The sequence below is a fragment of the Hemitrygon akajei genome, chromosome 25 (genome assembly GCF_048418815.1).
Source record: "Hemitrygon akajei chromosome 25, sHemAka1.3, whole genome shotgun sequence".
Lineage (NCBI taxonomy): Eukaryota > Metazoa > Chordata > Chondrichthyes > Myliobatiformes > Dasyatidae > Hemitrygon > Hemitrygon akajei.
Window position 1 is genome coordinate 11994170 of NC_133148.1, and position 144179 is coordinate 12138348.

At 42.8% G+C, this 144179-nt stretch overlaps 2 protein-coding genes and 1 long non-coding RNA gene across 6 annotated transcripts; 1 reads left to right on the forward strand and 2 right to left on the reverse strand.

Moving 5' to 3' along the window:
* Positions 1-18753: 18753 nt before the first annotated feature.
* LOC140716376 (uncharacterized) lies at positions 18754-20618 on the reverse strand. The gene has a single exon (XM_073029059.1). The coding sequence runs from the start codon at positions 20548-20550 to the stop codon at positions 19765-19767; it is 786 nt and encodes a 261-aa protein (XP_072885160.1). The 5' UTR covers positions 20551-20618; the 3' UTR covers positions 18754-19764.
* Positions 20619-28974: 8356 nt separating this feature from the next.
* Positions 28975-104549, forward strand: LOC140716379 (uncharacterized). Of its 4 annotated transcripts, XR_012096286.1 has the most exons (4): positions 28975-29578; positions 31869-32023; positions 61941-62049; positions 77800-78098. It is a non-coding gene; the product is annotated as an uncharacterized lncRNA (long non-coding RNA). The 4 variants fall into 4 exon arrangements; XR_012096289.1 differs by lacking the exons at positions 61941-62049; positions 77800-78098 and adding an exon at positions 104440-104549; XR_012096288.1 differs by lacking the exons at positions 61941-62049; positions 77800-78098 and adding an exon at positions 85591-85808.
* A 46-nt stretch (positions 104550-104595) lies between these two features.
* Positions 104596-110327, reverse strand: LOC140716377 (uncharacterized). The gene is made up of 2 exons (XM_073029060.1): positions 110113-110327; positions 104596-106674 (listed from the first exon to the last, which is right to left on the reverse strand). The coding sequence occupies exon 2, from the start codon at positions 106353-106355 to the stop codon at positions 105678-105680; it is 678 nt and encodes a 225-aa protein (XP_072885161.1). The 5' UTR covers positions 106356-106674; positions 110113-110327; the 3' UTR covers positions 104596-105677.
* Between the last annotated feature and the right edge of the window lie 33852 nt (positions 110328-144179).

Below are 144179 nucleotides of genomic sequence, written 5' to 3' on the forward strand. Positions count from 1 at the left end.
TGCCCTTCACTCTGCCTGTTCTCCATCTCCTTCTGGTGCTTCCCCCCACTTTCTTTCTCCCGAGGCCTCCCGTCCCATGATCCTTTCCCTTCTTCAGCTCTGTATCACTTTTGCCAGTCACCTCTCCAGCTCTCAGCTTCATCCCACCCCCTCTGGTCTTCTCCTATCATTTCGCATTTCCCCCTCCCCCCCCACTACTTTCAAATCTCTTACTATCTTTCCTTTCAGTTAGTCCTGACGAAGGGTCTCAGCCCGAAACGTCGATAGTGCTTCTCCTTATAGATGCTGCCTGGCCTGCTGTGTTCCACCAGCATTTTGTGTGTGTTGTTTGTCATCTGCAAATCCAGTTTGCCATATTTCCATTGAAGTCCAAATACTTATATTGCCTTAGAATGCCATCCAATAAGTTACCCACGACTGATACTAGGCTCAGATGCCTATAATTTCTCAGCTTACTCTTAGAGCCTTTCTTGAACAATGAAACAACATTACCAGTCATTTGAAATACCACTGCAAAGGCCCCTGAAATTTCTGCACTAGCCTCCCAGAAGGGTTGAAATGACACCCTGTCAGGACCTAGGCGTTTATCTGCTCTAATTTGGCTCAGGTCAGCAAGTGCCTCCTCCATAATCTGTCTATGACCATGACCTCACTACTGTTTTGACCTATTTCTTTTGTCCGTGTTACTGTCTCCCAAGAAAATACAGATGCAAAGAATATTTAATATCTTACCCGCCTCTTTTGGCTCCATCCATACATAACCATTCTGATCATCACAATTATCATTTCGGTCCCTTGCAATCCTTTTGCTCTTCATAAAGTATATCTCTAGAAGACCTTGGGATTCTCCTTCACCTTGTCTGCTCAAGAAATGTCTTCTTTTAGCCCTCTTGAGATTCTCTCTTGTGTTTTATATATTTCTTATACTTGTTAAGGGACTCACCTTATCCTCACTGCCTATGCTTGACAAGCACCTCCTCCTCCTTAACTGGGGCTACAATATTCCTCAAAAATCAAGGTTCCCTAGAGCCTTGCTTTTTATTCGGTAGTTTTAATACCTCACTTTTGAAAGTTTCCTTCTTACCAAGCATCCTAACCCAGTCCACACTGGCCTGAACTCTTCTGATGCCATCGAAATTGGTCTTTTTCAATCTAACCTTTTAATCTGAGGATTTTTAATAATTATCTTGAAAGTAATGGAATTGTGATCACTTGATCCAAAGTGTTCCCAGACACACACTTCTGTCACCTGTAGACCATGACCTCTGGCTTCTCATTCACTCCTTGAAGAATGTTTTGTTTTTGATCTGAGATGCAACATACCTATCCAGAGTCTCATTTTCGTCCGCAGAATCCAGAGTCCACAGTCCATCCCATAACAAGTGAATCCCCTATTACTACTGCTGAAAGGATTTATAATCATTTGGAAAATTTTGACCTAATTAGGGACAATCAACATGATTTTGTTCAGGACAATTAGCATCTTACTACCTTGACTAAGTTTCTTGAGGAGGTGATGAAGATTTTTGATGACGCAGAGCTGTTGATGTTGTCCATGAGTATTTTAGTAAGATGTTTGACACAGTACCACATGGGAGGCTTATCCAGAAGATTAAGATGCATGGGATCAGCAGTGAACTGGCCATTTGGTTTCAGAATTGGTTTGGCATAGAAGACAGTGGATTGTGGTCAATGGGATTTATTCTGGCTAAAGTTCCAAGACTAGAGGTGTTTCACAGGAATCCATACTGCAACCACAGAGAATCCTGTCCAATTCTGCACTAAAGGCTAGTACGCAGAGGAGGTGAGGGTGGTGATCAAACAGAGACCTGTACAGTATATATAAGTGACTTTGATGGAAATGTGGATTGGTGGGTTAGTGGGCTTGTAGATGATGTGTAGACTGATGGTGTTGTGGATAGAAGACAAGACTGGCAAAGGGTACAGTCGAATTTAGATCAGTTGTGAACATGGGCAGTGAGATGACAGTTGGAGTTTAACCTGGTCCTGAAGTGTTGCACTTTGGCAGATCAAATGTAAAGAGACAAGATACCGTTAGTGGCAAGCCCCTTAATAGTGTTGATGAGCAGCGGGATCTTGGGGTCCATGAATGTGGCTGCACAGGTTGATAGGATGATGACAGGATGCAGCTTGGGCATGTGTGATAAGGAGAGGTTGGACAAACTTGGATTGTTTTCTGTGGAATAGTGGAGGCTGACTGAAGATCTGATTTAAGTTTATAACCTTACAAGGGGCATAGAGTCGACCAGTACCATGTTTTTTTTTAAGTTGAAATGCCTCATACCAGAGGGGATGCATTTAAGGTGAGACCAGTAATTTCAAAGTAGATGTGTGGAGCAAGATTTTTCTTTTGCACAATAGAGGTATTCAAGGTGTTCTTAGAAAGGGATATGCAAAAGATGGAAGAATATGGGCATTGCGTAGGCATAAGGAATTAGTTTAGTGGGGCATTTGATTACTAGTTTAATTCCTGTGCTATGTTTCATTTTGTAAATGTACCTGCTTTAGGTACACCCATCGAGGAACTCGTTTCATATATGTACCACCCTCAGGGTAAAGAAGTTGCTCTTTGGGTATGTTTTAAATATTTGTCTTCTCACATTAAGAGTAACCCTTGTGGTTTTGATGCCCCAAATGCTGGAGATAATACTGCGTATATTCACTGTATTAATGCCACATATGAGCTATGAGATACCAATGGACTCATTTTAAGGACTCCATAACTCATGTTCTCAATATTACTTATTATTATTATATTGCTATTCTTTTCCTGTTTGCACATTTTGTCATCTTTTACACGTTGGTTGTTAATCTTTGTTTGTGTAGTTTTGAATTGATTCCATTGCCTTTCTTTGTATATCCATAAGAAATTAAATCTCAAGGCAGTATATTGTGGCATATATGTATGGTCTTTGAAAATAAATTTACTTTAAACTTTGAGAACAATCCTCTAAGAAACTAAATCCCACCATGCCCAATATCTCCCGTTGAGTCCAGGTAATATTCTCCTAACTGTTTAAGGGCATCCTTCCTATCGCGGGTGACCTAAACTGTAGACAATACTCCAGGCAACACACACAAAATGCTGGTGGAACACAGCAGGCCAGGAAGCATCTATAAGGAGAAGCACTGTCGACGTTTCGGGCTGAGACCCTTCGTCAGGACTAACTGAAGGGAAAGATACTAAGAGATTTGAAAGTGGTTGAAAGAGATTTGACGACTGCATTGGCGCTGCCTCCTGCACGCATGCTGAGCTCGTTGACTTCATTAACTTTGCCTCCAACTTCCACCCAGCCCTCAAATTTACCTGGTCCATTTCCGACACCTCCCTTCCCTTTCTTAATCTTTCTGTCTCCATCTCTGGAGACAGCTTATCTACTGATATCTACTATAAGCCTACTGACTCTCGCAGCTACCTGGACTATTCCTCTTCCCACCCTTTCTCTTGCAAAAATGCTATTCCCTTCTCACAATTCCTCCGTCTCCACTGCATCTGCTCTCAGGATGAGGCTTTTCATTCCAGGACGAAGGAGATGTCTTCCTTTTTTAAACAAAGGGGCTTCCCTTCTTCCACCATCAACTCTGCTCTCAAATCTCTCCCATTTCCCGCACATCTGCCCTCACCCCATCCGCCCGCCACCCCACTTGGGATAGGGTTCCCCTTACCTCACCTACCACCCCACCAGCCTCCAGGTCCAACGTATAATTCTCCATAACTTCCGCCAACAGGATCCCACTACTAAGCACATCTTTCCCTTCCCCCCTTTCTGCTTTCCACAGGGATTGCTCCCTACACGACTCCCTTGTCCACTTGTTCCCCCCATCCCTTCCCACCGATCTCCCTCCTGGCACTTATCCTTGTAAGTGGAACAAGTGCAGCACCTGCCCTTACACTTCCTCCCTCACCACCATTCAGGGCCCCAGACAGTCCGTCCAGGTGAGGCGACACTTCACCTGTGAGTCAGCTGGTGTGGTATACTGTGTCCGGTGCTCCCGGTGTGGTCTTTTATATATTGGTGAGATCTGACGCAGACTGGGAAACTGTTTCGCTGAACACCTACGTTCAGTCCGCCAGAGAAAGCAGGATCTCCCAGTGGCCACACATTTTAATTCCACGTCCCATTCCCATTCTAATATGTCTATCCATGGCCTCCTCTACTATCAAGATGAAGACACACTCAGGTTAGAGGAACAACACCTTATATACTGGCTGGGTAGCCTCCAACCTGATGGCATGAACATTGACTTCTATGACTTCTGTTAATGCCCCTCCTCCCCTTCTTACCCCATCCCTGACATATTTAGTTGTTCATTTTTTTCTCGCTCTCTGCCCATCACTCTGCCTGTTCTCCATCTCCCTCTGGTGCTCCCCCCCTCCCCCTTTCTTTCTCCCGCGGCCTCCCGTCCCATGATCCTTTCCCTTCTCCAGCTCTGTATCACTTTTGCCAATCACCTTTCCAGCTCTTAGCTTCATCCCACCCCCTCCAGTCTTCTCCTATCATTTTGCATTTTCCCCTCCTCCCACTACTTTCAAATCTCTTAGTATCTCTCCTCTTAGTTAGTCCTGATGAAGGGTCTTGGCCCGAAACGTCGACAGTGCTTCTCCTTATAGATGCTGCCTGGCCTGCTGTGTTCCACCAGCATTTTGTGTGTGTTGTTTGAATTTCCAGCAACTGCAGATTTCCTCATGTTTGCACAATACTCCAGGTGCAGTTTCACCAATATCTTGTACAACTGCATCATAACATAGAATATAGAATAGTACAGCACATTACAGGCCCTTCGGCCTACAATGTTGTGCTGACCCTCATAACCCCCCCACCTTAAATTCCTCTGGGAATTTAAATAACATGTTAAATAACTTCCCCACTCCCGTGCTTGGTGGCCCTGCCTGATGAAGGACGGTGCCGAACACATTCTAAACCAACAATGTGAGGGGTAGTGATGAGGTGGATGGTAATGGTCCTTTCTCCTGGGTAGTGTAGTTGAAAACTAGTGGATATAGTTTTAAGATAAGAGGGAAAAGTGTATAAGGGATTTGAGGGATAAACTTTTCACCCTGAGGGTGGTCCATATACGGAAATGATTGCCGGAGAAAGTGGCTGAGGCAGATACATAATCAATGTTCAAAGGATGAGTAGGATGGGTAGGAAGGGTTTAGAGCAGGGGTTTCCAACCTACTCTAACCATTAACCGAGGGGTCTGTGAACCGCAGGATAGGAACCCTCTGGTTTAGAGGGATGTTACGTCTTGTAACTTCAAAACATCAAACTAATTCAAAGGAAGACATGGGAATCTGAAATGTGAGTCTAACTTTGTGTTTACTTTAAGCAATGTGCAGACAAACTATATAATAGCGTGATAATGTATGCAATTCACATATTTATAGATATAACCCAGTGTGAATTATTTAAATAACAAGAATGCATATTCAAACAAAATATTTACAATATTACTCAAGTACTACTGAAACATTAAATAAACCACACTCCTCCTTGCTTAGCTATAAACTCCAACTTAATAAAGAATGCAACTCAGCTATATAGACAGTATGCTATATAATACAACTACTATATACAGATATCCACAGCATAGTAAATTTCAAATTGTCCAATTCACCCTAAAGGTATTCACTCTCACCTCAATGGTTTAATGCTAACATATGGATTAATTGGATAATTGTTCATGGCTCTTTGGGCCATAAGGGCCTGTTACTATACAGCACTCTAAAATAAAATGAATATTGGATACACCAAGGATGCGACGCTGGAACGCGCAAAGACAGCACCATTTGAAGAGGAATCTCCAAGGGAATTTGGAAATGCGAGTGAAATTGAGAGCAGATGCCAAAATGATGAGAAAGAGAGATTAATTGATAGAGACAGATAGACAAATGGTGGAGAGAGGGAGAGAGAGAACTAGATAGAGGGAAGAACTAAAAAGTAAGAAGAAAATTAAATGAGAGCGAGGGACTAGGGTCAGGCAGAGCGAGTGAAGGGGACTTACTGAATAAAGAAGAGGAGGGGTAAGAACGAAAATGTAAAGAGACAGATTGCGAGCATCTGTAGATTCTCTCTTGTTTGAGATTGAGAGAGAAGGTGGGATTGGGGTGACAGGAGAAAGTGAGAAAGAGGTGATGAACAGTAGGTAAACAAAAATAAACTGGAAGAACAAAGGGAAAGGACAGCGAGAGGGAGGGGCGGATACAATGTGAAAGGTAGGGAGGTAAGCACAATAGGAGATGGATAGTGTGAGGGAGGGAGAGAGAATGAGATGAGAGCAAGGATGAGGGCATTGGAGGTTAATGTTCAACAGCCCAAGTGTGACAGAGGATGGAGAGAAAAGAGGAAGGCAGAAAGGTAGGGAGAGCATGGGTGAGAGAGAAGATGAGAATATGAGACTGAGAGGATAAAGGGAAGAGAGTGGGTTAGAATAGTGGAGAATGGAAGAAATAGTGAAGGTGGGAATAAAAATAGACGGAAAGAGAAAATCAAAGCGCGGTGCAGGAGGATTTGGGGGAACAAAGGAAGGGAGAGATCGAGAGACACAAAAAGAGACAGAGAAAGACAAAGAGGTAGAGAGGTGGACAGCTAGAGAGAAGGAGAATGAGGGAGCAGGAGAGGGAGAAAGAGAGAAGGACTGAAACATTGTGAAAGACACTGAATTGTACACAGACAGTTGAACTTGATGTAAAATATTTTGTGAGGTGTGGAGAGTGGAGCAAGTGTGTGGGTGCTCAGCCAAGCAGTACCTGAAACACTCCCGTGCACATAGCCTTTCTTGCCACACAGGTGGACTTTTCTTTGATATAATTTTGGAATAAGGTTAATAAAATTTTGAAATTAATTATGTGTTGATGAACATAATCCATAAAGTTTCTAAATAATAAATGTACCAGAAGCTATACTTTCAAACATTTTAGAACTTCAGTGTATTTACAGTGTTCATGCTTCAAGTTACAACATTGTTGAAAATTGTAACAATAAATACAGAATGGAAGTTGGGAGCTCATTGTTAATAAACTGCTGGCCCAGTGAAGGCCAACACCGATGAGTCAAAACATTTTACTTTTGCCATTGTGTCTATCAGTTGTTTTGACTGCCTGATATTGTTTACTTGTGTTGTGAGTTGTTGCTTTTATTTGTTCAATGTGAAAAATTCTATTCTATTACTTGACTTTTTTTGTGAAACGGTCTTACAATAAACAATAATCTAATCCAAATCATCAATATCTGTCTCGTAATGGGTGATCAACTGAATGCAATGATCCAGATGCGGCCCAAGTAGAAATTTATTTGGCAACAGTACAACTTCCCAACTCTTGAAATCAATTCCTCAACTAACATACTATCAACCTGTGCAGCTACATTCAGGGAGTGATGGGCTGGGACTCCAAGATCCCTCTGCTCATCAACACTGTTAAGGGCTTGACTCTTTATGTTTAATCTGTCTAAGTTTATTACTTCACATTTGGGCCAGGTTAAACTCCATTTTCCATTTCACCGCCCATAGGAACAGCAAATGTCACTCAACTCTTCAAGAAGGGAGATTGGCAGAAGAAAGGAAATTGTAGGGCAGCTAGCCTCACCTCAGTGGTTGGGAAGATGTTGGAGTTGATTGTTAAGGATGTGGTTTCAGGTTACTCGGAAGCACTTGATAAAATAGGTCATAGTCAGCATGCATTAGGGTTAGGGTTAGCTTGAAATGATGTGTGCAGTGGGAAAATTATCCCTTGTGTTTCTTGATCTTATTTGAGATTCAGTGTCATGCAACCCTGCCACTTTGATCTGGCCCACAGCTTCATTAACCAGCCTTTATTGGGATCTTCCTCCTCACACAATTTTAAGGTTTCTGGTATAAATATGCTACAGTGATGGGATTATCACTAGAGTTTGGTGTTGGGGGAAGGGTGATGTTGTATTATATAGAACGAGTGCTCAGGTGTCTACGCAAGGGTAGTGGGGGGTGTGACAGCCAGATTTAGATTAGTGTCTCAGCTGTCAGGGTGTCAAGGCAAGGGTTGGTGGGGGTGTGAGCTTTAGGATTTGGGTTGAGGTTAGTGGGTAATTATGTGGGCATTGGGAAAGTTATCCCTCTTGTGTTTCTTGATCTTGTTGCATGAAATTTAGTGTCACTAACCCCAACCAGTTTGATCAGATTTCACTAAGCTGGTTTTACCCTACTTTACTTTATTAACCTACGTGTATTGTGATACATCATCTGCAATGTAATCTTGTGTCTCGGGTGTTTTGGGTCCTTAAGCATTGGACACCCTCGCTCCAGATGACCCACAGGCCAGGTTGATCAAGCCTGGCCTGTGATTTCCCATGGATCAAGATAATGAAAGGCGTATCACTTTGAGGGTTACAGGTATTTTAGACCTCGTTACTTGGTTTTATTTTTGACCAAATGGGAAGTAGAATGTTTTGAGGCCTAGTCATTAGGCTTCATCTCAAAGTAAGATGTAACTTCCCTACTTTAAGTTAACACTGATCTCTATTTTTTTATCTGGGTGTGTGGGGATCTTCAGGATTTAATTAAAAGGGTTTACTGGAGATTCAGCATCACTCAACCCTGTCATTTTGAATTAGTAGTGACTTGTTTTCTGTGGTCTCAGCTTGGGTTTAACTTACTGATTCCTTTTCACCCTCTTGGTATCTTGACTTTTTAAAATGGTATTTCATGGACCGGGACAATGAAAAGCATGTCACTTTGTGGTCATATTGTAATTATGCATGCAGTCGGAAATTATCCCTCCGGTGTTCTTGATCTCGTCACTTGAGATTCAGTGTCACATGACCCTGCCACTTTGATCTGGCCCATTCCTTCATCAACCAGGTCCAACACTTGCCTTTAAGCAGGAGAAAATCTGCAGATGCTGGAAGTCATCGCATCTTCACTCCCCCCCCCTCCCAGTTTCACCTATCACCCATAACCTTGTACTTCTTCCTCCCTTCTCCCCCCCCACCCTCTTACTCTGACTTCTCATCTTTTCTCCCCAGTCCCAATGAAGGGTCGGCCTGAAATGTTGAGTGTTCACTATTTTTCCATAGATGCTGCCTGGACTGCTGAGTTCCTCCAGCATTTTGTGTGTGTTGTTTTGAATACAGAGTCCATCAGCCTTTGGAAAGTCTGTGCTGCATTTTTGTCAGCTCAAATGGCACACACAGAAATTCAGAGGCCAAACGGGGTCAGCACATCTGTTTTGGGAGTACAATTCCACATCTTTCAATGTCAGCAAACTCAGCCTTGTCAGTTGGCAGCTTTTCTGGGTACAGAAACTGGCTGGACAGTTGTAGAACAGTGGTGCTCAAAGCCATATTCTGTGACTATAGTGGAGAATGTGGGCTTGATGAGGTTTGGAAATTCACCCAGCAGCTGAGAAAACTCACATGCGGTGTTTATATGTGCTTAACAGAGTCTTGAGTGTACAACACTCCCTCAGCTGACATCTTCCAGAGAGCTCATGAAAACTTCTTCTTTACTTCTCTTAGGTCCATTTTTCACCTTAAATGTTTTTCTGGGACTGTTGAGTCTACAATTGACAGTTTGGAGATCGTTCAAGTGACCCAGGTTTTGCTGTCTCTGAGAAGATACTCAGACAGTCTCGATGCAAATAAACTTTGGGACAGGGTGTGAACCGATGTTCGACCCCATTTTGCTGGTTAAAGCGTCCTAAAATTGCCGATTAAATTGTTGAGGAAGATTGAAACGTCGAAGCAAATGCAGAAGGTGAGTGAGTGTTCAGAGCTGAATGCTTTCCTTTTGATCACTGCCACAGAAGGAGTCTGTGAACGTCCTATCACTGTGCGGTCTCCTGCGGCAGGCGGATAAGCCTCTGCCTCATGTGGTGCCTCTCTGTTTCGATGAATGTCGGTGATATCGGAGAATGGTATCGTGGTTCTGTGTTTATGGACTTTTTCCAGACTTGTGCTTTTTAATATTCTGTGTTTTTTAAAAGAAAAAAAATCACTTGTTACCGGGGGAGGGTTTGTTTGGGATGCCGATTTTCTGTTGTGTTCTGTTAGTTATTGGTGAGGGGGGTTGATTATTGGGACGCTTTTATTTTTTTGAGCAGGGGTGGGTTTGATGTCTCTTTCTGAATGACTTCCATTTTCTTTATTTGTTTCGTGGCTATCAGAAGAAGATGAATCTCAGATTTGAATATGGATAAATGCTTTGATAATAAATGAAGTTTTACACCTTTGAACATGCCCAAGCTGGCAGTTCTCAAGATAGATTAATAGTCCTTGGACACACAGGAAATCTGCACCGAGCGGAGGTCTAGCCACTTTAGCCAGGACAACGTCCCATGTTTAACATTGCCTACTGAAGCAGAGGGTCACCAGTCATGCCCCTCAAGTCTGGATTTTGCTGCTGTTGGCCGTCTCCAGCAAGGTTTCATCTCTCTTTGCCTTCTAATTCAATAGGTGATGCTGGCAGCACCCGCACTTAAGCACGTGTCATACAGGGAAGTTTTGCCCTGAAAGGGAGTCCGCAGTGAACAGTAGACGGCCCTAGTAACTGGAACCCATGGTGTTTACAGATCTCTGATGTCCCGATGTGCTGGCACTGTTGAAGCTGCAAGTCGGTCAGCACGTCCTACCAAAGCAAGCATGGTAAAAGCACAGGCCCGGTGAATCTGTTTCACAGACGTGGGTGTCCTCAAGTTGGGGGCTTTGCTGACCGGGCTTATTGAGGTAGAGGAAGGAGGAATGATGCACTGCTACCTGGCTAAGTGTGGTATCAGCCATTTTAGCAGGCCCCCTATCGTCCTTCTCAGGTGCATTAGCAAGGGCTATGCAAACTTGATCAGACATTTGCTGCATGAAGAGTTATTTATAAATAAAACAAGGATGGTGATTTCCCAGGAGAGACAGTATGTGGTCCATTAGCTCTGATGGCTTAGCATGGCTGAGGCTGGGCAAGGAGAGCAACTGCTTGGTGCGCTCAGACTCAGATACTGTAGTCCAAAAATCTGTAAAAGGTGTTCAGGCGGGTGTTCTCATGGACTCACCATTCTTGTAGCCGTGGAATTTCCACATACAAATATTTGGCGTTGTTGGCAGAGAATTCTCACAGTGCAAACTGGGGCTTCCTTTGTACTGTAGGTTAACGTACCTTTGAGCAATGCACATAATTCACAACCACCTACACTGGGTTGAGGTTTCACTTTGAGATTGGTCCGATGTGACGATGTGGATACGTAGGATTTTTAGCATGTTTTTGTGTTTAAGTTCTGGAGTTCAATAACATGTGTTACGGGTTTCATTAAACACAAAACTCTTCACTTCATTTTTTTGTGAAAACCTATTTTGGTGACCCCAATGCTCTAAGAAGATTCCAGTTATTGAATATGTCGGCCAACGCAGTTGATCTGAAACTGCCGGAGATTTGGGAGCAAAATGTCATTGCATGGTTTGTACAAGCAGAGACTCAATTTGCCCTCCGGCACCAACACCAAATATTTCTATGTGGTAACGCTGCTCAGCAGTTCCATGGCTGCGAGAGTGATAAGTCTACTTGAACACTTTAAATTCCAATCATCTTCTACAGATTTTTGGACTATGAGAGTCTGAGCATACCACACAGTTTCTCCCGTTACCTGGTCTCAGCAATGCTATGCTTTTGGAGGTAATGGACCACATCTTGTCTCTCCTGGGAAATCACCATCCTTGTTTTATTTTTAAAGAACTCTTCACGTAGCAAATGCCTGATTAAGTTCGCGTAGCCTTCACTAATGCACCCGAGAAGGACTATAGGGAGCTTGCTACACTCAGCTAGGCAGAGGTGCATCATTCCTCCTCCTTTCTCCAGCTCAACAAGCCCGGTCAGCAAGGCCCCCAGTATAAGGATGCCCAGGGCTGTGAAATAGATGATGCTGTATCCGTTTTTCTTGTTACCGTGATTGCTTTGGTAGAAATGCTAGGAAGCACCGACTGCTTTACAGCTCGACATTCCCAGCACATCAAGACGCCAGAGGATGGTGAATACTGCCAAAGTTGTCCACTGTTCATAACAGACACCCTTCCAGGGCGATGCTTCCTGTGTGACACGGGTGCTCACCTGAGTGTGCGGCCAGCATTGCCTATTCATAAGAAGGCAAAGAGTGAAAAAACCTCGCAGGAGGCTGCCAACAGCAGTAGGATCAGACTTTTAAGGGGCACGACAGGTGGGAGACCTGTGGGAGACAGTGTGAACCTGTTTCGTTGAGACATTGTACACATGGGACTTTGCCCTTGCTAAAGTGGCTAGACCTCTGTTCGGTGCAGAAACCCCTGGGCTTCACCCCTCCATAGGGTCCCTGAGTCAAATGTTGATTGCTGCCCATCTGGTGATAACTGACGCCTTAACAAGGCCACCAATCCTGATTGTTACCCGGTCCCACACATCCAAGACTTTTCAGCATGTTTAGCTGGAGAGTTAATTTTTTCTCAAAGTCGATCTAGTTAGGGGCTACCATCAGGTGCCTGTGTGCTCGGAGGACATTCCCAAAATAGCTGTGATAACCCCGTTTGGCCTTTTTGAGTTTCTGCGCATGGCGTCTGGGCTGAAAAATGCAGCACAATGGCTGATGGAGTCTGTAATGAAAGATTTTCTTTTTGTCTACCTGGATGGCACATTTATTGCTAGTCCCTCCAAATCCAAACACGCATCTCATCTCTAATCTAGTGCTTGACTGGTCAGTGGACATGACCAGTGCGTTTGATGGTAGAAAATGAGCTGTTTCTTATGCAACAATACTGGTGCACCCACTCCCAATGCACCCAATAGCCCTTACGACTGACGCCTCAGACTATGCTGTGGGTGCTGCACATGGACAGCTGGTTCGAGGCGTGTCGCGGCCGTTCAGCTTCTTCAGCCAACTGCTCTGCTCCCCCTCAGAAGGAAGTACACAACTCGACCATGAGCTTCTCGGCCTCTATCTGGCTATCTGCCATTTTTGTTTTCTTTTAGGGGGTCGCTATTTCACAGTGCTTGTTGACCACAAACTCCTTGCTAACGTGATGATCCTTGGACTGCGAGGCAGCAATGCTGCCTGACCCACACATGCAAGTTCACAACTTATGTACAACATATCAAGGGGCAAAGTAAAACCACCGCCAATTGCCTCTCACGTTGAGGCTATAAACATAGTGGTTGATCATGCTGGCATAGCAGCCGACCAAGTTTCTGACCCAAAGGCCCAGGCTCACTGAATAGCCGTCACAGGCTTGAGGTTGGCTGATATTAAGCTCAGGGAAGCTGGATTTCTCTCGTGGGATGTTTCAACCAGTCGCCCTCGTACCATCATGCCCGCAAACTGGAGATAGACTGGTAGCGACTCCGTATATGACCTCTCGCACCTGGGCTGGAAGGCCTCACTTAAATTGGTTGCACTAACGTTTGGGCAACATATTCTCAGAAAGGACATGTGTGATTGGAGTGCGTCCTCTGTGGAGTGCCAGCGAGCGAAAATTAACCATTGTGCCATTGGCACCACTTGAGGTCCCTGAGCGATGGTTTGATCATGTCCATGTGAACCTTGTTGGTCCTCTTCCCCCCTCTCATGGTTTCACACACCTCCTTACCATAGTGCATCATAGCATTGATGACGGGCACAGATGTGGCTTGAGTGCTCATTAGCACCTGGGTGACTCGGTTTGGCACCCCGTCTGATGTTTCCTCAGACCGCGGTCCCCAGTTCATTTCGGAGCTCTGGGTTATGATGGCCCAGAACCTTGGTGTAAGGCTACGTCACACCAGGGTATCACCCGCAGTCCAGTGGCCTACGTGAGTGGTTTCACTGCTCCTTAAAGGCTGCTCCGAGGGCTTCCCTGACCCATGAGTGTTGGCATGACTGCCTCCCATGTGTCCTGCTGGGGCTCAGAACTGCTCCAAAAGGGGACCTGCAGTTGCCCGTGGCAGCCATTACAAATGCCAGGTGATTTCATTCCTTATGCCACAACTGCCTGGTCAGCCTCTCAGCAGTGTTTCACCTTCCTCAGTAAATTCACCTATTCCTACCTCCCATCACGGTGCACAGCACTCTTGTGCACCTGCTGACGTACATTTTGCTGCGTTTGTTTTGTCTGGCATGACGCAAACCAACGTCCCCTTAGGCCCCCTTTTGATGTCCCATTCCGCACTTTTTCATAGTTAAGAGGGGTAAACCTGAACACATTTCAGTAGATCGCCTTAAACTGGCCCACCAAGATTTGGAAGTTTCTACTACCAGGCCCCCAGCGTCACAACATGACCACGAGCACGTCAATGCATCTCTGGACGAGCCAGACGCACCTGCGGTTCCTCCACCCAAGGAATACAGGACCCGAGCTGGGCCAATCACCAGACAGGCTTACAATGCCCGTTTTAGTGAATCCTGGGGGGGGGGGGGGGGGCCCTGTGTAGGGTAACGTAATTGGGAGAAATGTTAATTGGCATTGAGCTTGGGCTTTTACTTTAAGAGTTTGGTTTGACGTGATGACGTGGTTACATAAGGTTTTTAGCTGTTGTGTTTAGGTTTCGGAGTTCAATAAAACGTGTCACGGGTTTCATTAAACATAAATGCCTCACTTTGTTTTATTTGCGAGAAGCTGCAGTGCAAGTTAAGAGGGTTTGTTAAGAAGGCATATGGTCTTCGTCAACGACGGGATTCAGTTCAAGAGCAGTGAGGTAATGTTACAGCTATAGAAGACCTTAGTCAGATCCCACTGAATGTACTCCAAAACCTGAACACAAAGTGTGGTAAAAAATATTTAATGTAATTACCTCATCATGTCAGACCAGCCTCTTGAAGTAAATGCCAACTCAAGATTGGTGACTGTGAATTATGTACGTTTCCACTGATTACATTATCCTACATATCTACATGTCCATCTGCATTTGCGCCCGTCCATTTATCTCCTCATCTGTCTGCACGCCCACACAATGATTTATCTGCCTGTCCATATACCCACCTACACGCCAGTTATCTACACCTCCGCCTCCATGTATTTCTCTATCATCTATCCAATTTTTAAATTGTCCACCTGCCCGCCCATTTCTCCACTCATCCACTTGTCACTGTCACATTCATGTATTCGCCCATCTGCCCAGTCGCCTACTCGTTTATCTTCTTGTCCATCCGGTCTCCCATTCCATTTGTCAGCACACTTGGATGCTTCCTTGTCTCTTTATCTACTCAACCACTTGCCCATACTTTGCTCTGTGGGTTCAGGTGCATGTCCACCACACATTGCTTCATCTGTCCACCCACCTGCCCATTGCCTGTTCTGTCTACTAGCCCACCCATTACTTCATCTGTCTGTCCGTCTGCCTACCCATTCCTTCATCTGTCCATCCACCCACACATTTATATATCTATTTGTTCGTCAACCTGTCCACCTGTTCATTTATCTACTCGACTGCACTCCCACACAATTCTCTACTCACCCGCCTGTCCACCCAGCTGCCCACTTACTGATCCGGCCTTCTGCCCGCTAACTTATCTCCCACACAATTCTCTACTCGTCTGTCTGTTCGCCCACCTATTTCTCCACTCGGCTGGCTGGCTGGCCAGCCATTTCTCCATTTTGCCTGCTCACCCACCCATTTCTCCACTTATCCATCAACTCACCTGCCCATTTATCTAGTCATTCGTCTGCCATCCCACCTCCCTATTTATCTACTCGTCTGTCTGCCTGTCCACCTGTCTGTCCATTTCTCCACTTGTCTGACAACTCGCCCACGAATCTAGTCACTTGTATGCCCATCTACTCTATCTACTCGCCCGTCTGCCTGTGCACTCGACCATATAACTACTCGCCCGTCTGCCCGCCCACTCGCCAATTCATCTACTCATCCATCAGCCCACCTGCTTATTTATCTACGCGTCCATCTGCCCAGTCGCCTGCCCATTTATCAACCCATGTATCAGCTGGGCTGCTTGCCTATTATCTATTCATCCGTGCACCCATTGCTCCATTCATCAACCTGCCCATTGCTTCATCTGTCTGCCCAAAGCTCTACCTGACCACATGCCCATCATTTATATTCATCTGTCAGCTCACCTGCCCAATCATTTATCTACTTGACCGTCCACCCATTGCTCTGCCTGTCTGCCTACCCACCTCCTGCCCGCACATTGTTCTCTGCCTGTCTGCCTACCCACCTCCTGCCCGCACATTGTTCTCTGCCTGTCTGCCTACCCACCTCCTGCCCGCACATTGTACTCTGCCTGTCTGCCTACCCACCTCCTGCCCGCACATTGTTCTCTGCCTGTCTGCCTACCCACCTCCTGCCCGCACGTTGTTCTCTGCCTGTCTGCCTACCCACCTCCTGCCCGCACGTTGTTCTCTGCCTGTCTGCCTACCCACCTCCTGCCCGCACGTTGTTCTCTGCCTGTCTGCCTACCCACCTCCTGCCCGCACATTGTTCTCTGCCTGTCTGCCTACCCACCTCCTGCCCGCACGTTGTTCTCTGCCTGTCTGCCTACTCACCTCCTGCCCGCACGTTGTTCTCTGCCTGTCTGCCTACCCACCTCCTGCCCGCACATTGTTCTCTGCCTGTCTGCCTACCCACCTCCTGCCCGCACGTTGTTCTCTGCCTGTCTGCCTACCCACCTCCTGCCCGCACGTTGTTCTCTGCCTGTCTGCCTACCCACCTCCTGCCCGCACATTGTTCTCTGCCTGTCTGTCTGACGCCCATTGCTCTGTTTGTCCATTGGCTCATCCACTCATTGCTGCACCTGTAAGCTCACCCGTCCTTCTGCCCGCCGGTCCCATTCCTCTGTCTGTCTGCCCACTCAACCACCTTTCGAGGGACAGTAATTTGGTTTTCAATAACTTTATTTGGAATAGTACTTCGATAATGTGGCAAGCAAGTGGTCTTTTCAGTGAGTGAGCAATTAAGATCAGTTTATCAACTATGTTCTTTTCAATAGGCCTCTAAAATAAGAGAAAGCCATAGAGAATCTATCAAAGTACAAAAATATATTTCATCCATATCCAATGCACTGCCTAATGGTCATAGAGGAAATGCAGTTTTACTTCAATAGAATTGTAGATAGAGAAAAGTACACAGGCCCTTCAGTGCATCTGGTGCATGCCAAACTGTCTAAACTGCCTTTTCACATTGTCCTGCACCAGGACCATAGCTTCCATACCCCTACCACCAGTGTACAAATATAACTCATTCAAAATGCCATGAGATAAAAGTCCTGGCACTGTTAAACATCTATGACAAAGACATTTACACGGGGTGGCAACATAGTGTAGAAGTAAGCATAACACTATAACAATGCCAGCAGCTCGGGCTCAGTTCTGCCATGGTCTGGAAGGAGTCTGCATGTTCTCTCTGTGACTGCACAGAGTTTCTCTAGGTGTCCTAGTACATCTCATATTCCAAAGACATATGGGTTTACGCTTGCAGTTGGGGGTACAGGTTCATTGGGCTGGAAGGACCCATTACCATGCTGTATCGCTCAAAAACATGCAATATATGGAATAAGTTAGATAATCTTGTAGCACAGTCAGAGACTGGCAGATAAGACGTTGTGGGCATCACTGAGTTGTGGGTGAAAGAAGATCATAGTTCAGAGGTTAACATCCAAGGATACACCTTTATTTAAAGGATAGGCAGGTAGGCAGAGGGGATGGGGTGGGCTCTGCTGGAAAAGAAGTGAAATCAAATTCTTTGAAAGCAGTGACACAGGATGGGAAGATGTGGAATCCTTGTGCATAAAGTTAAGAAACCGCAAGATATATATCCAGTTGCGAGATATATCCAGACCCCTGAACAGTAGGCAGGATGTGGGATATACAGTAAATTTCAACAGGAAATAGAAAAAGCATTTATTAAAGCCAATGTTTAGAAAAGCATGTAATAAGGTCAATGTTATGATAGTCCTGGAAAATTATAGCCCAGTTAGCCTGTCTTCAGTGGTTTGGAAGATATTGGGAGTGTATTATTAAGGATGAAGTTTCAGTCTACTTGGAGGCATACAAAAATGTAGGCCAAGTTTCCTTAAGGGTACAGTATGGTTTCCTTGAGGATAAATCTGGCATGACGAATCTGTTGAAATTCTTTGAGGAAATAACAGTCAGGATAGACAAAAGGTGAATCAGTGGATAGTGTTTACTTTGATTTTCAGAATGCCTTCGACAAAGTAGGAGGCTGCTTAACAAGACAAGCAGGAGACGAAGTGTTGGAATAAAAGGGGCCTATTCTGTTTGGTTGCTGGTGGCTAATAGTGTTCTGCAGGGGTCTTTATTAGGACCACTACTTTTTGAGCCACGTCAATGATTTGGATGATACAATTGACAGCATTGTGGCCTAGCTTGTGGACAATCTAAAGATAGGTGAAGGGGCAGGTGGCATTGAGGAAGCAGGGAATCTGCAGAAGGACTTGGACATGTGGAAGAATGGCAAAGCTGGGACAGGTGGAATATAGTGCAGGGAAGTGTGTGGCCATACACTTTGGTTGAAGGAATAAAAATGTAGATTACTTCATAAATATGGAGAAAATTCAAAAATCAGAGACACAAAGGGACTTGGGAGTCCTTGTCCATTTTTAAAATATATATAATAAATAAACAGTGCTGTAACTTAATACATAAATACGTTGAAGCTCTAAAATGTTTCAAAGTAAAGGTTATGGTGTGTTTATTATTTAGAAAATATATGGATTATATTAACATAATTAATTACAGGGTATTTCACCATTATATTAGCATAATCTCAAAATTATTAGAATTATATAAAAGAGAATTCCAGCTGCTGCTAACAAAGGTTATGTGCACGGAAGCATTTCAGTTACTGCGGGGCCATGCACCTATGCAGCTGAGAGGGAACACTGGTTAATGCATAAAGAGCATTTGATGGCTCTGGGCCTGTACTCGCTGGAGTTTAGAAGAATGATGGGGATCTCACTGAAACCTATTGAACAATGAAGTGCTTAAATAGAGTGAATGTGGATAGATGTGAACTTTAATGGGTGAGTCTTGGATCCGAGGGCATAGCCTCAGAATAGAGGGATGCCCATTTAGAACTGAGATGAAAAGGAATTTCTTTAGCTAGAGTTTGCTGAATCAATTGCTGAATACATTGCCAAGGATAGCTCTGAAGGCCAAGTCATTGAGTATACTCTAAAGCGGAAGTCAATAGGTCCATGGTTAGTCAGGGCGACAAAGGTTACAGGGAGAAGGCAGAAGAGGGATAACATATCAGCCACGATGGAATGGTGAAGCAGACTCGATAGGCCAGCGCTATGTCTTTTAGTCTAAACATAAAGTCTGCCATTTTCAGTTGATGCATTGTTTGCAAGAATAGATTGCAGTTTTCCTATCAACACATTTCCAGCATTCCTCATTATCTTTCCCAACTTTAAATTAGCAGCAAAGGGGTTATTCTTTCCCATGGCAGTGAGCTCTGAATTATAGAGTAGGACAGCTAGAATGCATTGCTCAAGCACCTCAGAATCAGCCCTCAACCGTGCCAATGGGAAGAGACACTAGCAAGGATAAAGAGTCTTTAACTACTCTCATCATAACGTCGGAGTCAGGCTGAATTTGTCTTCCAGGACACAATTCTACTGATTAGTTCTGATTCCAGACCGGTACGGGACCTCAGATGGAGAAGATAAAAATCACATTATCGTTGCCAACTGTTTTATTCAATATTTGAGCAAGAATCTTAAATTTCAGTCCAGTGAAATTAGAAGACAAAAACCAAATGAGCAGCAGCCATTCCTGTGTGAACAACAGCAGAATCCAATCTCAACAACTATTTGTGAATTCGCTGGTGTCTCAGTAGTGTGGAGGACTGGGCAAACCGTTTCCCACACACAGAGCAGAAGAATGGTCTCTCTCCCGTGTGAACTCGTTGATGCTTCTGGAGGTGGGAGGAACGCGCAAATCCTTTCCCACAAACAGAGCAGATGAATGGCCACTCCCCGGTGTGAACTTGCTGGTGAGTTACCAGAACCTTTTTGCTTTTAAAACTTTTCTCACAGTCGGAACATTTAAAAGGCCTGTGGTCAGTGTGAACTAACTGATGAGCTGTGAGCTGGGACGACTGGGGAAATCCTTTGCCACACTCGGAGCAGGTGAACGGCCGCTCCCCGGTGTGAGTACGCTGGTGCACAGTGAGGTCGGATGATCGCCGGAAACCAGTCCCACAGTGAGAGCATCTGAACGGTCTCTCGTCAGTGTGTATGCGCTGATGGCACGTAAGTTCTCCTGAACTTTTATAGCATTTCCCGCAATCTGGGCAGTTGAAAGGTCTCTCATCAGTGTGTACACGCCGATGCTTCAGTAGGGCAGAAAAATGAGTGAATCCTTTGCCACACACCGAGCAGATGAATGGCCTCTCTCCAGTGTGACTGCGCCGATGAATTTCCAGTTCAAAGGGGTAACTGAATCCCTTCCCACAATCTCCACACTTGCATGGTTTCTCCCCGACATGACTGTGCCTGTGCCTTGACAGACCAGACGCTCGAGTGAAGCCTCGCCCACACAGTGAACATGAATACGGTTTCTCCCCACTGTCAATGGGGCTTTTTGCTTCCATAATCAAAGGATGGCAATATTAGAGTCTCAGCGGATTAAGTGAGAATGTTGATTCTGTCCACATATCTTCACCTTCTGAAAACCCTACAGAGTGAATTTAAAGCAAGAAGAGAAAAAGAGAACAAGAGTTTGAACAAAAGCACAAGGACTCAAATGAGCAAAAAGAATGTGATCATATTGTGATGATGGCAGATGCCAAATTCTCAAAAATAATGAAGAAAAAACTGACCACTGCTCTTCAGGAGGAGGAAGCAAGTTGGAAGAGTGTGGAGAGGAAGTTTACTCAACAACAAAATCAGAATTTTTACTGTTTCTTAAATTGGCAACTTCCAATCTAAAAGAGATGGTGCAGGATAATAATTGCCATTGTGTGTTACAGACAGTACATTTTATGAAATAATTAACCTGCAGCTCATGACGGGCAAGAGAGGAACTGCATGACCACCTGGCGAAGAGGAAAGACCAGTGGATTATTGCAGGTCACGTAGGGTACCAAGCCTTCCAGCCACTATTCAATATGAATAAACAGGGAAAAGGCCAGAACAAACATCACTCCATCAATGGAAGCATGGGGAGAAAGATAGACAGTGATAGCTACAGGGGATACCACAGTCAGGGAAGCAGAATGTGGTTTCTGCAGATTTAGGTACACATCCTACAATCAAAACAATTAACAGCTGGGAGAGCTCAGTAGGCCCAGCAGCATCTGTGGAAGTGTAGGGATTGTCAAAGATTTGGATTGAGCCCCCGTATCAGAACTGAACAGGCAGGGGGAAGATAGCCTGTGCATAGCAGTGAGAGGGAGGCTGAGGCAGGCTGGTGTGTTTGGAAAACCCAGATGTCATGGGGATGATAGGCAGACAGAACCAAATGGGAAAGGGAGAAATACAGGCAAGTCATAGAGCACCACAGCACTTGGGCCCATCTTGTCCATGCCAAACTACTACTCTGTCCAGTCCTACAAACCTGCACCTGGACCATCGCCCTCAACTCCCCTCTCATCCACGTACTTAGCCGAACTTCTCATAAAGTTGAAACCGAAATCAAATCCACCACTTCTAACTCCACACTCACCGCCCTCAGAATGAAGAAGATCCCTCTTCTGTGCTCCTTAAATATTTCACCGTCACTCTTAACCCATGAGCTCTAGCTCTAGTCTCTCCCAACTTCAATAGAAAAAGCCAGCTGGCATTTACCCTGTCTATTTTGTACACCTCTGTCAAGCTATAAAGAATAAAGCCCTAACCAATACAACCTTTCCCTCTAACTCAGGTTCTGAAACCCCAGCAACACCCCTGTGAAAGGTGGTAGATGATAAGGGGAATCAGATTAAGGAAGGGAAGATGAGCCATTGAAACCAGGTGGGGGAAGATGACGACAAGGTAATTAGGGCAAAGAAAGTAAAAGGTTACTAAGGGAGAAAGAAACTTGGTAGACCGGGTTAGCTGAAAGTGGAAAATTTATCATTGATCCCATTAGGCTGCTGGAATAGGTACTGTTCTTCTAGTTGTGTATGACTTCACACTAAGTGGGTAAGACCAAGGGCAGACAGGGGATAGAAAGGGTAATTGAAATGGCATACGAATGGAAGTTCAAGATGGCCAATGCAGACAGAGCCCAGGTACACCGTATAATGGTTGCATATTCTTTGCTGGTCTTACCAATGCAGGGGAGGTCACCGGGTTAGAGAGGGTGTAGGCGAACCTTCAGCTCACCTGCAAGGGCTATTTAAGCCCCTGGATAGCAGTGGGGGAAAGAGGAATAGGGGCAAGTGTTTCACTTCTTCGAGTTGCAGGGGAAGTACTAGGGTACAGGGAGGGGCAGTGGAAGGAATTCAGGGTCAGAAAGGTTTCCACAGAAAGAAGGAAGTGGGCAGAGGGTGGTGAAGAGGGGAAGGAATGGCTGGTGGTGGGATCATTTTGTAGATGGTAGGCAGGATGTGACACATAGAGTGTCCTGCTCCTTACCATCCTATCCTTTTTCCCAGCTGGCTCCACTGCCTCATCACCCCTCCCTTACATGTTGCCACCCATCACCTGCCAGCTTTACACGCTGCCCAACCTGCCCAAAAAGAAGATTTTTTCCTGTTTTCTTTCCAACCATCACCTATAAATCTGTCTGTACCCCCCCCACCACTCCCCAACCCCTACCTGCCTCTATTTATCCATTGACCCTCTCACTCCTCTGCTTTCACCCATTATCCAGTCATCCCCAACTCACCTCTCCCTCTCACTTCTATGCGTGGAAGATAACTGCTGGTTATCTTGTGTCTGCACTCAGTCCGACATAGGAATGACACCCACTGAGCTGTTCCAGCAGTTTACTGTTTACTTTAGATCACAGCATCTATCACATTGTTTTCCCTCTTGCTGGCAATTTCCACACAGCTTTTTCGCAGCACATTTCTTCTCCTCCCTTTCTCGATGGTCATCTCCACCTCAGAGGACAGACCAGCACAAACATCCATTATAAACAGACAGGCTGACAACTAACTTAAGACCATAAGAGTAGAATTAGTCCACATGGCCCATCATTTAATAATGGCTGATTTATTTTCCCTCTCAGTCCCATTTTCCCACTTTCTCCTCATAACCTTTGATGCCCTTACTAATCCAGAGCCCATACTCTAAAAATACCCAAATGACTCAGTCTCACAGCCATCTGTGGCATTGAATTCCAGATTCAGCACCCTCTGGCTGAAGAAATTCCTCCTTGTGTGTTGTAAGGGATATCCGTGTATTCTGAAGATGTATTCTGCTACTAGACTCTCCCACTATTGGAAACACCAATTATTGGACACATTATTATTGGACTATTGGACATTTAGTCTTCTATGCCTTTCAATATTCAATAGATTTCTATGAGATTTCTCCTGGTTCTTCTAGACTCCAGCGAGTACAGGCCCAGAGTACATATGCTTCTCATATGTTAATCCCTTCATTCCTGGGTTCATTCTCATAATCCTCTTCGAGACCCTCTTCAATATCAGCACATCCTTCAACATTTCCTTTTAACCCACCTCGTACAACAAGTTCATTCTTTCTGCTAGTTCATTCATCTCTGGTACATTTGTTCCGAGGATGACACTTCCTGTACATTTGCATCTGAGACAGCTTTCTCTTGAGCAGGGCAAGGATACAGTTTGTGTGGTCATCAACTCTCAAATCGCCAGTTTCTGTATTCAACTCACTGGCCTTCACAACTTCCACCACCTCCAACAAGATATCACCTGAAGCCTATTTTTCCCCCATCTTGACTGTCTACATTTAAAAAAAAATTATTTATTAAATTTTTAGAAAATTACAAAGAATAAATGTAATGATAAAATAGTGAAGAGAGAAAACAAAATATTGACCCTCCCCCCTCCCCTTAACCCTTGTCTAAAGAAAGAAAAAAAAAGAAAGAAAGAAGAGAAAGATTGCCTGGATATCGGAGGATCCCCACATGCTCCATGGAGTTCAAAATAATTTTAATATTTACTTTTACTTTCGCCAATTACTTTATAATTTTATCTTCAAAGGACCTATGTATTTAATCCTATCTTTTGTAGGTATGGGAGCCAAATTTTCAAAAATATATCATATTCATTTCTTAGATTATATGTAATTTTTTCAAGTGGAATACAACTATATATTTCATTATTCCAATGATCCATAGTTAAATATAAGTCAGATTTCCAAGTAACTGCGATAACTTTTTTGGCTACTGCCAAAAAAGATTATTAAAAAAAATAAAAGAGGATCTTGATAAATGGATGATGTTACCAATAACATTAATAGGTAGAGTTAATGCTGTAAAAATGAATATATTTCCTAGATTGCAATATTTATTCCAAACTTTACCAATACAATTGCCTCAGAAGTTCTTTCAAGAACTGAGTAAACATGTAAGGAAATTTCTTTGGAAAGGAAAGATGTCAAGAATATCATTGGAAAAATTGACATGTAAATTTGATTTAGGAGGGTTACAACTTCCAAATTTTAAGAATTATCATAAAGCAAATCAACTTAGATTTATTGCGTCTTTTTTTGATGAAGAAAAACTGGCATGGATTAGAATAGAATTAGATAAGATAGGAGAAAACATACCAGAAGATTTTATATATAAATGGGAATCCAAATGGATACGGGAAAAAAAAGAATCTCCTATATTAAGACACTTGATTGATTTATGGAATAAAGTAAATATGGACAATGAGATAAAGAAATCTTTATTAGCAAAAAGAACTTTAATTCAAAATAGGCTTATTCCTTTTACAATGGATAATAAACTTTTACATAATTGCAAAAGGGGATTAAATATATAGGTGATTGTTTTGAAGGAGGTATATTGATATCGTTTGATCAATTAAAAAATAAATATAAAATATAAAAACAACACTCTTTTCTGTTATTTTCAATTAAAGGCTTATTTACGAGAAAAGCTGGGTCAAACTGTCTACATTTTTGAGGTGACCACTCCCTTTATGACTCCCTGGTCCTCACTTCAGCCTCGCCAACTATTTCATGCCTTGCCAATCTCTGCATAAAAACAACGTAAAACAACTGTGCTTTCTTCTCTTCCCTTCCTACCATCTGAAGACAAACTCTTCCATTTAGGCAGCAATTCATTTGCACGACTACCCATTTGGTATACTACATTCGATATTCACATTCTAGTCTCCACTCTCTGACTCGCATTCAATCGGCACAGATTGCCTGCTGCTTGAGTACACCATCCCACACTAAATTAAGCTAAATCTGTGGTAAAGAAGGCAAATGCAATGTTGGCATTTATTTCAAGGGGAACAGAATATAAAAGGAAGGAGATAATGCTGAGGCTTTTTAAGACACTAGTCAGGTCAAACTTGGAGTCATATCAACAGCTCTGGGCCCCATACCTCAGAAAGGATGTATTGTCATTGGAGAGAGGATGATTCTGGGAATGAAGGGGTTAATATATTAGGAGCATTTGGCAGCTTTGGGCCTGTACTCAGTGGAACGCAGAAGAATGCGGTGAGGTGGGGGGGGGGGGGGGCAATCTCACTGAAACCTACCGAACGTTGAAAGGACTAGATGGGGTGGATGTGGAGATGATGTTCCCTATGGTGGAGGTATCCAGAACTAGAGGGCACAGCCTCAAAATTGAGGGGCAACCTTTTAGAACAGAGGTGAAGAGTAATTTTTTGAGCCAGAGAGTAGTGAATCTGTGAAATGCTCTGCCACAGACTGCAGAAGAGGCCAAGTCTGTGGGTATATTTAAGGCGGAAGTTGATCATTTCCTGATCGGTCACGGCATCAAAGGATATGGCGAGAAGGCAGGTGTATGGGGTTGAGTGGGATCTGGGATCAGCCATGACTGAATGGCAGAGCAGACTCGATGGGCCAGACGGCCTAATTCTTCTCCCGTGTCTTATGGTCTCTCATGCCTGTCACTGAGCACAGCACAGAGTGCTAATACAGGAAAGCAGCATCTGTCGTCAAGTACCCCACCCAACCAGCCCTCTGCTGCAATAAGGGTACAGTAGCCTCAGGACCTACACCCGGATTTACTCCCCTCAACCATCATGTTCTTGAACCAGACAGGATAACTTCACTCACCCATCACTGAATTGTTCCCAAAACCTATGTTTTTCTCCACTGGCTCATCCATCCACTGAAATATCATGTTCTTGATATTTATTGCTTAATATTATAATATATTTTGTATTTGCACACACTGTCTTTTGCCCATTGGTTGTTTGTTGGTCCTGTTGGGGGCAGTGTTTCATGGACTCTATAGTGTTTCGTGGATTTACTGCGTTTACCCACAAGCAAACAAATAGCAGCATTCTATATGGTGACATGCATGTAATAAATTTACTTTGAACTTTGAAATAAGACCATATGATGTAGGAGCAAACTTAGTCCATTTGGCCCATCAAATCTGTCAAAGTCCTTCTGTAGCCTCCCTGCTTCCTCAACACTATCTGCCTCTCCACCTATCTTCATATCACCCACAAACTTGGCTGCAAAACCATCAATTCCATCATCCAAATCATTGACATACAGCTTAAAAGGCAGTCCCACTCTTTGCCTCCTGCCAATCAGCCATGTTAGGATTTTCCACACAAAAACATGGGCTCTTAACTGTTTAAAGCAGCCCCACATCAAAGATCTTCTGAAAATCCAAGTACGTGACATCCATTGATTCTCCTTTATGTATCCTGTTTGTTGTAACAGATTTATCATGTAAAATTTACCATGCTGACTTCGGCCTACTTATCATGTGCTTCCAAGTAGACTGAAACCTTCTGCTTAATAATTGACTCCAACATCTTCCCAACCACTGAGGTCAGACTAACTGGCCTATAATTTCCTTTCTTCTACTCCTCTTCCTTCTGGAAGTGTGGAGTGACATTTGCAATTTTCCAGTCCTCCAGAACCATGCCAGAATCAATAGATTCTTGAAAGATCATTACTAATGCCTCCATAATCACTTCAGCCACCTCTTTCAGAACCCTGTGGTGTAGACCATCTGGTTCAGGTGACTTAATTACCTCCAGACCTTTCAGTTTCTCAAGCACCTCCTCCCTGTTGATTGCATCTTTACTCACTTCTGCCCCGACACTCCCAAACTTCTGACATACTGCTAGTATCAACCACAGTGAAAACTAACACAAAATACTTATTCAATTCATCTGCCATTTCCTTGTCCCCATTACTACCTCTCCAGCATCATTTTTCAGCAGTGCAATGTCTACTCTCATCTCCTGTTCACTTTGGATACCTGAAGAAACATTTTAATATTATTGGCTAGCTTACCTTCATATTCTATTTTTCCTTCTTCATGCTTTTTTAGATGCCTTCTGTTGGTTTTAAAAAAGCTTCCCAGTCCTCCAGCTTCCCACTAATTTTTGCTCTATTATATGGCCTCTCTTTTGCTTTTATGCTGGATTTGACTTCTTGTCTGACACGGATGTGTCAGCTTGCGTTTAAAATACTTCTTTTTGTTTGGGATGTATCTATCCTGTGCCTTCTGAATTGCTCCCAGAAACCCCAGCCATTACTGCTCTGCCATCATCTCCGTTAGTGTTACCTTCCAAACTATTTTAGGCCAGATCCTCTCTCATGCCTCTGTAATTACTCTTACTCTATTATAATACTCATACATCTAACTTTAACCTCTTCTTCTCAACTGCAGGGTGAATTCTATCATATTCTGATCAATCCCTTAAGTGTTCCTTTATCTTATACTCTCTAATCAATGTGATTCATTGCACAATACACAATCCAGAATAGCTGATCAGCCATGAGCTATTCTAAAAAGCCACCATGTAGGCATTCTACAAAGTCCATGGTACATTTATTATCAAAGTACGTATGCAGCATACAACCCTGAAATTCGTCTTCTCCACAGCAAGCCACGAAACATGGAAGCGCTCTTGGGATCCGGCACAAACTTGTTTTTTTAAACATTGCAGAATAAGGACTGCTTAGAAGGTGGGTGTTTTGCATTAATAGAAAAGCAAACAATAAATGGCAGGTTGATTTTTGTAGGATTCTATATAACATTAGTTAAAACACAACCTAATCATAACAAATATTTTTGGTTACATTACAGAAAAAACAAACACAGGTAGAAATTTTGTTTGATAAAGATTTGTCATGCAAGTTTTGTTGTGAGAAAATATTTATTTAGATCACATTACTTCCATTGGAACACAGGAAATAGAAGGAGAAAGTTACTTGGATTGTATGCCGAAAGAGCCATTAACTACAGAACAAGCACTAGTCCTAACTCTCCATTATGTCTTCCAATCCCTCAAACCACTTGATAACATTCTTACAGCTCTTTAATATACAAGTAATCTCACGCCATGAATTGAGGCAGTGGAAATCAATGCTGGTTTTGTTACCTATGGCTATAAAAGAATTGAATCACGAGTCTCTGAAGAAAGGCTGAAACGATGCATGTCCTTTTAAACACTATCTGGACTATTCACTAGCCTCGTCCTCAGACTGCTTTTGGCCTGACGTATTTATTTCTTCCCATAGTGACTCAAACCAAGCCGGTACCTTCCGTCCAGTCCTTCCCACTTACATCCATATTACTTTCGAGCACCTGCAATTTTATTTGAACTATTACAATTTATTGATTCTGTTTTATAGGAAATAAAACACAAGAAAAAAAACTTCTGGGAATACAAGATGAAGGCGAGAGGAAAGTTATATATAATTTGCAGATGATGCCATCGGCAAACAGGAACAACATCCAATGAAAAACATACCAAAGCCATGGATTAATGGCTGTCACAGAATCCACAATTCTCTGCGCGTAGCAACCGCTCAGACTTGCATATTGATTCTCCTGGCGGAAAGTGCGCATGCTTCCCGGGGTCGCGGTGCATTCTGGAAGCGCCTTGGGCCGGTCTTTTGTTGTGATCGGGCTCAGTGGTAACGGGAGAAGAAACTAGGAATTGGTGGGTAGGACGGGAGAGGTGCTGCAGCGTAGATTGAATGATACCGGGGACTCATTAACAGTCCGCCTGGCCCTGCCGCCCTGATTAAAGACGTGAAGTCGCGCGATCGACATTGCTAAGGGCCACAGTCGCTCCGCTTTGTTTTTTGTAGTCACATTGCGCATGCTCCACGCAGGGGGCGGGGACTTTGGCCACAAGCTGTTCTGCGCCTGCGCGTTTCCATCTTTCACTCTGGGTACCCGTGTTGGGTTTGGGCGTTTTCTGGATAGTTCTTTGTGTTAAGTTCTATGAATAGTAGTAAGGATCGGCTCTTTGGTCCGTTTGCTAACTGAATTACAGGTGATCTTTTAGCTCAACACTGCTTACTAAATATGAAGGACAGGATTCGGTAGATAATAAAAAAAATTTACCAGAACAGGCCAGAATGCACAGATTTAAGGCGAGACGAAATTAGTTTAGAGCGAATCTAAGGAATACTTTTTGAACCTAGAGGGTAGCTGGAAATCTGCAGACTACTGCCTGAGAAGATGGTGAAGGCAGGTATTACCAGCATCTAGGGAGCATCTGGCACTGTAATTACTGAGGCAAGGTAGGCTACAGAACACGTAGAACAGCTCGTTTCTGTGCTGTGTGATATCATATGTGATTAATTATCATTTACTGACTCTGGTTCTGCCTAAAAACTAAATTTTCATTGTGTGCTTTTTATCTTTTCTAATGTTTTGCACTTTCCCTCCTCAATTTCAGTGCTACCCACCAGACCCTCTAGAAAATGAGTTAAACCTTCTCCCACAGCATCAGCAAACTTTCCCGTAAGAACCCTGACCGGCAACTCTATTGAGCTGCAGCCCTTCCAGCATCTATATGCTTCATCCATCTTATTTCCCTCCCTCCACCTTCTCTTCACCCAGACATTTATCTACACCAGCCTCTTTTCCTGTACCAATTAAAATTTCCAAATTTGAGTTTCTAATTCTTAATCTCTTTTCCAACACCTTAAAATTTGCTTGCAAGATTCCACATCATTGACCACGGAATGTTCAAAATAGTGCAAAGTGTATCTATTATCAAAGAATGTGTGTGACACATTAGGTTGAGATTCAATTGAGTTGAGATTCGTTTTGAGATTCATTTCTTGCAGGCATTCACAGTAGAACAGAGAAATACAATGCAATCAATAAAAAAAACTACACACAAAGTCTGACAAACAGCAAAGTGCAAATAAATAAATAAAGCTGAGAACATGAGTTAATGACTCCTTGAAAGTGAGTTAATGAATTGTGGGATCCATTCAAAATTGAGGTGAGTGAAGTTATCCACACTGGTTCAGGGGCTTGATGATTGAAGGGTAATAACTGTTCCTGAACACAAAGTATACTGTAGATGCTGGGGTCAAAGCAACACATACAACTGTTCCCGAACCTGGTGGTGTTGGGCCTAAGGTGCCTGCTTCCCATGGAACCAGCAGGAAGAGCGCATGGCTTGGATCATAGGGTCCTTGATAATGAGTGATGTTTTATTGTAGCGGTGTTCCTTGCAGATGTGCCCAGTGGTAGCTTTATCTGTGGCAGACTGGAGTGTATTCACCACATTTTGTCGGTTTTTCCCGTTCGCATGCATTGGTGTTTCGATGCCAGGCCGCGATGCAACTAGTCACGTTTTGCTCAGCGGTCACTTTATTAGGTACCTCCTCTTCCTAATAAAAGTGGCCACTGAGTGTGTTTAGCCATTCTCCTCAGACCTCTCTCATTAACAAGGCATTCCTCCCCCATAGAACTGCTGCTCACTGAATGTCTCTTTTTTTTTGTTTTTCACACCATTCTCTAAAAATTAGAGGCTATTTCTGTGTGAAAATCCCAGGAGATCAGCAGTGTGTGCGATACTCAAACCACCCCGTTGAGCAGCAACAATCATTCCACAGGCAAAGTCACTGAGGTCACATTTCTTCCCCATTCTGCTGTTTGATCTAAACAACAACTAAACCTCTTGCCCATGCCTGCATTAAGTTGCTGCTACGTGATTGGCTGAATAGAGATTTGCATGAGCTGATGCACAGGCATACTTAGTAAAGTGGCCACTAAATACTTTCCACTGTGCATCTAGAAATATGTCAAAGTTTTAGATGACATTCGGAATCTATGCAAACCTCTAAGATAGTAGAGGTGTTGCTGTGGCTTCTTAGTGATGGCACTTACTGGCAGGGCCCAGAATGTACCCTCTGATATGATGACGCTAGACATTTAAAGTTGCCGACCTCCACTTTTGATCACCTAATGAGGACCGCTTTATGGACCTTATGTTTTCTCCTCCTGCAGTCAATAATCAGCTCTTTAGATAGATAGATAGATAGATAGATACTTTATTCATCCCCATGGGGAAATTCAACATTTTTTCCAATGTCCCATACACTTGTTGTAGCAAAAACTCATTTACCGACTTTGAGTGACGGGCTGTTTTTGTGGCATCGTCCAGCCAGATTTTCAGTCTACACAAAGTACACTGCAGATGCTGTGGTCAAATCAACACGTACAAGCACGCTGGAGGAACTCAGCAGGTCGGGCAGTTTCCACGGATGCTGCCCGACCTACAGATTTTCAGTCTCCCTCTGATGTGCCAGTGCTGATTCGTCACCACATTTGATGTGGCTAACGACAGTGGTGTCATCAGCAAATTTAAATATGGCGTTGGAGCTGTACTTAACCACACAGCTATAAACAGAGAGCAAGCACACACCCTTGTGATGCAGATTATGCAGGAACCAATGCCTCATATTGGAATCAGTTCTGCAACCATGGAAATACCTGTCTTCCCCCTCCCCCCATGTTCAGTAGCTTCTCTAATTATTACTCTACTGACTATTCTCCTTCCTCCCATTACAGCTCAGCCACGCAGGGCGCTATACACTTGACTGGTTGCATTTCATTAAGGAAAAATCACCGCTGCAGCTTGGAATTGAATACAGTAAAGCACTATAAGTAATGGAAAAGCAAAGAAAGAGGCAGAAACAGATGCGACAAGTGTCATAAAGGTGGAGGTAAGAGAGGAAGGGGTGTTGATTTCTTGGCTAATGAGAAGATTATGGCAGTACATAGGGAGGATATTCCTGGGGGATCATTCGGTGAGACTGTGTGGGTGGAAATAAGAGGGTGGTCATTTTGGTGGACTGTACTACAACATCCTCCCCCGATAGTTAGTAGAATTAGAGGAGTAAATAGAGAGGAGATTGTGGATAGCTGTGAGAAAAGTAGGGGTATAATAGCAGGAGATTTTAACAACTCTAATATTGACTGGAGCTGCCATAGTGTTAAGACCATGGATGGGGAAGAATTTATTAAATGTGTCTTGGAAAGTTTTGATATAGAAAAAGTTATGAATGGTCCACAAGTTAAAGTTCTTTAATAGGACAAGGTAAAATTTGAAGTCAATATATAGGGATTCACATAGAGATGTCATTTGATTAGAGAGCTCATCTGATTTCAGCCATATATTAAAGTCATTTTCCACCTTTTGACATCCTTCTCACAGTTAAGACAACCAGAGCTGTGCACAATATTTCAAGTGTGTCAAACCACCATCTTGTATTGTCAGAACATGACATCCCAATTAACATGTACAAACAAGCTGGATGAACTCAGCAGGTCGGGCAGCATCCGTTGAAATGAGCAGTCAACATTTTGGGCCAAGACCCTTCGTCAGGACTGAAGAAGGAGGCGGCAGGGTGGGGGGAAGGTGGAAAACCAATCAGAGGAAAGATCAAGGGGTGGGGAAGCAGGGAGGGGATAGGCAGGAGAGGTGAAGGAGGAATGTAAGGGGAAAGCACTATGGGTAGTAGGAGAAGGCAGAATCAAGAGAGAGGTGATAGGCAGCTAGAAGAGGAGAAGAGGAGGCCTCAGCCCGAAATGTTGACTGCTCATTTCAACGGATGCTGCCCGACCTGCTGAGTTCATCCAGCTTGTTTGTACGTGTTGAAGTGACCACAGCATCTGCAGTGTACCTTGTGATGACATCCCAATTCTTCTTCTCAGTGCTCTTGCTGATGAAGCCATGCATGCCAAATGCTTTCTCATCACCTGCCTGTGTCACAAATTTCAGAGAACCCTTAGACCTTTATGTTGTACTGCACTCTCCATGCCAATGTAATTTACTGTGTAAGAGCTGCTCTGATTAAATTTGTCAAAGTGCTCCAATTCATACTTGTTGGACTTTCCCAGTTGTAATCATAGATTACCTTCATCAATATCCACTACACCACCAAAGTTTGTGTCATCTGCAGAAGCACTAACCATGCAACTTTGGCCTCACCAAATAGTTAATGAAAACAATAAGCAGTAGTTGACCAGTCACCGATTCTTGCAGTGCACCGTATGGACTTCATTAGATTCTGCATGATAGGCTGTTCTGGAAGGTTAGATCACATGACATACAAGTAAACTGGATGACAAAATTGGCTGGATGTCCAGAAACAGAGGATGATAGTGGAAGAATATTTCTCAAACTGGGGCTCTGTTGCACACTAGTGGTGTGTATGGATGCTGGGCCTGTTGTTATTTAGACCATAAGACATAAGAGTAGAATTAGGCTATTCAGCCCATCAAATGCTCCACCATTCGATCATGGCTGATTTGTTATCCTTCTCAACCCTAATCTTCTGCCTTCTCCATGTAATCTTTGGTGCTTGTAGCAATCAAGAAACCTTTCAACTTCACCTTTAAATATATCCAATGACTTGGCCTCCATAGCCATCTGTAGCAATGAATTCCACATTCACCGTCCTTAGGCCAAAGACATTTCTCATTATCTACTTTAAAAGGATGACCTTGAATCCTGAGACTGTGCCAAGTAGTCTGAGGTGCTCCTTCTTTTGGAAACATCCTCTCCATATCTACTCTTATCTAGGCTTTGCAATATTCGATAGGGTTTAACTCCCGCATTCTTCTAAACTCCAATGAGTACAAGCCCAGAACTTAAGTACAAGCATAACTTATCTCCTTCATTCCTGGGATAACTCTCATGAAGCTCCTCTGGTCTCTTTCCGATGTCAGCACATCCTTGCCACTTCATGTTCAATTTTACCGTCATTCAGCCTCATAAATGTTTACTGCTAAATAATACAACGTTGCTCCGAACCAACATTTGCACACAGTGTGTATATATAATGCACACAACATATGAAGTAATCCTTAGATAAGGGGCCCAAAACTGCTCACAATACTCCAAGTGCAGCCTGTCCAATGCCTTGCAAAACTTCAGCATTACATCCTTGTCATTACATTAATGGTTTGGATAAGAGTATACCAAGAGTAATTGGTAAAATTTGCAAATGACAGCGAAGGTGAAGAGTAGTATCAATAATTGCAGCAGGATCCTTATTGGCTGGCTGGGTGGGTGGGCTGAGGAATGGCAAATGGGATTTACTTCTGATGGTGAGGTGTTATGTTTTAGAAGGACAAATCAAGTTAAGATTTAACAATGAATGAAAGTGCTCTAAGTACTGTTGTAGCATGGCAGAAACTTGAAGCTTTGCTCCCTTAAAGCAGAGTCACAGGTAGAGAGGAGAGTAAAGAAAGCTTTTGACATTCTGCCCTTAATCAGCGCACTGAAAAAAAAAGATGGTAGGTTATTTTGTGATTGTACAAGATTTTTGTGATGCCACACTTGGACTATCGTGATCAGTTTTGGTCACCCTGTTAAAAGGAGGCACATTCCAGGCATCCATGACTCTCTGAGTAAGAAAATTACCCCTTACGTCCAATTTGAACCTAACCCCTGTCACCTTCAATGCTTGCCCTCTGGTATTAGACATTTCAACCCTGCGAAAGAGATAATCTATGTACACTCTTATCTATGCCTCTCATAATCTTGTAAATGTCTATCAGATCTCCTCTCAGCCTCCGACATATCAGAGAAAACAACCCAAGTTTATCCAGTCTCTTATGATAGTACATGGCGTCTAAACCAGGCAGCATCATGGTAAACCATTTCTGCACCTCTCCAAAGCCTCAATATCCTTCCTATAGCAGGCGACCAATACTGCAGATGTGGCCTGACCAGAGTTTTATAAAGTTGCAACATAACCTCCTGACTTTTGAACTCAATGCTGCTTTAACAAAGCATTCTATAAAACAGGAACATCTGCAGATGCTGGAAATCCAAGCACACACAAAATGTTGGAGAAACTCACCAGGACAGGCAGCATCCATGGAAGAGTAAGCAGTTGATGTTTTGGGCTGAGGCCCTTCATCAGGCCTGGAGAAAAAAGATTAGAAGTTAGAGCACGAAGGTAGGGCAGGGGAGGTAAAAGGACAAGGTGGTAGGTGATAGGTAAATCCGGGAGAGGGTGAGGGGTGAAGTAAAGAGCTGGGAAGCTGAGAGGTGAAAGAGATAAAGGGCTGGAGAAAGGGACATTTGATAGGAGGGGGTAGAAGGCCATGGAAGAAAGGGAAGGGGGAGGAGCACCTGAGGTAGGCAATGGGCAGGTAAGGAGATGAGGTGGGAGAAGAATGGGAATGGTGAAGGGGAGGGGCAGTTACCAGAAACTCGAGAGTTCGGTGTTCATGCCATCAGGTTGGAGGCTACCCAGACAAAAAATATAAGGTGTTGCTGTTCCAACCTGAATGCAGCCTCATCGCAGCAGTGGAGGAGGCCATGGACTGACACGTCAGACTGGGAATGGGAAATAGAAAATCGAAATGAGTGATCACTGGGAGATCCAGTGACGGAGCTTATGTGCTTGGCGAAGCAGTTTCCCAAACTACGTTGGGTCTCACCAATATACAGGAGGCAAGACCAGGACCACTGTACACGGTAGATGACCCCAACAGACTCTTAAGGTGAAGTGTCGCCTCACCTGGAAAGACTATTTGGGGCCCTGAATGATAGTAAGGGAGGAGGTGTATGGGCAGGTATGGCACTTGTTCAGCTTGCAAGGATAAGTGCCAGGAGGGAGATCAGTGGGAAGGGATGAATGGACAAGGGGGTTACGTATGGAGTGATCCCTATGGAATGTGGAAAGTGGGAGGGAAAGATGTGCTTGGTGGTGGAATCCCACTGGAGATGTCAGAAATTATGGAGAATTATGTGCAGAACATGGAGGCTACTGGGGTGTTAAGTGAGGACAAGAGGAATCCTATCCCTGGTGGCATGATGGGAGAATGGGGTGAGGGCAGCGTTGATGGTGGAGGAGGAAAAGCCCTTTCTTTGAAGAAGGAGGACATTTCCTTCGTTCTAGAATGAAAAGCCTCATCCTGAGAGCAGATGCAGCGGAGACGTAAGAACAGAGAAGGGGATGGCATTTTTACAAGTGATAGGGTGGGAAGAGTTATTGTCCAGGTAGCTGTGAGGATCAGTGGGCTTATTAGGTATCAGTAGATATGCTATCTCCAGAGATAAAGACAGAGAGATCGAGAAAGGGGTAAATTTGAGGGCAGGGTGGAATTTGGAGGCAAAGTTGATGAAGTCGATACGCTCAGCATGGGTGCAGGAAGGAGCCCCAGTGCAGTTGCCAACGTAGAGTAGGAAAAGTTGGGGAGTGACGTGGTGTATGTTTGGAACATAGACTGTTTCACGCAGCCAACAAAAAGTCAGGCATAGCTGGGACACATGCGTGCACATGGCTACAGCTTTGGTTGGGAGAAAGTGGGAGGAGCTGAAAGGGAAATTACTGGGGGTGAGGACCAGTTCACCCAGGTGGGGGAGAGTGGTGGTGGAGGGGAGCAGGTTGGGACTGTTATCTAGAAAGAAGCAGAGAGCTTTAAGGCCCTCCTGATGAGGCATGGAGGTGTATAGAGATTGGACGTATGTAGTGCAAATGAGATGATTGGGGCCAGGGAACTTGAAGGCATTGAAAAGGTCCAGAGCACGTGAAGTGTCATGGTTGTAGGTAGGAAGGGACTGAACCAGGGAACCAGGGGGAATGAAACAGTTGAGGTGCTGTTGGTCAAGGTCCAGGCTGGAGTCCGAGTTGGAGGTTGTGCAATAGGCACTTCGAAAATGTCTGGGGTCGTTGGAACCCGCATCGATGGTGGTGGACTCTGGGTTCTGAATCTGCTCAGGATTGTTAGAACCGTTGAGGTCGGCAGCAGGGATCATGGTCTGGGGACATCTGTGCCTGCTGGTGTTGGTAGTTTCGTAGTCTGTAGACGGGGGATCTAGCAATCCTTGCTGGACATGTAAAAGGCTGAGAACCGGCAATTGAAAGCATGGATCTGATGGAGGGTAAAGTATCGGACAGGTCCATTGCAGGCGGCGGAAAGAGAATCCCAGATGTGGAATCAACTTGGATAGGGTCCCCAGGAACAACCTCATGAGGGAAAGTGTGGTGCATAGAACATGGCGGGAGGATCAGTCTCAGAATCAGAATCAGAATAAGAATCAGACTTTAATCGCCAAGTACCTGTGCACATACAAGGAATTTACTTCCGGTAGATGTTGTCTCTCTGCTCATAACAATAATAATGATAAATATAAATGAAAATATAGATTATACATACAGGTAGTGCAATCCAAGTAATAGTTAGCCGACAGTTAACCGGCAGTTAACTGTTCAGCAAAGTGACCGCAGTAGGGAGAAAACTTCTCCAGTGCCTATTAGTCTTAGTCTGGAGGGATCTGAAGTGCCTACCAGACGGAAGCAGATCAAACAGTCTGTGCGCATACCTGGAGTCCTCAGAGGGTCCAAATTGAGAAGCTTCAAAACTGATCTGGAAGCCATGGTGGCAAAGTCTTGTAACCAGGAAGGATACGTGGCTGTGGTAGCAGATTTGGTTGAGCACATGGTCTAAGAGTCGGAGGGCAGCAGGGAGACCTATAAGCCCTCTTAATCACCTTATCGACCCGTGTAGCCACTTTCAAGGAGCTACGAGCAGGGATCCCAAGATCTCTCTGCTCAGCAACACTGTTAAGGCTCCTTGTATTTGCCGTACTGAGGTGCAACGCCTCACATTCATCTGGGTGAAACTCCATCTGCCATTTCTCAGCTCATATATGCTGCATTGTGCTGTATGTTTTGCCAGTCTTAAATTACTATCCACAATCTTGGCATCATCAGCAAATTTACTAACCACACATACACATTTATATAAATTACCTGAATGAAAATCATAAAACAGCAGAGGCCCCAGCACAGTCCCTGCAGAACTCCACTAATTTCAGACCTACAGCTCGAATAAGTCCCTTTAGCCACTACCCTCTGCCTTCTATGTGCAAGCCAATTTGCCAAGAATCCCATATGTCTAAAGCTTCTGGATTAGCCTCCCATGAGGGTCTTTGTCAAATGCCTTATTAAAATCCATGTAGACCACATTCACTGCCCTACTCTCATCTATCTCTCTCCATACGTTGTCAAAAAACTCAAATCAAGTTGGTAAGGCTTGACCTGCCTTGTACAAAACCATGCTGGCTCTCCCTACTTAGGCTGTGAGTTTCCAAATGCTCGTATATCCTATCCCCAAGAATTTTCTTCAGCAATTTCCCTACACTGACGTGAGACTCACCAGTCTATAGTACTCAGGAGTTTCCCTTGTTCCCTTCTTAAATAGAGGTACAACATTAGCCACTTGCCTGTCCTCCGGGACCTAGCCTCTGGCTAGAGAGGACAAAATGATATTATTCAAGGGCCCAGCAATCTTGTCTCTTGCCTCGTTCAATAACCTGTGGTAAATCCCATCAGGTGCTGGGGCCTTATCCACTTCAATACTCATTAGGAGGCCTAACACTACCTTGACCTGTAAATGCCCTACGTATTTATGCACTCAGCACTGATCTCCTGGCCTTCCATATCCTTTGAAGCAAAGTACTAATTAAGTACCTCACTTACATTCTCTGAATCCAAGCAAATGTTTCCCCCTTTTATCCTTGAGTTGACCCACTCTCTCCCTAGTTATCCTCTTCCTCTTGATGTATCCTCATAGAGGGATCAGAAGTGGAAAGAGTGAGCAATTTCTAGTTCCTGGGTGTCAGTATTTCTGAGGACCTAACCTGGAGTGGACCCAACATAGCAATGCAGTTATAAAGAAAGCATAACAGCAATTATACTTCATTAGGAGTTTGAGAAGATTTGCTATGTCACCAAAGGCACTCACAGTTTTCTATAGTTGTACCACGGTGAGCATTCTAACTGGCTGACTGACAGTTTGGTATGAGAGGGTCTTCTACACAGGATCAAAAGAAGCTACAGAAAGTTGTGAACTCAATCCACTCCATCATGGGCACTAGCCTCCGTAATATCCAGGACATCTTTAGGAACGATGCCTCAAAAATTCAGCATCCATCATTAAAGATCCCTATCACTCAGGGCATGCCTCCTTCTCATTTGTACCATCAGGAACGAAGTGCAGGAGCCTGAAAGCTTCTTCCCCTCTGCCGTCAGATTCCTGAGCGGACATTGAACCCATGAATGCTACCTCACTACTTTTTTTACACTACTTATTTAACTTTTATATATACTTACTATAGTTCATGGTTTTATTATTATGTATTGCATTGTACTGCAACACAACAAATTTCATGACATATGCTGGTGATATTAAACTTGATTCTGATTAATACAGAGGGACTGTTTATAGGTAAACCAACAGCTGGTGTGGTGGCTTTTAAAAATCATATACATGCTTCAGGAAGAGTTCAAGTTAAAGTTTACTCTTGGCTTCGGCTCAGAGTGTAAATGCATTGGAAATCAGCTTTTTGCAGCAGGAGGACAGTATTTTACAAACCTGACAAATGTGAGTTAACTTGCACTTGGGGCAAGCTTAAATTAGACATAACATACAAGTGTGCAAAAAATAATCAAAATTCACATAGCAACACTAGTGTAAAACAGTATGTTCCTGTTGGAGTAAAAGGCCAGATGGGCAGGATTAGGGAACCTGAGTTGATGAAGCATTACAAGTTTATCGTCGAAAAAACGGAGGAGTTTGACATGTTTTGGCATCTGGGAGCAAGCAAGTTCCTTGAGTTACTACAAGGGAAATGGTGAAAGTGTGATATGAGCTACAAACAGAAGCTGCGGATGCAAGCTCGATTGCAAAATTTAAGATAAGTTTGTATAAGTGTTTTGAGATATTGAGTGCTATGGTCCAGGTGCAAGTCGATGATACTGGGTAAAATAACAGTTTGGCACTGTGGATAGAAACATAGAAAACCTACAGCACAGTACAGGCTCTTTGGCCCACAAAACTGTGCTGAACATGTCCCTACCTCAGAACTACCTAGGCTTTTCCCATAGCCCTCTATTTTTCTAAGCTCCATGTAGCCATCCAGGAGTCTCTTAAAAAACCCTATCGTTTCTGCCTCCACCACCATCGCCGGCAGCCCATTCCATGCACTCACCACTCTCTACATAAAAAAAACTTACCCCTGACATTTCCTCTGTACCTTCTTGCAAGCACCTTAAAACTATGCCCTCTTGTGCTAGCAATTTCAGCCCTGCGGAAAAGCCTCTGACTATCCACACGATCAATGCCTCTCATTATCTTGTACACCTCCTTCCTCTGTCGCTCCAAGGAGAAAAGGCTGAGTTCACTCAACCTATTCTCATAAGGCATGCTCCCCAATCCAGGCAACATCGTTTTAATTTCCTCTGCACCCTTTCTATGGTTTCCACGTCCTTCCTGTAGTGAGGCGACCAGAATTGAGCACCGTACCCCAAGTGGGGTCTGACCAGGGTCCTATATAGCTGCAATATTACCTCTCGGCTCCTAAACTCAATCCCACGATTGATGAAGGCCAGTGCACTGTATGCCTTCTTAACCACAGTCAACTTACGCAGCAACTTTGAGTGTCCAATGGACTCTGATCCCAAAATCCCTCTGATCCTCCACACTGCCAAGAGTCTTACCATTAATGCTATATTCAGCCATCATATTTGACCTACCAAAATAAACCACCTCACACTTACATGGGTTGAACTCCATCTGCCACTTCTCAGCCTAGTTTTGCATCCTATCAATGTCCTACTGTAACATCTGACAGCCCTCCACACTATCCACAACACTCCCAACCTTTGTGTCATCAGCAAATTTACTAACCCATCCCTCCACTTCCTCATCCCGGTCATTTATAAAAATCACAAAGAGTAGGGGTCCCAAAACAGATCCCTGAGGCACACCACTGGTCATCGGCCTCCATGCAGTATATGACCTGTCTACAACCACTCTTTGCCTTCTGTGGCCAAGCCAGTTCTGGATCCACAAAGCAATGTTCCCTTGGATCCCATGCCTCCTTACTTTCCCAATAAGCCTTGCATGGGGTACCTTATCAAATGCCTTGCTAAAATCCATATACACTACATCTACTGCTCTTCCTTCATCAATGTGTTTAGTCACATCCTCAAAAAATTCAATCAGGCTCGTAAGGCACAACCTGCCTTTGACAAAGCCATGCTGACTACCCCTAATCATATTATGCCTCTCCAAATGTTCATAACTCCTTCCTCTCAGGATCTTCTCCATCAGCTCACCAACCACTGAAGTAAGACTCACTGGTCTACAATTTCCTGGGCTATCTCTACTCCCATTCTTGAATAAGGGAACAACATCCACAATGCTCCAATCCACCAGAACCTCTCCCGTCTCCATTGATGATGCAAAGATCATTGCCAGAGGCTCAGCAATCTCCTCCCTCACTTCCCACAGTAGCCTGGGGTACATCCCCTCCGGTCCTGGTGACTTATCCAACTTGATGCTTTCCATCAGAAGGGAGGGAGGCAGAAGAATGGAAGAATGCAGTTAGCCTGACTTCAGTGGTTGGGAAGATGTTGGACTCCATTATTAAGGATTATATTTCAGATTCAGTTTATTGTCATTTAGAAACCACAAATGCAATGCAGTTAAAAAATGAGATAACGTTCCTCCAGAATGATATCACAAAAGCATATGACACAACAGACTACACCAGAAAATCCACATAACGTTTGGCAATCCCCAATCCAGAGTCCGGAGAGGCTGCTGTGTATTAATATTGCGCTACCATCTTAACACGTTCCCCGGAAAGCAGCTCCAAATCCACCAGACAAAACAAGACCAAAAACTAAAGCTACAAGACCTGCACAAAACCACATAAATACAACATATAGTTACAACAGTGCAAACAATAGCATAATTGATAAAAAAAACAGACCATGGGCACAGTAAAAATAGTCCAAAGATCTTAAAAGACTATAAGTTCGAAAGAAACCACCACACAGTTTCCACAAGTCCTCAGGGTTCCGAGAGACTCGTCATCCCACGCCGGCGGCAGAAGGGAATACCCCCGCTATGGACTTCCACGGCGCCGCCCGACTCAGCCTCACAGACGCAGCACACACTGAAAGCGACCTGACCACAGCGGACTCCGTGTCCGTTGAACCTCTGAGCCGACGACCATCCCTTCCGGCACAGCTTCTCCGAGCACCATCCTCTGCCGAGCGTAATAAGACGGCTCCGCCAACGGCCATCGGCAACGCGACCCCGAGGACTGGGGGCCTGTTCTTCCCAGCAGAGACCTGGACCTCACAACAGCAGCAGCAACGAAGAAGGTCTTCCTGGAATTTCCCAATGTTCCTCCGTGCCCCCACGTCCGTTTTCAATTGATTATGATTGCGCACGGCACCCCCCTTCACAAATAACAGATGATAAGCTCCGGAGTGATTTCGGGGTACAGGTCAAAGTCAGCATTGTTTCCTTAAAGGAGAAACCTTGCCTGACAACTCTGTTGCAATTCTTTGAGGAAATAACAGGCAAGATAGACAGTGGATATTATTTACATGGATTTTCAGATGGCTACACATGATGTCACTTAAGAAGAGTGGGAATAGAGGGAGCCTTTTCAGGTTGGCTGCTGGTAACGAGTGGTGTTCCTCAGGAAACCACTCTTAGGACAGCTTCTTTTGAAGTTATATGTGAATGACTTTTTAGATGGAATTGATGTCTTTGTGGACAAGTTTGCAGCTGATCCCAAGAAAGGTGAAGAGGCAAGTAGTGCTGAGGAAGTGGCAACTCTTCAGAATGGCATATATAGATTGGGCAAAGAAGTGGCAGATGGAATATAGTGCAGGGAAGTACTTTGGTAAAAGGATAAAAGTTTAGAGCATATTCTAAATGGGGAGAAAATTCAAAAATTACTAAGTAGAAACTGAGTAAATGCATCTCCAGGCTTTCATATTTTTCATTTGATTAGTTTCTGAAGTTACAAAACATAACAGTGCCAAAGAAGTTGTTTTAAAATGAACCCAAGGCAACTATGTACATACCTGTTGAAGTATGGCATATTTTCTTCAGGAGAGAGAGAGAGAGAGACAGACATTTGAGTTTAAGAAAAAGTGCAGCACATTTTTTTCTTTGCAAGTGGAGAAAGACGGTCAATTTAAAAAAATGCAGAAAATGCACAAAATGCGTGGGTTCATAACAGTTTACAAACAGTGATAACAATCAATTTTAAAAAAAGCAGAAATGGCTGGCTGCATCAGAAAAATAGGTGTGCACAACAGATAGCTGGATGGTGCATACACTGAACAAATTGAGCAGTATTTTGAAGCAAATGAAATAGCCAATGAAAAGTGAGTGTCAGTGTTACGGAGTGCGATAGTGGAAAAGCATACAATTTGCTTAGAGGTTTAACTGCTCCAAACAAACCAACCGTAATGATCTTTGCTGATATCATGACCAGATTGCAGGAATATGTAGAAGTGAAACCATTATTGATTGGAGAATACTTCATAAGTTTCATAAGCAGAATCAAAATAGAGGGAGGTCTGTTTCAGTGTACATGGCCCAATTGTAGAAATTGTCTGAGCATTGTCTGTTCAGTGATGGACTTAATGGTGCACTGAGAAATCATTTAGTTTGTGGAATTTGCTAGGAAGCATTGAAACAGAACCCACACTTAAAGCAAAGGTTGAAATTGCTGTACCAATACCAATGGAAACAGTTGAGTTGCAGTCAGGAATGAAAGTGAGCATAAACAAAATTGCACCCTCTAAGCAGAACTGAACAAATTGTTTTATTGTTGGGTCAGGGGCAAAAAGTGAAACTTTAAAAAAATGCAACAAAATAGGACACATGCAAAAAGCATGTCAGGCAGACAAAATAAATGAACGATGAAGGGAAGAGAACAAAAAAAAAGTAGTCAAAACAGATTCAAAAAGAACTGTTTGAAAAAGTCTGTTAATAATGAGGGTGACACAGGGACTGGGTAGCCTTGAGATCTGTACAATGGAAAAACTGACAAAAGACAAGTAATATGATTTACACCAGAAGTGAATGTCAAATTAATTAAAATTGAATTGGACATTGGTTCAGCTGTTTCAGTTGTTGCACAAAATTAGTTTGAACAGCATTTCAAAGACATTGAATTGAAGCCTGCAGTTATTCAACTAAGAACTTATACCGGATAAAAGATAACTCCTGTGGGAATGACATTAATAACAGTAAAATACAACAACCAAGAAACCACATTGGGATTGCATGTGGTAAAAATAGAAAGGCTAGACAACTATAACTAGATAGCAGGTTCATGAATTATTCATGTGCCATATCTCCTGCAATAGAGTCAAGTGAAAGTGAATTAAGAAAGGTACAGCATGTTACCACATCAACTGAAAGGATTACTTTGGAAAACACAAGCATGTGAAGGGTAAAATAGTATTAAATGAAAATGCCACACCCAAGTTTTACAAAGCCTATCTGGTTCCTTATTCTAGCCGTGATAAAGTAGTCAGTGAACTAGGTCACACGGAAGCTGAAGGAATTCTTTCCGAGGCTGAATGGGGCTCATGGGCAATGCCGTTGGTCCCAGTAGCCAAGAAGGATAGGTCTGTCAGGATCTGTGCTAATTGTAAGATCATCATCAACCCAGTACTGAAGGTAGATTACCTATCCTCTGCACAGAGTAGAGGATACCTTTGCAAACATTTCTGGAGGGAAACATTTCAGCAAAGTGGACTTAGCTAAGGACTTCCTAGTAATCGAGGTGGAAGAATAGTTCAAAGTGTTCCTCCTCATAAACACTCACGAGGGGCTTTACCACTAAAATAGGCTCACTTTTGAAGTAGCATCTGCACCTACAGTCTGGCAGAACCTATGGACCAGGTGTGCAAGGCTGCCCAGGCATTCTGTGTCGCTGGATAACATCGTTTTTATTGGTGAGAATGACAAGGAACATTTCAAAAATTTCAAGACAGTGTTTTAAGAAAAAACAGAAGATTACAGGCTCAGAACATGATACAACCATTGTAAATTCTTTAAACCAAGCATCTCTTACTGTGGTCATACCATTGACACACAAGGATTGCGCAGAGTGCTGAGAAATTTCAAGCAGTAGTAGATGCCCCAATGCCAAAAGGCACATCACAGTTCTGGTCCTTGTCAATTCCTGTAACAAGTTCCTGCCAAACCTGGCTACTATGCTGCAATCCTTGAACTCATTCCTACAAACTGGGAAGAAATGACAAAAAAGCAGTGTGTGGTGGCTTTCCAAAAGGTAAAGGAAATGGTGACATTAGACAGTGAACTTGCACGTTATGATCCAGATCATCCAGTGAAGCTTGCCTGTGACACCTTGCCTTGTGCGTAGGTGCAGTCATGTCACAAGTTATGAGTGATTGAAGTGAATGCCCCATAGCCTTTGCATCACATTCCCTTACCGCTACTTATATAGATTGACAGAGAGGCCTTGAGTTTGTTTTGGCGTGTAAAACATTTGAGCCAGTACTTGTATGGGAGAGAGTTTACCCGCATTACTGAACATCAACCACTAGTGTCTATTTTCAATCCACAGAAGGGTATTCCATTGCCAGCAGCAGCATGAATGCAGAGATGGGCTCTGTTTCTTGGAGGACACAATTGAATTCAGGAAGACAACTAGTCATGGAAATGCTGATTGATTGTCCAGTTACCCTTGAAAAAGGAGATACCTGAAAAGTTTACAAAAGAGGAGATTCCTCTGTATGTGTACTCCGTAATGTAAATTGAAAGTTTCCTTTTTGCGGCACAGATGATCCAAAGGGAAACCAGAAAAGACCCCACACTGTCCCAGGTCTACATAGCTGCCCGAAATCCCTGGAATATGCAGCAGAAATTCCAGCTCCCCCCATTTTTACCAAGATGAACTTGCCCTTGATGGAGGTTGCCTAATGTGGGGATTCAGATTGGTTGTACCATTTAAGCTGAGAGCTAAAGGAGTTACATGCCGGTCATCTCAGCATGGTCAAAATGAAACCATTAGCTTGAAGTTTTGTCTAGTGGGCTGGAATAGATCAGTAGATAGAGCAGCTTGCCATGCACTGTTCCGGATGCCAGTACTTCCCGAAGATGCCAAGAGCAACACCTCTCCATCTCTAGGAATGGCATGCCTTGCCCTGGCAGAAGATTTAAGGAGATTTTGCCAGATCATTCATGGGCACAAATTTCTTGGATGCAGCTACAAAGTAGCCAAAAATGTTCCCAATGGCCTCCATTACAGCCTCACATCTTGTTGATGTGTTGAGAAACCTTTTCTCAAGGATTGGTGTTCCAGAATACTTAGTCAGTGACAATGGACCACAGTTTGTTGCAGAACATGTTTGGAATAAGACATATTACAATTACACTGTACCATCCAGCTACAAAAGACTTGTGGAAAGGTCAAAGAAACACACTGTGAGAATGTCAGCAGAACATTACACTGAGTCAGAAGCTCGCAAATTTCCTCTTTATGTATCGCTATGCAGTACACTCCACAACCAACAACACACGCTCTGCTATTTCTGGATCACTCAAGCTTGGATCTTCTCAAACCCTATCTCAGAAGGAGTATGCAAGACAAGCAGCTGAGACAATTTGAGGGCTCCTCAAACAAGGAGGTTTGGTCTTTCACTCTTGGACAAGCAGTCTTGGTGAAGTACTACAGAGGTGTTTAAAACTGGGTACTTGGAAACATTAAGGACAGACTGGACCACACTCCTACACAGTGTAGATTGCTTCTGAAGTCATCTGGAGATGACACATTAATCAGTTGAAGAGAGCAAAGAGAAAAAAGGTGCACAGAGCTGTCAGAACCACTTCTTGCAGTCCCAGTGTCAACCCCTACAACCACCACAGCGAAAGCCCCAGAACCTGAAATTGTTTCACAGCCGTAAGCCTTACCTGCCAAGCAGAGTGACTCTCATCTTGAAAGATGTCCCACAAGAGTAAGAAATCCTGTACAGTGATTAAATCTTTAGGCCTGATTGGGACAATTTAAAATTTACTATGCTACTGATGTCTATATTGTAGTTATATAGTATACTGTGTTTGTAGTTGAGATGTATTTTGTTTTGAGTTGATAGCTAAACAAGGGGGAGTGTAGTGTATATAACATTTAAGTAATAAATGATTAATGTTGTAAATACATTGTTTGATTGAGCATTCTTTGTTTCCATAATTATGGGTTTATGTAAAAGTATTTCAATGGTATATTTTCTCCTATCTTATCTAGTTCTATTCTAATCCATGCCGGTTTTTCTTCATCAAAAAAAGACGCAATAAATCTAAGTTGATTTGCTTTATAATAATTCTTAAAATTTGGAAGTTGTAACCCTCCTAAATCAAATTTACATGTCAATTTTTCCAACGATATTCTTGACATCTTTCCTTTCCAAAGAAACTTCCTCACACATTTATTCAATTCTTGAAAAAACTTCTGAGGCAGTTGTATTGGTAATGTTTGGAATAAATATTGTAATCTAGGAAATATATTGCAGTTACTTGGAAATCAGATTCATATTTAATTATGGATCATTGGAATAATGAAATATATAGCTGCATTCCACTTGAAAAAATTACTTATAATTTAAGAAATGAATATGATATATTTTTGAAAATTTGGCACCCCTATCTACAAAAGATAGGATTAACTATATAGGTCCTTTGAAGATAAAATTATAAGTTATTTGGGGAATATAAAAACTAAAGTTATTTTGAACTCCATGGAGCATGTGGGGATCCTCCAATATCCAGGCAATCTTTCTATCTTTTTTCTTTTTTTTTCAGATAGGGATCTAAGGGGGGGGAGGGTTAAGGGGAGGGGGGAGGGCCAATATTAATTTTTCACTATGCTAATATTCTATTCATTTTATGTAATTCTCTTAAAAATTTAATAAATAAAAAAATTTAAAAAAGTATTTCAATGGCATTCATCATTATGGCATCAGGTCATATGTGAGTGCTTCACTAGTACATATATCCCCAGGATCCTGTGTTTTCCTTTTGATTAGTTTCTGAAGTTAATCTCACAGTTACAGAGCAAAAGGCAAATGCAAAGCTAGCAATCATTCCAAGGGAACTAGAATATACAGTGGCATGCAAAAGTTTGGGCAACCTTGGTCAAAATTTCTGTTACTGTGAATAGTTAAGTGAGTAGAAGATGAACTGATCTCCAAAAGTCTTAAGGTTAAAGATGAAACAGTTTTTTCAACATTTTAAGCAAGATTAGTGTATTATTTTTGTTTTGTGCAATTTTAGGGTGAAAAAAAGGAAAGGAGCACCATGCAAACTTCTGGGCACCCCAAGAAATTTGAGCTCTCAGCTAACTTATACCAAAGTCTCAGACCTTAATTAGCTTGTTAGGGCTATGGCTTGTTCACAGTCATCATTAGGAAAGGCCAGGTGATGCAAATTTCAAAGCTTTATAAATACCCTGACTCCTCAAACCTTGTCCCAACAATCAGCAGCCATGGGCTCCTCTAAGCATTCTGAAAATTAAAATAAATGATGCCCACAAAGCAGGAGAAGGCTATAAGAAGATAGCAAAGCGTTTTCAGGTAGCTGTTTCCTCAGTTCATAATGTAATTAAGAAATGGCAGTCAACAGGAACGGTGGAGGTCAAGTTGAGGTCTGGAAGACCAAGAAAACTTTCCGAGAGAACTGCTCATAGGTTTGCTAGAAAGGCAAATCAAAACCCCCGTTTGACTGCAAAATACCTTCAGGAAGATTTAGCAGGTTCTGGAGTGGTGGTGCAATGTTCTACTGTGCAGTGACACCTGCACAAATATGACCTTCATGGAAGAGTCATCAGAAGAAAACCATTCCTGAGTCCTCACCACAAAATTCTGCATCAGAAGTTTGCAAAGGAACATCTAAACAAGCCTGATGCATTTTGGAAACAAGTCCTGTGGACTGATGAAGTTAAAATAGAACTTTCTGGCCACAATGAGCAAAGGTATGTTTAGAGAAAAAAGGGTGCAGAATTTCATGAAAAGAACCTCTCCAACTGTTAAGCACGGGGGTGGATCGATCATGCTGTGGGCTTGTGTTGCAGCCAGTGGCACGGGGAGCATTTCACCGGTAGAGGGAAGAATGAATTCAATTAAGAACCAGTAAATTCTGGAAGCAAACATCACACTGTCTGTAAAAAAAGCTGAAGATGAAAAGAGGATGGCTTCTACAATGGGATAATGATCCTAAACACACCTCAAAATCCACAATAGACTACCTCAAGAGGCGCAAGGTGAAGGTTTTGCCATGGCCCTCACAGTTCCCCAACCATCGAAAATCTGTGGATAGACCTCAAAAGAGCAGTGCATGCAAGACGGCCCAAGAATCTCACAGATCTAGAAGTCTTTTGCAAGGAAGAATGAGCGAAAATCCCCCAATCAAGAATTGAAAGACTCTTAACTGGCTACAGAAAGCATTTACAAGCTGTGATACTTGCCAAAGGGGGTGTTACTAAGCACTGACCATGCAGGGCGCCCAAACATTTGCTTCAGGCCCTTGTCCTTTTTTATTATTTTGAAACTGTAAAGGATGGAAATAAAAAAGTAATCTTGCTTAAAATACTGAACAAATGTGTCATCTTTGACTTTATGCCTTTTGGAAATCAGGTCATCTTTTACTCGCTTATCTATTCACAGTAACAAAAATTTTGACCAGGGGTGCCCGAACTTCTGCATGCCACTGTATGTTCCTCCATTGTCTGTGCGTTCATATGCTGGTATGAATGCCTTTTAAATCACACTTTCTTGTACTGTATGGTCCCCTTACCACACCAACAGTGGTCATTCCAGGCACTGATCATTTCCTACTTTAAAAAAACTACCCCTACACATCTCATTTACACTTTACCCACATATTTTAAAGCCACGTCCTCTAATACTTGAATTTCTACAGTGGGAAAAAGGATTTTCTTTCCTAGCTGTGTTTTGAAATTGTATGAGCCACTGTCAGTTTTCCCCCCAGCCTCTGACATTCCAGAGAAAATAATCCAAGTTTGTCCAATCTCTTCCCTATTGGTAATACCCCAATTCGGACAACATTCTGGTTAACCTCTTCTGCACACATATAGAATTAGATTTGTCCTGCTTTTTGTGAACGGAGAAAATCGAGGCGATTTTCCATGTTGTCAGGTGGATCCCAAAGTTTTAACTCTTCTGGAATAGTTTGGGTAGAGGCACAGTTAATTCTGCAGTAGCAATCTTCAGTATCACATCTGGGATGTTGCCTGCTCCTACAGCCAGTGCTCTTGCCCATTTTGTGACATCATTTTGGCTGACAACAGGTTTCTCAGTTGAATTACTCACATGAAAGAAGCTGGGCATGACACCCCACTCGTGCATTGTGGATGCTTCCTATTTTCCAGATAATGGCTGAGGCCAAGATTGGAACTCGAGTTTTGGGCTTTGGAAAATCACTGATGTCACTGTGCTCCATCCAAGGGGCTGTATCTTTTATGAATAAAATAATAATTTGATGATTAAGGGTCCATTACAGAAACTAAAGCCTTAAATCTTGAGAAAGCAAACCGTAAAGATGTGAGGCATGGGCAGGGTATGGTAGATAGAAAACTTCTTAGTAAAGAACGGCATTAAATAACTAATGGACAGGTTTGCAACAATATTTTAAGGCACAACAATCTGACAGGAAACCATGGGGTTTAGGCAGAGAAGTTAAATGCAGCAGTAGATTTAAGAGAAGTTTTGTAACATTGTAGAGGGCCTCAGGATGGAAATGTTTCAAATTCAATAAAAAAAAGACCAAGGAATGGGAAAATTAAATAACTGAGTAAAGAAATATTCATAGAAATAGAGATCTACAGCACATCACAGGCCCTTCAGCCCACAATGTTGTGCCAACCATGTAACCTATTCTAGAAACTACCTCGAATTTCCCTTCTGCATAGTCCCCTATTTTTCTAAGCTCCATGTACCTGCTCCATGCTCCATGAACAACTTCTTCAACAGGTTCGACAGCTCAATCTCATCCTCACCGCAGAAATCCACACCAGGCTTACTTCCCTCACAGGAAAATAGCCACTCACAGGAGACCGTGCCCACGCCCAGGATTACGGCTGCATAGGTGGAAGGTCAACTGAGGAAGATCTGTACCAGCAAGGCGGCTGGACCGGATGGAGTTTCCCCACGATTACTGAGGGCCTGTGCGACTGAGCTGGGAGAACCACTGCAGCGCATCTTCAACATGAGCCTGGAGCAGAGAAGAGTACCCAGACAGTGGAAAACATCCTGTATTGTCCCGGTACCGAAGAAACCACAACCAAAGGAGTTGAATGACTTCAGACCTGTTGCTTTGACGTTGCACGTGATGAAGACCATGGAGCGGCTGATAATACAGAATCTGAGGCCACAAACCAGGCACGCCCAGGATCCTCTTCAGTTTGCGTATAAGGAGAAGGTGGGAGTGGAGGATGCTATCACGTATTTGCTGCACAAATCACTCTCTCACCTAGATGGGGTCAGTTGTGCTGTGAGAATTACATTCCTTGACTTCTCTAGTGCCTTTAACACCATCCAGCCCAAGATCTTAAGGCACAAACTAACGGAGATGGGAGTAGACTCTCACGTGGTGGATTGGATAGTGGACTACTTGACAGATAGACCTCAGTATGTGCGGTTGGGAGACTGTAGGTCTGACACGGTGGTCAGCAGCACAGGAGCGCCGCAGGGAACCGTACTCTCTCCGGTCCTGTTCACCCTGTACACATCAGACTTCCAATATAACTCGGAGTCCTGCCACGTGCAGAAGTTCGCTGATGACACGGCCATAGTGGGGTGTGTCAGGAATGGACAGGAGGAGGAGTATAGGAAACTGATACAGGACTTTGTGATATGGTGCAACTCAAACTACCTGCGTCTCAATATCACCAAGACCAAGGAGATGGTGGTGGACTTTAGGAGATCTAGGCCTCATATGGAGCCAGTGATCATTAATGGAGAATGTGTGGAGCAGGTTAAGACATACAAGTATCTGGGAGTACAGTTAGACGAGAAGCTAGACTGGACTGCCAACACAGATGCCTTGTGCAGGAAGGCACAGAGTCGAATGTACTTCCTTAGAAGGTTGGCGTCATTCAATGTCTGTAGTGAGATGCTGAAGATGTTCTATAGGTCAGTTGTGGAGAGCGCCCTCTTCTTTGTGGTGGCGTGTTGGGGAGGAAGCATTAAGAAGAGGGACGCCTCACGTCTTAATAAGCTGGTAAGGAAGGCGGGCTCTGTCGTGGGCAAAGTACTGGAGAGTTTAACATCGGTAGCTGAGCGAAGGGCGCTGAGTAGGCTACGGTCAATTATGGATAACTCTGAACATCCTCTACATAGCACCATCCAGAGACAGAGAAGCAGTTTCAGCGACAGGTTACTATCGATGCAATGCTCCTCAGACAGGATGAAGAGGTCAATACTCCCCAATGCCATTAGGCTTTACAATTCTACCGCCAGGACTTAAGAACTTTTTAAAAGCTATTATTAATGCTTTTTGAGATAGTGATTTAGATGTATATCATATTTTTTACTGAGTTAAGTATTGTATGTAATTAGTTTTGCTACAACAAGTGTATGGGACATTGGAAAATAAAGTTGAATTTCCCCATGGGGATGAATAAAGTATCTATCTATCTATCTATCTATCTATCTATCTATCTATCTATCTATCTATCTATCTATCTATCTATCTACCTATCTAAGAGTCTTTTAAAAGATAGTGTTATATCTGCCTCTCCCACCTTTGTGGCAGTGCATTCTATGTACCACCACTCTCTGTGTGAAAAACTTACCTCTGACATCCCCCTTTTACCTACTTTCAAGCACCTTAAAACTATGCCCCTCGTGTTAGCCATTTCAGCCCTGGGAAAAAAAAAACCTTTGGCTATCCACAAGATCAGTGTCTCTCATCATCTTATACACCTCTATCAAGTCACCTCTCATCCTCTGTCACTCCAAGGAGAAAAGGCCAAGTTCACTTAACCAACTATCTGCCCTTCCACCTATCTACATATTGTCTGCAAACTTTGCAACAAAGCCATCAATTCCATCATCCAAATCATTGACTTAAAATGTAAAACGAATCTGTCCCAAAACAGACCCCTGTGGAACACCACTAGTCACTGGCAGCCAACCAGAAAGAGCTCCCTTTATTCCCACTCTTTGCCTCCTGCCAATCAGCTACTGCTTTATCCAAGCTATAATCTTTACTGTAATGCCATGGGCTCATAGCTTACTTTTTTTTAAACAAAATATACTTTATTCAAAAATAAATTAAGCAGCCTCAGGTGTGGCAGCTTGTCAAAGGCCTACTGAAATTCCAAGTACACAACATCAACTAATCCTTCTTTGTCTTTCTTGCTTGTTATTGCTTTAAAGAATTCCAACAGGCAAGACTTTCCCTTGAGGAAACCATGCTGATCATGGCCCATATTATCATGTGCCTCCAAGTACCAAGACCTCATCCTTAACAATCGACTCCAACATCTTCCTACAACTGACATCAGACTAACTAGCCTATAATTTCTTTTCTTCTCCCTCTCTCCCTTCTTGGAGTGATATTTGCAATTTTGCAGTCTTCCAGAAGCATTCCTGAATCTAGGAATTCTTGAAAGATCATTACTAATATCTCCACAGTCTCTTCAGCCACCTCTTTCAGAACCTTGGGGTCCACACCATCTGTCCAGGTGACTTATCTACATTCAGTGCTTTTAGTTTCTCAAGAACCTTCTCTCTAATTATGGTAACTTCATGACTGACACCTGGAACGTACATCATATGGCTTCCACAGTGAAGACTGATGCAAAATACTTATTCAGTTCATCCGCTATTTCCTTGTCCCCCATTACTACCTTTCCAGCATTGTTTTTCAGCATTCCAATATCCACTCTAGTCTCTTTTTTTACACTTTATGTATCTAAAGAAACTTTTGGTATCATCTTTTATATTATTGGCTAGCCTACTTTCATATTCCATTTTTACCTTGCTAATAACATTTTTAGTTGCCTTCTGTGGTTTTTAAAAGCTTCCCAATCCTCTAACTTCCCATTAATTTTCGCTTTATTATATACCCTCTCTTTGACTTTTATGTTGGCTTTGACTTCTCTTGTTAGCCACAGTAGTGAAATCCTGCCTATTTCTTCCTCTGGGATTTATATATTGCTTCCAGAAATTGCAGCCATTGCTGCTCCGCCATCATCCTTGCCAGTGTTCTTTTCCAATCAATTCTGGCCAACTCCTCTCTCATGCCTCGATAATTCCCTTTACTCCACTGTAATACTGATACATCTGACTTCAACTTATCCTCAAATTCCATGGTGAATTCGATTATTATATGATCACTTGCTTGTAAGGGTTCATTTACCTTAAGCTCTCTAATCAATTCCGATTCATTGCACAGCACTCAGTCCAGAATAGCTGATACCCTAGTGGGCTCAACTACAAGCTGCTCTAAAAAGCCCTCCTGTATGCATTCTAGAAACTCCCTGTAATCAGCAGCAACCTGATTTTTCCAGTCTACCTCTATATTGAAATTCCCCATGACTATTGTAACTACCCATTTGGCATGCATTTTCTATCTCCCGTTGTAATTTGTAGACCGCACTGCTGTTTGGGGATCTGTGTACAAATCCTGTCAGGGTTTTTTAACCTTGTAGTTCCTTAGCTCAATAACAATGATTCAACACCTTCTGACACTATGTCATCTCTTTGGGCAGAGATCAACCACAATGACCTCTATCCTCCTCCACTGGTATTATTCCCCTACGAATGCCAAATTGAACCACTACTCTGATCAAGAGATTGATTTGGGCCACCCTGCTATCGGACAGTTGGTCCAACTCTGCAAGCGCATGTGGAGACAGGCCAGGGCTTCTCTGCTGCACACCCAGAAACATATGCCCAGCAGACCGATCATCTCCACCGGTAGGCGAGTCCTGTCAATCAAGAGAAAAAAGTCTGGCTGACTCTAGAGATGTTTTATTTTGAGAATAGAGATCCACAAATTGGCCCCACGCTAAATAGGGCTGTTTATAATGGAGAAGGCTATCAACAGAGCCTCCTATATGCTGCACTTACCATCGTTCATGAAGATTCACCCAGTGTTCTATGTTTCCTAACTCAAGCTGGTGATTTAGATAGATAGATAGATAGATAGATACTTTATTCATCCCCAAGGGGAAATTCAATGTTCCTCCAGTATGATATCACATAAGCACAAGACAGACCAAGACTAACTGACCAAAAAAACCACATAATTATAACATACAGTTACAACAGTGCAAAGCAATACCATAATTTGATAAGAGCAGACCATGGGCACGGTAAAAAAAAAGTCTCAAAGTCCCAGATAGCCCATCATCTCACGCAGATGGCAGAAGGAAGAAACCTCCAACGTGGCAAAACTTCCCGATGCAGCCTCTGGAAGCACCCGAGCACAGCCCAACTGTGAGTCCGTCCGAAAACTTCCGACAACTTCGTGCCTCCGACCAGCCCTCCGACACCGAGCACCGAGCACCATCTCTGCCGAGTGCTTCAACCCCGGCTTACCCCGTTTCCCCTTTCTCTAGTCAACTCCCCCCCCCCCCCCATCTCACTTGGTGGATGGGCCCCTGATCTGTTCTGTGTGATGCTCCCTGGCTGGGTGCAAGATAGTGTCCAGTGCCTTGATCTTTCAATGGGGTGTTCTTGGGTTCTGGCTTGACACATCCTGGACAAGTCACTCATCTGGGACTTCCAGTGGGCACAGGCCTCTGGCACCTTGGGAGCTGCGCCAAGTGGGGAGTTGGGAGTTGTCTAAACCTGGATACTGCCACTGAGTCTGGGTGCTCTCACAGCCGAGCAGTTGAGAAAAGGCCGCAGACACGCACCTCGTAGCCAATTAGGTTTTCTTTGAATTGTATTTAACTCTCTTTCTTTTCAGTCTTGTATAGTCTTGATGGAAGAACAGTGATGGCAATGTTTCCTATTTACCTTAGTCCATGTGCTGGGAAAGTAAATTAGTGATTTAGATAGATGCTGTTAAAGGAATGATATTAAATAGTTCTAGGTTCTTGCTTTAGAGCCACAGTGATGGCATTAGGTTTTAGTTAGTTTGAGAATTTTTAGTTGGTGGCCCTGTTAGCCTAGCATATATTATTTTCCTTAGTTCAGTACAGTTCTTATTGAAGCCCAGTGAACTGTTTATTCTCTCTCTCTCTCTCGTTATTGCAAGTGCTTAATAAACCACGATATCTTACACTCACCGAAAAGTTCAAAAGACCTCGCTCGCTTTTTAAATCTTGCGATCAGTCAGTACAAACAAGTAGCTGCTCACGGCATCTCAAGATCACGAACTTACATTGGTGTTTTATGGTTTGCCTGCACTTATATGCCCCAGCTACTCACGACAAATATCCCATATGCCTTATCAGCTACCTTATGCAGGGCCTTTTGGGATCCTCAGTCAATTACTCTAAGGTCCCTCTGTTCTTCAGTACCCTCATTGAATGCTACCATTTCTTGTATGTGCTTTAGCTTTCAAAGATTCAAAGAACATTTTTATCAAAGTATGTATGCAGTATACAACCCTGAGATTTGTCTTCCCAGAGACAACCACAAAACAATGAAACAGCATGGAACCCATTCAAAGAAAACATCAAACACCCAAAGCACTAAAAAAAGAACAAATTGCGCTAACAGCAAAGAATGAGTGAAAAACACAGAATACAATACATCAAACCACAAAATACTTGAAACAGTCTAGGAATGCTTTCTAGGAGCCGAGAGGTAATGTTGCAGCTATATAGGACCTGGTCAGACCCCACTTGGAGTACTGTGCTCAGTTCTGGTTGCCTCACTACAGGAAGGATGTGGAAACCATAGAAAGGGTGCAGAGGAGATATACAAGGATGTTGCCTGGATTGGGGAGCATGCCTTATAAGAATAGGTTGAGTGAACTCGGCCTTTTCTCCTTGGAGTGATGGAGGATGGGAGGTGACCTGATAGAGGTGTGTAAGATGATGAGAGGCATTGATCATGTGGATAGTCAGAGGCTTTTTCCCAGGGCTGAAATGGTTGCCACAAGAGGACACAGGTTTAAGGTGCTGGGGAGTAGGTACAGAGGAGACGTCAGGGGTAGGTTTTTTACACAGAGAGTGCAGAGTGCGTGGAATGGGCTGCCGGCAACGGTGGTGAAGGCGGATACGATAGGGTCTTTAAAGAGACTTTTGGATAGGTACATGGAACTTATAAAAATAGAGGGCTATGGGTAACCCTAGTAATTTCTAAGGTAGGACCATATTCAGCATAACTTTGTGGTCTGAAGGGCCTGTATTGTGTTGTAGGTTTTCTGTGTTTCGATGTTCAGTTTAGTTAAATACAGTTCAATTTAGCACTGTGTCATTCGTTAACTGCAGGCTGCAGAGTCAGTCTACCTGTATCCAAATAGCAATAAAAGAGTAGTAACCAGAAACCACAAACTCTGTAAGTTAAACCTTGCCTAAGACCCAAGACTCCTGCACCTTCCTCCAGCAGCGGTGAGCAAGAGAGAGGGAGAGACTGGTCAAACGCAAGCTGCCAGCTCTGAAAACACGCTCGTCTTCTGCTCTCTCATTGAGTTCAATCTTGCTCAATGCTTTAGTCGGCAACATTGATGAGAAATAGAGTCAATCATGGGCTCATGTCCAGTCTCCAGGCTTCTTGGCTTGCAGGCCGCAGACTCTGCTCCAAACCTCACCAAACTCCTTCAGAGATCGCAAAGCGCCAGATTGCTCAATCGGCTCAAAAACACACCACCAAAATGTAAACCGCAGGTTCCAGGTACACACAGCTTAGTAATAGATTTCTGACACCTCCCTCCCCTATCTCTATCTCTCTTTCTCCATTCCTGGAGCCAAATGTCAACAGATATTTATAAAACTACCAGTTTCCCCTGTTATCTTGACTATATCTCTTCCCACTCTGTCTCCTGTAAAAATGCTGTTACCTTTTCTCATTTCTTTCATCTTCACCACGTCGGTTCCCAGGATGCGCCTTTTCTTTCCAGGACATCAGAGATGTCCTCCTTCAAAGAACAGGATTTCCTTTCCTCCACCATAGATGCTGCCCTCACCTGCATCTCATCCATTAACTAAATATCTGCCCATGTTCCTGCAGTCTTATAGAGTTTCTCTTGTCCTTATTTACCAGACTAGGACCCTCTGCATCCAACACATTATCCTCTGCAATCTTCGCCATTTCCTACCAAACTTATCTTTACCTACTCCCCAACTCCTCCACTTTTTGGAGGGATTTTCCGTGATTCCTTTGTCCACTCATCCCTCCCAACTAATCTCCCGCCTGGCATTTATCCTTGCAATAGTCCGAAGTGCTACAACTGCCCCTTCACCTCCTCCCTCACCTCCATTCAAGGCCCCAAACAATCCTTCCAGGTGAGGCAGTACTTCGCCCATGAATCTGCTGAGGTCATTTTTTGTATCCAATGCTCCCGATGTGGCCTCTCCATTGGTGAGACGTGTCATAAGTTGGGGGACTGCTTTGTTGAACACTTACACTCCATCCAACAAAAGCAAAATGTCTTGGTGGTCAGACATTTTAATTCTGATTCCCTTTCCTGTTTTGACATGTCAGTCTATGGCCTCCTCTTGTGCCAAGATGAGGCCATCCTCAGGGTGGAGACGCAATACCTTATATTCCGTCTGGGTAGTCTCCAACCTGATGGCATTAATATTGATTTTTCTTTTGGTAAAAAAAATTCCCTCCTCCTCATCTCTTCTTCTATTCCCCAACTCTGACCTGTTACCTCTTCTCACCTACCTATTACTTCCTGCTTTGAACCCCTCCTTCTTCCCCTTCTCCAATGGTCTACTCTCCTCTCCTATCAGATTCTTTCCTCTCCAGCCCTTTATCTGTCTCCATTTGGCTTCGCCTATCGTCTTCTAGCTATCTTCCTTACCCTCCCCATACTTCTTATTATGGTATACTGTAATCCCCCTTCCTTTCCAGTCCTGAAGAAGGGTCTTGACCCGAAATTTCAACTGCTTATTAATTCCTGTAGATCTTGAGTTCCTGCAGCATTTTGTGTGTATTGCTTTGGATTTTCAACATATGCAGACTCAAATATTTATTGTAAAAGAATAGTTTTGTGAACTGTTTCAAGGATGTCGCTGTTGTTCACACTGTTCGCTGATGACCACCCACCCAAAGTGCACCACTAAATATATTCTGCACTGTGCAAAAGTCTTAGGCACAGATAAACAGTTAGGGAGCCTAAGACTTTTGCACATTACTGTAGTAATTTATATGTATTGCATTGTACTGCTGTCAAAAAAAAAGCAGATTTCATGACATCATTGAGTGCTGATGAACCTGATTCTGATTTGGATCTCTATTGTGGACTGACTCAGGGAAGGGGGCAGGAAGAGGGGAATCATGGTGGGAAGAAGGCAGAGGGGAAGGAGTGGGAAGCACCAGAGATACATACTGTAATGATCAATAAATACTTGTTTGGAATCAAATGACCCTGCCTGGTATCCCACCGCTGGGTGTGTCTGCACCCGTGCCAACCCCCACCCTTTCTCTGTCATCTGTCCCACACACCCCCCCGCAGCACTCCACCCTCACCATTCCCAACATCCTGTGCTCCCACTAGATTTACAAACTGCTCTCTGCTCCACTTGACAAATACAGTACTATGCAAAGGTCTAAGGCACTCTACCTATGACTTCTGTAAAGTACTATAATATATATATGAATAGTTCTATCTCTCCCCCTCCTTTTCTGAACAATTGATAAATCTCGTAGCATAGTTTAAGATGACCCTCCTTATTATTACTTACACTATTATTTTTTGTATTGTCAGTGAATTTACTAATCATACCTCCACCATTCACAATTCAATCCTGGCATCGATACCTTTCTTACATCTCTCTCCCCTTTCTCAATCTCTCCATCTCCATCTCTGGAGACAGTTTATCTACTCATATCTGTTATCAGCTGTCTGGATTAGACCTTTTCCCACCTTGTCACTTGTAAAACTACCAGTCCCTTTTCTCAGTTCCTCCGTCTCTGCCGCATCTGCTCTCAGGATGTGGCTTTTCCTTCCAGAACAACTGAGATGTCCTTCTTCAAAGGAAAACGCTTCCCTTCATCCGCCATCAATTCTGCCTCCACCTGCATCTCTTCCATTTCATGCACATTTGCCCTCACTCTATCCTCCACACCAGGGATAGGGTACACCTTGTCCTCATCTACATCTCCCAAGCCTCCAAATCCAGCATATAATTCTCTGTAACATCTGCCATCTCCAGCGGGATCCCAACACCAAGCACATCTTTCCTCCTCCCCCACCCCCAAGGATTGCTCTCTACAGGACTCCCTCGTCCACGCATCCCTCCCCACTGATCTCCTTACTGGCACTTATCCTTTCAAGCAGAACAAGTGTCGCACCTGTCCCTACACCTTCTCCCTCACGACCATTCAGGGCCCCAAATAGTCCTTTCAGGTGAGGTGACACTTAACCTGTGAGTCTGTTGGGGGTCATCTACTATATCTGGTGATCCTGGTGTGGCCTCCTTTGTATCAGTGAGACCTGATATTGATTGGGAGACTGCTTCATCGCACACCTTCACTCCTTCTGCCACAAAATGTGGGGCTTCCCAGTGGCCACCCATTTCAATTCTTTTTCCCACTCCCACTCCAACATATTAGTCCATGCCTTCTCTACTGCCAGGATGAGGCCATACTCAGTTTGGAAGACCAACACCTTATTTTCCATCTGGGTAGCCTCCAACCGGATGCCATGAACATTGATCTTGCTAACTTCCGATAATTGCCCCCCTTCCTCTCCTTCACCATTCGCCATTTCTGTTTCCCTTTACACCTTCTCTTCTTATCTGCTCTTCACCTCCTTCTGGGGCTCTTTCCCCTTCCCTTTCTTCCATTGTCTTCTGTCCTCTCCTGTCAGATTTCCCCTTCTCCAGCCCTTTATCTCTTTCACCAATCAACCTCCCAGCTCTTCACTTCACCCCTCCCCCACATTCCTATTCTGACTTTTCCCCTTCCTTTCCAGTCCTGATGAAAGGTCAATTGTTTACTGTTATCCATAGATGCTGCCTGTCCTGATGAGTTCCTCCAGCATTTTCTGTGTGTTGCTATCGATCCCCATGTTACACCAGTGGTCAAACAAGTCTTGACCAATTTGCCAAATTGCCTGGACTCTTCTGAGAGTGCCTTCCATCTGGGGAGGTGCTTGTCAAATCGCCTGACTAATTTTACTGATGGCCTTTGTTTTGCTGTCTGGTTGAGTATCAACTGTTCACACAGCCTGCCGATTTTATAATTCTCAGCTTGTCTGTAGTCTTCTCCCTTTATACCAGCTGAATACTTCTTAACTGTGATATTAAGCTTATATCGTCCCTCTTTATCATGGCAGTGCTCAGTCACGACAGACTGAAGCACTCATCTAGTGAGCTCTGACGAATAAGAAAGGCCACGTTAATGGGATTATATTATAGACCACCCAACAGTCTGTAGATTTAGAGGAGCAAATTTGTCTTTAACTTTCCTCATATGGACTGGGACTCCCGTACTGTAAAAGGGCTAGATGGGAAAGAGCTTGTCAAATATGTTCAAAATGTTTCCTCAATTGGAACATAGAAGTCCCAACAAGAGACAGTGTGATACTAGATCTGCTGTTCGGGAATGAGACAGAGCAGGTGACAGAAGTTTGCGTAGGGGAACACTTTCCATCAAGTGATATCATGTCATTCGTTTCAAGGTAATTATGGAAAAAGATAAGGGTCAAGATTATATATTGGAGAGAGGCCAATTTTGATGGAATTCGAAAGAACCTGGCAAGTGAATTGAGGCGTTGTTTTCTGGCAAAGGTAAGTGTGAGGCCTTCAAAAGTGAAAATTTGAGAGAACAATTTGCATGTTCCTGTCAGAATAAAAGCCGAGTATAACAGATTTAGGGAACCTTGGTTTTCATGAGATATTAAAACGCTGGTTAAGAGACTGTGGAAGTAAGGCAGTGCCTATAGAAGTCCATAGAAGTGAGGCAAAGCAGCAGCAAGGTCATGAGCCCTAGACAGATCACAGAGGAGGAGGTGTTTGCTGTCTTGAGGCAGATTAGAGCGTATGCTGTATAACCTCAGGCCCTGACAGGTCTTTCCCTGTGGAAGGCTAGTGCAGAAGCTGCAGAGGTATTTAAAATGTCCTTAGCCATGGGTGAGGTGCTGGAAGACTGAAGGATAGCTAATGTTTTTACGTTGTTTCTAAATGGCTCTAAGAATAAACAATGATTTATAGGTCAGAGGCCCTGGCAGTAGTGGGTAACTTATTGGAAGGTATTCTGAGAGATAGGATATATAAATACAGAGGTTCCAGTTTGGGCAGTCACTTATTTAGAACAACTCTCGAAGAACGAAATCTGATGAAGCAAATAGCCGGGATTTTCACCATTTATTTGAGACACTCTGCCAATAAATTGGAACAGGGTTTCTCGCAAGCATCAGTCTTATGCACCTGGCATAGCCAGACACTGCAGCATGCTTAAAGCAAACACATTTTAAATAGTGTCAATTGCATGTGTTTAAAAAGCAGTGATTTTTGTCACTGACAGTCAGACAGTTAGGAACTGTTTTACTGACTGCAGTTTCAAGCACTCAGACTTGAAATGATCAGGACTGAAAATGAAACTATTCCACTACTTCGACAAGTTAGGAACTACGGAGAATTTAAAGAATTCACTCATCTTGATCATTACAATGAAAATAAAGATTTGAAGGATACAGTTGTTGAAAGCATTGTGCAAAGGCAGTCCATTATCTGCACTTAAGTATGTGCACTGATTTTGTTAATTTATACTGCCATGTACACTGGATGAATTCATCCATCGATATGTATTAGGAACTGATATACAGTTTTATCGTACTGTAGTAGTATTGGTAATGTTCTAATTTGTTTAGTATTTCATTTAAATACATAATTTGTTACTCAATAAATGGTAGTTTGTATTTTTTATACTTTTTTAACTATTTCCATAAAACATCACTTAACTGAGCCAAAATGCACTGGTCCTGATGTGTCCCAATTAACCCTAATCTGCTGTATTTGGATAGTTAGGACCTGATTAGGGATAGTCAACATGCCTTTGTACATGGCAGGTTACGTTAATCCAGTCTAATATTTTTCAAAGACACTACCAGGAAAGTTGATGAAGGAAAGGCAGTGCATGTTGTCTGCATGGACTTAAGCAAAGCGTTTCACAAGATCCCGCACAGGAGGCTGGTCAAAAACTTCCAGTTACTTGCCATTCAGGATGAGGTACTAAACTGAATTCAACATTGGCTTCATGGAAGAAGGCAGAGAGTGGTCGTAGATAGTTGCTTCCTGGACTGGAGGCCTGCGACTAGTGGTATGTCACAGGGATTGGTGCTGGGTCCATTGTTGTCTGTCATCTATATCAACAATATGGGTGATATTATGGTAAATTGTATCAGTAAATTTGCTGATGACAGCATGACTGGAGGCATAGTGGACAGTGAGGAAGGCTATTAAAACTTGCAATGGGATTGGGACCAGCTGGAAAAATGACAGATGGAATTTAATGTAGGCAAGTGTGATGTGTTGCACTTTGGGAGGAAGAACCAGGGTAGTACACAGTGAACAGTTAGGCACAGAGCATGTGATAGAATAGAGGGATCTGGGAATACACATCCATAGTTCCTTGAAAGTTGCAACACTGGTCTGTTGACACATTGGCTTTCATAAATCAAAGTATTGAGTTCAGGAGTTGAATTGTTATGAGGAAGTTGGAAAGACATTGGTGAGTCTAATTTTGAATATTGTGTGCAGTTCTGGTCACCTACCCAGAGGAAGGATATCAATAAAATTGAAAAAATTATAAGGATGTTGCCAGGACTTGAGGACCTGAATTATTGGGGAAGTATTAAATAAATTAAAGCTTTATACCATGGAGCATAGGAGAATGAAGGGAGACTTGATGGAGGTATACAAAATTATGAATGTTGTAGAGAGGGTAAATGCAAACAGGCTTTTTCCACTGTGGTTGGGTAAGACTAGAACTAGAGATCATAGGTTAAGGGTGGAAGGTGAAATATTTAAGGGAAACTGAAGGGGAACTTCTTCATTCAGAGAGTGGTGCAAATGTGGAACGAGTGTGGAGTGTGAAGAGATGGATGCAGGTTTGATTTCAACATTTAAGAGAAGTTTAGATGAGTTCATGGATGGGAAGGCTGTGGTTAGTGTTAGTAAGTTGTAGGCATGCTATATTGGTGCCAAAAGCATGGTGCCACTTGCTGGCTGACACATTTCATTGTATGTTTCAATGTTTTAATCTACATGCAGTGACAAATAAAGCTCATCTATTTTTAAATAGGTATATAATGTGGGCTTAGGTGTGTGGAGGGTAATTTTCACATTTGCAGGTGGCAACATTTGGAGATTGAATAAACTTTGAAGAGAACAGTACTACATTTGAATGGGAAATAGTCTGGTGGATAAATGGGAGATTTAATTTAGTACTAAGAAATGAGAAGTGTTATACTTTGGTGGGAAAAATAATAAAGGAGAGTATATACAGTACTAGACGGTGTAATTCCAAAAGATATAGAAGAACAGATTGATCTGGAGTAGATACATAGTTCTTTGAAAGTGTTGGAAAAAGCAATCAAACATTCAGGACTGTACATATAAATGAATAACATGTAAAAGCAAGAAAATCAATCACAATGAGCCTTTTTAAAACACATTTTCATCCAGAGTTTGGTCATTATGCCCATTTCTAGGCTTACAAAGAGCTGTGTTATGATACGCAACCAACCACACCAGCTCCCGGGATTTAGATGCCGCAGTTCTCTGGAATATGGATAGCTGGTGTAGCCCTTTTAAAGATAATTTAAATTGGCCGCGTATTTTGGCACAAGGATTTTAATATTTAAAAGAGCACCTGAATTGAGGTTTGGTGTTCAATCATCAGTTCGACTTTGGGTTCTCATCTAGGATCTATTTTAGAATCCTGTCCTCGTCTCAGTCTCGTATTGTGTCTCAGTTCTAGTCTTGGATGCTCCAGCACTTGGGTCCTAACCATACTTGGGTACAATTGAGCCTAACGTGGACCCAGCAGGGTATTGGAGCCTCTTGTCAGCTGTGGCCAACCACAGCAAGAAAATTTCAAGAGCCTGGAGATACATGACTTGCAGGTCGCCATGCGCCAGCTGTCACAGGCAGGAAGCCAGAGTTGCTCGGGTGAAGCTGTCAGTCGCACTGCAGAGTCAATCCACCTTCTGACCCTGATCGCTGGTGTTGGTGGCAGCTCGAGTTTTTGCCATGCCTTCCTCACTCAGTGTTCATTGGTGTTTGAACTCCAGCCATCCTGGTTTACTATGGAGCATGGAAAGGTGGCCTTCATGATCTGTCTCCTGACTGGAAGTTAAACCTTTCCTGGGCCACCATGTAGTGGGATCAAAGGTTGGAGATTTGCTCTGATTTGGAAGAATTCATGAATGCCATGAAGAGGTTGTTCCATCATCCCGTCGGAGCTAACAGAGCCTGAGACCATCTGATGAAGGTGCATCAGGGTAGTTGGTCAGCAACCAACTACGGTGTTGAGTTTGGCTGGAATGGGGAGACCTTGGCCTCTCTGTACTGCCGCGAGCTCTGAGGTGATTTAAAGGTGCCCTTACCTTGGGAGAGGCTCTGAGTGATCAGTCCATCTGCCTTGATAATCGCCTGGTGGAGTGAAAGTGGGACTGTCTCAATTAGTCGAAGAGGGGTAGCCTAAGCCCGGCCTCAACACATCATGGTTCCACTTGCTGACATTTGACAACGACCTGACCATCTCCTGCAGAAGGTCCTGTCAAGCCAATGCAAACTGGCTGCACAAGGCTCTCTGCCGATGAGAGGTCCTGGTGTTGGACTCGAGGTTGCTGCTATTACTTCTGGCTGAATATCTGAAGCTGCAGCTGTTGTGAAACTGCAAAGACCATCCTGTGTCAGGAGGACTGTGATGGTAGCAGCCATTACTCCTAAACTGCTGATTCTGGGGTCAGTCTGAAGGCAGAAATCTGGGGAAAGCAGCACTGAGAAATGAATGCCTTTGTGGACCCTGGGGCAGCAGGTAATTTCCTGGACTTGGGGACAGCTGGTCAGTTGAATATACATCTGCAGGAGTTGAACCAGCACATGACCTGGATGGTTGTCGTCTTGGGTCCAGGAAGATCCTGAGCAGACATCAGTTTTGCGAGTGAGGATGGGAACATGCAGAGGACACTTCTTTACAGATCATCGATTCTCCTCGCGTATCCATGATCCTTCGGCACGTTTGGCTGTCGAAGCATAACTCTTCTGTGAAGTGGGAGGAAAGGAGAATCAGCACACGATCAAGTTTTTGCAAGAGAGAATGTTCTTGGTTTGGTGTTCTGACCCCCAGATTCTCCCAAGAGCCAGAGGCTGATGAGGAAGCAGACTTTTGCTTTAGGTAATAAGCCATTGGGAGACCCAGTCCTGTTTCAAAGGACAGAAAGACAGCTCCAATCAACAGAACCATGCGAGTCCTGACCCTTTCTACTGGAGGGGGGGGGGGGTGCACTGGAACTGGAGAGAGAGGGTCTCTGGTTCAGGAGCAAGCCAAGAAGCACAACAAGGTGCCCAAGAATTCTGGAGCCCTAGCAGCCAAGCCTAAGGGAACCAGTTACCATGTCTCATCTAAAGGAAAGGCTCCAAAACGTAGACCCTTGGAACTTAGTCCCAGGAGGACATAGACTATCTGTAGTTTGTCTGAGGATACAGATGAAAATTTGGACTCTGATTTCGTCAAGTCTCTGGAGTCGGATATGAACTCTGATTTGGCCTCTGTTCCAACAAAAGACTAATGAAGTGACTCTGAGGTGTTTCAAATCACCCCGCTACCTCAAGAGCCTTAGGAATTGTCCTCACAGGGATGTTCAGGAATAGTTGCAATACCCAAGCTAGTCAAAATCCCTTCTGTCTACAAGGATTTAGAAGGGGTCTTTAGCAAGGGAAAGGCCTCAACTCTTCTAATGATCCGACCTGATACTTGTCCTCCATGGGGTCGACTGTACATACTCTCAGGCCAGACGGAAGTGCTGTGGAGGAGTATGCAAAGGAGGCTCTTGCCAGGGGATTTACTTGGGCCCCCACCTCACCAGCCAGTGCGGGCTTCTTCGTACAGAAAAAGGTCAGAAGCCTGGGGCCATGCATTGACTATAGAGGGCTGTGTCACATACTGACCAAGAATTGTTGCCCCCTTCATGAACACTGCCTTCAAGGTTCTCCCAGGTGCAAGAGTATTCTCAAAGCTAGACTTGTGGAGTGCGTACGATCTGGTTCATGTAAAGGAGGGTGACAGGTGGAAGTCTGCATTCAACACACTGATAGGGCACTTTGAGTACCTGGTTATGCCCTTTGACTTTGCAAACACACCAGGAGTTTTCCAGGCCTTTATAAATGACATGCTCTGGAATTCTGTTCATAAGTACACCTTCATCTACTGTAGTGGTCACCAACCAGTCAATCGCGATCTTTAAGACATTCCCAGTAGATCCCGAAAAAAAAAAGAAAAATAAATACACAAATACATTATGCCTGATAAACCTTTTGATGCAAAAATGTAGTAACTTCTACTTTGAAAAAGGACCACTTGACAACTTCATGCCCAAAAGGAACGACTTTATCTAGGACGGTAAAACAATATTCGCATACAGAGATTTTCACTAATGCACACCAGGCAGAAAAGACCGGAAGGAAAACCCTGCAGTCCCGGAAACGATCTCTGTTTACAAACAGCTTTCTGTAGCAGGAGTATTACTATATTACCGTGATCCTAATTGGTATTATCCTATCTTTATAATGCTCACATTACAACACTTCTCGCCCTTTAAATTCCAACATTTCCCAATGTAAAAGAAATGGGAAACAAAAACAGTGGTGTCATTAGCTTGCGTACCCCTGAAACATTTACTAGTGTGTCAGTTAGTTTACCAATACCAGGAAAGTTGAGGAGCTGAATTTGGGGTTGAAGGCCCAGCAAACATGCTGCTCAGAGGACAAGGATCGACAGTGTTAAAGGACTTGTCATTCTGTGAATATTTTTCACAGTTCGATGAATCCCTGGATGTAATGCAAACAGCTCAGCTTGTTATATTTGTCAGAATGGCTTTCCAGGATTTTATAACAAAGGAGGACTTCCTCACACTTTTGCACTTAAAGGAGAGAACTAGAGGTGAGGATATTTACAATGAGTTTAAAAAAATGTCTGTGAAAATGACATCCCCATTCATAAACTGATGGCAGTTTCTACTGATGGGGCCCCAGCAATGTGTGGTGTGCACATTGGTTTTACAGCACTGTGCCGTAATGACCCTGATTTTCCTGACTTCCTGGATTATCACTGTGTGATTCATCAGCAGGCCTTGGCTGGGAAGGTCATGGACTTTTCTCATGTAATAACACTTGTGGTCAAACTGATAAACTTGATTCGAGCAAAACCGCTTCAGCACCGCTTATTCAAGGCGTTATTGGATGAGCTCGATGCCGCTATGGCCTGTTTGATATGCTAGTTACAGTGTTTTATTGGTTGAATTAATTTGAAAATTTGACAAAAGAATTTTGTGTGATTAAAATACAATTAGCCCAAATAAAGGGCCTCAAGTTGGAAGTGCAATCTGAGCTGTTTTCTCTGAACGATTTAGTAGGTCGATCTTGCCTTTCACTAAGGCCGAAGTAGGGGATCTTGGGCTAAAAAAGGTTGGTGACTACTAATCTACTTGGATGACATCCAAGTTTTCTTGAAGTCCATGAGGAGCAAGTCACTCATGTCAGAGGTATCTTAAAGAGGCTTCTAGATCATGGACTCGATGTCAAACTGGACAAGCCTGAATTTCACATAACCACAGTTTTGTTTTTGCGTTTTATCATTTCTGATGGCAATCTCCACATGGACACTACTAAGACACAGGCCACAAACATCCAGTGTGAAATAAGTCCAATGATTCCTGGGATTTGCCAACATTTATAGAAAGTGCATCAGGAACTTCAGCTCAGCGGTGACGCCGCTAACAGTACTGAAAGATCCACGGCCCTTTTGTTTGAACTTACAAAGTAGAGGCTGCTTTTGCATAACCCAAAGAGCAGTTTATGTCAGCTCTCATTTTCGTCTCGCCTAACCCAGACCTTCCCTTCGTTGTAGAAGTGGACATCTTGAAATTCAAAGTGTGGCAGCTTTATCTCAATGGACATCTTGAGACAAAAAACTGCACCCAGGTGTGTTCTTCTCCAGGTGTGTATCCCCACCTTATGTGAACTATGACATTGGAAACAGAGAGCTGCTTGTGGTCAAAATTGGAGGAATAGTGTCACTGGCTTGAGGGGGCAAAGAACCATTTTATTATCCGTACAGACCACAAAAACCTGGTTTATATTCAGGAGGCCAAAAGACAGAACTCCAGGCAGGGCAGGTGGTCTCTTTTGTTTAACTGGTTCAACCTTGTTCAGACCTATTGACCAAGGTCAAAGAATTAAAAATTGGATGCCTTGCTAGTTCGATGAACTGAGAATAGATGAGCAGGCTACCGCTATTTTGCCCCAAGCTAAGACAATAGCATCAATTCATTAGAGCATTGACACACTTGTTCACAAGGCTCAGGTGCAAGGGGAGATGCATAAGAATCTGCTCGTTCCTAGTTCTGTCAGGTTTTAGCATTTCAACGGAGATATGCATCTAGAATGACTGCTTACCCAGGGGTCACCAGAACCCTCAAGTTCATTAGAAGGAGATTAGGAGATACAGAGAGCCTGGAATGGCTAAGGAAGTCTAACACTATTTGCCTGGAACAAGGAGCCCCTCACCCAACTTCAGGGGCTCCTCCACCCTCTTGGATTTGAACCCAAGGGACGGTGCTGGGTTCCTGAAAGGGACATCTTGGATCCAGCTCTCATCCATGACTACCATCACTTCTCTGAGCAGCCAGGCCTGTCAGGGGTCAGCTGTAGGGGAGGTCCTGTTACAATGCACATAGCATGTGAAGAACAAACATATATAGAGCTTTGACTATCCAGACATCGAAAGTTTGGAGAGGAGTGGACTTTAATCAGGTCCACTGTCCAACTATAAAAGGCAGTAGCAGGATGCAGCAGTGCAATAGAGCTTTGAATAGTGACCATTTGGCATTTAAGATTGATTAGTAAGAGCAAGTTAAAGGAAGGTAGGGCAAGCACAGCAGCCATCGTCTGAGTGGGCATAGTCAGAGTGGTGATCTTGAGGCTTCAGCCCTTTGAAGCTTTAGCAAAGAGAGGCTTCACTTAGAGAAAGCAAAGCTCAAGTTGCTTTTTTTTCCTTCTTTCTAGCTGCTCAGCTAGGACACGAGGATACTGAAATGGTTCTCCTGTGGGATGTGGGAAGGCCGGGTGACTTTCAGGGTCCCTGACGACTACAACTGCGAGAAGAGCATCCAGCTGCAGCTTCTCACAAACTGTGTTAAGGAGTTGGAGCTAGAGCTGAATGAACTCCGGATCATTTGGGAGACTAAAGGGGTAATAGATAGAACATCTGGAGAGGTAGCTACACCCAGGACACAGGAAACTGGGTGACAGTCAGGAAGGAAAAAGGGGTTAAGGAACCAGTGCAGAGTACCCTTGTGGCCATCCCCCTTAACAACAGGGACAGTATATCACTTTGGATGCCATTGGGGAGGTGACCTAACAGAGGAGAATCATAGTGGTGGGGTCACTGGCACTGAGTCTGCCTCTGTGACTCAGAAGAGAGGGGAGGAGAAGAGGTGCACTTTGGTGATAGGGTATTCGTTAGCCAGGGGAGTGGACAGAAGGTTCTGTGGGTGAGAACGAGATTCCTGGATGGTATGTTGCCTCCCGGGTGTCAGGGTTTGGGGTATCTCAGTTCGCGTCCTCAGCATTCTTAAGTGGCAGGGTGAACAGCCAGAAGTTGTGGTCCATGTAGATACCAATGGCATGGGTAGGACGAGTGATGAGGTTCTGCAGAGGCAGTTCAGGGAGCTAGGTGCTAAGTTAGTGTAGGAGGGAGGGCATAAAATTTTTATATCATTGGAAAGATGGGACTTGTACAGAAGGGTCGGTTTGCACCTGAACTAGAGGGGGACTAATATTCTAGAGGGAAGATTAGTTCATGCTGCATAGTGGCATTTAAACTAGAGCTGTAGGGGGATGGGAACCAGAGTGCCAGAACAATTAGTGGAGAGGTTGTGGAGGCAGATGATGATAAAGATCTCAGACAAAGTTAGGAATCAAAAGGTTGAGCATCATTGCAAGAAGTATTGTAGGAAAGGTGGATAATAGTGCTGAAGATGAGGTACCTGGTTTACAAACAGAGGCAATGTGAGGTGCGGAGAGGCTGTTGATAGGGCAAAATTGCAGTCAACAGGATGAGTTGCAACGTAAAAGGCGGACAAAATCAAAAAGGGTGAATAGAGGACTGAAGGTGCTGTATCTGACTGTGCACAGCACAGTTGCAGATTAGTAGATATGATGTTGTCGGCATCACTGAATCATGGCTGAAAGATTATAGCTGGAAGCTTAATGTCCAAGGACGTACATTGTATTGAAAGGTTGGGCAGGAAGGCAGAGGAGGTGGTGTTGCTCTATTGGTAAAAAAATGAAATCAAATTAGAGGTGACATGAAGTCAGAAGGTGGATAGACACCTTCTGACTAGATAGTCAGACTGATAGATGGACAGAAATCATTGAGGATAGAACTGAAGAACTGCAAGTGTAAAAAGACCCTGATGGGAGTTGTATACAGACCCCCAAACAGTGGATGTGGCCTACAAATTACAATGGGAGATAGAAAATGCATGCTAAAAGGGGAATGTTACAATAGTCATGGGGTCTTCAAAATGCAGGTAGATCGGGAATATTAGGTTGGGGTGGATAACAGGAAGAGTGCTAGACCATGGAGCGGCTGATAATACAGAATCTGAGGCCACAAACCAGGCACGCCCAGGATCCTCTTCAGTTTGCGTATAAGGAGAAGGTGGGAGTGGAGGATGCTATCACGTATTTGCTGCACAAATCACTCTCTCACCTAGATGGGGTCAGTTGTGCTGTGAGGATTACATTCCTTGACTTCTCTAGTGCCTTTAACACCATCCAGCCCAAGATCTTAAGGCACAAACTAACGGAGATGGGAGTAGACTCTCACATGGTGGATTGGATAGTGGACTACTTGACAGATAGACCTCAGTATGTGCGGTTGGGAGACTGTAGGTCTGACACGGTGGTCAGCAGCACAGGAGCGCCGCAGGGAACCGTACTCTCTCCGGTCCTGTTCACCCTGTACACATCAGACTTCCAATATAACTCGGAGTCCTGCCATGTGCAGAAGTTCGCTGATGACACGGCCATAGTGGGGTGTGTCAGGAATGGACAGGAGGAGGAGTATAGGAAACTGATACAGGACTTTGTGATATGGTGCAACTCAAACTACCTGCGTCTCAATATCACCAAGACCAAGGAGATGGTGGTGGACTTTAGGAGATCTAGGCCTCATATGGAGCCAGTGATCATTAATGGAGAATGTGTGGAGCAGGTTAAGACCTACAAGTATCTGGGAGTACAGTTAGACGAGAAGCTAGACTGGACTGCCAACACAGATGCCTTGTGCAGGAAGGCACAGAGTCGACTGTACTTCCTAAGAAGGTTGGCGTCATTCAATGTCTGTAGTGAGATGCTGAAGATGTTCTATAGGTCAGTTGTGGAGAGCGCCCTCTTCTTTGTGGTGGCGTGTTGGGGAGGAAGCATTAAGAAGAGGGACGCCTCACGTCTTAATAAGCTGGTAAGGAAGGCGGGCTCTGTCGTGGGCAAAGTACTGGAGAGTTTAACATCGGTAGCTGAGTGAAGGGCGCTGAGTAGGCTACGGTCAATTATGGATAACTCTGAACATCCTCTACATAGCACCATCCAGAGACAGAGAAGCAGTTTCAGCGACAGGTTACTATCGATGCAATGCTCCTCAGACAGAATGAAGAGGTCAATACTCCCCAATGCCATTAGGCTTTCCAATTCTACCGCCAGGACTTAAGAACTTTTTAAAAGCTATTATTAATGCTTTTTGAGATAGTGATTTAGATGCATATCATATTTTTTACTGAGTTAAGTATTGTATGTAATTAGTTTTGCTACAACAAGTGTATGGGACATTGGAAAAAAGTTGAATTTCCCCATGGGGATGAATAAAGTATCTATCTATCTAGAGTGCCTAGGTGGTGGCTTTTTTAGAGTAACTCGTTATTGGGCCCACTAGAGCATATATGTCAAACTCAAGGCCCACGGGCCAAATCCGGCCCGCGGTGGAATTATCTTTGGCCCGCGAGATAATATCTAATTACTATTAAAGCTGGCCCCAGTAATCGAAGCGCCTATGGCGTATGATATGGCTAATGCTGAGTTTATTCAGGTACCAGGTTTTCAGGGTTTTTAGTGTTTATTCGGCAGTCTTGCTCGGCAGTCTTCTTCATAAGAAACGGAATTTGTAAAGTGAAACACTTTGTAGTTATAGCAGAGACTGAGACACATGAGAGCAGGCTGAAAAAACGGAGGCAACGAAAGCTGCGTTCGCACGCGTCCGACTGATCCGGCCCGCATGAAGCTGCATTTTGCTCAATCCGGCCTGTGACCTAAAATGAGTTTGACACCCCTGCGAGGATCAGGTATTCTGGATTGGGTGTTGTACAATGAACCAGAATGGATTAGAGAGCTTGAGGTAAAAGAACCCTTAGGTGAAAGTGATCATAACATGATAAAATTTACCCTGAAATTTGAGAAGGAGAAGCTTAAGTCAGATGCATCAGTATTACAGTGGACTAAAGGGTATTACAATGGCATGAGAGAAGTATTGGCCAGAATTGATTGGAAAAGAGCACTGGCAAAGATGACAGCAGAGAAGCAATGGCTGTGATTTCTGGAAGCAATTTGGGAGGCATAGGATATATACACCCCAAAAAGGAAGAAGTATTCTAAAGGAAAGATGACGTAACCATGGCTAACAAGAGAAGTCAAAGCCAACATAGAAGCCAAAGTGAGGGCATATAATAGACCAAAAATTAGTGGGAATTTAGAGGATTGGGAAGCTTTCTAAAACCAACAGGAAGGCACGTAAAAAGTCATTAAGAAGGTTATGATGGAATACGAAAGTATGCTGGCCAATAATATTAAACAGGATATCAAAAATTTCTTCAGTTACATATTAAGTGTAAAAGAGAGGCGAGAGTGAATATCAGACTGTTGTAAGATGATGCTGGAGAGGACAACAAAATGCCAGATGAACTGAATAAGTATTTTGCACCATTATTCACTGTGGAAAACACTAGCAGTGTGATGGAAACCATTATTCACTGTGGAAAACACTAGCAGTGTGATGGAAACCATTATTCACTGTGGAAAACACTAGCAGTGTGATGGAAACCATTATTCACTGTGGAAAACACTAGCAGTGTGATGGAAACCATTATTCACTGTGGAAAACACTAGCAGTGTGATGGAAACCATTATTCACTGTGGAAAACACTAGCAGTGTGATGGAAACCATTATTCACTGTGGAAAACACTAGCAGTGTGATGGAAACCATTATTCACTGTGGAAAACACTAGCAGTGTGATGGAAACCATTATTCACTGTGGAAAACACTAGCAGTGTGATGGAAGTTGCAGGCGTTAGGGGGCATAAAGTGTGTGAAGTTACCATAACTAGAGAGAAAGTTCTTGGGAAACGGAAAGGTCTGAAGCTAGGTAAGTCACCTGGACCAGATGGTGCACTCCCCAGAGTTCTGAAGGAGCTGGCTGAAGAGATAGTGGAGGCATTAGAAATGATCTTTTAAGAATCACTAGATGCTGGAGTGGTTTTGGAAGACTGGAAAATTGCAAATGTCATTCCAGTCTTCAAGAAGGGAGGGAGGCAAAAGGAAGGAAATTATTAGACAGTTAGTCTGACCTCAGTGTTTGGGAAGATGTTGGATCAATAATTAAGGAAGGGTACTTGAATGCACGTGATAAAATAGGCCATAGTCAGCATGGTTTCCTAAAGGGAAATTTTTGCCTGATAAATCTGTTTGAATTATTTGAAGAAATAAAAAGCAGGATAGATAAAGGAGAATGGGTTGATCTTGTGTTCTTTGAGTTTTAGAAAGCCTTTGACAAAGTGCCGCACATGAGGCTGCTTTACAAGCTATGAGCCCATAGTTTTACAGAACAGATTCTAGCATGGATAATGCAGTGGCTGATGGGCAGGAGGCAAGGAGTGAGAATACAGGGTGTCTTTTCTGGCTGGATGCTGGTGACGGGTGGTGTTTACAGGCATCAGTGTTGGGACCAATTCTTTTAATGTTATTTGTCAATGAATTAGATGATGGAATTGATGACTTTGTTAAAAAGTTAGTAAACAGTATGAAGGTAGGTGGAGGGGCAGGTAAGGCTACAGAAAGACTTAGACATATTAGGAGAATGGGCAAAGAACGTAAGAAGGGCCTTCCTGAAGATAAATCCAAGGAAGGCGACGGGCCCAGATGGTGTCCTGGGATGGGTTCTCCGGGCCTGTGCAAGTGAGCTAGCTGGAGTGTTTGCTGACATCTTCAACTGCTCCCTGCTTCAGTCTAAGATCCCCTCATGTTTTAGGAAGGCAATGATAATCCTGGTGCTGAAGAGGAGTAAGGTGGCATGTCTGAATGACTATTGACCTGTGGCTCTGACATCAATTGCTATGAAGTGCTTCGAGCGATTGGTTATGGCACACATCAACCATAGCCTACTGGTTAACCTCAACACTTCGCAATTCACCTATCGGAGCAACAGGTCAATGGCAGATGCCATCTCTCTGGCACTAAATTCCTCCTTGGACCATCTGGAGAACAAAGACACATATGTAAGGCTCCTTTTCATTGACTACAGCTCTGCCTTTAATACAATCATTCCAAATAAACTGATTCCTAAGCTCCGGAACCTGGGTCTTAGCACTCAGATCTGCAGCTGGATCTTCAACTTCCTCACAGACAAGACCCAGGCTGTAAAAATAGGGGACAAGCTCTCCTCTACAATCACTCTGAGCACCGGTGCCCCACAAGACTGTGTACTCAACCCCTGCTGTACTCACTGTACACCCATGATTGTGTAGCCAAGTTTCCATCAAACTCAATATATAAGTTTGCTGATGACACCACAAATTGTAGGCCGCATCTTGGGTAATGATGAGTCTGAGTACAGGGAGGAAATTAAGAACCTGGTGGCATGGTGCGAAGACAATAACCTATCCCTCAACGTCAGCAAGATGAAGGAATTGGTTGTTGACTTCAGAAGGAGTAGCGGACCGCACGACCCCACTCTACATTGGTGATGCGCAGGTGGAACAGGTCAAAAGCGTTAAATTCCTTGGGGTGAATATCACAAATGATCTGACTTGGTCTAACCAAGCAGAGTCTACTGCCAAGAAGGCCCACCAGCGCCTTTACTTCCTGAGAAAGCTGAAGAAATTTGGTCTGTCCCCTAAAACCCTCACTAATTTTTATAGATGCACCGTAGAAAGCATTCTTCTAGGGTGCATCACAACCTGGTATGGAAGTTGTCCTGTCCAAGACCTGAAGGAGCTGCAGAAGATCGTGAACATAGCCCAGCACATCACACAAACCAATCTTCCATCCTTGGACACACTTTACACCGCACGCTGTCCGAGCAGTGCTGCCAGGATAATCAAGGACACGACTCACCCAGCCAACACATTTTTTGTCCCACTTCCCTCTGGGAGAAGGTACAGGAGCATGAAGATTCGTACGGCCAGATTTGGGAACAGCTTCTTTCCAACTGTGATAAGACTGCTGAACGGATCCTGACCCGGATCTGGGCCGTACCTTCCAAATATCCGGACCTGACTTGCACTACCTTACTTTCCCTTTTCTATTTAAAATTTTACTACACAGTCGGCCCTCCTTATCCGCGAATTCGACCAACCGCGAATCACGAAAACCCGGAAGTGCTCTTCCAGCACTTGTTGTTCAAGCATGTACAGACTTTTTTTCTTGTCATTATTCCCAAAACAATGCAGTATAACAACTATTTTACATAACATTTCCATTGTATTAGGTATTATAAGTAATCTAGAGATGATTTAAAGTATACGGGAGGATGTGCGTGGGTTATCGTGGATTGGGATCGAAAAAAATCGCAAGTTCTCCTACTAAGTAAGTCGGAACAAGTACATCCGGTATTATTTAGTGTCAGTCAAACGTTTGCATTCGCATATAGTATATATTTTACCTTTCTATGCATATAAAACATTTAAGAACGTATGTTTCAGCGCCAGGCTCGGGAAGTTCCCGAGTTTGATCTAGTGACAGATCGCTATCGAGTGCGCTCTCCACCGTGCCAGATTGATGTGGAGGATCAAAAACCCTAAACCCCAAAAATTAAATGACTACGTTGCTTAGTAATAATTGTAGCTTTCATCGGGGCACAGCCTTTCTCACTTTATCCTTTAAAATTGTTCCGATCGTTGACTGACGAAGCCTAACGCTTTTCCATTGACCGATGGCGTTTCACCTCTTTCTGATCACTTTATTATTTCCACTTTATTTTCAGTCATTATCGTGATTATTTTCGTGAACAGAAACACTGCGGTTTCAAATCTCTGCCGCTGGGTCCAAATGTCCACCACGCTGAGACAGGTCAAATAAGGTATTGGGTTCCGCTGGGTCCTAAGGTCCACCGCATTGAGACAGGTTGAATAAGGGACTTGAGCATCCGTGAATTTTGGTATCCGCGAGGGGTCCCGGAACCAATCCCTCATGGATAAGGAGGGCCGACTGTATTTACTATTGATTTGTACTCCAGGGAGCGCGAAGCGCAAAATCAAATATCGCTGTGATGATTGTACACTCTAGTATCAATTGTTTGGTGACAATAAAGTAAAGAAGTGACAGATGGAATACAGTGTCAGGAAGTGTATGAAACATAGAAAACCTACAGCACAATACAGGCCCACAAAGCTGTGCTGAACATGTCCTTACCTTACCCATAGCCCTTTATTTTTCTAAGCTCTATGTATCCATCCAGGAGTCTCTTAAAAAACCCTAATGATTTCCGTAGTGAATACTGAAGCAAAGTACCTCTGACATCTCCTCCAGTTCCATACACACTTTTCCACTGTCACTCTTGATTGGTCCTATTCTCTCACATCTTATCCTCTTGCTCTTCACATACTTGTAAAATGCCTTGGGGTTTTCCTTAAACCTGTCCACCAAGGCCTTCTCATAGCCCCTTCTGGCTCTCCTAATTTCATTCTTAGCCCCAGAAGAGGACTCAATGATCCAGAAAACTGAATCCTTGCCCCCTGCTCCAATCCCTCAGCCACGCACTTATCCTCCACCTCAACCTATTCTTATACTCACTGTCACGTGGGACAGGCAGTAATCCCAAGGTTACTACCTTTGAGGTCCTGCTTCTCAACTTCCTCCCTAACTCCCTGTAGCCTGTTTTCAGGACCTCCTCCCTTTTCCTACGAATGTCATTGGTACCAATACGTTCCATGACCTCTGGCTATTCTCCTTCCCACTTCAAGAAACATCCCAGACCCTAGCACCTGGGAGGCAAACTACCATCTGCCTTTCTTTCCTGCACATGCACAGACTCGCCTGGGTCCACAGTGAAAGATTTTCCGGCCTTCACGACGATACACGAGTCTCCTGCCGTGACACCGACCCTTGATCCGCTGGTCTCCGGAGCCCCGTGATCTTGGGCTTCTGAACACGATCGAGACTCTCAGGCCAAACCCTTGGCATATCTAATAACAGCCAGTCGTGGAACCCCGAGAATGGGTCCCATTCCCGCAAAGAACCGAAGCCTATGTGCACCTCCAGGTCAGGGTCTTCAAAAGAACCCTGAATGGGAAAAATAAAGATATTAAAGGTGGAAATAGAGCTGTTTCTGAAGATCAGACAGAATCAGAATCAGACATACTTTATTGATCCCGAGGGAAATTCGGTTTCGTTACAGTCGCACCAACGAAGAATAGTGTAGAAATATAGCAATATAAAATCATAAATAATTAAATAATAATAAGTAAATTATTCCAAGTGGAAATAAGTCCAGGACGAGCCTATTGGCTCAGGGTGTCTGACACTCCGAGGGAGGAATTGTAAAGTTTGATGGCCACAGGCAGGAATGACTTCCTATGACGCTCAGTGTTGCATCTTGGTGGAATGAGTCTCTGGCTGAACGTACTCCTGTGCCTAACCAGTACATTATGGAGTGGATGGGAGACATTGTCCAAGATGGCATGCAAGCAAAGGAGTCGCCGTTAGGCACCATTATCCCTCCTAAGCTCCAGGTATGATGATGTTTAATACTGAGCTGTAATCAATAAACAACAGCAGGGTTCTACAATTTCCTGCCACATTCCAAAGACTTATTGATGTGTTAATTGGCTAAATTATCCAATTTGAATGAAGCAGGGTATAATGAGGTAATGGTGTTAATGTTGGTTAAGGAAACTAACACAGCAATGTGAAGGCATGAAATGCTGGAAGGAAAATTAAATGAGGCTTCATGAGTTAAACAGTCCAAGGAAGACCAGAACTAATTTTTGCATAGTAAATTTCCAATAAAGTGTGAAAGCACAGGGTAGAATAGAAAATGATGTATAGAAGTGCCAACTGACTGATGAATGTTTTTCACCAGAATGCAGCAAGTGCAACAAAGTTGATTTAATTATGGATTTGTATTTTGGGAATGAAACGGGGCAAGTGGAAGATGTATGAATAGAATTATGACAATCATAATTCGGTATTTCCTTGAGTTAATTGAAGTATGGCTTATTTTACTGAAGCAGAAATTGATTTGAAGTGGTCTGGAAACAGCTTCCTGAATATCTTTGAGGAGTGGGAGGCATATGAGATGGAGAGGTACATGGTGGAAGTATTTCACCACTGGGATAAAAGGGGTGAACTGCCAGACTTAGAACATAAAATAGCACAGCAACAGGAACTTGTCTTTCAACCTATGTTGTCTATGCTGAAAACAATGCCAAATCTCTCCTGCAAGCATGAGATGGGTATATCTCTTCATTCCCTGCACGTTCATGTCTCTATCTAAAAACTTCTTAAACACCACAATTGGTTAGGTCTGGAATCCAAAAAGAAGCGAAAAGCTTTGAGACCTTCCTTCTTGAGGGATGGAGGAATATAGGGACTGGACGTCCATGGTGAAAATAAGGCGATGGGGTCCAGGGAACTTAAAATCATTGAAAAAATTCAAAGCATGAGAAGTGTCGCAAATATAGGTGGGAAGGGATTGAACAAGGGGGAATAAAACAGTATCAAGGTATGCAGATATGAGTTCGGTGGGGCAGGAACAAGCTGAGACAATGGGTCTACCTGGACAGGTAGGTTTGTGGATCTTGGGTAGGAGGTAGAAACGGGAAGTGCGGGGTGTGGGAACTATGAGGTTGGTGGCTGTGAATGGGAGATCCCCAGAGCTGATAAGGTTGGTGATGGTATAGGAGACAGTGGCCTTGTGCTCCTTAGTGGGGTCATGATCAAGGGGTAAATAAGAGGAGGTATCAGAGAGTTGTCACTGTGCTTCAGCCAGGTAGAGGTCAGTACGCCAGACTACAACAGCTCCCCCCTTATCAGCGGGTTTTATAGTGAGGTTGGGATTGGTGCGGAGGGAGCGGAGAGCAGAGCGTTCGGAAGGAGTGAGGTTGGAATTGGAACACGGTGTGGTGAAGTCGAGATGGTTGATGTCCCATCAGTAATTAGCAATAAAGAGATCCAGAGCAGGCAGAAGACCAGAGCAGGGTGTCCATGAAGAGGAGGATGGTTGAAGATGGGAGAAGGGGTCATCGGTGGGGGTTCCTTGCCAAAGAAGTAAGCTTGGAGACGGAGCCGGCGGAAGAAGAGTTCAGCGTCATGGCGTACATCATGAAAAGCATTATTTTTGTGTCAAATTAAATCAGCAAAGATCATGTTGTCCAGCCTGCAGGTGCCATCATAGCGTGCTCACAACTCACTAACCCTAACTTTGGAATGTTGGAGGGAACCCATGAGGTCATGGGGACAGTGTACAAACTCCTTACAGTCAACATCAGCAATCGAACCCTGATCTTCTGGCTATAAAGAGTTGCTCTAACCGCTACGCTTCTGTGCTGCCCTGGATCTTCACCATTCTCTGCATATTCACGTGTATGTCTAACAGTATCTGCTAACACCACCCTTGGCAGCCAATTCCAGGCACCTGTCGCTCAGTGTTATAAAATAATACATGCCTCACACATCTGCTTTCAATGTCAAAATGTCCCGCACTGATTCCACTATACTCCATGTCATTCCCTGAAAATGCTAATGGTAAAAATTAACTAGAGAGAATAGAGCCCCTCAAAGACCAAAGTAGGAATCCTTTCGTAGACCGTCAGGAGATGGACACTGACACCAGTGAATATTTCTCATCCGTTTTTTCCATGCAGAAAGGCATGAAAACTTCAGAACTTGAAATGGTTAATGGGAATGTCTTGGAGATAATCTGTCATACAGCAAGGACATGCTGAATGTCTTAAAATGTTGGAAGGAGATAAATATCTGGAGGCAGGTAACATGTATGCAAGGACACTGTGCTAAGTTAGAGAAGTAATTGTAATATATGCTTTATCGTTAGTGACAAGTGGAGTGCTGAAAGACTTGACGATAGTTCATGTTGTGCCTTTATGTGATTGGTTTTTGGATTGAAGACCCATGACTAGTGGTGTTCCCTAGAGAACAGTGCTATTTGTCATTTATATCAATGATTTGTATGAGAATATATAATGTCAGTAAGCTTGCAAATACCTCTAAAGTAAGTGGTGTTATTGACAGTTAAGATAGTACTCAGAATTACAGTGTGATCATCAGTTGGGTAAATGGGCCGAACACTGGCAAGTAGGATTAATTTGGATAACCGTGAGGGGTTCACTTTGGGAAGACCGTTGAGAGTAGGACTTTCACAGTGAATAATGAGGCAGTGGGGAGGAGGGTGGGTAAACTGGGAGGGACCGTGTGGTTGTAGAACAAAGTACAAGTAAGTACATTTCCTTGGAAGTATTCTCACAGGCAGACAGGGTGGTGGAGAAGTGTTTTGTCACTCTGACCTTCTACAGTCAGGACACTGAGTATGGACGTTGGTATGTTATTTTGCTGTTGCCCAAGAAATCGATGAGGTTGCATTTGGAATATTGTGTTCCATTGTGGTTATCCTGCTATAAGAGAGTCACCACTAAGCTGGAAAGGTTGAAAAGGAGATTTACAAGGATACTGCCCAGACCAGGGGTTGCCAACCTGGAATCCACGGACCCCTTGGTTAATGGTAGGGGTAGGTAGCATAAAAAAAGGGTTGGGAAACCATGCCATGGACAAAGCCATTCACAAACAAGAGATAATCTGCAGATGCTGGAAATCCAAGCACCACACACAAAATGCTGGAGGAACTCAGCAGGCCAGACAGCATCTATGGAAAAGAGTACAGTCATTGTTTTGGGCCGAGACCCTGTAGCAGGACTGGAGCAAAAAAGATGAGGAATAGAGTTGAAAGGTGGAGGAAGGGGAGGGAGAAACACAAGGTGATAGATGAAACCGGGAGGGGGAGTGGTGAAGTAAAGAGCTGGGAAGTTGATTGGTGAAAGAGGTACAGGGCTGGAGAAGGGGGAATCTGATAGGAGGGGACAGAAGGCCATGGAAGAAAGAAAAGGGGGAGGAGCACCAGAGGGTGGAGATGGGCAGGCAAGGAGATAAGGTAAGAGAGGAAAAGGGGATTGGGAATAGTGAAGTGGAGAGGGCATTACTGGAAGTTTGAGAAATCGATGTTCATACCATCAGGTTGGAGGCTACTCAGACGGAATATAAGGTGTTGTTCCTCCAACCTGAGTGTGGCTTCATTACGACAGTGGAGGAAGCCATGGATTGATATATCGGAATGGGAATGAAAAGTGCAATTAAAATGGGAGATCCCGCTTTTTCTGGTAGATGGAGTGTAGGTACTCAGTGAATCCTGCTAACTTTACCTATTCTACCAATTGTGCATAAACTCTATCCTTAAGAATCGTCTCCAGTAGCTTCCCTACCATTGATGTGAGGCCCTCCGGATTATTCTATTTTCCCATGGTGAACAATGGAACAACACTGGCTACCCTCCAGTCCTTCAGGACCTTGCTCTAGTAAGGATACAGAGACCTTCATCAAGTCCTTAGCAACACAATATAGCTGACCAGGCCTTAGTGATTTCTCCATCTCAGTGCCCTTTAAGAGACCCAGCACTATTGCTTCTTGATCTCAAAATGCTCCATCACGTTAGCATACCCTACACTGCTCTCACTATCCTCCATGGCATTTCCCATGGTAGATACCAAAACAAAATGCTTGTTTAGTATATTGTCCACATCCTCTGACCCCAAGCATAAACACCCTTCTTTATCCATGAGTGGGCCTACCCTCTCCAAAGATTTTCTTTTGTTTTTTAATCCATGCATAAAATGCCTTTATTCACTTTAAAACTACTTGTCAAGGAGATTTCATGGACCTGTTAGGCCCTCCTAATCCCCTACTTGAGTTCTTTATACTCTTTAAGAGCTCTGTCTGAATTTAGCTTCCTAGAAACACTGTATATATGCCTCCTTTCACTTTTTCATTACATTTCATAACCACTTTCCTGTTCCTGAATTCTTATCATTTGGTCTTTAAGCAAATCCTGTATGTCAGATGTGGACGAGCCAACTAACTCCCCAGATGCTACCCAATGTCATTATTTGCAGTTCCGCCATTTAGTATGTCCCTACAGTGTTCAGATTGGTTCTTATTCATTTTGTAACTGTCTGAGGGAGATGAATATCATCCACGAGAACAACCCCGTTGCTTTAACATCTTTCCATCATACCTCGATATATCTCTTCCTCCATCTCCCAGTGACTGTTGCGACGCCTAAATTGTAATTCCATCAGACTCACTTCACATTTCTTATTTCTGAGCTCCACTCATACTGCTCAGTGAATGAGTCCTCCTCTGAGTACAGCCACAACAGAATCCCAAGATGCACAGGGACATTTGCAGTCATTGAAGAAACATGAAATTAAAACCACAATTCAAAATGTTAAAAGCTGAATAGTGCAAAGGGCTCAATGAGCATAATAGCCTGCTCATAATCTCCTCCCACAGTTACATTTATAGAAGGTGAACATACACAGATAAGGTTCGACCCAAGGCTTTTAGTTTCAACATAAGCAGGCGAATTTACAGATTTAGGAAATTCTGAAGAAATGATGCAATGATGACATTGGGGTTTTAGAACAGAGGTGAAGAGGAGTTGTTTCAGAATCAGAATAAGGCATTGTTTCATCGGCATATGTCATTAAATTCGTTAACTTTACAGCAGCAGTACAATGAAATACATGATAAATAAATATAGAGAAAAAACTGAATTACAGTCAGTATATATATGTATGTCTATTAAATAGTTACGTTAAAAATAAGTAGTGGAAAGAAAAGTAAGAAAAGAAATAGTGAGGTTGTGTTCATCGATCAATGTCCATTTAGAAATTGGATTGCAGAGGGGAAGAAGCTGTTCCTGAATCGCTGAGTGTGTGCCTCCTTCCTGACTAACAATGAGAAGAGGGCATGTCCTGGGTGGTGGTGGTCTTTAATGATGGATGCCCCCTTCCTAAGCCACCGCTTCTTTAATATGTCTTGGATACTACAGAGGTTACTACCCTTGATGGAGATGACTGATTTTACAAGGTTCTGCAACTTATTTCAATCTTGTGCAGTAGCCCCCCCACCCCCATACCAAAATGCTCTCCACAGTACATTTGTAGAAGTTTTCGGGTATTTTAGTTGACAAACCAAATCTCCTGAAACTCTGAATGAGATATAGCTGCTGTCATGCCTTCTTTATAGTTGCATCTATATGTTGTGTCCAGGTTAGGTCCTCAGAAATGTTGACACCCAGGAACTTGAAATTGCTCACTCTCTCCATTTCAGAACCCTCTATGAAGATTGGATTGTGTTCCCTTGTCTTACACTTTCTGAAGTCCACAGTCAGCTCTTTGGTCTTACTGATGCTTAGTGACTTTTAGTCAGAGGGGTGGTGAATCTGTGGAATTCATTGCCTGAGACAGTTGTAGAGGCCAAGTCATTGGGCAGAGATTGATAGGTTCTTGATTAGTAAAGGTGTCAAATATTATGGGGAGAAGGCAGGAGAAAGAGATTGAGAGGGATGATAAAATTGAATGGCTGATCACAGATCAGATTCGATGGGCCAAATGGTCCAATTCTACTCCTATCTCTTACGGTTTTATGGTTGATTGATGAGAAGTCTTCTGCCTGCATTAGTGACTTTTTAAAGCTCTTTTTACAGGGCTCTGGACATGAGGATTTTCTGATAGAACTCAGCAGGATATCACATCAAATTCTGACATTTGCTCTGTTCACCAGACTTTTGAATGTGGGTGAAAAAATATTTGTTTGATCTGCATGTAGATGAAGATTTCAATCTCTGTGTGTGGAAAACCACCAAGAAGCAAGAGTATCAACATCTTTGGAAAAGACTGATAGTTACATAGCCTGCCAAAACATAGTACTGTTAACAACATGGAGATACCATTCACATGTTCTGTGTGAGGAAGAAGCTTCAAGTTTGGAGGAAAACAGTGACACCTGCAACACGGAGAAACCATGGAAATGTGGGGACTGTGGGAAGGGATTTAATTACCCATCCCAGTTAGAAACACATCGGCGCAGCCACACGGGGGAAAGGCCTTTTATATGCTCCTTGTGTGGCAAGGGGTTTACTAAATCATCTGGCCTTGTGACACATCAACGTATTCACACAGGAGAGAGGCCATTTACCTGTTCCCTGTGTGGGAAGAAGTTCACAGAGTCGTCCAAGCTCCACGCACACCAGCGAGTTCACACAGAGGAGAGACCATTCCAATGTGCTGAGTGTGATAAGAAGTACAAAAGTAAAAACGACCTCCTCACACATCAACGTACTCACACTGGTGAACGGCCCTTCCCCTGCTCTGTATGTGGGAAGAGATTTTCTTGGTCGTCTAACTTGCTGCGACATCAACTTGTTCATGCTGATGACAGACCTTTTAAATGCTCTGTCTGTGAGAAGGGCTTTAAAACTGCAAAGGATCGTCTGACACACCAACTTGTTCACACTGACAAGAGACCATTTAAGTGCACTCTGTGTGAGAAGAGCTTTAAAAGCACACAGGATCTGTTGACACACCAACGCACTCACACTGGAGAGAAGCCATTCACCTGCTCTGTGTGTGGCAAGAGATTTACCCGGTCATCTGACCAGCTTAAACATGAACGAGTTCACTTGTGACTTGTAACAGGGCTCTGCTGTTGATCACATTGTGGACTGAACCATATTCATTCCTACATAAATATTTATGCCTGTATGTTTTAAACTTTAGCTGTATTATTGGTGCAATTATTAACATCATGAGTAAGCAATCTAGTGATGTGCCTGTCAATGTAGCTGTAGGGATGAATGATGCCTGAATTTCTATACTACCTATCTGCGAACATAGTTTGGATCAACAAGATTTCAGTTCACACAGAGCAGGACTGAAAGTCACTTATGAAAGGGACAAAAAGCAGTCAATATAGGAGCCAAAGAACCTGTAGAAAAGGTTTTGGTGCAAACTTCTGGTAATAATCACAAAAAATATTTCCAGCTTTGTCAGGAACCAGCAGCCCCTTAAAAATAGTTCAAGGTGACTAAAAGGGAGTTGTAGCCACTCAGACAAATTCCCACACTTTGGTAGAGTGGTGAGATGATTTTATCTTAGCCTTTGCCCTGCAAACAGTGTTTAGTAGGGGATAACAGATGCCACAGGGTCATGGAGTGTGACAACACTAAAAAAGAATTTTGCTCAGAATAATCAAGTGTAATCAACTTCTCTGCTCTTTCTCAAAAAGAAAACTTAATGCCTTGCCATGCTGCACCATGGTGATCTGAGCTTGGTCTCCAGTCTATTTTCCTGCTTGTCTCCCATTACCTTGGCATTTCCCACACTGCAAGAATCCATATCAGCCCTCATTCAGCTCACTAAAGTGGAAAAATAGAACGATTCACAGTTGTCTGAGGAAGGAAGTTCCTTCTCATCTCAGTTGTAAGACTGACAGATACGCCACTCCTGCTTGACATCATTCAGGCACATCATTCTCACATTTACCAGGTCCAACCCCATCATAATAATTTGTCTCATGTAGATAACTTCATTGTTCTAAACAGCAGAGAGTAAATGTCCAGTCTTTTCTCATAAAATAATGCTTTCAGTGTGGAATAAATCAATACGCAGCTCTGATGCAAATATATCTTTCCTTAAATAAGGAGACTAAACTTGTACACAGTACTCCAGATGTATTTTTATTTAAGTACAGAGCAGACCAGAACAAGACTTGTATTTTTTATACTCCTTCATTCTTGAAATCAATGCCTATTTTCACTTAGTAATTGCATACTTAACCTGTCTGGAAACTTTGAGTGCTTTTTACAAGGACATCCAGGTTCTTATGAATACCAACACTTAATATTCTTATACCATTTAAAATTCCATTACTTTCTTCTCCTGCTGCTGTGAATCATCTAACGTCTCCAATTGTCCACACTCACAATTCCTTGCTTAAAGCCATTGACTTATATTGTTAATAGCTGAAGACCCAGCAGTACTCTTTAAAATACCCACTGCCTGTGAACCTGAAATTGATCCAACTATCTTTGTTATTATTTTCTGTCAGTTTACCAATCTTCTGCCTCCTCAGTACTATTAGCCCTTAACATCTAAATACAGAACACTACAGCACTGTATTGGATCTTTGCCTATAATACCCACATTTTAACTTACTCTAAAATTAATCTAATCCTTCCCTCCTACATAGCCCTCCATTCTTCTATCATCCATGTACCTAAGTAAGAGTTTCTTAAAAGCTGCTGATGTATCTGTCTCTATACCCCCCCCCCCCCCCCCCCGGGCAGGGTGTTCCACACACCCACCACTCTCTGTGTAAAAAATCTACCTCTGATATCCCCTTCTAATTATGGCCCCTAGTCTTAGCAGTTCTGACCTGGGAAAAAGTCTCTGGCTATCCACTCAATCTATGGCTCTTATAATCTTATACACTTCTATAAAGTGGTCTCTCATCTTCCTTTGCCCCAAAGAGAAAAGATCTAGCTTACTCAACCTATCCTCATCAGACTGCTCTCTAATCAAGGGTTCGCCTCTTCTCTGAAGCTTCTACTTCTTCTCAATAATGAGACAACTATCATAGAGCTGCAACATTACCTTGTGCCAACTAATGAAGGTCAACACACCATGCTCCTTTTTACCAACCCTATCAATTTGTGCGGCAGCTTTGAGGGATCTATGAACGTGGACCCCATGGTCCCTCTGTTCCTCCACACTGCTGATTGCTACCATTAACCCTGTCTTCTGCCTTCAAATTCAAACTTCCATGTGAATCTGGTGTGCTGTTGAATGTTAACACAAGTGACAATCTGTATCCTTCTTGGTACATTTTAGAACTTTAATAAATTTAAAAAACTGCTCATAAAACTATTTTGATGCTGCCTAGTCACATAAAAACAACTTCTTGGTACCATATGGTGACTTGTATTCTCTTCTTGCCTATTGAGTTGTCCTCATTCCAGTTTCCACCTCACATTTGTTATTCTCAAACTGACTGTGAAATTCTATTATGTAATATAAAATGGGATCCCTAGATATGGGTGACTAATTAATTGTGGCATACATGACCACAAGCAGATGAAAGGTTAACTAGTTTATGCCAGTTGTTAGGTTAATTGCTCATTGTAAATTGTCCATGATTAGTCTAGGGTTAAATCCTAGGTAACATTGGTGGATGGCGTGGCTTGTTGGGCAGGAAGGACCTGTTACATACTGTATCTCTAAATAAAATAAGGAATTTCTCTCACTCCCCCCCCCCCCCCCATTTAGGTTTACAATATGTCCAAACTGCTAAGATCTTTCCACACTTCAGAGAAATGGATTTTTATGCTTTGTATTATTTTCCCTTATTTGACTTTAATTACTTCTGCACAATTGCAGTTGTGCACTTAGTCCATTCCAATCACGTTCATATCTTGAATAATATCTATACTTCACTTAGTAATTCCTATTGAATTTCATTACTTTCTCTTCAGATTAATGCTCCCATACTATTATTTTAAATCTACAAATCTCAATCTGCAGGTCCACATAAGATTCCATTCACAACTTTAATCCACCTCTGATTACGATCACATTCAAGTTATCCAACGTTTCTCAATTCACTTTTCTCAATGCATTGTGAGATTCAAACTTAGTGCATTGCACTAACGCATGCATACTCGAACTCTCTCTATAACATGAATGACTCATTGCCTTTGGACTACAGTTCCTTTTTATCCATGATCAAATTCAGTGTTTTTGGGTGTTGTTGGGGGACTGTGTGTTTAGGAAGAATGGGCTTGTTTTTCTGTTGTTGTCTAGTTGCTTATTGTGTTCTGTGTTGTTCTGCCAGGCATTGTGGGAATACTACGTTGGCACCGGAATCTGGCAACACTTGCGGATTGCCTCCAGCACATCATTAGGTGTGTTGTCTGTTAACGCAAACGATGCATTTCACTGTATGTTTGATGTACACGTGATAAACAACTTTGAATCTTGAATCTTTGGGGAACATAGTTTTCAATATTCAAAAGGCTCAGAAAGTAAAGCAGAGGTTATTACCTTTATGGTCCTTCTTGTTAAATCGCATTTGCTTATTATATTCCATCACCAGAAACATATTCTTCACCCTATATTTCATATTCATATGACATTCTTCCCTACCTACTCTGATCCTCTCAAGCCCTTAGGTATCTTTAACCCAGCATGATACCGGCAATAAATCTTTCAGAACTCATGACCATAATGTGTACCTGTCCCAATTCATTTTTACTTCCACTCAATTGAACAGTCCCCTTTACCCTGATTTGGTTTGATTATCCCCTTGCAGCACTTGCCTACAAACTAATAGATCATTACAAGTGTTAGAAAAATGCAATGGCTAAGGCTTTTCTAACACTACCTTTGGCTTATCATACCTGCCTGATGCAGTCATGTTCTTCTTTTCTCAATAATGACTACATTGGATTCTGAAGATGATGTTAGAAAAACCTCCATCATTGCACTTTTCCACCAAATACGTTGCTTCGCATTATCTGTGGATAAAGAGGACAACTTAGGCATTTGAAAAAGTGCCACATCAAAGTTATTGTGGAAAATGAAAGCTCATGGTGTAGGAAATACCTTATTAGAGTGCATAGGACATTGACAACACAATACAGTGGCCCGTAGAGTTGTTATCTCATAATGCCCAAGACACAAATTCAATCCAGACTTCAGGTGCTGTGTGTGTGTGTGTTCTTGTTCTCCCTGTATTGGAGGTTTTGTCCTACATCCTGTAGATGCGCAGATTCGTAACCACTGTAAATTTCCCTTACTGTGTTGGTGAGTAGTAGAACCTGGGGGTAGTTGAGTTCCATGTCAGATTAATGTAAATAGGTGACTGATGATCAGTGTGGAGTCAGCGAGCTATATCTTTCCATGACTCCATAATGGGAAATACTGTAAGTATAAATGGCTCTCTTGCTGAAAGTCAAGAGTTAGCGAGTGGTGGTGGTGTTCTACAGAGATTGGTTCTCCATCCTCAATTTTTTATCATTCATAGAAGGCACCAAACTTGTGGGTGTTAGATTTGCTCATTGAGCAAAGAGAGGTCAGAAAGAGGTCAGATAAATTAAGTGAGCTGGCAAAGATTTGGCCAATGGAGCATAATGTGGGGAAAATATAAAAAAGGAAAATGCAAATTAAAAAAAAAGGCTAGGTAACGGTTGTGATTGCTGAGTTGTGAGATGTTGAAGAATCTAAAGTCAATAATTAGGATGGCTAACATAACGCTCTCATTTATTACTGAGAAAAATGAATAATGCAAAATTGGAAAGGTTTCGTTTTAGTTCTAGAGGATACTGCTGAAACCACATAATGAGTACTCTGTCTATTAAAGGAGAGACATAAATCAATTGTAAATAGTTCAGCTAAAGTTCTGAGGAATATTAATGGTGAGTATGGAAAGGAAATAATAGAATCTGGAACAGAGTCACTTTAAAAATAAGGGGTCACCCATTTAAGACAAGTATTTTTTTCTCTGAGGGTAACGACTCTGGAATATATCACTAAAAGATTTTGAAAGCTGTATTGGGTAGTTTTAAGGGAGAGTTAGGTAAATATCAGAAAGGGTAAGATGAGGGAACACACACCAATCCTCATAGAGGGATGAGAAGTGGAAAGAGTGAGCAACTTCGAGTTCCTGGGTGTCAATATCTCTGAGGATCTATCCTAGAGCAGCTATAAAGAAGGCACAACTTCAGCTATATTTCATTATGAGTTTGGTATGCCACCAAAGACACTCACAAATTTCTACAGATGTACTCTGGAGAGCATTCTAACTGGCTACATCACCGTCTGATATTGTGGTGGGTGGGCTTCTACTACACAGGATTGAAATAAGCTGCAGAGGGATGTATATTTATGGGCACTAGCCTCCATAGTATCTAGAACATCTTCAAAGAGCAATGCCTCAAAGAGGTAGTCCCCATCCTAGGTCATGCCTTGTTCTCATTGCTAACCATCAGGGAGAAGGCACAGAATCCTGAAGGCACACACTCAAGAGAGTGTCTGATTCCTGAATGGACATTGACCCCATGAACACTATCTCACTGCTTTTTAAATTCTACTTTTGCACTATTTATTTAATTTATCTATTTAATAAATTTACTTACAGTAATTCAATGTTTTTCATTATTATGTATTGCATTGTACTGCTGCCAGTGAAATTAAACTTGATTCTGAACAGGCTGAAGGAGTTTGAGGGGTACATAAAGAATACAGATACTTTGGCCCATGATGTGCCAAATATTTAACCTATTGTATGATGAATACAACCTTTCCTTTCCTCAGATCTTAAATTTACCTAATTTGTAAGCTTTTGCTGAACCTAAGAATATGACAACTTGCTGGAACAGAGTAAGCAGATAGCTCTGTCATGCCTGATGTACCAGAATGGCCAAGGCTCAGAACGTCCCAGTGCAGTGACTGTGGGATGAATTACCTCAAGACGTGATGCTTACTGTCCATGTGGTTGCTCCAGATCTCACTGGCTTCCACAAATTTCACATGCTGTAGTAATTTCACCTGAGTAGCTGACTCTCTCAGTTGATTTCAAACATGTTTTCATTTTAAGCGTACTTAACGATATATTTATACTTTCTGTAAATAATTTCAATCTTGTCTTAGATGCTTCCATCCATTTACATTATCCCACCTCTCTCACACCTGCGGACAAATGGACCAGCTTTTCCTGGTTCCTGTCACAGATTCATACCTGTACACTATTTAGTAATTGCTTACACCGTTACTATCTGTACATTACTAATTTTACGTGTTTCTGATGTGCATATCTGTGTATTCACTGGTATTTCTCGGCTGCTCTTTCATTTGGCACTGTAGTGTAGTGGTCAGCATAACGCTATCATACCATCAGCAACCTGGGTTCAATTCTACTGCTGTCTGTGGAGTTTGTATATTTTCCCGGTGACCCTTTGAGTACCCAGTTTCTTTCCACATTCCAATGAAGTTTGAGTTAATAGGTTAATTGGAGTTTGGCTAGAATGCAGAAGAACTGTTGGCCATTACCATGACAGCTTCTCAGTGCTTGAAAGATGAGCAGTCCACCCAGAGGATGCCCACTGACCCAAGAGCCTCATCACTCTGGCTCCCCATTTTGATAAATGTCTTATGGAACAACCCTCCAAGACCCAGGCAGTTGGGGAGAGATTCGTTAAACCCTCGAGAGCGTGAGCATTGGTGGAGGTACAACCTACTGTAGAGCAGCTGACCACTAACTCATTAGAAGCCCATGGCAGCTGGGAAAACCCTCCCGATAGGGAGGAAGGGCTTTCTATCTGGGAAGCTATCCCTGGCCCTCATTCCAGCACTATAGCCTGTCTCTCTCTATCTCCGAACTCCTCCACACTCCACCGACTGTGTGCACAGGAGTCTCTGGTGGATTCCAGCATAGCAGGCAGCTTTCGGGCTCGGACTCTGCACGTGCAGCTTGGACTACCTACCGAACTTATCCCTCATACCTTCAACATGTGTGATCTGTGAAGCAGCAGTGCATTAGCTTCCCTTTCACTGAAGGTGATGGCAAAATCATGATATTCCTGTGGGAATTTGGTGAGGTTGAGGGTTTTCCCCAACTCCAACTTTACTGAAATCAATGGCTAAGAACTGCTACTCTCTCCCCTTGATGGATAGTACATTGGTTGATGGGAAACACAGGACCTTTCCTGATCTGGACTGACTAACCAGAAACTCATTTCCATACAACAGACCCGCCAACTCAACTGACATCAAGGCAACACCCTGATACAACAGTTCGTCACAGCTGAAATGGAGCCAGACCCTCAGCCCATCACTCAATTCTCTTGGATTCTTGCTCTGCTCATCCAGGAAATTGAGAACCAGATCAGCCAGAGCCTGCTCCAGCCAACACACCTGACAGCCACACAGTGGCCATGCCATCTGATACACTCAGTGTGTCCACTCCTCACCCCTCTCTAGCCATCCAGGAACACAAGGTACTTAGGATTTTCTGCAAGACTGGTTCTGCTGTCCCACCATTTATCACTGCCTGCCCTCAGTGTGCCTGGTCCAACTCTCCAACCTGCAACCCTCTGGGTACCATGAGTGTCCCTTAATGTATGTGGCCCCACATCACCATGGAATCCATCACAAGTTGCCACCTGTTGATGGGGCCACAGTGATCATGACAGCAGCAGACCAGTTCTTCAAGGCAGCCCACTTCATTGCCCTCCCCAAGCTTCCATCATCTGTTGAGACAGTGGAGCTGGTTATCCAATATGTAATTCATCTCCCCAGCTTCCTTCAGGACATTGTGTTGAACCAGGGTGCACAGTTTGTCTGGAGAGCCTTCTGCTCCCTCCTGGTCTCAGTGAATTTGTCCTTTGGCTATCGTCCACAGACTAACAGTCAATCAGAATAAGGCAACCAGCAAAAGGAGACATTTCTGTGATGCTTCGCTGCCTCTAACCCTTCTTGCCTCAAGTCCCTTATCTATGGATTGCTCAACCTACCTAAGCCTGGACCTCCAGAACCTAGAATAGTGGAAGATGGTCTAGAGTACACAGTTCACTGGTTAATGAATTCACGTTGCCGTAGATGGAGTGCCTGGGAAGGGTGGGAAGGATGTCTAGAGTACACAGTTTGCTGGTTAATGAATTCACGTTGCTGTAGATGGAGTGCCTGGGAAGGGTGGGAAGGATGTCTAGAGTACACAGTTTGCTGGTTAATGAATTCACGTTGCCGTAGATGGAGTGCCTGGGAAGGGAAGGAAGGATATGGCCAGAGGACAGTTCTTGGGTGTCATTCAGTTACATCTTAAGCTCCTTAATCGAATCTTGTTCATTACACAATTCCCTATCCAGGAATTCCTTTCCCTTAGTAGGCTCAGCCACAAACTGCTCTAAAAAACCATCTCATAAGCATTCTACAAATTCCCTCTCTTGGGATTCAGCTCCAACCAGATTTTCCCAATCAACCTGCATATTGAAATTTCCCATGACTATCCTAAATTCCCCTTTTTACATGCCTTTTCTGTCTCATATTGTAATTTGTACTCCACACATGGCTACTGTTTGGAGGTCTGTATATAACTCCCAACCCTTGTTCCTTAAATCTACTCACAAGAATTCTACATCTACTGGTCCTCTTTTGAAGGATTTGATTTCATTTTTTAGCAATGGAGCCACCCTTCTGCTTACCTGCCTATCCTTCTGATTCAATGTGTATCATTGAATGTTCAGCTGCCAACTGTGATCTTCTTTCAGACTTGACTATGTGACACCCAAAATATCATACGTGACAATCTCTAACTGCGCTGCTTGATCGTCTACCTTATTCTGTATAATGTGGGCATTTAAATATAACACCTTCAATCCTATTTCATCTCCCTTTTCAATTTTGTCTCTTTTACACTTCAACACATCCCACTGACTGCATATTCTCTGCCTGTCCTTCCTTACTGTCTCACTACACACTGCATCTACTTGTATACTAATCACCTAATCCTCAGACTTATCACTCCAGTTCCCATCTCCTTGTCAAATTAGTTTAAACCCTTCCCAACATCTCTATCAAATCTGCAAGGATATTGCTATTTAATAGTCCATTTCTCTCATTATCCAAAGTTTCTTTAACTTGTCAACGTCTCCTTATGTCTAACTGGAATATACCTGTCCTATACTTCTCAAGGGCAATGCAATTGGTGGAAATGTAAAAATTCACAACCACCAACATTGAGTTTCGGTTCATTTTAAGAGGCTGGACTGACATGATGACGTAATTACGTGAAGAGTTTTTGTTAAAGCGTGCTTTGAGTTCAGGTGTTGGGAGTTCAATAAAATGTGTTAGTTTTTCTTAAATGCCTCATGCAGTTTTATTTGTGAAAATCTACACTCATCACATTTAAAAGTGCATGGAATATTCTTAAAGTGCTGTAATCCGTGGGCTACGTACTTAGTGGAGGAAAGAGGGATTAGAACTAAAGCAAGCAGAGTGACCATGAATTTGCTATAATTCAGAAACTCACAAGGTCGGTATATTTGCTGGTTTCCCACAATGCACAGTGATATTCAATTTGATTAGGCACAGTATATATCTCCCTGATCAATAACTAAAATTGAGTCTGATTCTACTCTCTGCCTTTGGACTGTCAGGAAGTCCCTCATATTTGCACTGGCTTTTGGACTGCCAGAAACTCAGTCCAAATCCTAATCCCTCACTCAAAGCAAAGAACTTTATCTACAGTTTTCTTTTGGTTCTTTTATCAACCATTTGTAAATCCTAAGGCTATAAGAAATCGTCTCTCTGATATAAGTTAGATATGGTCCTTGTGGCTAAAGGGATCAGGGGGTATGGAGAGAAAGCAGGTGCAGGGTTCTGAGTTGGATGATCAGCCATGATCATGCTGAATGGCGGTGTAGGCTCAAAGGGCCGAATGGCCTACTCCTGCACCTATTTTCTATGTTTCTATATACTTGCATTAAGTCTGGCAGACTAGTCTTCTTCATGGAGAGCAACCTCTTTAATGAAAAACTCCTTTATGCCTTCTCCAATAGGTTGACGTTTACAAAATAGAAATAAAGGAAACCAATCACTATAAAGCACTTACTGACATTTAAATTGTCCTTATATTATTGCTTTGGCTGATCCCAGAATTCAAGATTTGGATTTTATTTATCATGCATGAACCATTGAACCAAGAAAATTTAAGGATCTCTGATAAAAATGAGACAAAGGCAATGTGTTTCACCTTCAGATAGTCAGTGGTCAATGAATTTGCAATGACATCAAAGAATGAACATAGTAATAGTGGGAGTATCAATTACCCTGATACTGACTGTAATAAAGCCACTGCATGAAGTCCATGAAGAACAAGGTTAATTCCTGGGATGTCCGGACTGTCTTATACAGAGAGGTTACAGAGACTGGGCTTGTACACGCTGGAATTAAGGAGATTGAGAGGGGATCTGACTGCAACATATAAGATTATTAAGGGATTGGACGAGATAGAGGCAGGAAATATGTTCCAGATGCTGGGAGAGTCCAGTACCAGAGGGCATGGTTTGAGAATAAGGGGTAGGTCATTTAGGACAGAGTTAAGGAAAAACTTCTTCTCCCAGAGAGTTGTGGGGGTCTGGAATGCACTGCCTCAGAAGGCAGTGGAGGCCAATTCTCTGGATGCTTTCAAGAAGGAGCTAGATAGGTATCTTATGGATAGGGGAATCAAGGGATATAGGGACAAGGCAGGAACTGGGTATTGATAGTAGATGATCAGCCATGATCTCAGAATGGTGGTGCAGGCTCGAAGGGCCGAATGGTCTACTTCTGCACCTATTGTCTATTGTCTATAACACAGAATCTCCAACTTCTATTCAGGAACACACTTTATTTATAATATGGCTAGTCTATAAGGAGATTATGGAAGAGCAGGGGTGGGAATTGCAATTCTATGCAACACACACAAAATGCTGGAGGAACTCAGCAGGCCAGGCAGCATCTATGGAAAAGAGTACAGTCGACATTGCAGGCTGAGACCCTTCATCAGGACTGCATGAAGGGTCTTAGCTCTAAATGTTGACTACTCTTTTCCTACAGCATTTTGTGTATGTTGTTTGGATTTCCAGCATCTGCAGATTTTCTCTTGTTTGTGAATGCAATTCTATATTTTTGGCAACAAAGTTGGGGAGATGAACAGAATATCAATGGAAGTAAAATATTGTAGAGATCATAACTAAACAGTTATGGAAAAGGAGGAACATGTGGATTGGAAACAGCTACTTGAAGATAAATTAGTCTCAGAATAATGGAAAGCATTCAAGAAGCAGACTTAATGGCTCAGAATGCACGTTCTCGGAAAGAAAATGTGAGAGACTGTCAAACCTGTAGAACTCAGCATGACAGAGAAAAGTGAAGACAAGAATGGAAAATGTGTCAGACACAGAGTTTAATGTGGCAGAACCCCCTGAGAGTTTAGATGGTGTAAGAGTGAAATTAAAACAAAGTCAAGCTGTTAAGAAATTATTTCAGCAATCGTAGAAAAGTACTTTTAAATCATGATGTCTGAACCAACCATAATGCCAAATTGATATGGTAAGTAAACAAAAAAAATTGCAAGTGCACAAAGAAGGAGGTATAGCTAGAAAGAGGGCGATGTACCAGATGGGTGTGAGTAAGATTCTTAGTAAATATCTTCTAACTCTTCACAAAAGGCATGGATAATGCTAATGTATCTAAGGTGAAACATTTGACAGGGTCAAAGATAATAAGACATATTAAAGACTCTAGCACATTTTCAAATTCAATCTAATTGCATCTATTAAAAGAAGGGAGGATATTGCAGGAGCTCTCTCTAGTTTTCCAGTGTTCTTTCACTATAGGAATGGTGTTCAAGGCTTTGGGAACTGCAAACATAACAGAGATGTTTGAACATAGATGAGATAATTTACCGATTAATGATGGCCTTTTTGTTTAACTTTGCTGTAGGATGGATTAGAGACAACAGAAATTGTGAAATCAAACAGTAGTGATTAATCACAGATTGACAGTATGAATTTGTTAAGGGCTGTACTTGTTTGACTAGATTACCTTCTTTCTGGAGATAACAAGAAAATGATTGGATGAAATTGCAAATGTTTGCCTTGAAGTATGGAAGTTTTAGGGAAATTTTAAAAGAAGTGTCCAAAAAGATGTCCAGTTTAGACTCTGTCCAACTCAGACAGTTTAGTACAGTGGGAACCTGCTTCTGTCACCACATATAACACACAGCAAAGGAACAGGCTCTTCAGCTCACAATTTTGTGCCAAACTAATTAAACTAATTATTAAATTCCTAATGGACGGATTGCTTATGCCTACGTTATGTCTATGTCTCTCCATTCCCTGAACATTCTAAGGCCTGTCTAAGGTCCTAAGTAATGCCTCTATTATACTTACCTCCATTACCAACCCTGATAGTGCATTCCAGGTATCCACCACTTTTAACTACTCACCAGTCTGTTATGACCTGGCCTATGACTAGAGAGGACATGAAGATCTTCATCAAATTGAGATATGCAATAATTTCTCTTGCATATCTCAATTAGTTGGGGTATATCCCGCCAGGCCTTGGGGACTTATCACCTTCTTGTTCTTCGAGAGACCCAAAATGACCTCTTTCTTTACCTTAAAAAGAAACTTCTATTATTATTTAAAAAACTATACACCGGTAAATCATGGCAGCAGCAGCGAAGCTATTGGAGAGGATTCTTAGGGTTAGGATTTCTGAGTATTTGCAAAACTATTCTCTAATTAGGGAAAGCGATGATATTATCACAACCATGGATTCAGCAGCGCAGCAGATACTGCAATTGCGCTCGTGAATATGCACGTGTCAGCTAATTATTATTTTGTTGTAATAGTATTTAACTCAATTTTTTCCACTGTAGTGCTTTTCAAGACTTGAACACAGCACAGCAATGCTTCGCTGCCTGTTTGTATTTGGCCTTGCCTGAGAAATCGGACTGTCGAGTCAACTGACTCTGAAGACTAGCGGTATTTGTTTTATATTTAGTTATTCCTTTCGGCTTCATTTTCCATTTGAGAGTTTAGCTAGTGGCCCTGGTTGGCCTAGTGTTTATTGTTTTCTTTCCCTTTTATCTCTTGCATTAAAGTCTGTGAACTATCGACCCACATCACTGTCTCTCACTCCACACTTGGGCCATATCCAAACGGTGACAGATATAACTCGTGTAGATCTAGACCTATCTGTGGTGATAGGCAAACCGCGGTGAGTCCAATTCCTTGCTGAGACAGGAATTCGCCTTTTTTTAAAAATATTGCAACACCAGAATGTTGAACACAAATTCCTGTCCCTCTCTCAATTAGGTCTCCGTAATGGCCACTACATACAGTATTTCTACCATACTGATGCATGCTCTAAATTCATCATCCTTACTAATTGTCCAAGCATTAAATTAAGCACACTTCAACCTGTCCACCCTATTGTGTCTATTACCTTGCTCCTGCACGTCCTTGCATAGAGACTTAATAGTCATGACATAAAGCTTCTTCTCATTTTTTACAATTTCTGAAATGTTGCCCTGATTCTTAACTCCCAGTTAAACTAGTTTAAATCCACCTTAGCACTCGTGAAACACCTTACCAGGATATCGATTCCCCTCCTGTTAAGATGCAGGTCAGTCCTGCCCCAGAAGAGGTTCCAAAACCCTTGTCTGCTGCACCAGTTCCTCAGCCACACAATCGTCTGTTCCATATGTCTATTCCTGCCCTGACTAGCATATGGCACTGGGAGTAATCCAGAAATTTTTGTCTTCAAGGTCCTACTTTTAAGTCCCTTTCCTAACTCCCTGCCCTCAATGCATGGGACCTCTTTCCCCTTTCTTATTGTTAGTACTAATGAGCATTTGTTCTCTGGCTGTTCATTTCCCTGCTGAGAATGTTCTACAGTTGCTACAAATAATGCTAGACCTTGGCACCCATGAGGCAGTACACCATCCTGGCATCTCTTTTGCAGCCACAGTCCCTCTAAGTACTGAGTCTCTTTTCACTCTGCCTGATTTTAGAGGACCTGTTAGTGCCATCACAAAGAAGGCACAACTGCACCTCTTTCTTGGAAGTTTGCATAGAATTGGCTTGTCACCTGAAACATGGTGCCACTGATTTGTAGATTCAACATGATGCATGGTAACTCAGGGCAGTGTTCGGAGTTCATTCCTGGCGTCCACTGCGTGTCGTTCCCGTGGAATGTGTGGGTTTTCTCTAGGTCCTCCGGTTTCCTCCCACAGTCCAAAGACGTGACAGGTAGGTGCGTCATTGGCCATTGTAAATTGCCCCATGATTAGGTTAGGATTAAATCAGTTGCTGCACGGTGCAGCTGAAAGGGGCTGGAAGTGCCTGTTCCACACAGCAATAAATAAATAAAATCTTTGACAAACTTGTATAGATGCACAGTGCAAGGTATCCTGACTGGTTGCATCTCAGCCTGGTATGGAAACACTGCTGCCCAGGAATGGAAGAGTCTATGAAAAGTGGTGGACAATCACAGAAAAACAGAGAAGTGGTCAATCGCAGAAAATAAAACTCTCCCTACCACTGAGCACATTTACATGGAGCACTGCCCAAGAAAGCAGCATCCATCATCGAAGACCACCATCATCCAGGTCATGCTGCCTTCTCAGTACAACCATTGATTGGGCAGGAGGTACAAGAGCATTAGGTCCCACACCACCAGGTGCTGGAACAGTTATTACCCTAAAACCATCAGGCTCCTGAACCAGCATGGATAGCTTCACTCACCTCCACTCTGAACTGATTCCACAACCTACAAACTCAGTTTTAAGGACTCTACAACTCAAGTTCTCAGTTTTTTTATTTGCACGATCAGTCTTCTTTCGCACATCAGTTGTTTGTCAGTATTTATGTATAGCTTTTTCACAAATTATATTGTATTTCTTTATTTTCCTTAAATGCCTGCAAGAAAATAAATCCCAAGGTAGTATATGGTGACATAAATGTACTTTGATAATAAATTTAGTTGGACTTACCCTTCCCCATTGAGACTGATCACAATGCCACCAACCATGTATTCTACTTTTCATTTGCTTATGCATTCGTTGGTCCACTTCTACTGAAATTTAAATCCTCACAAGTTGGCAATATTACAGTAGGAACCTTTTCCTTTGACCCAGAACTACTGACTTCATTGCCACAGTCGGACCACTTCTCCTTTATCTTTTGCTTTTATGTTTTGTAAACCATGTATTAATTCTTCAAATATCATCCAATTTTGTTCAATGTCATATCTTCACAATCTAGCATATCAATATAGGTATCACATACACTGTCTGTTTGATTAGTTTCAGATTGAACTTAATCACTTTCAGATGTATGCAAAAATTAGCATATTTACAGCAACTTACATTATGATTGTCTGGCTCTAAACATAGTGATGTTCTTTTCCCACATCATACTGATGCAAAATCATCTAATTCACTCTCCATGAAGTTATCTGAATAGAATCACTGCTCACTTGCTTTGACCCAGTAGGTCTGCAATGCCCCCTACTACTCTAATTTTCTGATTTATATCATGCCTGACATTACAATCCTTTGGGTGTCCACAAAGACTGACAATATTTTCTACCCCTTTCAACTCCACCCAACTTCCAAGTCTTTGTCATACTCTTTTCTGCTTTATCTGACTTTTCTAAATGTATCCTGGAATATCTTAATCCTAAATTGAGTCGCTTTGCATCCAGATCTCTGTAATGGCTGTTTCATCACATATAGTTATATCTATTTATGTCAGCAATCCTGAAACAAAGTTAAAAATAACAGTTCACACCAGAAAAAGAACTTCAATTTTATAATCTGAGCACTTCTCCATACTCTAGTTTTGGTTGGAAGTATACAGACTTGCAAAGCATCATATTCAACAGAGAGTTGCCCATTAGCTGGAAAGGGTACAGAAAAGATTCACAAAGATGTTATCAGATCTAGAGGGTTTAAGTTATAAAGAGGCACTGGAGAGGTTGGGGCATTTTCTCCCAGGGATGACCTTATTGAGGTATATATAAATCATGAGGGTCATAGTTAAGATGAATGTTCAGTCTTTTTCCATAATAGGACTACAAAACATAATGGATTCAGCCCAGTATATCACAGGTAGAACCCTCCCAATCACTGAACACATTGACATGAAACATTGCTGTAGAAAAGCAGCATTCATTATCAAAGATTCTCACCACCCAGGCCCTGCTCTTTTCTCACCGTTGCCATCAGGTAGAAGGTACAAGAGACTCAGGATTCGCACCACCAGGTTCAAGAACAGTTACTACCATTCAACCACCAGGCTCCTGAACAAAAGGGGATAACTACACTCATTTAAGGACTCTTTTATCTTGGTATTTCATGCTTGTTATTTATTGCTATTTATTTTTATCTGTATTTGCACAGTTTGTTGTCCATAGATCCTATTTACAGTTACTGTTCTATAGATTTGCTAGTATGCCCACAGAAGAAGACATACCTATGTGGTGACATGTATATATTTTGATAATAAATTTTGCTTTGACTTTGAGGGAATCTAAAACTAGCAGTTATATTTTTAAAGTGCATGAGGAACAGTTTAAAGGGAAGCCATAGGGTAACTGTCTCCAAGCAGAGGGTGGACAGTGTGTGGAGGGTGCTAACAGAGGAAGTCAGATGTGGGTACAATTGACTTGTACAGTTGCATGGATAGGAAAGGTTAAATAATGAGCTAAGTGTAGGCAAATGGGATGAGCTCAAGTCTGTAGTGGTTAGCATGGACAAGCTGGGCCATAGGGCCCATTTACAAGCTGTGTACCCTTGTGACTCTGATCTATACTAATCTCTTTCCTATAAATACCAGCCCAACATAATCCCAGAGAAACTGCAGACTTGAAAGTAATTGCAATACTATATCAAGCTTTATGTAAATACACTTCAAAACACTATAAAACAGAACACAGTCCTGACGAAGGGTCCCGGCCTGAAACATTGACTGCTTACTCTTTTCCATAGATGCTGCCTGGCCTGCTGAGTTCCTCCAGCATTTTATGTATGTCATCTTGATTTCCAGCATCTGCAGATTTTCTCTTGACTATGAAACAGAAACCAGCTCCATATAATAATGGACATTGGGCCCAACTCAATGGAGCTCAACCCAACCCAACCCAACCCAACCTCACCCCACTCTGACTTGCCAGATGTAAACTCCATCCCTATACGCCAACCCTTTACTCCAAATCTCACCCCAGTCATCACTGAGAAACTGAGCTTTATTTGATGTATGGTCAAATAATAAATTTCAGCTCAATGATACCAGTAATCATCTCTAACAATATATTTTTTAAAAATGTGAAATACTGAAATTATTTTTCAGTTGCAATATACACAGAATATTGCATCAAATAACTTAAACTAGATTATCTAAGGCAGTGCTGTAGCTATTGAGAAGCTATGTTGTCTATAGAAAACACTCTAGTAATGTGGTATGTCTTGGGATTGAAGAGATTTTCTGACCTGCTACCCGATGGTGATTCTCACTTTACTGTTCTCTGACATAATTCCATGCATTTCCTAAAGTGTTAAAGATCAGACTCCATATATTTGTGTCAAATTGGCATTCCATCAGTATTTATTGGGGCCTGACAGGATTTGGTACAACACACACCCATCCAGAGCAAACCTGCAACCTAGTTTTGCTATCTCTTTCCTAATTTCAGTTACGGTCATAAATCTACAATACAGCACTCTGTTAAAAGTGCCTCCAAACACTGTCTATGATTGTCACATCTGCTGCATTTCCACTAGTCAATAACATTGGTAAACCATCACCTTTTCTGTTGTGATCCATGATAGATTTACTAATAGTATTAATAATATTTTTGGGATTCTTTACTGTTACATTTCCAAGTAGTTTACCTGTTCCGATATAAACTATTCCTACAGTCACAGACACCATTTCCATTTCATTCAACAGAAACTCTGCCACAGATCCTGATGGATTCAGCCCTGTCTATATCTTCATTTGGACTCACCTCCAATTTTATATTCATGCATCAAACCATGAGGCACAACATTTGGAGGTACTTGATACACCATTCCTATACTTTATTCTTTTGAGAGATTCTAGAGTTCCTTTGTATGTAATCAGCAGCAAGATTTAACCAGTACTTTCTCAATTGGAATGTTAATAAATGAAATCTTTCTGAAAAATGTTGAAATTTTAATGGAAAATAATTTGCTGTATGGAAATTTGCTGTAAGCAAGTTGACATCAACGTCAACATCAGCTAAACCAAAGAACTGATTATTGACTATAGAAGGAGGAAACCAGAGGTCCATGAGTCAGTCCTCATCAGGGGATTAGAGATGGAGAAGGTCAATAATCTTAAATTCCTCAGTAGTACCATATCAGGCAATTGTCCTGGATCCAGCACATAACTGCCATTACAAAGAAGGCGCATTTGTCATGTAAAACTTTACAAACTTCAAAGCAGCTCAGAAGCAAATTTACTGATTGGTTGCATCACGACCTGGTATGTAAACACCAATCTTCTTGAACAAAAAGAATCCTACAGAAAGTAGTCCATCATAGGTAAAGATCACCCCACCACTGAGCACATCTACCAAGTGCTATCGCAGGAAAGCAGCATCCATCATCAAGGACCCCCACCATCTAGACCACGCTCTCTTTTTGCTGCTGTCATCAGGAAAAAGGTACAAGAGCCTCAGGACTCACCCCACCAGGTTCAGGAACAGTTACTACCCCTCAGGCATCAGACTCTGAGCCAGTGTGGATAACTTCACTCACCCCAACACTGAGCTCATTCCATAACCTATGGTTTCACTCTGAAGGACTCTACAACTTGTTCTCAATATCAACGATGACTTATTTTTCTATTATTATTTTGTTTTTTTCTTTTTGTATTTGCACAATTTATTGTCTTTTGTACAATGGTTGTTTGTGTGTAGTTTTTCCACCTATTGATTCCATTGTGTTTCTTTACATTCATCGTGAATGCCTGCAAAGAAATGAATCTCAGGGTAGTCTATGTACTTTGATCATAAATGTACCTTAAATCTGAAAGAAAACAATCACCAACAGTGGAAAATAAAGGACACTGCAGCTTTGACAACAGAAAAGAATGTCAATTGTAACATGTTCAGCTTTGGACACAATTAACCACTGTAATAACAACAGAATCCAAACTCTAAGTTACTCATGAACTTGTTGGTGTCTCATGAGGTGAGATGAACGGGTGAATGCCTTGCTACACACGGAACATGTGTACGGCTTCTCCCCAGTGTGTACTCGCTGATGTGTCAGCAGGTTGGACGAGTGAGTGAATCCTTTCCCGCACACAGAGCAGGTAAATGGCCTCTCTCCATTGTGAACTCGCTGGTGTATCAGCAGGGTGGATGAGTGTGTAAAGCCCTTCTCACAGACGGAGCAGGTGAATGGTCTCTCTCCGGTGTGAACTCGCAGGTGTTTCAGCAGATGGGACGAATTGGTGAATCCCTTCCCGCACATGGAACAAATGAATGGCCTTTCACCAGTGTGAACACCTCGCTGATGTGTCAGCAGAGTGGTGGACTGACTGAAACCCCTTGCACAAACTGAGCAAGTGAAGGGTTTCTCCCCGGTGTGAACTCGCTGGTGCTGGATAAGGTTGGACGAACATCTAAATCCCTTCCCACACTGAGAGCAGCTGAAGGGCTTCTCATCACTGTGAACCCGCTGGTGTGTTTGGAGTGTGCACGATTGTGTGAATCCCTTCCCACACACAGAACAAGTAAATGGCCTCTCCCCAGTATGAGTGCGGCGGTGAGCATCCAGTAAGGATGGATAATTGAATTCCTTCCCGCAGTCCTCACATTTGTATGGCTTCTCCATGGTGAGGATGTCCTTGCATTCCTCTGGTTTGGTTAAAATCTCATCCACACATACAACAGTTTCTCCACACTTTAAATATTGTAATGCTTGTTCAGGCTTTACAAATAGTTAATGCATTTCCAGAGACTTTAGTGTGCTTCTCTTTCATTCAGCAGGATATGTCTGATGTCTTTTCAGACCCACTGGTGTTTTTTCACACATCTTCATCTTCACTGATTACAATGATTACGTTCAGGTCCTGATAATTTGAGTGACTGTTACTCCTGACATGGTGCTCAGCTTCAACGTCCTTGTTGGCAATTTCTCCCCCTTCGATCACCTGGAGAAGCATAGGATACAAATTCAGAACAAACATATGTTTATCATTTTTTGTTTCAAATCTGAAGATGTCTAAATGAAGCAAAAAAAAACTGCACAGATGCTGGCAATCTGACATTAAAATACTGGAGCTAACTGGTTTGCAATATTCAGATTCCGGTTCATCTATTTATCGCACGTACACCAAAACGTACAGTGAAATGTATCACTTGCTCACAACCTAAAGATGTGCTGGGGACAGCTCACAAGTGCCACCTGCCAATAGAGCATCATACTCAGAGCGCTCAGCGGGACAAAAGCAACAACTCTCCCTCCCATCCAAGCATGCAGACGGTCTGCAAACCCAGGATGGGCTAAGCCTCCAGTCTCCATTGAAATGGCAGAGAGAAACTAAAAGAAAGAAAATAAGATTTCAGGTCACACATACAAAATGCTGGAGAAATTCAGCAGGCCAGGCAGCATCTATGGAAAAGAGTAAACAGTCAACGTTTCAGTGGTGGGCAAGTTGTTGGAGAAGATCCTGAGAGGCAGGATTTATGAGCATTTGGTAAGACATAATCTGATTAGGGATAGTCAGCATGGCTTTGTCAAGGGCAGGTTGTTCCTTACTAGCCTGATTAAATTCTTTGAGGATGCAACAAAACACATTGATGAAGGTAGAGCAGTGGATGTAGTGTATATAGATTTCAGTAAGGCATATAATAAGGTTCCCCATGCAAGGCTCATTCAGAAGGTAAGGAGGCATGGGATCCAAGGAGACCTTGCTTTGTGGATTCAGAATTGGCTTGCCCACAGAAGGCAAAGTGTGAACACGGAGGTCGGAGACCAGTGGTGTTCCACAAGGATCAGTTCTGGAGCCCCACCTCTTTTTGATTTTTATAAATGATCTGAAGAAGTTGCAGGGTGGGTTAGTAAGTTTGCTGATGTCACAAAGGTTGGGGGTGTTGTGGATAGTCTGGAGGGTTGTCGGAGGTTACAGCATGACGTCGATAAGATGCAGAACTGAGCTGAGAAGTGGCAGATGGAGCTCAACCCAGATAAGTGTGGTGGTTCATTTTGGAAGGTCAAATTTGAAGACAGAATGTAATATTAATGGTAAGACTCTTGGCAGTGTGGAGGATCAGTGAAATTTTGGGATCCGTGTCCATAGGACACTCAAAGCTGCTGCGCAGGTTGACAGTGTTGTTAAGAAGGCATATGGTGTGTTGGCATTCATCAACCGTGGGACAGAGTTCAAGAGCCATGAGGTAATGTTACAGTTATATAAGACCTTGGTTAGGGTGCTCAGTTCTGGTTATCTCGCTACAGGAAGAATGTGGAAACTATAGAAAGTGTACAGAGGAGATTTATAAGGACGTTGCTTAGATTGGAGAGAGTGCCTTATGAAAATAGGTTGAGTGAACTTGGCCTTTTCTCCTTGGAGTGACAGAGGATGAGAGGTGACAATAGAGGTGTATAAGGAGATGTGAGGTATTGATCATGTGGATAGTCAGAGGCTTTTCCCCAGGGCTGAGATGGCTGACACAAGGGTGCATAGTTTTAAGGTGCTTGAAAGTAGGTACAGAGGGAATGTCAGGGGTATGTCTTTCATGCAGAGAGTGGTGAGTGTGTGGAATGCACTGCCAGTGACGGTGGTGGAGTTAGATACAATAGGGTCTTTTAAGAGACTCTTTGGTAGGTACATGGAGCTTAGAAAAAGAGAATGCTATGCAGTAGGTTAATTCTAGGCAATTTCTAGAGGTGGTTACACAGTTGGCACAATGTTGCAGCCAAAGGGCCTGTATTGTGCTTTAGATTTCTATGTTCTGGGCTGAGACCCTTCAGCAGGCCTGCTCAGTTCCTCCAGCATTTTGTGTGAGTGGCTTGGATTTCCAGCATCTGCAGATTTTCTCTTCATGATAAGATTTCAAGTCAGTCACTCCTTATCAAAATTGATCTGAACTTTCTTTAGTTCAACAGGAAGGTCATCAAGCCAAACATTAATTCTCTGGCAAAGACAACTCAGTTCATGGCATAGCAAAACTATTATTGAATGTTACATGGGCCTGAACACTTTCTGATAAAGAACACTGTCTAGCAACCTGAAAAGTCTCAGTGATTCCAGGGGCCATTTTGATGGTGCAAGTAAAATTTTGACCTCAGCTGTGAAGCTATTTATGTTAAATCATTGAAAGACAAATGAATCTACAAAAGAAGTTTGAAAACGAAAATAGAGCAAGCACTGCACTAGAGACAACTTTATAAAGAGAATCAGCAGCTTGTTTGTAAATAATATCATAATTCGAGTATTGTGACAAATGCTAGTTACCTTTTATGTTTTGATCAATGTCTGTAGTGAGATGCTGAAGATGTTCTATAGGTCAGTTGTGGAGAGCACCCTCTTCTTTGTGGTGGCATGTTGGGGAGGAAGCATTAAGAAGAGGGACGCCTCACGTCTTAATAAGCTGGTAAGGAAGGCAGGCTCTGTCGTGGGCAAAGTACTGGAGAGTTTAACATCGGTAGCTGAGCGAAGGGCGCTGAGTAGGCTACGATCAATTATGGAAAACTCTGAACATCCTCTACATAGCACCATCCAGAGACAGAGAAGCAGTTTCAGCGACAGGTTACTATCGATGCAATGCTCCTCAGACAGGATGAAGAGGTCAATATTCCCCAATGCCATTAGGCTTTACAATTCAACCGCCAGGACTTAAGAACCTTTTAAAAGCTATTATTAATGCTTTTTGGATAGTGATTTTGATGCATATCATATTTTTTACTGAGTTAAGTATTGTATGTAATTAGTTTTGCTACAACAAGTGTATGGGACATTGGAAAAAAGTTGAATTTCCCCATGGGGATGAATAAAGTATCTATCTATCTATCTATCTGATGTTAGTTGAAAGATTGGTGTGTTTCAAAAATGTAATTCATTAGTGTCGAGGGTTCATCTGGGTATTCTTTCCCATTTCAGAGACAACGGTAAATGATAAACCAGAAGCCATCTTTCATTATTAGCTGATGTTAACAGGATGGGAGGCAGATGTTAATCTGGTAAGAGGTAGCAGTTTACTGCGATAAAGGACAGATAATTTAACTGATAGGATGTGACCCTGAGATCTTGCAATTATAGCTGTGCTCGAACTACAATTATTTGTCACTTACACGTAGTTCACAAGGAAAACTGACAATGAAAGCAGTGTTACTCGACGCAATAAACTACAAAACAGACATTAAAATAACAAGCGAATGGGCGAAAATCAGCAGTGCCTGGAGTTCAATGCGAATGAAAGTGACGTCAGTCAGTCGCTGAACACTGAGGAGTAAAATAATACAAGGGAGGCAATACACCGGCTGTCAATCAAATCAATGAGCCAATCATCGTCTCCCCCGTCACAGAAACCCAGATCCAGTCTGTGGACCGTCACCGAGATGGTTGCCCACGCTCCGTAATTCTCACCGTTCCACTGGTGATGGCAGATCAACTCCGCGGGAAACGAGCAAATCAAACAGCCTCACAACACGGGGCTATCAGGATGTGAAACGTCCCAGTTCAGCGCGGGTGCAGTTCTGCCCGACGTCCAATCCCCCAGCAAATCACGATCCCTCCTGCTCCGTCTCAGCCCACGACCACAACGACGCTTCCTTGGAGGTAATTCATTCCTGCGCAGTCTCAGCATGGGGAGTCTGCAGTCACACTGCGGACGCGTTTAATTAACTTAATAGAAAAGAAGAGTTGCAGATGCTGTAAAACTGAAATAAAAACAGAATATGTTGGAAGCATTGAGCAATGTCGGAGAGCACCTGGATTTTCTAGCCTGAACCGTTTACTCACTACTCTTTACACACATGCTGCTTGACTTTGTGAGTGCCTCTTGCAGTTTCTGTTTTTATAAGAAATGAGAGCAGGAGTAGGCCACCCGGCTCGTCGAGCCTGCTCTACCAGTCAATAAAATCATGGCTGATCTGGCCATGGTCTCATCTCCACCTAACTGCCTTTCCCCAATAACTCTTCGTTCCCTCCTATGAAAAAATCTATTCAACCTTCTCTTAAATATATTTATTGAGGTAGCCTCCACTGCTTCATGGGCACGGAATTCCACAGATTCACCACCCCCTGGGAAAGGCCGTTCCTCCTCATCTCCGTCCTGAATCTTGAGGCTATGTCTCCTAGTTCTAGTCTTATGTCATTGGAAACAGCTTTCCTGCCTCTGTCTAATCTATCCTTTTCATAATTTTATATGTTTCTATAAGATCTCCTCTCATTCTTCTAAATTCCAGTGAGTACAGTCCCAGGCAACTCAATCTCTCCTCATAGTCTAGCTCCCTTATCTCTGGATGAGGAGCAGTGGAGGCCAAGTCATTGAGTATATTTAAAGCAGAGGTTCATAGATTCTTGATTAGAAAGGGTGATAAAGATTACAGAGAGAAGGTGAGAGAATGGGGTTGAGAGGGAAAATAAATCTGCCATGATAGAATGGCAGAGAGGAGTAGATAATGGCTGAATGCCCAATTCTGCTGCTTTGACTTATGCTTTTCTGTCACAGCAGTGGTCAATATGACATTACTGAATAGTTATTAAAGAGAAGCTTTTTGGGTGGAGATGAGAAGAAAGAAGGATGATCACCTTGTCAGGATTGTACTAGAAGCCCTCAAATAATCGATGGGAATTTGAAGAACAAGTGTGAAGCAAAATTGTGCAGAGTTGGAAGAAGTTGTAAGCTGTAAAGGTTTGTCATAGCAGGGAATTTTGACTTTTCTAACATAGACTTGAACTGCCATTGTGTTAAGGGTTTAGATGGGTGAAATTTGTTCAGCGCATTCAGGAAAGATTCCTTGGACAATATATAGGGGGCTCTACCAGGGAGATGACAAATCTCAACCTACTCTTGGGTTTTAGAGTGGGATAAGTGATTGACTTAACAGAGGGGACATTTCAGGATCATTGACCAGAATTCTATTTGTTTTAAAATAGTTATGGAAAGAGATAGAACTGGTCCATAGGTTCTAATTCTAACTTGGAACAAGGCAAATTTTGACAGTATAAGGTAGGAGCTTACCTCATTGGAGTAGGTTGTTTGTAGACAAAGGCAAGGAGCTGTTGTTAAAGAGAATGAGAGCTTGAATTCTGCATGTTCTTTTGCAAGTGAAGGGCAAGGCTAGTAGGAGTATAAAAGCCTGAGGGATATTGAGGCCCTAGACCGGAAAGAGGAGGAGGGATGAGCCAAGTACGGGCAATTGGATCAAATTAATCTCTGGAGGGGTGTAGGTTCACATTGATCTCACTATTCTCCGTGGCCTTCTTATTAAATACTGATACAAAGTACTAGCTTATTATCTAACCCATCTTCTTTGGCTCCAAGAATAAATTTGCTCCTTGTCCTTGAGTAGGCCTACCCTCTCCCAAGACACCCACTTTTTAAAACTTGTTTTAAAAACACCTTAGGGCTTCCCTTAAATCTACTAACCACGGATATTTGATGGCCTGTTTTGGCTCTCTTGATTCCCTCTTTGCATTTATTCTTGCTTTCCCTGTAGTCGTTAAAGGCCCTGTGTGTTTTCAGCTACTTAACCCTTACATTATTAGGACATAGACTTAAGACGAGAGGGGAAAGATTTAAAGGGAATCTGCAAAGAAACATTTTCACAGAGGATGATGGATATGTGGAACAAACTGCCATTGGAACTAGTAGTCACAAATACAATAAAAACACTTGAAAGACATTTAGACAGGGATATGGATAGGTAGGATTTTGGAGTGATAATGGGCCATGCACAGGCAAATGGGATTCACTTGGGTAGTCAACTTGTTCAAAATGGATAAGTTGATCCGGACGGACAGTTTCCCTGCTATATGACTTTTCATAGAACATAGATCAGTATTGCACTGGATAGTCCAGTTGGTCCATGCCGATGACTGGCAGGAGATACAGAGAGGTACATTAGGTACACCTGCTTGTAAATGCAAATATCAGCCAATTATGTGGCAGCAACTCAGTGCATAAAAGCATATAGACAGGGTCAAGCAATTCAGTTGATGTTTAGATCAAACATCGGAATGGGGAAGAAATGTGATCTAACTGACATTGCTGGTGCCGAAGGTGGTGGCTTCAGTATCAATCTCCTGGAATTTTCACAACAGTCTCTAGAGTTTACAGAGAATGGTGTAAGAAACAATAAAGCACCCAGTGAGTGGAAGTTCTGTGAGTGAAAATGCCTTTTTAATGAGAGTGGTCAGAGGAGAAACTAATTAAAAAACTCCAATCACCACAGTAGATCTGTGGTGGACATGATCTCACTGGCTCTCCATGCAGCCTTAGATCACCTGGACAGTACAAATCCCTGTGTCAGGAGCAACATACAACAAAATGCTCAAGGAACTCAGCAGGACAGGCAGCACATATGGATGCTGTTTACTGACTACAGCTCAGTGTTTAACACCATTGTTTCTACAGTTCTGATTGAAGAGCTCCAGCACCTGGGCCTCTGAACCTCCCTCTGCAACTGGATCCTCGACGTCCTAACTGGCAGACCACAATCTGTGCAGATTGGAAATAACATCTCAAGCTTGCTGACAATCAATAGTGGTGCATCGGGGATGTGTGCTTAGCCCATTGGCTCTACTCTCTCAACACCCAGGACTGTGTGGCTAGGCACAGCTCAAATACATACTGTATATAAATTTGCTGATGATACAACTATTGTTGGTAGAATCTCAGATAGGTGGCAAGAGGGCCTACAAGAGCAAGATATATCAGCTAGTTGAGTAGTGTTGCAGCAACAACTTTGTACCCATCGTCAGTAAGACCAAAGAACTGACTGTGGACTTCAGAATTGCACACCAGTCCTCATAGGGGGATCAGAAATGGAGTGTGCAATTTCAAGTTCCTGGATGTTAATATCTCTGAGGACCTAACCTGGAGCCAACATATTGATGCAGCTTTAATGAAAGCAAGACACTTGCTATATTTCAATAGGGGTTTGAGGCGACTTGGTCTGTCAGCCAAACACTCGCAAATTTCTACAGATATACCATGGAGAGCATTCTAACCGGCTGCAGCACTGTCTGCTGTCGGGGCGGGGGAGGGTAAGGGTGGGTGGTGGTGGTGTGGCTACTGTACAGGATGGAAGTAAACTGAGCGAGTTGTAAAATTAGTCAGCTCCATCATGGGAGCTAGTCTCAGCAGTATCCAGGACTTTTTCAAGGAGCAGTGCTTCAGAAAAGCGACATTTATTATTGAGGACGTCTACCACCCAAGATATGTCCTCTTCTCATTGCTCCCATCAGGAAGGAAGTACATAAGCCTGAAGACACACACTCAATGATTCAGAGACAGCTTCTTCCCCTCTGCCAGCAGATTTCTGAATGGATATTTCTGAATGACTATCTCACTACTTTTTTTATTTCCAATTATTTTGCATTACTTATTTAACTATTACATAATATATATTTACTGTAATTTAATCCAAGGTTCTCATAACTTGCCTTTCTTGCCTTTCACTTTGATGGGAACAAACCAGATCTGAACTTTATGAAGCTGCGCTTTAAACAATCACCACATGTCAGATAAGGATTTTCCCGGAAAACAAAATCTCTTTCCAATTAGCTCTCCCCAGCTCCAGTCTGATGCCCTCATAATTTGTCATCCCTGAATTTTCCTGCGAGGTCCACTCTTATTCTTATTCATAGCTATCTTACAGTTAAGGAATTGTAACCACTGATTCTCATTCTCTGTATTCGCTGGTCAGGCTCATTCCCCAGTAGGAGATCCAAAAGAGCATCCCCTCTAGTTGGATGACTGACATATTTTTTCAAGAAACCTTCTTGGACACAACTAACAAATTTTGCTCCATCTAAACATTATGCAATGAGGATTTCCCAGTCTATGTTGGGGAAGTTAACCCACGATCCTAGCCCTGTATTTGTTTATACTCCTACCTTCATATTTGCTCCTTAGTGTCCTGAAGACTATATTACACTATCAGAGAGATGGCACCTTTCTTATTTTTGAGTTCTACCCATGTACCCTCCATGTCTTCTATGCGGCAATGATATTGTCCCTGATAAATGGTGTAGCTTATCCCCACCCCTGTCTCTGTCCCTATCTCTTCTACAACATTGAAACTCTGGAGCATTTAGTAACTAGCCTGGTTTTTCTCTCACTTGCCATAGCATGATAGTTCCTTGTATTGATCCATGCTCTAAGTTAACCACTTTTACACTGAATGGTCCTTGCATTGAAATAAATACATCTCACCCCAACTGTCATGTAGTTTATATCCCTAGCTCCTTGTTGATTTGCTGCTAATGGCTTCTAACATAGCTTCATTCCTCCACTCTGAGATTTGCTGCTCTAATCCCACTCCCCCGTAATCTAGTTTAAACCTTTCCAGGTAACAACAGTGAACCTCCCTGCCAGGCTAATGACTTCCCTTCAGTTAAGGTGGAGCCAGTCCCTCTTATATAGGTCAGCCCTGTCCAGAAAAGGTCACAATGATCCAGAAACCTGAAGTCATTCCCCCCCAATCACTTCTCAACCACAAATTTATGTGCTCTACATTTCTGTTCCTACTCCCACAAACACATGGCATGGACAGTAATGCAATGATTCTTACCCAAAGTCCTTCTCTTTAATTTCCCTCCTAACTCCTATGCAGGGCCTCATTCCCCTTCCCTACCAAGGTGCATCATGATCTTGGGCTGCATATCCTACCCTTGGGAATGTTTTATAGCCACTCCCTGACTCTGGAACCTGGGAGGCAACAGGCCACCCTTGTATCTATTTTGCAACTGCAGGATCTCCTATCTGCCCATCTAAATGTGAGGCACCTATCACTATTGGTCTACTTGACTTCTCTCTTACTCACTGAGCCTCAGAACCATTCTTGGTTCTGTCAACCAGGGTGCTGCTGCTTTGCCAGAAAGGTTGCCCATTGTTTCTGATCTCTACCAATGATGCCTTAGTGGATGACCCTTCGACTGTGGCCTGTCTGAGTGCAGTTGTGACCTTCTCCCTGATCACAACTCCCTGCCTCTTTTGCACTTCTCTTTCAGCCTGGAAAGTTGAGTTTCTAGTCCTGCTCCTCTCTTTACCAAATCTCCCTAAAGGCTAGAATGCTGCAGTTCCATGCACTACTAATCCAGGCTCTGTTACCTGTCATACTCCTTGAAAGGAAATAGATTCCCTTCAAACTTATCTGTCTATTAATGCAAAAATGGGTGCTTGAGGATTGGGAAAATTGATGAGGTGAAGGGCCTGTATCTACCATGCCATAGAAAAGGGTAGATTCTCATTGGAGATAATTATGACTCTAAGATCATAAAATATAGGAGCAAAATTAGGCCATCTGGCCCTTTGAGGCTGTACGGCCATTTCATCATGGCTGATCCATTTTCCTCTCAGCCCCAATGTCCTGCTTTCTCATCATATCCCTTCATGCCCTGATTAGTCAAAAATTTATCAACCTCAGCCTTAAATATACCCCAATAACTTGGCCTCCACAGTGCCAGTGGAAACAAATTCCACATATTCACCATTCTTGGGCTAAAGAAATTCATCCTCATCTCCATTCTAAAAGGACATCTCTCTATTCTGAGGGATGTCCTTTGGTCAAAGACACCCCCCCCCCCCACTCCTCTCACCATCCTTTCCATATCTACTCTATCAAGGCTTTTCAACACTCAACTGGTTTCAATGAGGTTACCCCCCATTCTTCTGAATTCCAGTGAGTAGAGGGATGAAGCCATCAAATGCTCCTCATAAGAAAAGCTTTTCAATCCCAGAATCATTTTTGTATACCTTCTTCAAACCCGCTCCAATGTCAGCCCAGCCATTCTTAGATAAGGGGCCCAAAACTGCTCACAATACTCCATGTGAGGCCTCACCAATGCTTTATAAAACCTGAACATTACATCCTTGCTTTTATATTCTAATCCTCTTGAAATGAGTGCTGGCATTGCATTTGCCTTCCTCACCATCGACTCAACTTGCAAATTAACCTTTAGGCAATACTGAGGAGGACTCCAGAGTGTCTTTGCACCTTAGATTTATGAATTTTCTTTCCATTTAGAAAATAGTCTACACTTTGATTTCTTCTACTAAAGTGCATAACAATACACTTCCAACACTGTATTCATCTACTATTGCTTCTTTGTATTCACTTAGTCTTCCTGACTCCTTCTGTAGCCTCTCTACTTTTTCAAAGCTACCTACCCCGCCACCTGTATTCATATCATCTGCCAACTTGGCCACAAAGCCATCATTTCTCTCATCCAAATCATTGCCATAAAATGTAAAAAGAAGTGGTCCTAACTTGTGGAGCACCACTAGTCACCAGCAGCCAACCAGAAAAATCTCCCTTTATTCCGACTCTTTGCCTCCTGCCAATGCTCTGTCCACGCTAGTATCTTCCCTGTAATACCATGGGCTCTTTATCTTGTTAAGCAGCCTCTTGTGTGGCACCTTGTCAAAGGCCTCCTGAAAATCCAAGAACACAACATCCACTGATTCTCCTTTGTACTTGTTATTTATTCAAAGAATTCCATAGATCTGCCAGTCAAGATTTTCCCTTTAGGAAGCCATGCTGACTACGGCCTATTTTATCATGTGCATCCAATTACCCTGAACCCACATCCTGAATAATCGGCTCCAAAATCTTCCCAACCACGGAGGTCAGAATAACCAGCCTATAATTTCCTTTTCTTCTGCCTTGCTTCTTTCTTGGACAGACATTTGCAACTTTTCAGTCTTTGGGAACCATCCCATAATCTAGTGATTCCTGAAAAATCATTACTAATGTTTCCGTGATCTCTTCAGCTACTTCTTTCAGAACACTGGGGTGTACACCATCTGGTCCAAGTGACTTACTTCCCTTCAGACCTGTTAGTTTCCCAAGCACCTTCTCCCTAATTATGGCAATTTCACACACTTCTTCCCCCTGACACTTGAATTTCCAGCATGCTGCTAGTATCTTCTGTAGTGAAGACTGAGGCAAAATACTTATTCAGTTTGTCCCCATTATTATCTCTCCAGCATCATTTTCCAAAGGTCCATTATCTACTCTTGCCTCTCTTTTACACTTTACATATAGAATAGTACAGCACATTACAGGCCCTTCGGCCCACAATGTTGTGCCGACCCTCAAACCCTGCCTCCCATATAACCCCCCACCTTAAATTCCTCCATATACATGTCTAGTAGTCTCTTAAACTTCACTAGTGTATCTGCCTCCACCACTGACTCAGGCACCGCATTCCACACACCTACCACTCTCTGAGTGAAAGACCTTCCTCTAATATCCCCCTTGAACTTCCCTCCCCTTACGTTAAAGTCATGTCCTCTTGTACTGATCAGTGGTGCCCTGGGGAAGAGGCGCTGGCTGTCCACTCTGTCTATTCCTCTTAATATCTTGTACACCTCTATCATGTCTCCTCTCATCCTCCTTCTCTCCAAAGAGTAAAGCCCTAGCTCCCTTAATCTCTGATCATAATCCATACTCTCTAAACCAGGCAGCATCCTGGTAAATATCCTCTGTACCCTTTCCAATGCTTCCACATCCTTCCTATAGTGAGGCGACCAGAACTGTACACAGTACTCCAAGTGTGGCCTAACTAGAGTTTTATACAGCTGCATCATTACATCGCGTCTCTTAAACTCTATCCCTCGACTTATGAAAGCTAACACCCCATAAGCTTTCGTAACTACCCTAACTACCTGTGAGGCAACTTTCAGGGATCTGTGGACATGTACCCCCAGATCCCTCTGCTCCTCCACACTGCCAAGTATCCTGCCATTTACTTTGTACTCTGCCTTGGAGTTTCTCCTTCCAAAGTGTACCACCTCACACTTCTCCGGATTGAACTCCATCTGCCACTTCTCAGCCCACTTCTGCATCCTATCAATGTCTCTCTGCAATCTTCGACAATCCTCTACACTATCTACAACACCACCAACCTCTGTGTCGTCTGCAAACTTTCCAGCCCACCCTGCTACCCCCACATCCAGGTCGTTAATAAAAATCACAAAAAGTACAGGTCCCAGAACAGATCCTTGTGGGACACCACTAGTCACAACCCTGCAATCTGAATGTACTCCCTCCACCACGACCCTCTGCCTTCTGCAGGCAAGCCAATTCTGAATCCACCTGGCCAAACTGCCCTGGATCTCATGCCTTCTGACTTTCTGAATAAGCCTACCGTGTGGATCCTTGTCAAATGCCTTACTAAAATCCATGTAGATCACATCCACTGCATTACCTTCATCTATATGCCTGGTCACCTCCTCAAAGAACTCTTTCAGGCTTTTTAGGCACGATCTGCCCTTCACAAAGCCATGCTGACTGTCCCTGATCAGACCATGATTCTCTAAATGCCCATAGATCCTATCTCTAAGGATCTTTTCCAACAGTTTTCCCACCACAGACGTAAAGCTCACTGGTCTATAATTACCTGGACTATCCCTACCACCTTTTTTGAACAAGGGGACAACATTCGCCTCCCTCCAATCCTCCGGTACCATTCCCGTGGACAACAAGAACATAAAAATCCTAGCCAGAGGTTCAGCAATCTCTTCCCTTGCCTCGTGGAGCAGCCTGGGTAATATTCCGAATATCTGAAAGAACTTTTTGTATCCTCTTTAATATTATTGGCTAACTTGCATCTTTTTCTTTATGACTTTTTGGTTGCCTTCTGTTGATTTTTAAAAGCTTCCCAATCCTCTAACTTCGCATTAATTTTTGCTGTCATAGGCTTTCATGTTGGCTTTAACTTTTCTTGTCTGCCATGTTTGTGTCATCCTGCCTTCAGAATTCTTCTTCCCGTTTGGGATGTATACATCCTACACCTCCTGAATTGCTCCCAGAAATTCCAGCCATTGCTGTCATCCCTGCTAGTGTTGCTTTCCAATCAATTTTGGCCAGCTCCTCTCTCATGTTTCTGCAATTCCCTTTTCTCCACTATAATACTGATACAACTGACTTCAGCTTCTCATTCTCAGATTGTAGGGTGAATTTATTTCATACCACGACTAAATACCATTTGTGTAGTCGGCAAGGGTAATTTGGATGCCTAACCAGCATCGCTAGCAGAACTGCCCACTGGAAATCGCGGCTGCATTGTTTCATACGGACAGCGAGGGAATGTTCGGCACCTAAGCAAAAGGGACAAGGTCTTCCTCTTATGTCCCTTTATTGTCTGAGAGAAAACTAGTTCTGTGTTTTAAATCATCGGATGGAAATCAGGGTTGAGGACTGCTGCGCAATTTTGTAAAACTAATCTGTAAAAAGGAAACAACCCCGTAGGGCGTCATACATTAAATTCTCACAAACAGCGGAAAACGGATAAATAGAAACATTAAATGCGTGCAAGCGAGCGAAGCGAAGGGAAAAAGGAATTGAATTCTGGTAAAATTTCGACTGCAAACTATTAAAATTGCAAAATTGTGATCAAAGTAAAAAAAGGTACATACGCATTAAGGTTGAATGTAAACAATGCCAAAATCGTGAAGAGCTCTTAACTGTATGAAACATTTAAGTTTGATAAGATTATTGGAAAAAACCTGGACGAAATATACCATCAATGTTAGATATTATGAAACCGATCTCCTGCAGGATAGTGTGAATGAATGGGATAAACCCCCATTGATTTAGAGATAAGACCGTGCGAATGCGTTAACAGACGTGCAAACTCCATTACTAATTGAAAGGAATGCGAAACGTACGATAAACTACAAAAAAGTGTGATACAGGCGTTAAAAGGACTAACGAGCAAATATTTGCATGAACCAAACGGGTGAAAGGACAACACAATAATTTAGTTGACGAATATCTCCGCAGTTCAGAAGCCATCGGAAACAACGTCGAAAAGCACAGACGCGCATTCAGGTGGGCGGTCCTGCTACTGACGCAGCTGCTGGCGCACCGCCCTAGGAAACACTCACTTTACATGTTCCGCACGAGGAATTGAGGCGACACCGCACACCTCCCTCCATAAAGCGCCACCAACCGAAATCTGGAGAATTTTCCTTAGACAGTCCTCTGAAACAGCAACACCATCCGAACTCCGTGGAATTACAGAATAGACGTGATATGGATTCACAGCGTCGCTTAGCAACTCAAGTGAGAATGACAGTCATGAACCAATAAGATTCCAAGTTAAATTTATTATTAACTAGTATATGTCACCATATAGAAATGAGATTCATATACAGACAGACAGACATACTTTATTGATCCCGAGGGAAACTGGGTTTCGTTACAGTCGCACCAACCAAGAATAGTGAAGAAATATAGCAATATAAAACCAAAAATAATTAAATAATAATAAGTTAATCATGCCAAGTGGAAATAAGTCCAGGACCAGCCTATTGGCTCAGGGTGTCTGACACTCCGAGGGAGGAGTTGTAAAGTTTGATGGCCACAGGTAGGAATGACTTCCTATGACGCTCAGTGTTACATCTCGGTGGAATGAGTCTCTGGCTGAATGTACTCTTGTGCCTAACCAGTACAAAATGGAGTGGCTGGGAGGTATTGTCCAAGATGGCATGCAACTTGGACAGCATCCTCTTTTCAGACACCACCGTCAGAGAGTCCAGTTCCACCCCCCACAACATCACTGGTCTTACGAATGAGTTTGTTGATTCTGTTGGTGTCTGCTACCCTCAGTCTGATGCCCCAACACACAACAGCAAACATGATAGCACTGGCCACCATAGACTCGTAGAACATCCTCAGCATCGTCCGGCAGATGTTAAAGGACCTCAGTCTCCTCAGGAAATAGAGACAGCTCTGACCCTTCTTGTAGACAGCCTCAGTGTTCTTTGACCAGTCCAGTTTATTGTCCATTCGTATCCCCAGGTATTTGTAATCCTCCACCATGTCCACACTTGCGGGCATACTCAATAAATCCATAATAGAATAAGAAGACAAATAACTATGCAAGTAGAAAAAGAATAACCAAATAATAAGTAATAAATATCGAGAACATGAGATGAAAAGTCCTTCAAATTGAGTCGATATGTTGTGGGAACATTCCAATGATGGGGAAAGTGAGGTTGAGTGAAGTTATCCCTTTTGGTTCAAGAGCCTGATGGTTGTGGGGTAATGACTGTTCCTGAACCTGCTGGTGTGAGTCCTGAGGTTCCTGAACCCTTTTTCCTGATGGCAGCAGCAAGAAGAGATCACGTCCTGCGTGGTGCGGGTTCCTGATGATGGATGCTGATTTCCTGCGGCAACGTTTCGTATGGATGCGCTAAATGGTGAGAAAGGTCAGTGATGGTCTGGGACTTATCCGCTACTTCTTGAAGGATTTGCAGTTCAAGAGCATCGGCGTCCTCATTGGGAGATCAGAGGTGAATGTCAGCAAATTTAAATTCCTCTTTGCCAGGACCTGCACCAGGATGTAAGTGTAATTACAAAAAAAAAGTGCATGATAGCATCTGCATTTCTTTCAGACTTTGCGAAGATTCAACATGAAATCTGAATGTTTGACTAACTTCTATAGATGTGCGGTGGAGAGTATATTGACTGGCTGCATCACAGTCTGGTACAGAAGCACCAATGCCCTTGAACGGAAAATCCTACAAAAAGTAGTGGTCCATCATGGGTAAAGTCCTCCCCACCATTGAACACACCTGCACGGAGCACTGTCACAGGAAAGATGTGTGACATCAGGGACCCCCACAATCCAGGTCATACTCTTCTTGCTGCTGCCATCAGGAAGAAGGTACGGAAGCCTCAGGACTTACACCACCAGGTTCAGGAACAGTTATTACTCTTCAACCATTGGACTCTTAAACCAAAGGAGCAACTTCACTCATTTGCCTCATCACTGAAGTGTTCCCACAACCTACGGACTCATTTTCAAGGACTCTTCATCACATGTTCTTGATATTTATTGGTTATTTTATTATTATTACTATTTCTTCTTTCTTTTTGCACTTTTTCAGATTGTTGTCTTTTGCACACAGGTTGTATCCCCAGTTGGTGTGGTCTTTCATTGATGTTATTATGATTATTGGCTTTATTGAGTATGCCCGCAAGAAAATGAACCTTGACGTCTATGTACTTTGATAATAAATTTACTCTGAAATTTGTTTAGGGTGAGTAACAGTTCTCCCAGGAAGTGGCTGGTGGAATTCAGTCTGTTTAATTTCTGCATATGACAACCGTCCCGAAAATCAATTAGATGAACTTCTCCTGCAACTCCCTCAGTTACAAGCACAGTATCTCCTCCCTCAGGTAGGGAAACCAAACTTGAACAGAATTCTTCAAATGAAGTCAGAAACTGCTAGAAATCCTCAGCATGTCAAATAACACCCCAGGAAAGAGAAAGTTTTTTCAAATGGAGATTTTTCTCAAACCTGAAATGTTCACCTTATACAAGTGGACCTGATCTAATTGAAAACACTTACAGCTATCTGATGTTGCTAATACAGATCAATATTTAACTGTTGTGGCTTCAGTGGATTTCCATCTCACTTTAAGGTTTGCACACTTATTCCAATGCTGCTAGTTTACTAAAATAAAAACAAGGAACACCTATAATAAGTCTGAAATAGAAAATACTGGAAGCACCCAGAAAGTCAGGCTACATCTGTAGAAAACAAAAGCAAGGAACGGATGTAATATTATAGGCTGAGGATCCTTTATTAGGACTGGAATTATTCCCAAGCCTTTAAATTCCCAACTGGTCAAGCTTGGACTATAAGCTTTCTAAATCACAATGTTCTTGCGAAGAGGGGTGTATCTGGGTATCATTAGCAAGGCCATCTTTTATTGCTATTTCTTGAGAAAGTGATAGTGAGCTATTGTCTTGAACTTGAAATTAATCTAACAAAAAGTGTGTCCCACAAATTAGATCCATTGACTATGAAGGACCGGCCATGTTATTTGCCGATCTGTACAGCGTATGATTCAGAAAGGAACCTGAAGGTGGCAGTGTTGCCATGCGTGAACTGGTTGAATGGTTGTACCTTGCACTCACCCTCAGTGAGACCAAGGAAATGATCATGGGCCTCAGGAAGGAGACACCGGTCCTCATTGAGAATTTAGCAGTGGAAAATACTGTTAATCTGTGTGTGTGTATGTATAATGGGTATTTCCTCTCATCCATCAGGCTCTTGAAAAGAGGGGACAACTTCACTCAAATCAACACTGAACTGTTCCCGCAAACACGAGGAAATCTGCAGATGCTGGAAATTCAAGCAACACACACAAAATGCTGGTGGAACACAGCAGGCCAGGCAGAATCTATAGGAAGAAGCACAGTCGACGTTTCGGGCTGAGACCCTTCGTCAGGACTAACTGAAAGAAGAGATAGTAAGAGGAGGGGGAGGGGGAGATTCGAAATGATAGGAGAAGACAGGAGGGGGAGGGATGAAGTTAAGAGCTGGAAAGGTGATTGCCAAAAGGGACGCAGAGCTGGAGAAGGGAGAGGATCATGGGACATGAGGCCTAGGGAGAAAGAAAGGGGGTGGGGAGCACCAGAGGAAGATGGAGAGCAGGCAAGGAGTGATTGAGAGAGACAGAGAGAATAAAGGGGGAAAATAATAAATAAATAAATAAATAAATAAATAGATAGATAGATAAATAAGGGATGGGGTAAGAAGGGGCGGGGCATCCTCACCTTCTTACCCCATCCTTTATTTATTTATTTATTATTTCCCCCTTTTTTCTCTCTGTCTCTCTCAATCACTCCTTGCCTGCTCTCCATTTTCCTCTGGTGCTCCCCACCCACTTTCTTTCTCCCTGGGGCTCCCATCCTGTGATTCTTTCCCTTCTCCAGCTCTGTGTCCCTTTTGGCAATCACCTTTCCAGCTCTTAGCTTCATCCTCCCCCTCCTGTCTTCTCCTATCATTTTGGATCTCCCCCTTCACCTCCCACTTTCAAAACTCTTACTATTTCTTCTTTCAGTTATTCCTGACGAACGGTATTGGTCCAAAACGTCAATTGTACTTCTTCCTGTAGATGCTGCCTGGCCTGCTGCGTTCCACCAGCATTTTGTGTGTGTTGATTCGGAACAGTTCAAAGCCTATGGACTCTTCATCTTGTGTTCTCGATATTTATTGCTAATTTATAATAATAATAATTACTTTCTTTGTATTTACTGTGAATGCTACAAGAAAATAAATCTCAGGGTTGTATATAGTGACATAAATGTACATTGATAATAGATTCATTTTGAATTTTGTACTTGTAATTTATAATTTTTCTTTGCAATGTACTGCTGTTGCAAAACAAATTTCACAACACATGTCAGTGATATTAAACCTGATTCTGAGGCCCTGGAGGGATACTAAGGAAACAAGAACTTAAACAAATCTACTAAACCATGGTCCGAAAAGGGCAAGTAGGATAAAGGAGAACCCCAAGTCACTTTCGATGTATAGTAGGGAAAGGGTAAGTCCACTGAATAGCAAAAGAGAAAATGCGTGTCTCAAGCCAAAGGAAGTGGGTTCAGCATTAATGAGTGCTTCATACTTCAAGACATTTTCAATCTCTCACTGCTAGTTGTAAGTTCCCACCTGCTTCAAAAGGGCAACATTTACACCAGTGCACAAGCAGAGTAGTGTGAACTGCTTTAACAACTATCGTCCAGTAGCATTCACATCTCTGGTGCTGAAATGCTTTTGAGAGGTTGGTCACGGCTAGAATCAACTCCTGCCTCAGCAAGGACCTGGACCCACTGCAATTTTCCCATCACCTCAATAGGTCTATGGTGGATGGGGTCTCAATGGCTCTCCACATGGCCTTGGATCACCTGGACTATACAAATACCTATGTCAAGATGCAGCTTATTGACCATAGGTCAGCATTAAGTATCATCATTCCTACAGTCCTGATTGAAAAGTCTCTGTACCTCCCTCCACAAATGGATCCTCAGTCTTCTAACCAGAAGACCACAATCTGTGCAGTTTGGTAATGACATCTCCCCCTCAATGACAATCAATACAGGGGTGTGTGCTTAGGCCACTGCTCTAGTCTCTCTACACCCATGAATGTGTGGCTAGGTGCAGTTCAAATGCCATCTATAAATTTGCTGATGATACAACCATTATTGGCAGAATCTCAGATGGTGTCGAGAGGGTGTACATGGGCGAGATATACCAACTTGTTCAGTGGTGTCACAGCAACAACCTTGCATTCAACTTCAGTAAGACCAAAGAGCTGATTGTGGACTTCAGAAAGTGTAAGACAAGGGAACATCCACCAATCCTCAAAGAGGGATCTGAGGTGGAGGAAGTGAGCAATCTCAAGTTCCTAGGTGTTACTATCTTAACATAGAACCATAAGACATAGGAGCAGAATTAGGCCAATCAGCCCATTGAGTCTGCTCCACCATTTCATTATGGCTGATCCTGGATCCCATTCAAACCATACATCTGCCCTCTGACCATATCCCTTGATGTCCCGACCAATTAGGAATCTATCAACTTCAGCTTTGAATATACCCATGGACTTGGCCTCCACAGTAGTCTGTCACAGAGCATTCCACAGGTTACTCTTTGGCTAAAAATAAATCCTCCTTACTTCTATTCTCAAAGGTCACCCCTCAATTTTGAGGCTGTGCCCTCTAATTCTCGATAACCCCCACCAGAGAAACATCCTCTCCACATCCACCTTATCATCATTCAGTAGGTTTCAATGAGATCCCCATGCATTCTTCTAAATTTCAGTGAACACAAGGCCCAAAGCTGCCAAACGCTCCTGGACTTCCTGTCAGATCACCGGCAGGTAGTAAGAATGGGTTCCCTCACCTCTGCCCCTCTTGACCCTCAACACAGGAGACCCTCAGGGCTGTTTCCTAAGCCCCCTCCTTAACTCTCTGCATACCCATGACTGTGTTGCCACCCACAGCTCCAATCTGCTAATTAAATTTTCTGATGACACTACATTGATTGGCTTTATCTCAAATAATAATAAGGCAGCCTACAGAGAAGAATTCATCACCCTGACAGAGTGGTGTCAAGAAAACAACCTCTCCCTCAATGTTGCAAAACTAAAGGAACTGGTTGTGGACTACAGGAGGAATAATCCCTATTGACATCAATGGATCTGGGGTTGAGAGGGTGAACAGCTTTAAGTTCCTCGGCATACACATCACCGAGAATCTTACGTGGTCTGTACCTACAGGCTGTGTGGTGAGACAAAGCACAGCAGTGCCCCTTTCACCTCAGACGGTTGAAGAAGTTTGGTATGAGTCCTCAAATCCTAAGGACTTTCTACAGGGGCACAATTGAGAGCATCCTGACTGGCTGCATCACTGCCTGGTATGGGAATTGTACTTCCCTCAATCGCAGGACTCTGCAGAGAGTGGAGCGGACAGCCCAGCACATCTGTGGATGTGAACTTCCCACTATTCAGGACATTTATAGAGACAGGTGTGTAAAAAGAGCCTGTAGGATCATTGGGCACCCGAGTCACCCAACCATAAACTATTCCAGCTGCTGCCATCTGGGAAATGATACCGCAGCATTAAAGCCAGGACCAACAGGCTCCAGGCAGCTTCTTCCACCAGGCCATCAGACTGATTAATTCATGCTGATACAATTGTATTTCTATGCTATATTGACTGTCCTGTTGTACATACTATTTATTACAAATTACCATAAATTGCAGATTGCAATTTTAGACAGACATAATGTAAAGATTTTTACTCCTCATGTATGTGAAGGATATAAGAAATAAAGTCAATTCATTCAATTCATATCTTAACTCCTTCATTCCCAGAATCATCTTCTTAAACTCCTCTGGACTCTCTCCAATGAAATATGTCCTTTCTGAGATATAGGCCCCAGATGTGGTAATACGGTCACCCTAACGAAGCAAAGCTTCACAGGCAGAGCAGGGGTAAATGCATACATGAAGGAAATTAAACTAATTTGCATTTACTTTGTTGCAAGGAGTTCAATCAGTAAGGTGGATGAACATAGAGTTTTAATTAGCACATAAGACTATGACATTATTGTCATCATTGAAACTTGATTGACCACTTGCCAGGGCTGACAGCTCAGTATCCCGGGGTACTGAATTTTCAGGCAACACAGGGGGAGATGGAAAAGTGGAGATGGCATTGTACAGTTAATCAAGAAATACATTATGTCAGTACTAAGGGAGGGCATCCTGGGCGGCAACTCAAATGAAGCTATATAAAATATAGTCACAGGGCATTCAGTCCATGATGTGCTGAGAAAGATGCTAAATGGCATAACATGCTGATGTGGCAATATCAGATGCCTGCAATATTAGACAGAGATTAGGGACAAAGGGTTATCATCACTTTTCCCCAATCTGATTCCTGTAATGCCACACTAGTTACTGCTTGACAACCTGAAACACAACATTTTTTCCTAGATTCTCAGTTACCTTTTAATTGGGCAATCCTCTGGTCGTGTTAATAAATTACTTCTGATACTATGAGCTCGTATCTTTTGTAGGAAGTATTTATGTTTTTGTTATTGACTAAACATTTCCATGGTGAATTTGTAAACTGGATTCAGAATTGCTTTGCCCACAGATGGCAAGCCAATGCCAGTTCTGTGTTAGAAGGCTGTGCTGGACGACTGTTGTTTTGGCTGGAGGTCCATGACTAATGTTCTGTAGGGATCAGTGCTGGAACCTCTATTGTTTGTATACATAATTGACCTGAAAGGTTATCAAAGAATCAGCAGGATGTAAATCAGTTACAATTATGGGCAGAGTATTTTGCTACCAGAGGTGACAACAGATTAGATCTGCTTTATACAAACATCCCTGGTACATCCAAAGCTGCTTCTCGTCCCCATATCGGATCCTCTGACCACTTATCTGTTATGCTAAGTCTTGCATACCAATTCAAAGGGAGGACAAAGACCTGTCCAGAGAGAGCAACCTCAGCGTTACAGGACTGTTTTGAAAACACAGACTGGAGCATATTCAGGGAGGCGATCATCACATTAACACCGATGAATATGCGAGTTCTGTGACTGGCTATACTGCATTAAGAACTGCATTTATTAAACTCATCTCTGTGAGGGCAAATCAGAAGCTACGACTGACAGCAGAGGCCCGGGCACGCCTGAGAGATCGCAATGATCTGGGGATAAAATAGCTCTCAGCTGCGCCTTCAGAAAGGCCAAACTGATAGATAGATAGATAGATAGATAGATACTTTATTCATCCCCATGGGGAAATTCAACCTTTTTTCCAATGTCCCATACACTTGTTGTTGCAAAAACTAATTACATACAGTACTTAACTCAGTAAGAACTAACTCAAAAAAGCATTAATAATAGCTTAAAAAAGTTCTTAAGTCCTGGCAGTTGAATTGTAAAGCCTAATGGCATTGGGGAGTATTGACCTCTTCATCCTGTCTGAGGAGCATTGCATCGATAGTAACCTGTCGCTGAAACTGCTTCTCTGTCTCTGGATGGTGCTATGTAGAGGATGTTCAGGGTTTTCCATAATTGACCATAGCCTACTCAGCGCCCTTCGCTCAGCCACCGATGTTAAACTCTCCAGTACTTTGCCCACGACAGAGCCCGCCTTCCTTACCAGCTTATTAAGACGTGAGGCATCCCTCTTCTTAATGCTTCCTCCCCAACACGCCACCACAAAGAAGAGGGCGCTCTCCACAACTGACCTATAGAACATCTTCAGCATCTCACTGCAGACATTGAATGACGCCAACCTTCTAAGGAAGTACAGTCGACTTTGTGCCTTCCTGCACAAGGCATCTGTGTTGGCAGTCCAGTCTAGCTTCTCGTCTAACTGTACTCCCAGATACTTGTAGGTCTTAACCTGCTCCACACATTATTCACAGAGAATTTCTGTGACACCAGAGACACGTGTCAGGGCGAGTGGTCCAGAACGGTCTACAGTCCAACCCCTGTGGGTGAAAAACAGTGACGCCCTCTTCCTGATGGGCTGAATGTTTGTCTTCTACGCTCGGTTTGATACACGGAATCGTGCCGGCAAGGAACGAGTTGCAGGCACTCTAGCCACAGCTGATGCAGGGAAAAGCTGCGGGGCTTGATAACGTACCTGACCAGTTGCTGAGGAACTGACCTCCCAGTTACCTGAGCTTCTAAGAGACATCTTCAACATCTCTTTGGAACAGTCCACTGTCTCCGCGGGCTTCAAAGTGGCCACCATCATCCCGGTGCCTAAGAGGGCTTCATCACTCAGGCAACTGACCACGGCAGTCATAAAGTGCTTTGTGCCGCTGGTTATGGGTCGCGCTAAATCCCATCTTCCTGCTACATTGTACTTTATCGCTCAAAGCGGTCCACATATGATGCTATTGCCCACGCATTCCACTTCGTCCTGTCCATCTGGAAAATTGTGCCTCATATGTCAGTTTACTAGTTATTGACTTCAGCTGGGCGTTTAATATAATCATTCGATGGAAGTTGGCGGGAAACTGTCCTCGTTGAGTGTGTACACCTCTTTCTGTAACTGGATCCTAGACTTTGTGACAGAAAGGCCACAATCCGTCCGTGTTGGCAGAAACATCTCTAGATGAATCAGCGTGCTCAAGCCGCTTCTGACGCAGATCTAGTTCAAACTGCATCATCAAGTGCGCCGATGACGCAACAGTAGTTGGCCCCAGCAACAACGACGACACGGGGTACAGAGAGGAGGCAGAGCGGCTGATTGAATGATGCAAGCACAACAACTTGAATCTCAACTTGAGTAAGACTAAAGACCAAAGAGATGATGGCGGGCGGTTACTCCTCGCTGCATATACACTGGTCCCCAGTGGAGAGATTTAGAGCACCGTGCACATAACAGACGGACCAACCTGCTCCCTCAACACCACCTCTTTGGCCAAAAGGCACAGCAGTGTTTCCACCTCATGAGATTGCGGCAAGTACAACTCCCCCCAACCCATTCTAAACAATTTATTTTTCAGCAGCACCATCCTGACCAGCTGGGTCGCCGTCCGGTACGGGAATACAAATCGTTAGGAAGGGTTGCGAGGACTGCTGAGAGGATCATGGAGAATCTCCCTTCAACCCATTGGAGATACCTTCAGAGCACTGCGTGCGCAGGGCCCTTAGCATTGCCAATGGTCGCTCACACCCGTACAACAATCTATTTGCCTCCCCACCCCACCGGCTGGGAATCAGCTTCTTCTCCCTTGTCGGCAGGACCCTTAACAGCACTAATATTCAGGCAGATCCATAGCTCTCTGAAATTGGCAACTCCGGCAGTTGGAGTGCTTAAAGAAAAGCACTGATGGTTCCCATCGTCAGTGTATTAAATATAAGAGTCAGAAAGTCACGTGGCAGCTGTATAAAGTTGTCCCACTCAACCCCATACATCTCCCTTCTCACCATATCCTTTGATGCCCTGACCGATCAGAAAAGAATCGACTTCCACCTTAAATATACGGCTGGACTTGGCCTCCACCCAGTCTGTATTCCATACTCTTCCGGTCACCCCATTACTGGAAGGATCTGGAAGTTTTGGAGAGGATACTCTTTGCCCACAGAGAGTACTAGCTATATGGAGAGGTTAGACAATTGTGCAGTGTTCTCTCTGGTGTGTAAGAGGCTGAGGGGACACCTGATACAATTTGAAAATTATCAGAGGCATGGACAGGGTGGACTCCCAAAAATCCTTTCCCCAGGGTTCAAATATCAAACACCAGAACACAGCAGAAAGGAGAGCATGAAAAATGTGAAGGGTCTATACTTCGACACAAAAATTGGAAAGTGTCTTAAAATGTCAGCAAGTATGATAGTGACATTCAAAAGGCTTTGTATAGATATAGACACACAAATATGCAGGAAATGGAGAGATATGGTACACGTGCAGGCAGAATGGATTAGTTCAATCTGGCATCATGGTTGGCCACAGGCTTGATCCTGCATTGCACTGTTCTGTGTTCAAGGTATCTGCTTTGACTACGGTGAACCCCCTTGGGGAGGGAATTCCAAAGATAAATTACCTCTGGTTGCATAAGTTTCTCGTCTTCTCATTCCCAAATGGCCAATTACTTTGTTTTAAACTGTTAGCCTTAATTTTATACAGGCCAGACAGGAGAAAACCTCTCCCCTGCAGCAAGGCAGTTAGGCCTCAAAAAGAAATTTGTATAATTCACTGTAATCACCAAGCATTCTTCTGAACTTAAATAATTACAGAATAGGGCATTTCTGATTAGACTCTTTCGATATGACAAACCCTATTATGCCAGCAATCTATCAGATGACATATCTGGCACTCAGTCTATCGTAAGACCATAACAGATAGGAGCAGAATTATGCTATTTGGTCCATTGAATGTGTTCTGCCATTCAATCATGTCTGATTTATTTTCCCTCTGAACCCCATTCTCATGCCTTCTCCCTGTAACCTTTGATGTCTTTCTAATCAATAATCTATAAACTCCCGCTTTAGATGCACCCAATGCCTTGGCCTTCACAGCATTCTGTGGCAATGAATTCCACGGGATTACCAGCCTCTGACTAAAGATCTATTCTGAGGCTGTGCCCTCCAGTGCTTCTTTACCCACAAATTGTGGGAACCCCCACTATATGTATAGATTGAAAAAGAACAAGCCTATATGTAATACGTAGTTTAGTCGAGATCTCATTAGGTCCCGCTGCTCCTCTAAACGTCTCAGAATTCTCCACGCACACCCCCCGCGAAATATTATCGAACATTCCTTGTTTAATAATTATTACTAAACCTTCCAATGGTTTGAATTCCACGTATCACATTTGTATCTCCTAATCGGCATAAAACTTACTTCGTCAACAGCCCGGCCAAATCGTGATGTTTATAGTCATATGTATATCATTTGGCTGCACAAGGGAGAAAATCGAAACCAAAAAGCATGTAATGGGTCTGCTTTCTCCCAGAAGCCCCGCGTTCTAAATACAGCCCTATCAGTACGGACAGGGATCCAATGCGCCAGCGCAAAAACGGGTTCAGTTCTGCGCGTGTGCAGTGTGTATTGCGCAGACGGACAAAGACCGAACAGGCAGTCGGAAAACGGTAGGAATTTCCGAGCGTTGTAGTGGAATTGGATCGTATGGCGAGTGAGATAGTTCCATGAATGCACTATGTAGGTCTCAGAATGTAATCGAGGGTGTACGCACCCCGTATTTCTTGAACCTAAGTGACAGCCACAGGTCAGTCGGATAGCTGGGCGCCATTTTGGACAGAATGAAGTCAGGACGCTTGCGCAATCACGTTGGTCTGGTTCACGGAGTGAGCGAGGCTTCAGGGTCTCAAGTGGGTCCTAGTGCCCCGAATGTTAAATTGTACTCACAGCTTCAACCCATTCGATGCACCGAAAATGCCTTGTTTCATTCCGGATGACTTTAAAAAAAAAGCCTAGTTGTTTTTACCGGGAATGCCAATAATCAGATGAAATAAATAAGGACTTTTGAAAGTTGAATGTCAATTTTGAAATGTAATCAAACTGTTAACATGATTTTATAAAGGACACAGCACAGTTGACGGGCTAACATTTGTGGTAGGTTAGTTACTAGCGGGGATTCTGATGGATTGCTAAAGAGTGGAGTTGATTAGGCACAGTCACAGCTTTGTCCATGGCAGGTAATAGATTATAGAACATTAGAGTACAGTACAGACCCTTTAGCAGCCTACTGGTAAATCAATCTAACCCTTCTCCCCCATCTATCTCTCCATTTTTCTCTCATCCATATGCCTATCTAAGAGTCTCTTAAATGTAACTAATGTATCTGCCTCTAGCATCACCACCTCTGGCAGCGCATTCTACGTGCCTACCACCCATATATACCTCTGACTTTGCCCCTATATTTTCATCAAGTCACCTGGAAATTACTCCCCCTTGCATTATTTCTGGCTGTTTATTTGATCTATGTCCCTTACATCTTGTACCAGCTCCATCAAGTCACCTGTCATTATCCTTTGCTCAAAAGATAAAAGCTTTAGCTAAATCCTATCAGGGGTTTTTTACCCACAAGGATATTACATTATTTGATCTGATGTCACTTATTTATAATGATTCGATTTCATTGTTTTTACCACAGTGCCACTGCACCTCCTATGCTTACCTGCCTGTCTATTTGATGCAATGTGTGTACTTGGGTGTTAAGTTCACAGCTGTGATCTTTTAGCCATAACTTATTGATGGCCCACAGCATCATGCCTGCCAGTCTCTAGCTGTACCCCAAGAATGGGGTGGCACAGTAGTGTGGTGGTTAGCATAACGTCTTACAGTATCAGTGACCCGGGCTCAATTCTCGCCACTGCCTGTAAGGAGTTTGTATGTTCTCCCCATGACCAGGTGAGTTTCCTCCGGGTGCTCCGGTTTCCTCCCACAGTCCAAAGACATATCGGTTGGTAGGTTAATTGGTCGTTGTAAATTGTCCCATGATTAGGCTGGGATTAAATCGGGGGATTGCTAGGTGTCAGGGCTCAGGGCTGTATCTCAATAAATAAATAAAATTGTCCACCTTATTCTATATATTGCATGCATTCAAATCTAACACCTTCAGTCCTGTATTCACCACTGTTTTAACTTTTTTTCTCAACCTCTTCTGCACTGTTCTTCCCTTTTACTTTATTCTTACTTTTCCAAGATGTTGAACCTGCTTTCCTATTAGATTAAAGCCCTAGCCAAAACTCTTGTGATGTGATCCAGCAGGACCCTGGTTCAGGTGGAGCCCGTGCCATGAGAGCCTCCTTACCCAATGTTCCACAGATTCAAACCCACTTCTGCCACACTAATCTATGAGCACTGCATTTCTTTCTCTGATCTTATTTACCCTGTGCCAATTTGCACATGGCTTGGGTAACAATTCAGAGATTACTACTTTATTGCTTCTGCATTTTAATTTAGTCCCTAGCTGCTCAAATTCTGTCAGCTGGCTCTTTTCCCTTGTTCTTCCTATGTCATTGTGCCCACGTGGACCACAACAATTTTGTGCTCTTTGTGCTCCCGCACCAAATCCTGAACCTGGGCACCAGGCAGACAACACAACCCCTGGAGTTCTCAGCCCTTCTGCCTATTACCCTGGTTGCATTACCCGTAATTACAAGTGTGTTCCTCTTCCTGGCAAGAAGCAATAATCTCAGACCTGTTGGGCTGAGGCTGCTGCAGCTCACATCTTGGATTACCCTACCCCTCATCACAGCCACATCGCTAGCCACAGACTGGATTTCTGTGCTCTCTGACTCTATTGACAAATTTGTTGGAATTACTTGGGGAATTGACAGTACAGTTTGAGAGAGGGGAATCTGCAGAAATGAATTTAGATTTCCCACAGTTGTTCATAAATTACAGATCCAAGTTATTGGATACATTGGTTTTAGATTACATTGAGAACTGGAAGGCACAGAGAGTGTAAAGACCTGAAATAGATGGATCTTTTTCAGGCTAGAGGGGTATCACTGGCGATAAATTGGCCCCTAGTGTGTAGATGAATGGCAGAATCCAATGGTTGTGGAGAGAGTAAAACCAGATATGGAGGATCAGTGTAAATGGTGAACTGGTACTTGGTGGTCAGCTGGGACTGACTGGGCTGAAAGGACAATTTCACTGCTATATGACCCAATGTGGTGCCCAAAGAATCAGGTATTGGTTCAAAGTTGTTCATTAATAACCTGGGCAGAGAACAGAAAGTGAGGTTTCGAAATTTGCTGATTGTACAAAAATAAATGGAAAGGTATGTTGTGATTTTGTAATGGGATATAGATCGATTCAATGAATTGGTGAAAATTCCATTTACTGGGTTTCCTGTGAGGATGTGTGTCCAACACCTGTGTAGCACTGGTCTTGTTGCGTGTGACTAGCCGCCACACTCTTTTGAGAAAATCAAATTACACAAGGTGTTAATGGGCCATCAGAAGGTTCCAGGTATCAAAAGGAGGCAGTGAATAGAAACCACACACTTCTGGAGATAAGATTTTGTTTATAAGACAAGAAACAAAATATTTACATGAGTAAGAACAATTCAAAACTCAAGCGTTCTGTTTAGGTTCCAAATTTTAGATATCAACAAAAGCCAAACTCCTGTTTAGTTAGAATCAGTGATAATTATTAGAATAACCTTTGTTACTCCGATTTCTCTAACTAATTAAATTTAGTGTTGTTCCCTATTTAAAAGTATACAGACTAATCTTTCCTTTTTACTTATTCCTGGTTATTTAGAAAACCAATATATTATCCCCATTCTCAAGTATTGTAGTTAACCTCAGTTTTAGTTCAAGGCAGTATATCTACAAGTTTAAATTCAAATTCAAAAATTATATATACACAGTTTAACTCCTTTCACGACAATTCTCCACCATCGCAACTCTTAATGTAAATCTCATTCAATAATTTATCAAACTCTTTGCAAAAATAATCTGTTCTTGTAGAAAATCAAATTCAGATTCTTTGAATAAAAATAAACTTATTCATTCAACTGTATTAAATCCTCTGTGTCATTACACATTTCGTTCCCATGCTGGATCTTCACATTGGGTGGCTTGACATCTTGTTTCTTGGTTCATTGGAATGAAATAGTTCATCATCCACAGTAAGTCAATTCACAAACTTGTACCAAAACTTGACCAAATCCTTTGGTATGATTTTACAGAACTAATTCCCGAATACACAGTAGGGATTTTGATCACTGGTCTCTGCCAATATTGTCTGGTTAAAGCTGCTGCATGTTATAGCTGTAGCTTCAGTAAATCTTTTATCGCTGTTGTCTCTTCTCCAGGGGTTTCATCCTGAGGTTTTCAAGTTAGTAGGGTAAAGGTACTCACTACTAATTCCACTCTTAACAGTTCATGTCGTTGCTGTGTTTCTCTCCTTGCTTGTCCTGTGTCAGCCATGCCCTGCCCTCGAATAGTACTTTTTTCAAATTATCCTTTTTATTAAAAATCGGTAAACCTCGTTTCCATCCTTCTGCAGGTAGAACTTTCTAACATTACAACTTTGGGTTTAATTAACTTGGGTTATGTGTGCAAATTGATATTTTCAGTAGGAGGAGTTAAAAAAGCAAATAATGTTCTAAACAGAGAGACTGCATTGAGTGAAATTCAAAGGAATCAAGTTGTTCGAGTGCATGAATCATAAAAGGTTAGCAGGCAGCTCCAACAAGCAGTTGCAAAGGAGAGTTGTATTTTGGCCTTTATTGCAGAGGGGTTGAAGTTTAAGAATAGGGAGGTTTGGTACAGGGTGTTAGTGAGGACACACCTGGAAGACTGTGCACACGTTTGGTCCCCGTGACAAAGGTTAAAGACAAATGACAAAGGTCATTGTAGCATTTGAGGTAATCCAAAGGAGATACACCTGGCTAATTCCTGGGTTGAGAGGCTAGACCGTTTGAGTCTGTACTCTTTGAGATTAGAAAAATACCTTATTCAAACATGTCATATCTTAGTGGGGCTATGAATCACGAACAAGGGGCCAGTGCTACAAATTAGGAGGCTGATCATTTGAAACTGAGTTGTTTAGAAATTTCTTCTCCTGGGGTGTTGCTGAACTCCAGAATTCTCAACTCCCGTGTGAGGTGGAGTTTCGATCAATAGATATTTTTGAAGTAGAGTTTGATAGGTATTTGAAGGTTCAAGAAAGCGAGGCTTATGGAGAATTGATACAGAGACGGATTTGAGAACAGCATGAGCCAGCAATGATCATATTAAATGGTGAGGTCTGACGAGCCTAGTTGTTTTCTTCATCACTTATTTTTGCTTTGCTCAGTTTTACTTATCTTATTCTGATTAGATCTTTGGGGAATTGAAAAGAAAGACTCTCCTTGGTAACTAGAATATTTTGCAGTGAATTTCTATCCTGAACCTATGATACTGAATTTTGTAAACACCTTTTACAGGACATTATAAGGGACAGTTCACAGGCAGGAAATTCAAGTCAAGCATCATACCAAGATCTGCCAGAATTAACTGATCTCTCGGGACCTGAAAATCATCGGCCAGTGTACGTTGACGGAGAAATGATTGCCTGTCCTATCTGTGGGGAAAAGTTTAAACAGCATGTGACTGGAAAAATACTGACATGTACAAATTCGCATCTAAGTGAGAGCATTCCAGTGTACTAACTGTTGGAGGAGCTTTAATCCGTTACGCAGCCTGAAAGGACACGTTGGCAATAAAGTACTTGTGTTCTTTGTAGCTAAGAATTGAAGTTGTGGTCCAATCTGGCGAGACACAAGGTGACTCATGCCACGGAGAAACCGTGGAAATGTGAGGATTGTGGAAAAGGATTCAATTATCCATCCCAGTTAGAAACTCATCGACGCAGTCACACGGGCGAAAGACCATTCATTTGCTCTGTGTGTGGGAAGGGATTTACTCAGTTATGTATGCTCCAGAGACACCAGCGTATTCATACAGGGGAGAGGCCGTTCACATGCATTGCTTGCGAGAAAGGCTTCACTCAGTTATCCAATCTCTTGACACATCATCGTATTCACACTGGAGAGAGACCCTTCACTTGCACTGAATGTGGGAAGGGATTTGCTAAATTAACCAACCTTCTGACACATCATCGAATTCATACTGAGGAGAGACCATTTAAGTGTACTGATTGTGAGAAGAAGTTCAAGAGTAAAAACAATTTGCGGATTCATCAGCGCACTCACACTGGGGAGAAGCCTTTCACCTGCTCCGTTTGTGGAAAAGGATTTGCGCAGTCTTCCACTCTCATGAAGCACCAACGTGTTCACACTGGGGAGAGGCCATTCACCTGCTCTGTATGTGAGAAGGGATTCTCTCAGTCTTCCACCCTGCTAAAACACCAACGAATTCATAAGTGAGTGCAGAAATAAGTCCTGCAATTAATATCCTTGTTAATTGCATCCATGTAGACTTTGTGTTCATATAATACCTGTACCAACCCAAGGAGGTCTTCTCCAATTTACCTCTATCTTCCCTTTCCAAATGTCACCTGTATATTCTTTGGCTTTTCATCCATCCCAACTTTCCTGCAGTGTCAGTTCAATCCTTGTGTTAAGCTTCTTTCTGTGACTTCTTCATCCATACTTCAGTCCTCAGGCTGTACTTTATGTACCCTAAAAGTCCATCTTTGACCCTTCTCACATTTACATGTTGTTGCTCGGCCGTTTTGAATGCAGAGTGTACGTTGATAAAGATGCTGAAATCCGTATGCCAGGGAACCCATGTTTGCCTCAATGCTGATCTTTCTTGACTGTCTTCACAACACTGAATGGCACCAAATAAAAAGAGTCCTCAATTCCCCCTTTACAGCTGCCTCCCTTGCAACTGAAATTGGATAAGACAGTTTGCAATCTTAGTGATATGTACGATGCCATAAAGCATTCTGTACTTTGTATCCGCAAGACCACTAAGACTGGCGATTTTCAACTGCGTAACCTCAACTGATTGTAGCCTTGCCTAGGCATGTCTGTTGCTGAAACCCTCATCCGCATTTTGGTTAGTTATAGATTTAATGATTCTCACATTCTGTAAACTAGCATTCCCTCTTCTATTCTCTGTAATCACCAACATCAACATTGCACCTCCTCCATTTCCTGTCTTGCAGTAAGTGCTGTTCTCCCAGTAGCCTTATGTTTGCACTCCTACACTGGGTACTGTGTAACAATACCCCTATGTTACAAATCTCACCTTTTGTCCTACCTGCCTCTTCCCCCTCCCTATCTCTGTAATCTACTCTGGCCCTGAAATCCCTTGAGGTATTTATGTTTCTCAGATTTTTGAATCATGAACCTGTCCAAGTTGAATTGCCCTGTCATTACTTTTGGTGTTTTCAGCAGTTTGGAATTTCAATCTTAAAAGCCTCTCTGTCCCTCTATTTCACTTTTTTTCCCTCACTGAAGTGACTCAACTACTTCGTTGCAGCTTTTGCCCACTTGTCCTAGTGTGATCTTTCACTGTTTTGTGAAGTTCATCACAGAGGACAATGCAGTACTGGGACAGACCCTTTGGGCCACTAAGTTTCTGATGACTATGATGCCAGATTAAACTGTACCATCTGACCTCACGTGGCCTTTATTCCTCCGATTTCTGCTTGTTTTCGTGTCAATTTGATTGCCTGTCAAATTTTGTTAATGTTCCACCATCTCCCCAAAGTAGCTTGTTCCAGGGCACCTATCGTTTTCTATAAGCTCAAAAAAACTTGATTTACCCGTCTTTTTTCATCTTACTTCCTGCTCAATTAATATTATGCCCTCCAATATTTGACATTTCCACTCCTGTAAAGACTCCAACTATCTAAGGCTTTCATAATTGTATATGTTTCTATCAGCACACCCCTCAGCTTCCATTGCTTCTGATAAACAGTCCATTTTAAAGTTTTTTCCCTTATCAATCTTATGTGCTATGTTCCACATCCTTCCTGCAAAGCAGCTTGTAGAACTGCACATAATACTGTACATGTGGCCTAACTAAAGTTTTATACAGCTGCAACGTGACTTCTCAACTGTTACACTCAGTGCCCTGACTGAAGAATTCTTTGCATTCTTCATTGCTTGCATTCCTTTTTTACTACTGTATGTAATTGTGTTGTCTCATTCAGGGAGCTGTGGACCTGCGTCCGAAGATCCACCCAAACATCAGAGCCAGAGTTTTTAAAATCATTGCCATATGTCATGAAAGTTGTTTTATCGTGGCAATAGTACAGTGCCAAATATTAAAAAATCTTATAAATTAAGGTGCAAATAAATAGTGCAAAAGAGAAATAGCGGCACTATTCATGGATCATTCAGAAATCTGATGGTAGAGGGTAAATCCTAAAATGTTGAGTGCGTGTCTCCAGGCTATATCTCCTCGTTGATTGTAGTGATGAGGCGAAGGCATGTCTCCTAAGAGTTCAGCCATTTCACTGTCTATATCTCCCAACTAGTATAAATTCTGATGTATCCTTTGCAACCTACTTCCAATTATCCCCCAGTTCCAATTTTTGTGTCATCTCAAACCTATCAGCCTGCTGACATTTTCATCCACGTCATTTATAGATATATCTATATATATATATATATATATATATATCTGTTACAGACAATGAAAGTCCCGGAGATCCCAGTTGAACATCACTGGTTACAGACCCCCTTTCAGAAAAATACCCCTGCACCACCCTCTAAGAGTGTTAAAAGGCGTGGAGTTAGCGGGTAGGTTTGCACCACTAAGCAGGTTCAACTTCATACAGTTCAAAACAGTCCTTTTGATAAGCAGCATATGCTCTTGGACACTGTATTCTGTGGTGTTTTATTATGGCTGTGCGGTGTGAATGGTCTATAGAATGGATTGCATCAGTTCATCAAAATCACTTTAATTGTGTCTGCCCAATCTGTCTGCTTCATTTCGTTAACTGGGAAACACTAGTGTTGTAAAATAGAATCAACACCAAATGCTCCTTTAGCCATTCTATTTCTCCATCATTACTCATTCAAAACGTCCGAGTCCCCTGCTAGGCATGACAACCATTGTTGCTCAAGATGAAGACCAAAGGTCAACCTCACAGACCAGACAGTTATCCCTAAGGCATTCGATCAGGACTAAATTAAAATAAGCATCTATCAGAATGGAATTATGTACATAGGTTTCAGTCAGTGTCCATGGTGAGGATATGAAATTCTTTGGTGAGGATACAGACATTGTTACTGGTGACAAAAACATTATTCATTATTTGAATTGTTTACTGTAAATATAATTAATAAACAATTTATTTTCTGAAATCAGTACCTTCATAACTATTGGCTTGAAAATGCAGCTGCTAAGTAGTCAAAATATATTGAACAAAAATTTCCCACTGGAAGTATGACCTGCAATGTTAAATACCACTTTGAGGATTTAGAGGGAATCACTGGGAAATATCTGAAGATAGCTGTTTTCGACTGTCTGGATAAATGTTGGGTACCACGATTGAAGTCTGGAACTGTCGTTTAACAATGGAAATAATTGTTCAAACAGAGTCAAGGAAGAGTTCTATTGAATGTAAATTGTTGAATTAGTTCTGTCCTGGTCATTGAAAATCAGTGGCCAAGACAGAAAACCATTTAAAAAGGAATCAACTATTTCTTGGAATGAAAGGGACACTGGGCCGGTAACTTTTAAAATTCATTTTGATAAATAGATGGCGTTTTACTCTGCACAGAGTATAAGAGTTAATCTGAATATAATTAGCGTAAATGCCACAAAATGTGGTTTACAGATTTTCTGGCATGATGATTCATGGACAACAAAGGAGCTCAACAAAGGACAATAAGTGCTCAGCTGGAACATGCTATGGTTTCCAGATAAGGATCTAATTGTCTTAACCTGTAATGGCTACATCAAATACTCTGCATAAACAATTCGGTGGGGAGTTACCTCCAGCTGGATAAGCATAACATATGTAGCCTGAAGAAAAACTGTAGTCAGTCAGTTAGGAATGTAACATTCATACCAACAAACATTATTTTCAGTTGCAGGACAAGCAGATCACTTTATCCCTTTCACTCCACATATCATACTGAAGTACCTTGTTCAACAAAGTGTGCTCTGAATAGCAACACACTCAAACATTGTAGGGAATGGGACTCTGAGATGAAGCTTTTGTGTAAAGCTAAAGAAAAGATGTTAAATTAGCTACAGGGTATGATGGGAAGGACATACTGTGAGGAAATTTAGAAAAGTTGCAGGAGTAAAGGAGTAGACATGAGGCAACTTTCCGATAAAGATAGGGAATGTAAATGTGCAAAGGAGAGGAATTTCCATCAGAGAGTGAAAGACGCTGCCCTGGAGTGAGTATGTATGCAAGTGGAGAATGTTTCACTGAGAAATCTGAGAAATCTTTTGACAAATTGCATTCCTCTTAATGCTCCTGATGTCATAGTTCCATGCTCTAGCCCATGCTCTAAGTGTGTCAGTCTTGCTCTTGACACTTCTTGCAGTGCAGTAGACACATTTCAACTCATCTAACTACAATTATGCCCTTACCACTGCCTGTCCTTCCTCACAGTCTCTGTACATGCTCTATCTTTACACCAGCTGCCCCATCCTCTGGTTCCCATCTCCATGCAAAACTAGTCTAAAGCCACCCCAACAGTTATAGCAAGCCTGCCCACAAGACATAGGTCTCTTTAAGTCCAGGTATATCTGCCCCTTTTGCACAGGTCATACATTCCCCAGAAGAGATCCAATTGATTCACAAATGTGAAAACCTGCCCATTGCAGCAATTCCTCAGCCACACACTCAACTGCCACATCACCCTATTCCTCCTTCACTGGCATGTGGCACAGGCAGCAATCCAGTAATTGCCACCCTTGAAGTTCTGCTTTTCAGCTTCCTGCCTAACTTCTTATATTTTCTCTTCAGGACCTCATTCCTTTTTCTGCCCATATCATTGGTACCAATATCTACCACAACTTTCAGCTGTCACCCTTTCCCTTAAGAATGTTGTGGATCTGAGCCGTCCCTGACGTTGGCATCCGGGAGGCAGCTAGGGGCTTCCTTCATGTTCACAAATTTGTCTGTTTCTGGAACTATTGAATTGTAAAGGGTTAATCTGTGGACTTGCCAAATGTCTCACCACCTTAAAAGTAACAGAACTTGCTGCAGAAGTTTTGATTACAATCATGTGGCTCCAATAAGAGAATTCGTGTACACCAGAAGTACAATGGGATGACCGTGGGAATGCAACACAGCCATGGGAACACTAATGTGAAGAGTGGCGACAAATGATGGTTGGTTCTGGTTCAGTCGTTTGAAGTGATACTAATGCATTGGTCCACTTACTGCAGCAGTTCGTCTCAGTGGAGAAAGTATAAAAGTGGAGCGGTTGGAGGCTTGGGAGTAGTTCTTCGAGAATACTCCAGAGAACTAAATGCATCTTCCCAAGATCAAGGTGCACAAACTAGAAAAAGAAAAAAAACGAAGGAGTAGGTGTCCAGAGCTGTCAGAACCACTTCCAGCAGTCGACTCCTACAACCACCACGGAGGAGGCCCCAGAACCTGACATTGTTTCACAGCCACAAGTCTCACCTGCCAAGGAGAGTGATTCCCCTTGTCAGGAAAAACATTCTCCCACAAGAGTAAGAAATCCTCCACAGCGATTAAATCTTTAGACCTGAATGGGACAATTTTAGCGATGTCTGTATATGGTAGTTGTATTACATAGTATACTGTGTATATAGTTGAGATGCATTCTGTATTGAGTTGGCATCTATAGCGAAGCAGGGAGGAATGTTGTGTATTTAATATTTCAGTGATATTTGAGTTGTATTGTAAATATTGTTTGCAAGCATTCTTGTTCATTTGAATAATTCAATATAGGTTCTATGTAAAAATACATGAATTGGATACGTCTTGATGCTACCATATGATATGTGCGTGCCTTGTTTAAAGTAAAGAACGTGCCAAGACTCACATCTCTTGGCTCTATTGTTTTCCTTTGAATTAGTTTGATGTTTTGAAGTTACAAAACATAACATACCTTACTATCAATGCAAGACTCATCCATTTTTAGAGTCAACATCTTACAAATTACATAATGACCAATCTGTTATTTTAGATAGCATGATCCATTATGAATGTCTGAATATAATATTACAAGATAAACAAGAATTACTTACTTAATAGATA

Bases quoted from the DNA above. Each gene is read 5' to 3' on its own strand.
- LOC140716376 (XM_073029059.1), bottom strand. From the start codon at position 20,550: ATGGAAGCAAAAAGCCCCATTGACAGTGGGGAGAAACCGTATTCATGT.
- LOC140716377 (XM_073029060.1), bottom strand. From the start codon at position 106,355: ATGGAGAAGCCATACAAATGTGAGGACTGCGGGAAGGAATTCAATTAT.